The following is a 115251-nucleotide window of genomic DNA, read 5'->3' as shown; positions in this document are numbered from 1 at the left end:
AAGAAAAAGAAAAATAAAGTACTAACTGCATGTAAGCTGTGATCTCTTTAAATTACTTCTACTTCTAGACGGTGCACATCGAGTTAAATTTTATGCCTACTTGATGGCGTACATATCCGTAATTAATAAAACCCGGATCCCAATATTGGAAATCAACTTATGCCCTTGATTTTGTCGGTATAAGTATATAATGAATTATTTTCCCCGACTACGAAACTCTTCCGTGATATCGCATTCGACGGGTAGCGCGTTTCTTCCTAGTTGTTACTTCCATTTCTGTGATAAGTATATATCCAAGTCAAGTCAATGAAGCCACAAACTTAAGAATTTATTGTTGGATGAGCATACTAATTAGTCTGTTCCCATTCCCATGTTTGAAAATGGGTCGTTTTGAGATATCGCGTTTGACTTGGCACTTTAATTCCTACTTCATCTATTATCTCACATAGTCATGCTCATGCCTCTAGTTCCAACATATATGATTATGCCCAAACAGATACTACATACACATAGAAATACTTGAAAGGCTCTTACAACAAATCCAGCTATAAGCTTTTTGTAATTGCACCGGCCATAACCGGTAAAGCCACCCGAATCCTCAAGGGCTAAGATGGGCTTACTCAATTTAGGGCAGATATAATAAAGAGATAAAAGGATGACAAATCAAAGCTTTCAAGTTTTAACACCCAAAAAAATTAATAAAAAAAGATATTAAAAGGTGGGGAAGTAAAGCAAAGAGGGGGGAAAGGCTTTCGAGTAAGACACCCTCTTTTCTGCAGGAGGGGAATTGATGGCCACACTCTCCCTTCCCCTCTTATCTCTTCTTACCCCCTTCTCCTTCCCAGCTTTGCTTTTTAATTCTCTCTGTATTTTATTTTCCAGATATTATTTAATTTAATTAATTACTTATTTTATAAATAAATCATCCTACTATATATTGTTAATATATTATATATATTATTGTTTTCGAAGAATATATATTATATCATATATATATATATATATAATTCTTTACTATTTGTTTTACTATATATAAGTTCAAAACAAAGGATATTATCTTAGTGATGGCCATGTAGATCATATCGGCCATCTAAAGATTTCAGACAACCCCCTCTTAGTGGAAAACCTTAATTACTCCAAAAAACACCCCCAACAAAAAGAGAAAAGGACTCTTGAAGAAATAAAAAGAAAACACCAAGTATGGAATTCGATGAGCATGAAGAACAAGAGGAGGAAATGGAGGAGATGCCGCCGGTGCAGCTCCCGACGCAGGGCGGTTACGCCGACCCTCTTGGCCGCTCGGGTGGAGAGGAAGGTGGCGGTTCCGCCGCCCGCAAGCCGGGCGGGGCCGTGCGGTACAGGGAGTGCCTCAAGAACCACGCTGTCGGGATCGGGGCCAGCGCCGTGGACGGTTGCGGGGAGTTCATGGCCGCAGGCGAGGAGGGCAGCCTGGATGCGCTGCGGTGCGCGGCCTGCGGCTGCCACCGCAACTTCCACCGCAAGGAGGCGGAATCCTCCGGGGGAGGGGGAGGAGGAGGGGGCGGGGGCGGGGGCGGGGGAAGGGTCGTGTACCACCACGGCCACCCTCATCACCTGCTCCACCACCAGTTTTCTCCATACTACAGGGCGGCGTCAACGCCGGCGGGGTACCTGCACCTGACGGCGCCGTGGCATCAGCAGCAGCAGAGGCCGCTGGCGCTGCCGTCGACGTCGAGGGATGATCTGGAGGACGTATCGAACCCGAGCAGCAGCGGCGGGGGAGGGAGCGGAGGAGGAGGCGGGGCGGGGCTGATGATGAGGAAGCGGTTCAGGACAAAGTTCACGCCGGAGCAGAAGGAGAGGATGCTGGGGTTCGCGGAGAGGCTTGGGTGGAGGATTCAGAAGCACGACGAGGCGGCGGTGGAACAGTTCTGCTCGGAGACCGGCGTCCGGCGACAGGTCCTCAAAGTCTGGATGCACAACAACAAGCACGCTCATGGTAAGAAACCCTATCTATAAAGCTTAGCTAGCTAATAGCTAATGAATTCCTCCCCCCCAACCCAAAATGCCCGACATCTCCTCCCAAAAAAAAAAAAACAGAGAGAGAGTGATGAGCTAGGATGAGGAGATCAGGATCAAATTAAATTAATTACTTAATTGATTAGATGACATTGTCACCAACTGATCCATCGAAGCTTTTGTTTGTTTGTCAGTCTCCAGAGAAGCTAAGGGTGCTTAGTTTTTAGTTTAGTCATCAATGAGTTAATCACTTAATTTAGGGTTCATCTTTTAATTTTGTCTATGTTTAATTAAGAACATTTTCCATCTTCTTCATCTTCTTCTTCATCTTACCTGATGATCAGCTTTTGTGCCCATATAATTAAAGTCTATCATCAGTCTCTGGTTAATTATATATCTTGGATCTGCACATTCCATTAAGATCCTAATCAGATGTTCATGCATGGAATCGGATGGAGCTACAAGAATCACTACTACTATTGTATATATGTATATCCTATCCACTAACGCTGGCTAATTCATTGATGATGGGGCAATTACGTGCTCAACAACTTGGCATGCCAAATTATCAACATTTTCTTATTATTAATTATTTCCATAATTGATCAGCTCTTGCTTGCTCTTCTAGCTAGCTCATCTTTGTTTTGGGTTTTTTTTTTAATTTTTTTAAAAAAGAATAATAGCTTAAGTTGGCTTTTTTTTTTTGGGGAAATTAAGGTAAGGGCTTTGAGATCTAGAGAAAAGGACAATGAAGAAGGAAGATGGTGATGATGCGAAGAATTTATGAGTGTATGCTGACACATGTGATCACGGGAATTAATGATATGGGGTAAAAGATCGATCACAGTTCCTGTGATATATCTAAATATTGGTTTTGATAATTAAAATTTTGGTATTAAAACGTGTTTCGCATGCAAACCTCCTATGTCATCTAATCTTCTCTTCCATGCTCACATCTGTCCTCTCCCAGCCTCCTTCCCTCCCTCCCCCACAATTCCCTCTCCCTCCCTTCCTTAATTGCACCGTAAATTATCCTTAATTAATTTCTATTATTATTCATTCATCAAGTTAATAATTAATCAGTCTCATCTTCTATTTGGACGCGTAATTAAGTGAAGGATACATCGAGAATTTCCCGTAATAATTTTGTGACATTTGTTTATCTTGATCAAGGCCGACAACTCCGAAAAGCCTTTTTCCGAACAGTATCTGCACCTTTTATGTATACTAATTAAACGAAAGAAAAGAAATGCCACTTATAAAAGAAATGAACAAATTAACAGTCAATTGAAAAAAAACAAAAAAGAAAAGCTGTTTCAATTTTCAGCTGTTCTTGCCAAATGGAGCCCGATAATATATCGGCTGAATATCGAGAATCGAGAAGCAAATGATAGATATGGTGAATGCGATTGGGTGATGGTGGCATTGGGAGGAGCAAATATATGTAAGCTTTTAATTTTTGGCAATATGTATACACACACAACACATATATATTTGTCTATGAATGACAATAGTTTCAAGAGGGTTTAATTTCCGGTGGATTTGGCTACGGAAAGATTTCTCATTCATTCATAGTGGAAAAATGAGGAGAAAAGCATAAATTAAATTATTTAACCCAAAAAAAGCATAAATTAAATTTAGGAAGTTTTCTTGAATTCGAGCAAAAGGGTTTTCTGTTTTGCCTGAAACTAATAAAAATGACAAATTAAAAATATTTCCAAAAATATTTTGTCGCTTTTTCTCGGACACATGGAATATATTCGCTCGGGCAATCCCCCTTGCGTATACGACTCTTGGTAAAAAGAACTTTTGATGAGATCCTCTTTTCGCCTGAAAAGACTGCCCTCACATGTTAGTTACCTCGAGCGAGGAAGATGAAAATGGAAATCATTGGAGCTTATCGCGATATAACGGATCATTAGTTAATTACTTAAAAGTTCTCGAGTTCAAATCAGTCGTAACAGAGAGGTATGCGTGGATCCAATCCCCACGCGTGATATCAATTATTAAGACACGTGTGCTTAGGTGGTACAAGTCTCAGACGGGCTGATGACCGGGATGTCTGTGAAACAATGGTTCTTGACGCGAGGCCATTCAAAGGGTTATTAGTTAATTAAATTCGACGTTAACGACCGTAAATCGGGAGTTCGCGGTATGTAATTAGGTGGCGGGAAATGAAAGAAGAAAGGGAAATGGATCAAATATGAGTGGATGAGTACGTGGGAAATGGAGAGGCAGCGAGGTAAGTGGGAGTATATGTTGGAGAAAGTAAGGGAATGAGTGAATGGGAATACTAAGGAAGGGGTTGACGCTGTCGGAGGGGAAATGAAATCCAAAGAGGCCTTTTAAGCTATCTTCGGTCGGGCAAAGACATGTGGGTCTCTCTCTCCCTTTCAGTCTCCGCTTCCATGGTAGGGAAAGATATAACACAATTGAATATGGTCTGACACCTACAGCTGATTTCCCTCGTGGCTTCTGATCTGCTGGTTTTGCCACAGTTTTCCCTTTTCTGCACTTTTTATTTAAAAGTTAATTATCGTAAAGAACTCATCGATGACTTGGGTTTCTTGACAAAAGTTTACAATTAATATCGAATAGAATTCATTGATTATTGATATTGTAATATATGTTGAACCTCTTAATTAGCATGCAAAAGGTGTGCGCCACTGACTACGCCCTTTTTTTATTCGATTGTGATTTTTAGTAATTGATTTTTCATTTTATTAGTTTTTTATTTTTAGGGTTCGAGACAAAAACTATTGACAAGTTAGTATAGGGACATATTACGAGGGTGCGATGAATATCGATCAATGTTGTGTGACCCTGTAGCTATCAACAAACGACGTGGTAGCACCACGATAAAATACTACATGTTTCTCACCAATCAGCCTGAAGATTAATTATTGCTTCAAGGTGGGAGAAGAGATAACTTCCTTGAACTCTCATCTTTAATGCCAGCTATTATATATGTATGTACATATATATAGATGATCCCCTTGTCACGTGTATAAACGTATGTCCTTAGAATTTCCACTTGGCTATCTCTAATATGTAACATTCTTCTGGGATTTGCTTTGTATAACCTTTGAGGAGGTCATCATGTCAATGTGGTAGAAAGAAAATATACAAAGGAATAGAATCAAATAAGATGATTTTATATAGTTATATTCAATTTTTAATTCCATTCCTTCTCCATTTTGTTGCACAATTATGGTGTAAATTCCTTCAAGCAAGCAAAAAAAAAAAAAGAGAGAGTGTAATTTCCAGCTTATTATCCTGAACTTAGATGACATATACTTAACAACATAATCCTTTCTTTTTAATGAAACCACGAATATTCTTAGAAAATTATTTAAAATTAATCATATTTAAGTTTCGGTTTGGCTCTGGCCACAAAATACTTCCAATATGTTCGAATTCTTGCATTGCGGGTAAAGTCTGTCTTTTAGGAGTTAAAATTGCCGTTGAGACACATTCTCATAGTTGTAATAAGAATACGAATTTCAACAGGCCTCATTAATATGTCAACAAAGATAAGATTCATTTACGTAATCGGGATGAAAGGTAGGAGCCCATACGACGCGTTGTAGATTACGAGGAAGTTTCTGGTAAAATATGGTCACTGGTTCTATCATTATTACCCTAAAGTCAATGCCAACATCCTATAGCTTGTATATAATTCCACACCTTTATTTACACTTGCGCAACCTTTGGCTTTATATTTTCGGTCTCTGATTACAGTTCAACTATTTTCCATTCACAAATAGTTTCTCTCCGACAAGTAGCATTAAACTTACGGTAATGCCTAAAGCATGCTACGCATTAATTTATAAGTATTTTCTTGTGTAAAATCATAACCCAGCTCGTGCATAGTTTCACGAGATTTGATGCGGTTGTCAGACTGCGTTTCATGTATTGTCACCTGCGGTCTAAGGTTTTGAAACCCTTGACATATTCGTGGCTAAAACCAAACCACTGTATGGTCGTGATTAATCTCAATTTATAGAGCAGAACGAAAATATCTGGTGATCTTAGTCAGAAAGAGAAGTAGAGAGAGTACTGTTGAGTGAGTGAGTGAGTGAGTGAGTGAGTGAGTGGGGTGGTTGGGGACAACAGTTAATGGGCTTCTGCAGGCTGCAAACACTACTCAGCCTCTCAGCTCAGCACCAGTGGCCTTATTAGGGTTACCTTTGCCATTTTCCTGTGCACTGTAAAAGAGATAATATAAGGTGCAATCACATCCCCCTTTCTCTATTTAGGCAGACAGATTAAGTTGCTCTCGACCCTCCTCTACTCCACCTTTTCCTTCATATATTTACCTTTGGAAACATCTGCCCCATCTCGAAGTTGAAAAGCAAAGAGCTGGGGCCAAAGGAAAGAAATTAAACAGGACACCCCCAACTATAGGGAGATTACTTGCATCGAGGTTGAAATCGATCGAATTATGTATCATCCGCGGACTTGGACGATATATTACAACATAAGGCATGCAAATGAATTCAATGTTGTTGGTTTAGAGGGAGAACTGTTCGAGTTTCATCAATGTTACATTTCTAGCCAGATACATTTCGAGTACCATACAAAAGTATTAATTGTGCATCATCTAATTTATATGTTGAGACAAGTCTTTGTGAATTTCCTGAAGAAGTGCCCACGCCCGATTGCCGCCTCTTTCCTCTTCTCTTTTCCTTCCTTTTCCCCTTCGGTTTGATGGACCCAGCAGCATAGGTGGCTCCAGCGGTCGTGGGTCTGTAGGGTTTTAGGTGGTTTCGACATACGTGGATGTTGGGTCCCGTCGCCGATTCTTTGCCCCCAGATCTACGGCGAAGATGGTGGTGACGGCACCTTGGAGTTTCGCAGCGGGCCTCCCCCTCCTCCTCTCCGTTCCGACGTGGAGTATGTGGTCGCGGTTCTCCTCTCCCCTCCGGTGATCAAGCCCTCTCCCTATCTGTGCAGATCTGAGGTCGGGAGAGGCGGTGCCCAACGGCCGGCCCGTCCGCACCACTGACCGGACCTAACCATCGCTGGTGGCCTCAGTAATTGGTTCCCTTCCTTCACGGAGTCCCGATCAGACCGGCTCTCCTTCTCCCCTCTGGTGGCGGATTCTTTGCGGCTTCCCCGCCTCCTTACTCTCGACAGCATCCCGGCCCCTACGATCAAGGACGGCACCAATGGACCGACTAGTCCGACCTTCCGCCTGCTCGTGCTAGCCTTTTGTGGCTCAGCCCTTTTTTGCTCGGTTTTGTGCAAGTTTTGGCTCCCCAAGAGGTAGTCGCTGGTCTGTACCAATCAAAGAGGTTTCCTTCTTTGGTTTGACAGCCTGGGATTGGGTTATTAAGGAATAGGTCGATTGGATTCTATCTGTTGATTGCGGTCCGTAGAGGATCTTGCGCATGAATATCGGCCCGGGACATCCTGTTACTACTCTGTGGTGGCTTTTTCATTATAGAGTAGTTTCTCATCGGGGATTTAGGATTAAGGATGTGCTCCCCCTTCCCGGATTCCACGGGTCCGTGATGAAAAATTAGCTAGCAAGTATCGTTAGGATTTAGTGGTTTCAAGATTGCAAATTGCAATTGTATCTGTACTGTTTGTGGGTGATTTTTCACTTATTAGATCCGTTCTTTAATGTTTACCTGAGCATTTTTTCATATATCTTTTTTTGCAATGAATTTATAGAATCTACTTTTACCCGGAAAAAAAAAAAGAGAGAGAGAAAGGAATTTCTGAAGAAGTGCGCGGTGTATTAACTTGACGAAGGAGATAAATGCCGTGAAGTGTCCTCATGGGTACTCCTAATGTAACCAAACAATTTAATTGCCATGTGTTCTGTGGAACTACCTTAATCAACCTTGAAATCATATGACTATCGACTATAATCTGAGATGAGATCTGATCAAGAATTCCATAAAATTGATGAAGGTAATTATCAAGAGCACAAACTGAAATATAGAGAGCTAGCTGGAGAGATATAGAATGGTCTCAATGGAATCCACTAAATATATATGCACATGTACGTATAGAGTCACTTTATCGCTCCAAACCCTTAGGCAAGTCATGCCTATATATATATATATATATATATACACACACACCCATATACATACACACATATATATATATATATATATGCACACTTTGTTCCTGAAAAAATTATAAAGGAGATCGGCCTATTTATGCCTACGGGAATCTTCTTCTTTTATTACTTAATTAAACGCATATAAGCAATTCAAACCCCTCATCGGCATCGGATTTATCATTCAGACACGGTACAGTAGACTCGAGCAATTTTCCAATGTGGAATGATAATCTTGCCCGTAGGGTCTTTATCAATTGATATGTAGTTAGATCAGCATGCATGTGGAATGATAATCTTGCCCGTAGGGTCTTTATCAATTGATATGTAGTTAGATCATCATGCATGCATGTGTACACATCACACAGGCATATAACAGAATCCCTCTCATATATCCATTCATTCCTCTTCCTTAGAAACAGTATGTTCAGGACGATGGTTCTGAAATTCGATAAAAGTAATGTTATTCTCTCTTTTTGATATTCTCTCGAGCGAGAAAGGTGGAACTAGCCAGACCTAATCCTCTTAATTAGCGTGATTAGACCTAATACAAGATTATATTTTGATAGAGTTTACATTGTCTCAGTTTCTCTCTGATCTCCTCCAAAAGATAATAATAAAGGGGGAAAATATTAATTATATCTGATGGGGTTGAAGAAATTATAGTTTTAATTAATTAATTGCAATTGGAGATGGCCCCATTCTCTCATTGGGGAGGGGAAAGTGACGTTTTAATTTAACTCGCGTGGGGTCCTGGCCTCAAGCTTCATGCTGCAAGTACGGATGGAGACACAAGCAAGTTGGTCTGACCAGATTTCAGACAGGCCCCACATCTGGGCCCCGCTCTATTTTAACCAGCCCTTTTGTTTCTGGTATAATAGCTGGGCCTATATGATTCCGTGGTCCTCTTGGCCCAGGCTCCCTCTGCCTCTGTAGTTTAGCCCACAGAGCCATCATACGTGCAACTGAATGGCCTATGATTCCGTGGTCCTCTTGGCCCAGGCTCCCTCTGCCTCTGTAGTTTAGCCCACAGAGCCATCATACGTGCAACTGAATGGCCTATTGGCCTTGGCGATCTATACTATATATCGTTATAGATTCGGCCTATTCGGATAAGTCTATATCAATGAATTCATAGTCATAGGGCTCTCTCACTCTCTATTCAGCATCTACTCGTCTTAAAATAGATCTAGTTTGGGTTTTTGTCCAAATGTTTTCGGGTATCCGGAGAAACACTTTGAGCAAGGTCTCCGTGGGATCCGAGAGAGAGAGAAAAAGATAAGTGTTCCACGAAGACAGTAAGTGCCGCGCGGAATGGTTTAACAACTTGTTTCTCGATTGGTTTTGAATAGTCTTATATTAGCACCCACGTTCGAAAATCTAAGCATGTAAATGTTACAATGAAATGGTTTCCAAAGTCGAATAACAATAACTGCTAAAACTTTCGATTTCCGGTAAGATATAGCTACTAGTGAAATGGTAAATGCATCGATTGCAAACTCAGAACCAGATGGTCGATAGCTACGGCGGATGAGGCGCAATGGTGGTACGACAAACATCAAATATAACATGTGGTTTTATTTGTGATATTCAGTTTAAATCAAGACATACTTCTTGTAAAGATAATTAAGAGAGAAGAAGTGGGCCTTGGGCTCGAGATTTGCTATTAGAAACTGAAATCCTACCCAGCTAATTTTGTTCCAAAACTTCAAACGATGATGAAAGATGAAGTCCAGCCCATTATGCATGTATTGGTACTTATTATTTCCGACCCATCCGTTTGTTGCTTGCGAAGATATATTTCTTTGAAAAATAATACATTTCGGGTATTTGGCATTAATAAACAAAACTAGTTATTTAGCGTTTAAATGGTGTTTGTGGGACGATCTCGCTGATGCACGGGCCAGCGCAATGGCGGCCCTCACCGCAGCTCTAGCTAGGTGCCGGTGGCAGCAAAAGTTTGATTGATATAGCAATGGTCATGGTTCAGGAAAACAACTTACATAAGTTAACGGTTTGAGTCATTTTTCCGAAAAAATTTTATTATCTTTCAAGATTAACTGAAATTAATTTTAATTTTTTGCGTTTTGGTTTTCCTTTTCTTTTTTCTTGTCGATTGAATGTTTTTTCTCATGGTTATGGAGGTAGTTTTCGTTGAAAATAATGCATCATCATTGGTTCCACTATTGTTGATTTCCTTTAATTCTTTGGCATCAAGATTAGAATGTATAACATTTTGGGTAATAAGAAACGAAAATCATGCCAATAATGGTCCTTTTGAAGTTAATCATGCTTCCATATTCATTAGGGCCTGCATAGTAAATATCTTAATGGCTCGTAAAAAATAGAGATGACGGATAAGTAAAATTTTTAAGTAAATGACCTGTTGACTTTCAATGGAAGTATCACTTCTTAAAGGAAAAGGAACAAAGAGAAAGAGAGAGAAAAAAACAATCCATTTGGGAGAAAAGGTTGTGTGCCTTCGTCCCATAAATCATTGGAAAGCAATTAAAATGGGTCGTTTTAATTAATCAAAAAAGCCTGATAATCGAGATTTTCTTCTTAGGATATATTTATTTTAATTTAATTAAATAAGTACTTAAAAGTTATTTACAAGTTAGTTATGAGAAAAAATGAATGTAAAAAAGTGAAAAAGATGAGAGATAATGAAAAAGTAAAAAATTTTGACTTAATAAAATAATTAATTATTCATTTATTAGTACTCTTTATCTCTCACAAAACTTTTTTCATCTTTATTCATTCATTCCTCCTTCCTATACATTTCTTCCATTAACTAATTAAATACTTTAATTTTTAAGCATTTAATTTATCAAACACCACTTTAATATGGATTTGGAGTAAGTTTCGCATAAAGACTAAAGGAATGCCCAAGAAAAGATAAGTAGCCTAATAGCGAAAAGCTAAAAAAAAAAATCAAAAAGGAAGGAGAATTAAGTTGGGAATTTCGTCATCATCGTGTTCGGTGATTTCACCTGCACGTACGATCGACCGGACAAATTCTCTAGACTTTATTGTAAAAACATACTTCATGCATATAAGATTTAAGAGCTGCCTAACATAAACCGGAGTCTCTGGCTAATTAATCTTCATAATCCCAATGGATCCAATTACCTAAACTCGAACTTGCAGGAAGAGCAATGTTATGATCATATTTGTTTCTGGTATATGACAGTCTAGATCAATTAACAAGTAGTGAGTATAATAACTAGGAAATAAAAGCAATGTACTTCTTCCCATTTTATCATAATCATTTTTCTTCTGCTCAAGCTCTTGGCAGAAGAATTCCGTTTTTGTTTTCGTACTCCTTTAAATTCAATTGAAAATGACATCTTTTATGAATGTAGCTGGCCCAGCTCATATGATCACCAGCTAAAAGAGCAACTTTAGAATTTCAAGATGTATGTTACATTGATCATATGGTAGTCAACCATAGTAGACTGACTAAAGCGTCAACAGAACTTCAAACTGTACAAAGCGCTCCCCGTTAACAAGGGTCGATGCTAGTTGATATATATATATATATATTTATTTATAATTACAAGAGAGACTCATTATGGATTTGTTTCAAGGACAAGGAAACATAACATTTAATAAAAATGATATGAATAATCTTACTATGAGAATTTAATTTTTACCAAACTCAGGCGTTTGCCATCGCACTAGTTCTGCTTCTCCCTTTCTCAACACTATTTGATTTTGTATTATATATAGGGGAGATTCTACCACGCAATCACTAAAAATAGTGTTATGGTGCACTCAAATATTTTACTAAAAGTTTAAGTAAAATTTCCTTAAAGTCCTTGTAATTTACTAATGATGTAAGTAAAACCTCATAAATATCCATGTAATTTACTTCAAGTGTCCCTAACTAATTTTTTATATTACGTGTAATTCACTCGAAAGCCGTGTATTTATTCAAATTTGAACTACTTTACTATAACTTTAAAAAATTTACTTGCATGCATGGTGTAATTACTTTTGAAGTGATTGTGTTTTAGACCTTCCCCATGTATAGTATATTTCCTCTTTTACTCGAAGTCTAAGGGTAATGAAGAATATACAACGGATAAAAATGTATGCGTAAGATGTAGCACTTTGTACGATGCAGATGAAATATTGTGTGATTTGGGTAAATTATCATTTTTTTTTGCTCGAAAATCAATAAATGTCCGTTGATCACAAAAATGGATACAAGGGGAAAAAAGTTTAAGAGGGTACATTACAGAGACAGTAATACAACATGTTCGCCTAAATCGCTACAAATAAAGATAATATGCAACTAAAACAAATCAATTGAATCTAGATACAATTGCAAAAATCCATTTAGATGGTGTGAATATTATCAACCTCTAGAAATCCGTTGCATGTGTGATGGCAGTTATTCACAGAATAGAACCCGCCATCTAGGGGAGATTCAGACAGATCGGGAGGTTTGCTAGTCGGGTCAAGCTGATTGCAGCCAGGTCGGAAAAATGACAAGTGGAGTCAGGCGGGTCGGTTCAGAGCAGATGGCAATTGGGTCGAGCGCTGAATGATAGTTCAGGACCGGGTCGAACACGTCGGACTTGGATCAGCTAATTCGGCATGACAATCCTCTCCGGTGATAGGGAAGAGGAGCACTACCCTCCATCTCTGCAGCAAATCTGAGGCAGTGGTGGAGGAGGTAGATTTGGGTAAATTGTCTTATAAATTATATGATAATTTGGATAAATTATCTTATAATTACTTTGGGAAGAGAAAATTAATTTGTGGAGAATAATGCTGAACAGTAACATATGATATGATGCAAGAAAAGACCCTTAAAAAAAAAAAAGGCATAGGAGGAAGGAGGAGGAGGAGCAGCTCAGCAGCAAAAAGGAGAAATAAAGAAAAAAGGAAAAGATAAACTCCCCATCAATAATGGAGCAGAGTGAGTAAGGAGGAGGAAGAGGAGGAAGAAGGGAGAGCCATTGGATAGTCCACTTAGAAGGAAGACAGAGAAAGAGAGAACACAGAGCACAGAGTAGGGTAGAGAGAGAAATTGGAAGAGGAAGGAGGAGGGTGGGTGGGGAAGAGAGAGAGAGAGAGAGAGAATCCCAATGCCCAGAAGAAACAGAGCCACTGCCTTCATCACTGATAACTGATCACTTCTCTCTCTCTATCTTCCGTCGTCTGTGTTTCTCTCTCTCTAAGGCCAAATCAAGATCCGAGCTTCCAACAGATCCATAGATCAATAGCTCAACCATAACCCCCCCAACCCAGTAAATTCCCCCCACGCTGTCACTTCCTTGAATGGGAGACAACCACCACCCACTAGCTGAGATGGCGGAGGAAGACGGCGATCATCAACCCCTGCGCGGGTCGGATCCGCCGGACCAGGTACTCGATACCGTCCTGGAGACCGTTCTCCAGTTCCTGACCTGCCGCCAGGACCGGAACTCGGCCTCCCTGGTGTGCCAGTCGTGGCACCGCGCCGAGGCCCTCACCCGCTCCGAGCTCTTCATCGGGAACTGCTACGCCGTCTCCCCTGCACGCGCAACCGCCCGCTTCCCCCGTGTCGAGTCGATCTACATCAAGGGCCGGCCCCGGTTCGCCGACTTCAACCTCATGCCCCGCAACTGGGGCGCCCACTTCCGCCCCTGGGTCTCCGCCATGTCGAGGTACTCCCTTCAATTTGTTTGTGATATTTATTCAGAAAACATTTTCGTTAGATTGACCGGAAAGGATCTTTACGGTCGGATTTTTTGTTGTCTTTTCCGTTACAAAAACAAAATTTCCGTTTTCATAATTTTTGTTTTCGGGCGGTGGTTGTTTTTTTTTTTTTTTAGTGATGCAGACCGTCTGAGCTGAGACTATTGGTCTTGGTGGTATTTGGCTTTTGGATTGCAATATTTGGATCTGGGTGATTTACATCATTCGAATTCCTTTTTTTTTATCGGTTGTTAAGATTAAAATATGACATCTCCATTGTTTGATCCGTGGTCATACCCACAGGGCGTATCCGTGGCTCGAGAAGGTTTACTTGAAACGAATGTCTTTAACGAACGATGATCTCGCTCTCCTTGCGGACTCTTTCCGTCAATTCAAGGAGCTTGAGCTTGTCTTCTGTGAAGGTTTCGGCACTAAAGGTCTCTCTGAAATAGCTAGCAAGTGCAGGTATGTTTGTTTCGTGTTTCTCATCGTGATTGTTTGGTTTATTACAAAGCAGGACAGGACTAGGAGATCGTGGCCGTCTGTCTATCGAGAATTAGGCTTATGTCTGGAACGGGAGAAATTCTGAGGATATGTCTAGATCCCTATCCTTTTCAGCTAATTTTGCAGGAAAAAAATGGATTGTTTTTCCTTGTCCGGTTTCAAATTTCTTCCTAAATAAGGGTCAAAATTTCTTGTGTTGGACTTCACATTGGCATTTTCCTATAAATTGCAATTTGATATGTGATTTCCAGATTTTATTTATGGATTTTGCTTCAAAGTTGAATTTTTTCTGAGCCTGCCCATGAAATTGATTGCGTTGTCCGCATTCTAACATTCGTTTAACAGGCAACTCAGGGTGCTTGATTTGAGCGACACTGAGGTCATAGATGACGCGATGGACTGGATATCTAGCTTCCCTGAGGGGGAGACCCCTCTGGAGTCTCTTACCTTTGACTGCGTGGAATGTGAAATCAATTTTGAGGCTCTTGAGGGGCTCGTTGCTCGGTCTCCTTCATTGAAGAAACTGAGGCTAAATCGCTACGTCTCTATCAGGCAGCTCTATCAGCTGCTGATCAAGGCCCCACAGCTGACCCATCTTGGAACAGGCTCTTTCAGTCAATCCGAGAATATCCAACATCTGGATGATAATCAGGATTTAGATTATCACTCAGCTTTTGCCGCTTGCAAGTCCCTTGTCTGTCTCTCTGGCTTTAAGGAGGTCATGCCTGAATACCTGCCTTCAATCTACCCCGTGTGTGCGAATCTCACGTCTCTGAACTTTAGCTATACAAATATCAATCCCCAGCAGTTCAGGTCGGTCATCGTGCATTGCCATAAGCTCCAAAACTTGTGGGTATGTATTTCCATTCCAACTCTTGTAGCTTAGGTCATTGTTTTGTTAAAGAGAACAGTTTCTGTTTAACATTTGTTTGTTTGGTTTTCTTTCCGACGGAAATTGAGGGGGATCTTTAATACCTTTTTGTGCCAGTAAACCGCAAGATGGGACTATACTCGAAACCAAATAGAGTTCCTTTTGAATAATTATTTTAGGAAGCAAAGACAAGTTCTTGCTACCTCAAATGAAAGATATTCTCAAATAAACCCATAACAGACATGACCAAGGCGAATGTTTTCGGCCATTATCATAGTGTTGCTCATGCTGTTTCTTTCTTTCACTGAATGCAGCTCCTTGATACTGTATGTGACGAGGGACTTCAGGCAGTGGCAGCATCATGCAAGGACCTGCGTGAGCTAAGGGTCTTCCCTGTCCACCCTGATGAGGATATTGAGGGACCTGTCTCTGAAGTGGGCCTGCAGGCCATATCCGAGGGCTGTAGAAAGCTCCAGTCGATCCTCTACTTCTGCCAGCGGATGACCAATGAGGCCGTTATAGCTATGTCAAGGAACTGCCCGGATCTCGTGGTCTTCCGCCTCTGTATAATGGGTCGTCACCAGCCCGATCATGTGACGCGCAAGCCTATGGATGAGGGTTTTGGGGCAATTGTCAAAAACTGTCGGAAGCTGACCCGTCTTGCTGTCTCAGGCCTTCTCACGGACAAGGCCTTCTCGTACATAGGACAGTATGGGAAATTGGTCCGAACCTTATCAGTGGCCTTTGCTGGGGACAGCGACATGGGCCTGAGGTACGTCCTCGAGGGTTGCCCAAGACTGCAGAAGCTTGAGATCAGGGACAGTCCATTTGGGGATGAAGCCCTGTGGGCTGGGGCTCACCGCTACTACAACATGCGTTTCCTTTGGATGTCTTCTTGCAGGGTTTCTAGGCTGGGATGTCAAGAGATTGCCCGGTCGATGCCCCATTTGGTTGTAGAGCTGCTCAGGTATGAGGAGGAAGACGCACCATTTGTTGAAGAAGACAATAACAACTTCAGTGTGCTCTACATGTACAGGTCCCTTGAACAGACAAGGAACGATGCTCCTGAATCAGTGACAATCTTGTAGACAGTTTACCATAAGCGAAAATTTTCTTGAGTTCACTATGGAGAATTGAGGAAGATGAGTTGGGGCAGTAATTCTTCATGATTAAGCCACAAGAGATTCATGTTGTCGAGCAATGGAATCCCTTTTGCTGCTTGGTGGCTTGGGCTGTTGCGACTGGATGAATAATAGCGGAGCTATAGGATGGGGGGCTTCTTGAAGAAAGTGGAGGCAGATAGATCGCGTGCGCTCTTAGACAGCTACTGTGTTATTTTCTTCCGTGTTTGGCTTTCTTATTCGCTTCTCCCTCGAGAAGGATGCTAGTGGAGGCGATAGGAGAAGGAATTTTCTTTTCTCGGGTTAATTGTCGACAATGCATCAACTTTCTACATGGATAACCATCTTTTGGGAGGAAGAAGGCTGTGGTCTTCCATAAATTCATGATTCTGGAAGCTAAGCTACATATTCAGCTAAGAGGTTAGAGCCAGAGGGATTGAGACGATAGCTGATTTGATCATCTGATTCAAAGTGTTAGACAGCGGTAGCTTAATTAGACTAGTTGCCCGGGACGCAATGCGCATGTACATCTCAGTCCCTCTGGTCTCTCGCTTTCGGTTTCTGGAAATAAGATGCATAGTTCCTTTCCTCTGATGTGGTGTTGTAGAAGCACCTGACAATTGAATTTACCCCTGTTGCATATTCACCATTATCATTGTTGTTATTATTATTATTATTACTACTACTACTACCATCATTTTGATATGCTGCTATAAGTTGAAAAAGGAGCAAATATTCGGTGAGTTATTGCTCGGCCGCACGAGAGCTAGAAAGTATTGAACGAACCCCGTCCCTTATGTTGTACTACTGCTGCTACTACTAGTAAAGAGGTAAATCTCTTTTCGGTCTGTTCTATAGGTGCAAAGACCGAGTTTAATGAGATGCGCAGGGAAGTGTTGCACAAGAACATGTTTTGCGTCCTGCCTTCCTGTTGTTGTCGTTGCGGCGATGACTCCACATCAGTCGGTTTATCTGGCTAGACAAAGCTTCAAGACATCAGTTAATGTTAGCATATTGCTGCAAATGGTCGTTATTCAATTCTGAATCTGAATAAGTAAATACTACTTGAAAGTAAATAGTTTTGGTACTTGAATATGTTATAATTTGGATACTTGATGGTTTGACCAAATTATTTTGTTTCTTTCATATATATATATATATATATATATAATTTTGGTAAAGGCCATTAATGCACAAAAAATAATATTAAAAATGTTGAGGGATGCAATGATATGTCATATCCCCAGGACTTGGCTTATAATTGGAGGAGAAAATGGGCGACTGTCTGCCTTTAAACTTATCAACAAAAGATGGGATCTGACTGTACACACAAAGCTTTTCTTACTTGCACTGTGCTTCTCACTAAACCCACCCCCCCCTTGTTTGGATCAATAAATCCAAAGCGACTCGACCGATGAGTTTCATATCATATGGTATGATGAAATCTCTTTTGTTGTAAGCGAACTAATAGAAATTTCAATTACTAGATAAACAAGAGCATACTATATATGTCTTGTTTATTATAGTTAAACTTATTTGGTCACCAGTAACCGACATAAAATTTAAAAAAATTCGTCATGTTTGTTATATTTTTCTACTTCACTGATCACTCTTTTATTAAACTGCTATATAAACTGCGAATTAAAGATACCGCATCGAATTGTATTCTAGATTAGGTCGCAAAATGGAATCATTTAAAGAGGCAATGCATAGGATGTTGGATGAGGTTGTTGGTGGGTGGATGCAATGTAAAGCCGCGATCTTTTTTGAACAAAATCTCATGAAATGGATGAAAGAATACGTTGTGACCTCATTCAGAGACGAGGATTTGGAACCTATCAGTCTCAGCCGTCTGATTCGGCAAATGCCCCTTCCCTGAAGGACCTGTTTAACTACTTGAATTCATCTGACGGCCTTGATTGAATCAATCAAAGACCAAATCCACAAGTTTGGTCAGCACATCCAACTTTGTCTGCCAAACGAACAGAATTATCCCATCATTTGCCTATCAAAGGGTATAACAAAGAGAAAAAAAAAACCGACAAGGAAAATAAGAAAAAAAAATTAAGGAATTATTCTTGTTCTTGTTTTCAATCTGAAGCTTTTGATGTGTATTTTGAGACTATGGTAAGAGGTTTTATAATTTTTTTAAAGCAGATTATTGTTTGGTGTAGCATCTTGAAACTATGGGCAACTTAAAATTGGTTATAAATTAATCGCGATCAAATTTATTATATTTGTGATAGGTGTTATGCAAGTTTTTTTTTTCATTAAATAAGATAAGAGACTTATAAACTTAATATGAGAAAACAAAAATTAAAATAAAAGGACACCTTAGTCCCGATAATAAAATTCGGACTTCGAACTTTTTGGTTATTTGGTATACACTACATCCCCTTTCTCTTATACAAATAATTTTGGCTTATATTGCATCTCAAGTGTCATTTATTAATTTTTCAAACCGTTCTAAGGTAGTTCATTTGTCTACTTTTAACTCGTAAAATATAATGAAAAGACAATAAATTATCTTGTAGCAGATTTAATCCAGAATTTTTTGTTAACCTCTCCAGTTTCCCATATCGCACTCGCATGCAATGTCTATAATCTCTCATTCACATCAGCCGCAAACTATACCAAAATATTGAGGATAAGTGCAGATTTGCTAGATAATGGAAATGTGAGATTGGCACAAATTATCAAATCTCCGAATGCGGAGCTCGATGTCTTTGAGTCTTATAAGTTTCAGTTCGCAAATTCTGGTGTTAACCTATGAGGTGAATTTCATATTCGCTTCGCATATTGATGTTACCATTGGAGTATCAAGATCGTATTTATTACTGACTATATAATGGTGTGGTCAAATATATGCCCGGCCGATATAGAAGAGAAGGGGGCTATCCAATGTGTCCATCCAACCCCAAGCTTATGAAAAGAAGAGAGAGGGCCACCACAAATGGCCCCACTGAGTAAGGCGGAGTGGGCCCCACAGCCCGGGAAAAATGGTGGGCCACGTGGGTGGTATGGGGGTTGGGATACATAAAAGGCTTTTCAGTACATAATATAATTTTATTAAATTAAATGCCACATAATCTCATGGATTTAGTAAATAGAGCTTCTCTTTAAATAAATTATATATTATTATTTAGATGAATTTATTGGAAAAATATTATATTTAAGTATCTAATTATCGGCCGAATGGGAGGAAGACAGGCGCTTAAGTAAAAAGTAGCACAAACATCTGAAATTGTAATTATATAATTTAATTTGTGAGTGTTAGGTGGTGTTTGGTTTCTTAGTAGGATTTTAAAATCAGATTTTGATTTTGATTTTGATTTTAAGTGGTATAAATGGGGCCCACCCTTTGACTTTGTATGAGTTATGTTGTTTTGTTGTGGGAAAAAGTGATAAAAATGGGACCCACTCTTTGACTTTGTATGAGTTATTTTGTTTTGTAATAGGTAGAATTAAATTAGAATTGTGATTCTAAAATACAATTGCGAAACCAAACAGGCCCTTATAGTTTGTGAGGATCTTTTCGTTTCTACTTATCGATTAATTTACCTACACTTATAATAATGTTTCGAGTTTTTATAATCTCCTCGGTCGGCTCAGTCAGATCCCAATTCATTACGTGTTTGGTGCAAGATTCTTGACGACTATCGGAAACAAAATTTTTAGTTTTAGATTAGTTTATTTGCCGGGTAAATGTATTTTTTGGTTATTTTTTTAAATTAATATCCTTAAAAAATGAATAGATTTCAAAAACATGGGGCACCTATATATATGTGTATATATATATATATATAAATAACCAAACTTAAAATACAGTGCACCTTGAGCAGCCCTAATTACTTTTATCATTCCATGCACAGCTAGACACGAAATGGAAAATAAAAGATTTTTTTTTTGGGATTAAAAAACTAAAAGATTTTTTTTATTACAATGAAGGCATGTTGGCCTAGTATAATATAAATCCTAATAGCTAATAAACGGATACGGATAGTCTCATTGAATTTCGAATATAAAAAATCTTGATTATTAGATAAGAGTATGCGTCATTGCATTACACCTTTTTAGAAAAGAATTTTTATCTGTAATAATATAGTCAAAAGTATCTTTATATATATGTGTGTTTATAATTATAGATTGCCTGTTAACTGTTAAGCACATTCATGGCTGAACTAAGCACGAGGTCAACCACTAAAGTATATGACACCCACCGCACTTACATTTATCATCAATTTCATTTTCATGGATTCCTCCTTTTTGCTCCCTTTTTCTTTTACTAAGATTTAATACTTTTTTCAGTATTAATCATGATTTTCGAAAACTCAACAAATCCCGATCAATTCAGTTCGAGTCCGGTCGACTTAATAAGAGGTAAAACTATTTTAGAATGAATTTTCTCCATTTATAAAACTCGTACCCGATACCTTACTTATAGAGAACAAACGTAGAATCACTAGAACTAACTCATGTTGGTTAGAATTAATACTTTTTTTTAGCGAATTAGGGGGCCTTGGCCCAGTTGCATTAAAAAATATGATCAAGCAATTCAAAAAACGAGACATGTTGGCCCTTACAATATCACTAAAGAGCACAAAATCCAGTCTAGGGCCACTACCCAACCGATGAATACCGATAAGAAGCGTGAGCGCATAATTTGCTAGCCAGTTGACATATCTATTTCCTCCCATGTGAACATGTTATATCACCACCATTCAGTCAGGTCGGATCAAACTAAGAATTTCCTTGAGAAATTGCCTTGTACCAGCTTGCATAATCGCGATTCTAAGAATTAATACTTTATATCAAATAATTTCACCAATTTTTCGAAGAGAATTGATTAATAATAATAATAATAAAATAATCATCATGAGTCCATGACCATTCCTCCGTCGGATTGATTCACAAGCACACCAACAAATTAGCTCAATTTCCTTCGCAACTCAATTAATAAATTAGAATACCATATATATATATGCAAACAATATCACCAAAAAAAGAAGAAAAAAATTATTAATTTTATATGAATTCAAAATTATAAGGGCCCTTCAAGTGGGTGGGGTTTAATTGAATTTTGTAACAACTTAGTGTATGTTCTAGATCAGATGTAGGGGTCCTCACATCATCTCGAGCCCTCCGATCATTTTCTTCAATTACATTTTCGTTTGTTGGACACCATAATTTGATCTTGAAATTTGAAGAGATGGCTTAAGAGCCCCACAACATAAGATGTTGTTTTTTTCGTACTAATCCATAAGGCATTATTGATAGGTGTGCATGCCCCTTGGATTAGAAAACGTACCATCAATATCACCATGATCTATGATTTGTCCTAAGGCTAAGATTCAAAACCCTCTTTCAATGAAATCATATCATACAAGGACACCCACGTTCTTAACTGTATCCTATGATATATGTAAATTATTCCGCGTATCAATTTTTTAAAGACTTTTAGGACACTACAAGAATATTAGCTTATTACTACAAAATATTTTGTCAAAATATGGTCGGTATTTATCACCAAATGTTTCTCGTGACAAATTTTTTTTGTCACGGTTTTCGTTAAAATAATCTCATCTTAATAAGTTTGTTGTGACAAAATATTACTTTATGACAATATCATATAACATATTGTGACAAAGTTAAATTTTGTAGTTATAAATCATTTTATCGCGACAAAATGAAATGTCACAATGTTAAGATAATTTCGTTGCAATAAATGTCGTTTGTCATAAAAAATCGATCTTTAATTTTCGAATGAAATATCTCGTGATAATATACATGACGAAATATTCGTCAAAATAAAAAAAATAAAATTAAAAATTCGTAAATAGGAATAATTAATAAAATTAAATTCCTCTTTTCATGAATTTTTTCGTCATGATTGACGAATTCTTTCATCATTATTATTTTGTCTATAATTCACACAGTTAATTTGACGAATGTTATTTTTATTCAATACTGTAATCATAGGCCAAATTGGACATACAAAATTAGTGAAAAACGAAAGCAATACAAACATTTTCAACTAGAATAAAGGGCACCAAATAGATATTAACCCATTAATCCAAAGTTATAATATTAAAATGTCAAAGAAATTCCAAATTACAAGTCTAAGAAGAGAACTACTTCTACTTGAACTTAGAAATTAAAAGAAAACATCATAAAATATAGTGATGATCTTTCTAGAAACCATTCATGTGATGAGTCATGCGCCTCCCATTGTCCAAATGCACTTTCATCTACAAAATACAAAACATAAAATTCAATCAGCATATTGTAATTTAAAAATAATACATATGCGATGGCTATGATACCACTACTCATAAAAATTAGACTGTTATGTGATGGCTATCATGCCACAACTCATAAAAATTAGATTGTAATGCTCAAAGATCTTACAACAGCCCTTATCCATAAATAAGGCATCTAAACTACAAGACTACATCATCAAAATGCAAGATAAAAGTTAAAGTCTCCATAGAAAAATAAAAATATGAACAATTATCTTTGAAAAAAAGGCTGCTTTTGAGGGTTCAAGAGGCTATGACGGAATGGCTATAAAATAAAAAAGTAATTGCATGGAGATCAACAATAAAAAGGGTTAGAGAATATTTGGAAGGATGTCAAGAAAATTATGAGTTCCATCCTATAGAAAAATCCAAGCATATCCATTTTTATCAGTAACCCAATTCAATTTATTGGACAAACAAAACAACTTCGTTCTTTATTCTATGAAATTGATGTCCATTGAATAACTGAAATCTAACCAATATAGCTAATAGATAGACAAAAACAGAAAAACAAGAATTTGAAGCTTTTTATTTACCGTTAATGATTTCAGTGCGAGGTGACTCTTGCTTCAAGTCGACCAAGCAAATCTCGAATTTGGGCTTCCAGACTGGCATGTGATGACTGCAATATTCCTATCCGAGCTTGTTGACTTTCTATTTGAGCTTGTTGACTTCCAATCTTCTGCTTCAACACTTGACGAGATTCTCTCAGAGTCATTACCTTATGCATGGAAACGAGAAGTTGATCTTGGCCTAGCATGATGCCTCGCATCATAGCCAAGTCCACGAGTATACCCAGATTTTGGCTTCACAAATTCCTGAAATATCACTCTTCCTATTAATGGAATGTCGTTTTCTGTTGGTTGTGCATGCAAAGCCTTCATTTGCTCCTGTGAAGGAAAAAATATTGTATCATTCAAAGTATCACTATTACTAACAATACAAATAATAGGTTCAGCTTCTATGAGCAAATAAATATCTCTAAAAAGCTTTTTAATGTATTTTCATGTACGAGTGAAATACATAGTTCTCTTGAACTTTTGGATGGATCCATGTGCCAGTAGCCTTCTTGTGATGAGCATCATATTACACACCGACTTCTTTAGGCACCGGTCGAGGGTCCTCAGAGATTTCCTACACATAATTATAAATGATGCGATATATCATTCATTGATTAAATTTAGTGTAAAACATTTTAAATTCATCCTCAATCTTACCATTTCATACATACGCTGACAATATGATTTTGAACCTGATGTATGATTCATTTCAAGCTTCGACCGATTGGCAGTATTTGCCTTGCTAGCACGCTACATTAAAAAATACATTTACTTGCATAAAAGGGCATCCATATGGTAAACAAAGGGGCAGGAAAAAAAAAACATATACAAACTAGATAAAAAAATACCTTAAATTCATCACTCTCGAAATGCTCACACAATGGAATCCAATCTGCCTCCTCCACATCAATAGGAGGATTTTGACGTGCTTCCTCAATGGTAAAAAACTTTCTATCGTGCTTGCGGCAATTATGCTTGAATTGCCTATAACGATCTGCCGTTGTTGCATCTACCACTTCTCTTGCATGTGGCTCAGACAGAGAAATTTGAAATTCACTCTACAGAGCCAAAGTAAAAAGTGCAATAAAAAAATAAATATGCTTGTTTTACCACATTTCAGTATCAAATTTGCAGCTAAAGTCATCATAGATACATGCAATACATAATAAATCTTAAATTAACTTAGAATATTCATAGTTTCTCTTACCTGTAGACGAGCAAATAGTGGCTCTTTCATCTCATTTTTCATTCTCTTCCAATAATTGACCGGAAAATATACGTTTAAAAAATTAAAAAATTAATGCATTTAGATCGTATTATTTGAAAAAAAATTTTAAACTTAAGCATATTTTTTGCAGATAACAAATATGGAAAATTTTAAAATTTTAAAATTATTCTATTGATGATCACATTTTACCAGAAAGTGCTTATTTATAATAAAATTATGAATTTGTGAATATTATAAATTATTTAAAAATAAAAAAATCAAGGATGTTTCGTAAGTAAATAATAATTCTTTTGATAAAATCATTCATCATGAGAAATTATACTATATATTGTGAAAAATAATTTGTAGCTATTAGTTGAAAAATGAAATTATCGAGACATAATACAGTTGTCACAATATAGCATGTCATTAATGACACATATTTTTGTCACTGTATTTTCTAATATGATTTTTTTTTGTGATAAAGTTATAGCAATGAAATAAGTTTGTCACAATATTACAACTATGAATCGTAACGAATTGTCAGCCAAGACAATCTTGATAAACTATCGTGATAAAATAACATTGTCACCGTAAGTATATTATTTGTGACAAAATGAAATGACAAATTGTTTTTTGTCACGATTAGACAATTATTGTGACAAAATTATCTTTTATCACTATATAATTGTTTCTTTTGACAAACATATATCTGTGGCAAGAGATTTTGTCATAATAAATGAAATTTCTTGTAGTGGGAATACTCAAACTTAACATAGTATTGAAGTACATTGTCAAAATTTAACGGTCTAGAATCAACAATACGCATTTTCAAAAGACAAATTCCAAAATAGACCCGCACCCAAACACTTGCTCTTATATATAAAAATATCATCCCAAAATTTCGATGAGTATCGTTGAGATTTTTAACAGTATCACATCTCAAGAATTAATCCAACATCTCAGTTGCTCAAAAAAGAAAAGATTGAACATCCCAACAAAAAATTATTTATTGGAAAAATATGAGTGTTAAATATTATGTATGTTTCATATATACGTAACGGAAGACGTGCTTATATGGAGGATCAAATTAATGCAAATTGCATTGCAAATCGATGCTCCCATTATTTGCACCACAAATTGAGAATTTCCTTGGTCGACTTCCAATGGCCCCTTCTATGGGCCGCATTTAATTTCGACCAGAGGATTAATTCCATGTTTGGTCATATGTCCTGTCAATAATGCCAACTTTGAAATCAGCTTCCCAGGTAAATTGTCACAGCTTTTGAAATTCTAGGGCCGAGAACTACACCAAAAGAAGATCAATTCAATTCGGGAAATTATGCAATGATTATATGCCGTTATGATTTTTTTCAAAATATCTAAATGGTTTAAAATCGTCAAAGCGATCGTAGGATTTTCAGATTTTTATTTTATTTGGTCTATCAAAGTTTTCTAATGTTCTCTTAATCGAAAATATATGACAAATTATATCATAGCTTCCGGATATCGTTGAAATAGTTATGGCCTTGAAATAATGAAAATATATAATCATTTGATTACTTTCAAAGATATCTCATGCTTAATAGCATGATCTGATGAAATTCACTCATCGAAACTAAAGAAACTCCACCCTTTATGAAAAAAGAAAGTTGGATTTGGAGTGGTCATATTTTTCGATTGCATCAATTGTGGCCCTCCAGAAAAGAACGTGTCCGATAGGTGCGTTGCATTTCCATGGAGGGGAAGCGGACAGATTAAGCTTTCATTATTTGTTGGTCAAAAAAGGACTCTGAAAAAGAAATTTTGGCAGAATTTTCTCTTTTAAGTTCTTTCTTTCAATTCTCTTCATTCATAGTTCTTGCCTTGTTGGGTCCGTTTAACATTAATCACGGTGACATATTTAATACTTTCATTTCAAGTGTTAAGTTGAAATGTTTAGTACTTTTAGTACTCATAATGAGTATGATTATTTTTTACTTCTGCTTTCAGTTTAAGTATTTAATTAGTATTTTAATTCAAGTATTTAATACTTTATACATTCATAAAAAGTAAATGTACTAAAACTTGACTTGAAACACTGACAATTTAAACTGAAATATCAAAAGTGTAACTCCAATGTTATGTCGTCAATTTGTTTTTGTCTGGTCAGTGTGATCAGATATCACATCTCCCTCCTCCCAATTGTAACTTACCTAAAGCCATCACATCTCACTGGTCATGGAAAATAGCAATTTTTTTTCAAAATTTATCCTCTCCATATCGAAAAGGGTATATATGTATCCACCAATATTCCTAATTGTTTTTCGATCGAGTATTGTCTCTAATGCATAAAACCGGATTTGGACAACGGCCATGGGACGGAAGAGAGATGAATACGTGCAATGTTTCCATGCACCAATTGTGACATATCATGTTAATATATGGTATCGCGGACAAGAAGGTAGTATCGAACTATAATAATTGTGCGGTCTATAAAACCTAATTCTTTCCTATAGCCGAAAAAGAAACCTAATTCTTTCCATTTATGAAGGGGTGATAACATCAAACTTTTCATATAATTTAGGCAGTAAAGTTTTTGTTGTTGATGCCCTCAGTTTAAGTGACCTTACAATGCATGATGTTCGAGAGTTCTTCTCCCCCCCGCCCCATACAAAAAGATTTCTTTTCTTTGGCTAGAAGAGTTTTTTTTTTTTTGTCCTAATAAATTTATATTTACACGCTTTGTTTTATTCTCGGGTGATGCTAAAGCTACTGTTATTTCTGCAGATAAGTCCAGGCACAAGAAAGGGGCTAGCCTAGGCATTTTCCTGGCCTAGCCCACCTTCCGATGAAACATGAGACACTCGGCCCACATCAGTTGCTCATTAATACACTTCAAAGCTATTAATTTTCAGCCCACCTCCCGATCGGAAGTACGTACTTGCCCTTTATGTAACCATATCGATCGATTACAACGCAAACTCCTCATCAATAATGTGATTGAGAAACCATTTCCAACTAAGCTTATGAGTTCTCATAACAAACGATAGTTCTGTGCTTATTGAAATGATCCTCGTATGAAAAATCTAATACATCGTTGACAGTGAGGTACCTTAAACTACACAAAAAGGGTACAATCTTCTAGGTAATATACTACTTATTGCACATCCATACCATCTAGTTTAAATATGGCCACTATGCAGCTCATCCATGGCCATCTCTCTTCCTCTCCTCGATTGATATCATGCCCCATCGCGTACTCTCGTCGTGAGATTTATAGGCTAGTAATTATTGAAAGCTGAAACATGTACTCCAAAATTCCTTTTGCATGTGCCGTTACTCATCATCATCAACCCACCCCTGCTCTTTCCTTATAATTTCAGGTATTAGAAAATTCCAAAATCAGTGGTCCAGTGATATAATTGTCTTGCACCTATGTTCTTATTAAACGGAGTTCTCCATAGGGAGGCATGATCACATCACAAGAACCCACATACATGGGATTCTAAAGGGCAGCTTTTCTGTTCTCTGAATCTAGGTGAAAATTGGAAACTGCCTCCCCCGTTTTCAAGCATCTGAAACAATTGACGATGGTCGTTGCAATGTTGTGGATCATCCTCGGACACAGTCTTCTCAATTTTGTCAAGGAAACTCAGCAAGGCCGGCACATTCTCTACCTCTGGAGAAAAAAGGGCAAAAAAAAAAAACCATAAGAGAAGAGATGGTATGGTATGTGGTGAAATTTGGAATACAGAGAGCAAATTTGATTACAAACTTATACCAGTAATTATGGGGACCGTGTGTCTCTTTGGAATGATGTATCACGACCAGCCCCACGAGCGATTTTAAGAGTTCCAGTCCGCCTGGCTTCTGGATATCCTTCTCCCATACACGAAGATGACCGGTGAATATAAAGGTATTTCAAAGTTTCACGGATGAAAATTGAAATTGAAAATTATGGAAAAAAAAATAGTACCCAAGAAGTGGAGAGAGGGGCAAGAAATGGGAGTGGAATAGGCATTCTCAGCGACCTAGGTTGTCTTAAAATTTGCCCCTCCAATTATTATTATTAACTTTAGTTTAGGCACCTTCTTTAGTGCCATCCCCTGCATAAGGGAACCCCATCGTAATCATAATGGAAACAAAAGCCCCAATCAAAATTAAAATGAAAAAAAATTAAGTGAATATTACTCCTTTATTGTAAATATAAGAGTAAAATACAATTTGCCCCCGAGCTTTGAGCTTAATAACAGAGTGCCTTCTGACCTTCAAAATTTTGCACAATACCCCACAACATATCAAAAAAGAAGCAAAGTGCACCATGACTACTTTCTAGTAACTTTTTCAGGCATATTTTATATTTTATTAATTAATTAAATTCAGCAGTTATGAAATAATTTCAAAAACAAAAAAAAAGGAAAAAAAAATAAGAACATAAGATCGTCATTTAGGGCGAGGGAAGAATTTCTCCCTAAATCCTTGAAACCAAACACGCTCAATCAATTTCACCGGTGAAGTTGCTCCACTATTTTGCTGGACTTTCATGCAAATCTGAGAGCTCGTAGTTCATAGCAATTCCTCGAGCTTCAAGATTGGACTTGTAATTTCCGTATACTCCAATGATCTGTTGTCTTTTGTTGTATCGATTATGTTCGAAAACTGGTTATTATTGTTCATTGCCTCCGTCTCTCTCTCGCATCATATAAAGGGGAATCGATTTTACTAATTTTAAGTAATTGTCGCATAACCATGTACTGTGATGGGATTGTTGAGGTAATGAATGGATCTAAAAGCATAGGGATTCATGTTGTAGAATTGTTTGCCCAAATTGTTGTTTGCTTGCAATTTGTATGATAATACTCATTTGTTCTGTTCGAAGAATAATGCGTATGGATTGTTGGGTTTGTTTGTTGCCTCTAGGGGACATTCTTCTCTTATGTTCCTCTTTTCTTTTTATTTTTGAGACTATTGGTAAATGTTGAATATCAATAAATTAAAAATAAATAAATTTTGGCAGAAAAAGTGATCGGAAAAAGTAGTTGGGGGTGGACTTTGCTCCTTTTTCGATAGGTTGGGTGGTATAGTGAAAATTTTTAAAGGTTTTGGAGCACTTTGCTACTAGGCTTAATGCTCAGGGGACAAACTGTATTTTACTCTAAATATATATTATTCAATCAGAATGCCCCTAAATGAAAATTTATACGATGACTACTTTGTCATTTTTCACTTACAAACTTTCTCACTGGAATGACTAATTTAATTAAATGAATAATACTCATGTAATATTTGCTCGAGTGGGTGAGGGTCTTAGTAAGTATAGTGTGTATTGCCAATCCTCGTGCCTTAGCTTGCAGTCCTGTGAGCACCACCGACAAAATTTCCCCCTAAGACACATCCAACCGTATTGTTATGGGACGGTATTTAGTCGTCGTCGTCGTTTTTTTTTTAATAGAAATTAGGAAAAGAGTGATACCCGTGAGAAAACCAACAACTCATCAATCGGTCCATGCTTGATGATCAAATCTTCTACGTACTCGAAGCATTCCTCGAGATTCATGTAAATTGTATATTCCTTCGCATCGCAGAAGGCATTGTTCCAAAGATTCAGCATTCGTTATGAGATCCTCTATTGCCAACGGATGAGCAAAATCAACAATTGAATGTGCATGTATAGCATACTCGACGAATAAATATATGGAAAAGATAGAATAGTATTAACCTGGTTGTATTGGAACCATTCATAATAGGGAGGATCATAGATGCCTTCGACATCGGACTTGCCCTGTGCCGGGAAGAGACCACTGGGGAAGACAAGGTCGGCCCTCTTCAGAAAGGACTCCGGTCACTTATGGATCTGTTCCTTAAAAATCTTTCCGCTGGTCCTGAACCCGTAGAGGCACTTAAACCTTGGTTTCCTCGGGTCACTTCCATTCCGCGATTAGCCCCATGTTCGATCTTGCTCCTCACATTCGGTTCCTTGAGGAGAGGTAGGGGGCCGTGTTTGTATTTGTAGCAACTCTTTGATTTGGCAGTATTTTTTCGACCAATGCGTGGGTTGTTTAGCTTCAGAAGCAGTACTGCAACTGCAAACCATACTGAAATTCTTAGGATAATTAATAATGGATGGCTGGATTAGGCATATATAATTATTTGTGTAATATTACGTACTAGAGAGGGTTATGTAGTGATTGATACATGTGAGCCTTGAAGCTTATAAAAGGTATGAAGTTCCCTGATGTACTAAATTTATAATAACGAGTTTTCTAGCTTTTGTAGCAATAAGAACTCCTCGATAATCCATCACTTACGCAAGGATTAGACTTTTTTTTTTTTCCTTTAGCACAAGGATTAGACATTCCCCCATCGATCAGCTAACTAGCTAGGAGTGGATAATATAATTGTGTTTTTGTCGTTACAAATCCTCATTAAATCGACACGATCAGGAATAACTTATTTCATCACGGTCGAGCTGAAGTGATTATAAACCTTTGAGTTTTATAAAATGACCAAACTGTAACTGGGAAAAAATAAAAAGGATCAAGTTATGACCTGGCCAATTATTAAGACTGCCAACAAAAGTAAACAATACTCACCTCAAGCACCATGCCCCGTCCGATTCCCGATTCAAATCCTGAATCCATCCTTGTGTGTATATATGGAGTTAAGAGGTATGTATATATCTATATATATATATGTTTTGTATACAATGTATCCTGATTCCATAATAGATTAACAGAAAAGTTCTCATATTCATATTAATAAACTTCATTATCTTCAAACAAATAGTTGAATGGTATTTTTCCCTTTTGGCTCGATAGGTCCCGATTAATTAAGAGGAATATATTATTGTCGACTAAAATTAAATATAATCAATGGGGAGTCTAGCTGTCTGCCAGATTCCCACCTGGGATTGATCTAATTTAAATTTACTGCACTTGGTAGGAATTTCATGCCCGGGAAGTCCAAGTTTGAGCTTCCTGTGCCTAAAATTATTTTTAGAATTTTAGGATCTTTCAATTTTTTGTTTGTAATTTAGGTGTTAAATTTTGATAATGCAGATATGACTAATTTCTATCTTCAACATTTCCATCATACCTATATTATCAAAATTTAATAACAATCGATCACAGAAATTTATATTTACATGAATCATGCCAAAATAAGTTAAACCACGCTATAGTAATCGGTCACCGTGTCCAACAAGTTCAACCGTGTTAAATAACCATGCTAAATTTTTATAATGTTGGTGTGCACAAGTTCTGTTAGAATGGTTATTATCTTTGCAGCATAATATATCTAAATTCCTATACTACTTAATGTAATAACAGATATAAATATTCTTTTGATTTGCAAATGACAAAGTTGTAACTGTTCTAATACTTCTTTTCCATTAAACATTCTTTTAACATTCAAATCAATATATATATATAGGTCCCTAATTCAAATTTATAATCATTTAAAGAAGTCATATTTTGGTAAATGTGATTTTTGAAAAAAACCATATTTTGGTAGATGCTGGAACATAAGCGAACTATGTGATTTTTCAAAGTTATTAAGGCTCTGTTTGGTTTCAGAGTTATATTTTAGAATCACAATTCTAACTTAATTCTACCAACTACAAAACAAAATAACTCATACAAAGTCAAAGAGTGGGTCCCATTTATATTACTTTTTTCCACAACAAAACAACATAACTCTTACAAAGTCAAAGGGTGGACCCCATTTATATCACTCAAAATCAAAATCAAAATCACAATTCTAAAATCCTACTATGAAACCAAACACCACCTAATATTTTAGTAAATGAGTAAAAATTTATTAATATTTTGGTAGACGAGAGAATAAAAACAAACTATGTGATTTTTTAGGTTAAAAAGTTTATGACATGCCATCCACGTAGGCAACCGTCTGCCACATTGGCGCCGTTAACGGTCACTTCAGCAATTTTAACAGCCTAATTAACGGATTGGTAGATCATGTAAACGGATGTAAACGTTATGATTTTTCATGTCAAAATATAAAAATTGGTAGATTGAGGAATTTTTATGAAAGTAATTATTTTTTCAATTTAATGCCTTATTTAATTGAAATGAATACCGAACCACCCTAACTGCTTTTTGTTCTAGTGTTTGTAAGAGGGATCAAGGATCGAAAGTCAACACGTTCATGGGCTACCCAGCTGATCTACTGTCCGTGCAAACAGGGCCGAGCCTTAGGACCCGAAAAAGCCCGTGGAAAAATAATTTCGTTTGTACTTAATTGAAATGATTCTTCTTGAAAAAACTAACACATCGATCATTGATAAGCGAGTACCTTAAACTAAAACAAATGATATGAATTTTTCGGTGAATCAACAATGCATATACTTGTTGTACATCCACACGCAATCTAATTGAAGTATGGTCAGCAGGCAACTCATTCTCGATCGGACAAAATCTTCTGAATCATGTCTAGAAAACTCATCGTGATCGGCAAGTTCTCTTCGTCTGCATAAATAAGAAGGAAATCACAATAATGTCGTAAGAATTATGGCAAGTTGAAGAACTTAAAGAATAAAAAGAATCATTCATTTTCTCTTCAATTAACCCAAAGAAACGAAGATAAAAAAAAAGAGAAAATGTGTAGCAAATTCAGATATGTATTTACCAATTCTAGGAATTGTGTGGCCTTTGGGGTGATTTATCACCACCGGTTCCACGCATGATTCCAAGAGTTCAAGCCCGTATGGCTTCAAGAAATCGTTCTCCCCTGCCATCAATAATTCAATTTTAAATTTTGGATTTATTATCGCCGAAATGAATAAAAATTTAATACTACGTTTTCTAACAATATACAACCTCCTTAATTAGATTACGAAGAGAATGTCAAAATATTAGTTTAGTTTTTGGAGTTGGAATTTTATTCCATTCGATTCCAATCTAAAAAGGACAAAAATAAATATTATATGTATAATAAATGAGAAATTTATTATTAAAAAATTAATATGAATAATGATTAGGAAAAAGTAGATGTGAGAAATTATTATTAAATGAGAGAAAAAGATAAAAAGATAGATGTAAAAGTAGATAAATAATTCAATATTAAAAAATTAATTGTAATAATAATTAGAAAAATATAAGTGATAATTTATTATTAATTGTGAATAAAAAATAAAAATAATGATTATATTGATTTCGAAAACAAACACCACCTAATATTGGACAAAGAAACAGTTTTGCCAAAATTAATCTCAGGCTACATGGAGTCTTCACAATGACAACTCATATATAATATAACAATTAATTAGGTGAAGTTTCCATCACCCTACCTATCTCAACATGTAAAATATTTAAAAAAAAATGTAAATAAAACTCTGATTTGATTGGGGGTCAGAAGCTAATTTAAAATTCCAAGCATGATGCGGGAAAAATGGGCACATGAAGATTGACAAAAAATATTTTTTTAAAATTATTCCTAATATTTATATTTATATCTATATTATTATAAAAATCCAAAACTTCACCATTTGATCTCACTTTTCGTCATCAAAATTGCCCGTTTCACATTATTTTCAATTAATTACAATTAAATTTTTTTTGGCCAACTAGTAATTTTGTTAAGAAACTTTAACTTTCACTTCCATTTTTCCCCCTCCTTCCTTTAACGGAATTTCCTAAGATTAACCGTATTATAAATAAAAATATTAACAGAATATTGGAGGCGAGGGAGTACCCAAAAAGTGCAGAGAAGGACAAGAGATGGGAGAAGAGTAGGCATGGTCAGCCACGGACGGCCCCTTGAACTTCGCACCTCCTATTATTATTATGAACTTTATTTTTGGCACCTTCTTCAGTGCCATTCCCTGCCATAAAATTAACAAACAAAATCCAATATTACTATTAATATTTTTTTATTCATCAAAAGAATAAATAATTATTTTTCTTTTTAGTGAGGACTCCCACTCTGTTTGGGTTAGATTCATTAAAGGGAAGGGAACGGAAGAGAGGGAAGATAAAAGGAGGGTAAAAATTTACTTCGTTTGGATATAGCCCGTAGTGAGTAAGGGGAGGGGAAGGGAAGGGAAGGGAAGGGAAAAATTAATATTATTTATATTTTGCAGGGAAAAGAAGGGGAATGAGAAAAATAATTTATTTCAGGGTTGAAGAAAATTGAAATTTAGAGTGAAATGAAGGTAAATAATTTCCCCCATTTTTTTTCCCACTATTAAAATGACAAAACCAATCAGGGGAATTTTTTTCCTTCCCTTCCACTCCTTTGCCCCCAATCCAAGCACCCTGTTAAGGTGTTCTCAATCAATATGCCGAGAGAATAATCAATATTCCGATGTTTGGCTTGACCCAAATGATTAATCAAAGTAATTTCGTCCTACACCAACATGGGTTGGTTCAAGTGGTTCGGCGCCTATTTCGTTTAGGTAAGGTCTCGAATTCGAGAATGTAGAAAATTCACGTTGGGAGTTTTATCCATTAGTGGGCCGACTCGGTCCGACTAGATCTAATTAGACTTTCGGGTACCATAATTTAAAAAAAAAAAAAAAGAGAGAGAGTAGCTTCATCGTACCTTCGCCTGCAGCCCTGGGAGTGCCGCCGACAATATCGCCCCCTGGAAGCACAACCCTCGTGAATTAGTTGACAATGACTCGGACGCAACGCAAAAGTTTTGTTTTCCAAATTATATAAGTATATGAAGCAAGAGAGAATTCTTCAATGAAGAAAGAGGATGCTAATGCTGGCAATTAGCACGCCGATTATGACACGATTACGGAATCGATACGATAGGAGGATTTGATCTCTCGCTATCAATTGCTCGGTTATGATCGACATTGACGGGGTTGGATTTCAGGGCTGGAGAGGGAATACTGAATAGGGCAGTATGGGTATATGTACCTGCGAGAAACCCAGCAGCCCGTCGATGGGCCCGTGCTTGACGATGCAATCTTCTATGTACTCGAGGCACTCCTCGAAATTCGTATACTCTGTGAATTCCTACATAAGCCAAAATGAATCGGGTATCAAACGCAATTGAGCTTGATATCTGAATTTAATGAGCTATAGGAGTTTAATTCTGACCTTGTTGAATTGGAACCATTCGTAGTAGGGAGGGTCGAAGATCCCTTCGACATCGGACTTGCCCTCGGCAGGGAAGGGGCCGTCGGGGAAGACGAGGTCGACCCTCTGGAGGACGGATTCAGGCCACTTGTTGATCTGGGTCCTGAGGATCTCTCCGCTTGTCCTGAAGCCGTGGAGGCAGAGGAACCTCGGTTTCCTCGGCGCCACGGCCATCTCGGCCTCTCCTCGATCGGTTTCATGTCCCATCTCTCCCTCTTTCTCGCGTTCTCTATGTCTTTCAGATTCAGAGAAAGCAGAAGAATATGATTCCGCAGGTTGAGGAGCTTATTATTTATAGTTGAGCGGACGGAAGAGGAAGGGTTTGTTTCTTTGTTTGTTTGTTTGTTTAAAGCGTGTCTAAGTTGACGACGGAGCGTCATCTCCATCGACCTCAATGGCGGGGCATTTTTTTTTAATTGAATAATTATGTAGAATATATGGAGGAAATAAAAAGGCTAACAAATGTTTGAGGTTACTTAATTTCATGCCTATCAAGTGGAAAAATCATATTCACTCGGATTTAATTTGATTATGAAAAATTTGTTTATATATGGATTGAAATTAAATCCGGATTTACATAGCTAAAAATTGTGACCCAATTACAAAAAATACCATCTCGACCCTTCCATAAATTATTAATAAAATGCTATATTATCATTAGTAGAAAGATTAAGTAATAAATGAAATCCTTCCCTTAAGTAATGGAATAAGAGCTCTGCTATTCGTGCCGATTCGGCAGAGTCAAAGCACTTGCACATGGTAAGTTTGTAGTTTTATAATTAGAAATTCAGGGGTAGTTTCAATAGCTGAGCGGGTCCGGACATTTTCCTCCAAAACCTTTCGGAGGAAAAATCATTTCTGATGAAATAATATTATGTACATCATCCATACTATGTCAAGATCAAAATATTTAGGAAGACGTTTAGGTATTAGGAGAATATAACAACACTGTATGGAAATCATGAATAATCAGATGAGTCAAGAATCGTGGTGTGTTTGGTTTCAGAGTTAAAATAATTTTGATTTTGATTGTGAAAAATGATAAATGATTGTGTAGTGTGTTGAGTTAAAGTTAAAGTTAAAGTTAAAATTTTTGACTTGAGAAATGTGTATTTTTGTTGTGTAGTGTGTTGAGTTAAAGTTAAAGTTAAAATTTTTGTGATTTTAACTGCGAAATCAAACGGATAGTCCTGAATAATTAGAAGAATATTCCCTCACAAAATTTGGAGACTCTTATTCGAATTCTGTAAATGGAGAAAAATCCGCGTTGATTAGTTTTTATTGAACTAATTCGGGTTGAACTAGATTAATCGAGATTTTTTTAATATCATGATACACATCGAGAAAAATTTGGAAATGTCTTCCTAGAAGCAAAATTGATGGTCCAACTTAAGTAAGAAATTTTGGATCGACCAATGAGATGCAAATACGAGGATTGATGGCTGCTTCTTCTATGTCTATATATAGTAGCCCTCACTTTTCATAAAGAGATATTTTTGGAGCGTAGAGTGAGATTTCAGGAGAAGAACAAGTGCTCTATAAATTAATAGAGTGCTAGAAGATTAGGTCTTAAGATCTCAAAAATGATTTGTATTGGAATGACGAACATGAAGAATACGAAGAATATAAAGAATGATGGATAAAGTCGCAGAGAACCCGGCGAGCTTCATAATTAATTGGATTAAACACACACTCCACGACAATTTTTAAAAGGTGTTTGTGTTTAAAAGAAAGTCTCCGAACAAGCACAATACTTGAAGATCTATTAGCTCGGAAGCATTATATCCAAACTAATCTCAGAGTCTCAAGATCAAGTTCCAGAGACCGCCTTAACTGCGTTTAGTATTAGCGAAGAGAATCAACCCCAAGGGATTTGGCCTAGTGATTAATGAGCACCCAAGTTTGCTTCGAGACCCGGGTTTGAATCCCCTTGGGGCCACCGGAGCGCCTTTGGCGTGATTACCCGCTCCGTGCGTCGCCGGGGGTTCACGGAGCCCAGGGGATTAGTAGGGCGAAGCCCGGACACCCCGGGTTAGCAAAAAAAAAAGTATTAGCGAAGAGAATCAAGGGGTTTCTCGTGTTTGTAGGAGTAGAGTTAAAGATTGTAACTTGTCAAACTTAATCAATCGAAAAATTGTTGCATAAATTTCCTATTTTATTTCAGAATTGAAGTTTGTTCTGTACACCTCCCTAATTTGAGATGGCTTTGGCGGATTAGGGACGGATTTTTCAGTCCTATCCTTTCAACAATAAATTAGGCAAAAGAAAATTTGTCTGGGATGTAATTTTTCGAGAACCCTTCCCACGATGGAAATTAGCATATCGTTGGTATAAATGCGAAGATCAAGCTTCCTGATAGTTAACCAATTTACATAAAAAAAGAACGTAACTATATAGAATTTTTACTTCATTATACTACACTTCCTTGAGCCTCTTTTTTTCGTCATGAATCCTAATATTCGGAAATCCAATTGGACCTGGACTAATCCAGTTGAGTCCGGTTAGCCCACTAAAGGGTAAAACTCAATTGGACCCATATTAATTTAGTTGAGTCGAGTCGGTTCACTAAAGGGTAAAACTCTCACAGCATGAATTTTCTGTACTGAAATCCAAGACCTTACTTAACGGAACAAGCGTCGAACCGCTTGAACCAACTCATGTTGGTTTCTTGAGTCTCCTTTATAATTGAAAAAAAAACTAATCTACATCAGCTTCAAACGTCATGAGATTCATTCGATCCGCTACTAATTGAAATTTGTTGATGCAAAAATCAGACTTCAATACTACATACACCGAATACACTTTTCGGGGAGTCTTGCATGATATCTCCGTTTCTATAAACATGCACTCTTGATCTTTGGTGAGCTTCGCCCTTCTGTGTCTGTTCCCTTGACTGTAGGAACGAACTCCATTTATAGAAGAGCCAAGCTTCTCCAATAAGCTTTTCCATTTAGATAAATCAACTCGCAAGGTGCAAGTGGGATAATTGCCGCAAACAATATCTTCATCTAAGTAACCAGTTCACATTATAGTGAGGCCTGCTCATGATGGCCTATATATATATATATATATATATATATGATACCGATCTTCATTCCTTCGATCAATATGCTGCTTAGGTAGCGTATTTCTTCCTTTTTTTTATGAATATTTTTATTTATTTATTTCTATACACGCTAATTGCTATCATTTATCACCTTTGTGTCATGTCTTTTGCTATTCATCATGTCGTGGATCTTTATTAGGTCCATGGACCTAGAACTCGTTAACCCGTATATTTCTTGTTAAGATCAATCCGCAGATCTTTATCACGTCTCAACTGGTACATCTTCATGAAGATTGTAGATTTTGAGATTGAAGAACCAATAGTTTCTTTATGGATTCGTGGATCTTTATCATGTTCGTAAGTCTTGAAATTTTAGAATTCGTAGGTTCTCTATTGACTTCCTGAGTCTTTATTGGATCCGTAGACCTTGAAATTCTAAAACATGTAAGTTCTCTATTGACCTCGTTGGTTTTTTATTGAGTCATTAGACCTTCAAAATTTCGAAACACTTTAAGGTTCTCCACTGACCTCATGGTATAGACCTTAAAATTGTGGATACTGTAGGTTCTTTATGAACCCGTGGTTTCATTGAGTTCGTAGACCTTGAAATTGTGGAACTAAAAGGTTCTCTATAGATCCGTGGGTCTTTATTGGATTGGTAGAGCTAAACCATTGAGGAACCTCTGAGCTCATCATATGTATGTATCCCGACATATATCTGCGTAAATAACAAGACAATGCTTTTATGTCAATTACTATAAAGCCTTATTCAATTCTCATGAGAGTAGTCGGAACTTCTTTTACTCCCATTCGGTTTCGATGCCTTGAGTACTTATTGAACGTCAGGCGTCGTCCTTTTTTTGAAAATTATTTTACCCTCGATAGCCTTTTCCACACCATATGCTTCTTGATCCTCCACTTTTCCAGTGATTTGTGCACTTCCAATTTTCATAGCATTGATGCGGCCTTTTCTACTTCATAGAGACTTGTTGATCTTTCTAACTCTTTCATATCTCTTTGGAGCTTCTTGTAAAGGGAGTGGCTGAATATTAGGTTTCTTAATCAGTTTGTAAGCGCATATATCACTACCAATTCTTTTTAACATGTCATAGGGTTGACTGTGAATTGATGTTTTCACGTAAGTTTTCTTCACTTTCCTGCAAAACCGACATTAAATTTCTCGGGTTTTTCTTCATTTCCCTTTTATCACATAATGTGTAGAATAAACCAAACCATCGAATAAACACGAAGACACAGCAAGACAATTAAATTTGATGCATATGTAAATTAAAAGGGCTTGCGTTATATTTAACATTTGTTGCCGACACTTTCAACTGATCAAGTCAAGAGTATATTCTGTGCATAAGAGTAATTTCTCTATTAAAAAATTAATAAATCACCATAAAATAATTCATGGAGATATTGTCGTCAAATGTTTACAGATTTATTACTCTCTTTTTCTTGGTGAAGAGAGATTGATTTTTTTTTTTCAGGAAAAAACAAATCAAATTGATAAAGACTAATGGTGGCCCAGTTTACATAATACACATGTATATAAAGCTAATACCGTTTAACATGTCATTTTTGAAAACATATTAAAAGTCCTTAATCGTTAAGGGACGTACATATATCTCAAAGTAAGTGCATGTTTGGGTAAATTGCATTGATGATCCAAAAATTTTTACAAATATTTCAATATGCTACAAAAAGTTTTTTTTGCTACTTAATGGTACAAAATGTTTCAAAGTTGTTTCAGTATAGTACGAACCGTCATCTCGCTATTGACGCCATCAAGCCGTCCTTTACAAGATCTGTAAATTTTGCATAATCATATAACTTACGTAAAACATTTTTTACTATTAAGTTACAACTTCAAAATATTTTGCACCATCATGTAACGTCTCACAAAAACTAGTTTTGCACCATCAAGATCGGCTTGACGGCGTTAATAGCGAGATAACGGTTTGTATTATACTGAAACAATTTTGAAATATTTTGTACTATCAAATAGCAAAAAAAACTTTTTGTACTATATTGAAATATTTATAAAACTTTTTGAACCACCGGTCATGCATTAGCTTGCTATTACACCACAGCATGACCGACCTTACCATATGGTCGACATTCCCAGAAACACTTTATGCTTTTAATGGATGCTGAAAAGAACATTGGGACGTCAAGCGCTTGTTCTTTAAATTTCAGTCTCATGTTTTACGCCCTTTGTGTCCAGGTCAGCAGTTGGATTTCTTTACTTGTAGCAACTTCCATTGCTCAAACCATCCATTAGGTTCCAGTTGCCTCTAGTATTCCAAATAAAGCAAATTATATTATTTTCTTGAAATATCAATATCAAGATGTATAAGCATGGATTTTATTACTGTCGCTTTTCAAAGATGAACAGTGCATTTGATTTCAGAGTTAAAGTTTTGAATTTGTAACTTTGATTTTGATCATGAAAAAAGACAAAAAAAAAATGTAGGCCCTGTAGACCCTACCGGTTTTGTTGTGTAGTGTATTGGGTAGTGTATGTGATTGTATATTGAATAATATATGGGGCCATCAGTTTGACTTTAGAAAAGTATATTTTGTTGTGTAGTGTATATTTTGAAGGAGTTTGAGATCTTCTCTTTCGGATCTCACGCCAGATCTCTAGGCTTTGGTCCTCTTGCGACTTGGCTCAATGCATGTCTTTACATGTTGCGACCATGGTCACGTTGATCCAGCATTTTCTTTGATGCCCCCTCTTATTTTGGTGGACCTCGACTGCTTAAAGAAGACGCATCTTTGCTTGTATTTAGTTTTGAGCCACGACCTTTCTTTCCGAAATTTCTCACAACGATGCCAAATATTAATGCAAAAATCAGACTTCAATATTACATACACCGAATACACTTTTGAGGGAGTCTTGCATGATATCTTCATTTCTATAAACATGCACTCTGTCTCACTCTTGATCTTTGGGGAGCTTCGCCCCTCCATGTCTGTTCCCTTGACCGTAGGAAGGAGCTCCATTTATAGAAGAGCCAAGCTTCTCCACGAAGGTTTTCCATTTAGATAAATCAACTTGCAAGGTGCAAGTGGGCGAATCGCCGCCCACAATATCTTCATCTAAGAAACCGGTTCACATTGTAATAAGGTCCGCGCATGATGGCCTTTTATATATATATATATGACATCGATCTTCATTCCTTTGATTAATATGCTGTACCTTTCCTTCAAATTAACTTGATCATAAAAAAAATTACCAGCACGGTGGTCTAGTGGTTAAGCATCAAGCGCTCCACTTGAACATCACGAGTTCGAAATAAGAATATAGCGAGCAAATTGAATACAAATTACCAATCTATGGACTGTGTGTCCTTTAGGATGACGTATCAGGACCGGCACCACGAACGATTTTAAGATCTCAAGCCGATCTCGAGCCCGTTTAGCTTCAAGAAATCCTTCTCCTCTGCACGAAAATGATCTGTCAAATTAATAATAGAAAATACAGGAATATCAAAAGTTTCGGTGATCAAAATCGAATTGGAAGATTATGGAAGAATGGTTTCCAAGAAAGGGGAGAGTGGAACAAGAAATGGAAGCAGAATAAGCATTCTCAGCCACATAGGTTGTCTTGAACTTTTCCCCTCCGATTATTATTAAGAACATTATCTTTGGCAGCTTCTTGAGTGCCATTCCCTGCAGAAGAGAATCCCATCATCGTACAAACAATAGCCCAAATAAAAAATTATATAAGGAGAACTAATTCGAATATGATGGGGCGAGGTTCCAGTAACTATAATGTGTATTGTAAGTCCTCGTACCTTAGCTTGCAGTCCGGTAGGGGCCGCCAACAAAATCGCTCCGTAAGACATGTTGGAACGTCATTGTTACGGAACGCATTATGCGGGTCTTTTTTTTAAGGGAGAAAGGAAATTAAAATAGTGATACCTTTGAGAAACCTATCAACCCATCAATCTGTCCATGCTTGATGATCACATCTTCTATGTACTCGAAGCAATAATTTCTCGAGATTCTTGTACACTGTATTCCTTCGGGAGGCATTGTATTGTTCAAAAGATTCAACCATTGGTGTCGTGCAGATTCGGCATGATATTCTCAAATGAATGTAAAAGAAAACGAGTTTTATCTAACCTGGTTGTATTGGAACCATTCACAGAAGGGAGGGACATGGATGCCTTTGACCTCGGACTAGTCCTATGCCTGGAAGAGACCATCATGGAAGACAAGGTCGACCCTCTGAAGAAAGGATTCCGGCCACTCATTAATTTGTGCCTTGATGATCTCCTCGCTGGTCCTGTACCCGTGGAGGCACCGGAACCTTGGTTTCCTTGGGGCGACAACGACAACCTCTTCCTCTTGGCTAGCTAGTAGTAGTAGTCTCATGTCCCAATCTTGTTCTGATCACTGTCAAATAAGAGTTCTACAGGCCCTGGGGCTTCCTTGAGGAGGAGGGGCCGGTGTTTCTTCTGTTATAATATTCAAGACGTACGGTGAATAATACTCGCTAAATATTTATCAATCAGCGCATTGATTTATTAACTAGTCAGCAGATCGCATCTGTGCAATCATACTGAGACGACTATGTTACCTGTTCCCCCAACTAACAATTAATTCGATCAAGACGATCTACCAGTTTATTCTGTTATACTCACGTCTTTCGGTCCTTTCCTGTCTCTTGGAGAAGATTTGTCCGGTCCATATTTTCTCATACAGGTCCTATAAACATTCAAGCTCAATCGCCAGGTAGCCCATTTGCAGTAGGTCCACAGAAGTATTTTAAATCTTCAAGCAGCATAATTGTCCTGTTCCATTTTTATCGAATGTCTCCAAAGAGACAAGCAGCATAATTGTTATATATAAATATTCTAACAACCAAATGCAGCCGGGGATGAGTGCCTTTCGATTTTGGTAGCTAAGATGAGTGGAAGGCAGCCTATTTGGAACTTAATGATGACAGAAATATATATTGTACATGAGATTTTTCAAGTAAATAACATTTGCTCTTACTTTTCTTTCTAAAGAATATTTGACATGAATCCGTGACTCCAACTTCTATCGACATTACGATAATGATATAATCTGCACTGCGTGTCTTGTGCTCGAGGAAGAAAGATGAGAATTTTTGGATGTTCCTGTGGCACAGTGCTTGAAGTAAAAAGGGCAAATCAGATACCCCTTCCACTCAACTGTAATGGCCAGTGTAAATGAGGAAAGGGCCAACCCGCTTTCCGCTCGGGAATGCAATTCCGAGATTTAATCGTACTTCCTTTCTATGGTTCAAATTGATCTCAGCCATTGATCAGCCTCATGTTGCTCTCAACCGCTCCGCATGTATATATGAACGGATTTTGAAGAACACTAGTGCAGCAACAAACTATTAGACAGTCAGTCCTAGTATATATATGATCATTTTGCCTTCATTGTAGTGTAAATCAGTATCGTTTTACAGGGTCTTTTCCGGTTTTTGGCGTTGCTTGTAAGCACTTCCAGGTTGCAAATGATATGGAGACCAGAGCGAAATTTCAGAATGATCTACTCGATCAGCTGGCACACATTAGCCCGGCCTTTCGTTGTGTACAGACCTGCCACTAGTTATGTCAGGTTAAGTACAAGTTCTCCCTTGTTTCTGTTGTCACATGATTTCCACTGTAAAATCGAACTTACAATGATACACTGATAGTTGTTGATTGACATATATTTGATCAAGGGAACTGCAGTCTATATCCCAACTAAATGTTTAACTTGTATATTTTGATGCATCGATCTGAACTTTCTTCACCCTAGTGGCACAGCTCGATGGACTACGAACCTTAGCATGCGCAGAGGCTGGGGTTCTTCAGCCTCTTGGCAGATAGCTCTCCTCGCTTACTTATGCTCACTTGATTGAGGACATCTTTCGCCCACTTTGCAAAGTGAGTCTCGTTGTGACCCACCTTCCCTCCCTTGTAGAACTGGAAACAGTCGATATCGTCTTTCGGGTTCGGGCAATCCTTGTTTCCGAGTGGTTCCCACCACGCTCCCCTGGGCTTCATCCCAGATTGATCGGCCATCCAGTGGTGGGCATACCTTCCGACTCCAGCATACTCCAGCCACCCCCGGGGGAAAAACTCCATCACGCTGCTCCCTCTGTCCATGAAGAGCATGTTCGTCAGCTGCCCCCCATGTGGGGACACGACAATGTCCGTGCCCGACATGACTCTAACCTGAACAAACAACACAAAGGGAAAAATCCTGTCAAGTTAGTTACATGGTATCAGAGCACCGGTTCATATCCATATCCGACGGATGGGAGAAGATAAGCATTAAGCGGACCTGATCGCAGAAGCTCAGTTCCTCTGACTGAACAACCTTCAATTGGCAACCGCTAACCCTCTCACACTCCTTAGCAAACACATCAATCACGGCACTTGCATTCTTGAATGATCTTGAGCCTCTCCTCATCAGCAAAGTCAACGTTATAAGTGGGTCCCCTCTGTCGTTGACCTCCACATTCCCTCCCTTGACCCCACAGGGCTCACTTGCCTTGCATCTCAGCAGATCACACAACTTCAGCTTCTTCTCCTTCCCCATTCTGCCCATGTTGTGCCTCATGACCACAGCCTCTTCAAAGCAATAAGATCCGTCTCCAACTCGGCCTTCAAACCTCTCTATTCGGAGTTCTCCATAGATTGCTTCCATCAAGTGCTGAACCCAGGACCCTGTCCCGTCCCGCAGCTCGCCCCAGTGGTACAAAATCCACTGACTCGACTTTGCACACCCGTTCTTCATCGACCACCTTATGAACGGAGTGAGTGCATTGAACCCGTGCCACAAGTTCTTGTAGTCGTAGTATGAGTCGGACACGAAGGTCAGGCCCTTCAGGAGAACTGCCTGCTCCGGGAGGTTGCCCGGCCAGGCAAGGGAATACGAGTTCCTAGAACCGTTTCGCATGTCCCGTCCCTTCAGGCACAGAAGCCTTCTGTTCGATGCCTGGGATGGGAAGTGGAGGTACTCTGCCTCATCCTCCTCGAGGGTGTCGTTCAGCGAGCTCATGAACCATGTGTTACCGGACATGGCCGCCTTGGACCTCTCGCCATACCGAAGATCCTTGAGGGGTAGGAAGGTGATGGAGTCATCGAAACTCCGCGACTGTCTTCCGGCAGCATTTTCGACACGTTCTTGGGTCTTAGCAGGACCGGGAAGCGGTATTCCGGTCCATCTCCCCAGGAAATCCCACCAGGGAGTAGAGGAATTGGATCCGGATGCGAGAGCGGATGTCGCTAGATACAGAGGGGAGTGAACGTGCAGTAGGATGAAGAGAATGACTAATGTGAAGGTGTATATGATGGAGTAGTTTAAGGCCTGCCATAAGCTGTGGCTGTGTTAAGGCATAATTCGTGAGCTTTGGGTTACTCTCAAAACTCCATTGAAGAGAGCTCAAGGAAAAGATTTGGGCTCCAAGTGGAGGAGTGAGATGTTGACAACCGCCAAGAGGACTAACATTCTTAAAGTCAAAACTTACGTACATAAAATATGTACATTCCAACGACAGGCATATTAATGAGATTGTATATTATATCATTGTTTACTATATGCAATATGAGAGATGAGTTCTTGGAAGAGCACGAACATAGATCCACAAAAAAATACACATTTTCCCAGTTCCCATGGCAGTAGAATCACGGATCTCACATATGACATTGTAAACGAACAACGTGATTCCTGCCCGTGAAATCCGATATGAATAACATATCGATGACACAACTGGATCGCGTCACGATCAAGGTTATTCGTTTGTTAATAAGCATGAGACTGGCCCGGTCACATGAACGTGACCCAATGTCCGCAGTCTAACCATCTAAATACTTTTCTGGGGGTATAAGCAAGAGGGGCAGTCAATCAGGACAAAGGAGAATAAACAAATGCATTGTTTCCTTTCTTGGGGGAATCTAAACTTCCTTTCAGATCCATCATTGACGGATACTCACCCCGCCAAGAGACTTGAAATTCGCTTCTTAATTCCACAATGCACATGCCTACATAATACATCTGATGCGCCACTAAAGAAATATAAGAGTTACGAGTAGAACTCAATTTCGGTTCAGTCGATCATTAGCTCCGAGCAACAAACTATTTACAAGATCACTATTTTCTGTACATAATAGTTAGTCAACCTGAAAAATGAGAAACGAGTCGTAACGAATAGTAAGTTCCTTAGGGACTGGTAGGGTGGGAGGGTGAGTTCTCGATCTCCAGAGTCATAAAAGCAACAGAGGAGAAGGCCTTTTTGATGGGTTCCCCTCTTGTCATTGTCTTCCTCTAGACCGGTTGACCACAACCTCCGATAAATAGGTTCCCACGACAACCAGTGCGGGTCCACAACAATCGGTGGCTGAGATAACGGGGCTGAGGGGATCTTTATTATGAGGGTTATAGGTCAGAAAGCTTTACAGAGGGCGTTAGACCTCAGGTTGGAGGAGTGCTGTTGTTCTATCGGGCCAGTTGGACTACAGAGCCGGGTCCTTTTGGGCTCGGAGATTCTCACATGGGATACTGCTACTGAAAGAGCATCAATGAAACCGCTCTCATCTGGCTCCTCAGACTTACAGCTCTGGGTAGAAGGTGTCGACAGGAGTTGGGTTAATTTTCCATTAAGGGAGTCATCTTCTATCAGGTTAATCGGGGATCCGACTCTCGTGGAAACAGGTACTCGAAGAGAAGCTGTTCCCCCATGATTCTTTGCTCGCGACTTGATGGAGATAGTCTTCAGAGTGCGGTCCGTGTAGAACAAGATCCAGGGATGTCCTGCAGAAACAAATCCTATAAGTTAATGATGTAGCACAAGCAAAATTATGTTCCAGTGGATAAAGACACGGAATGATTGTATCGAGCAGTTTACAATCAAACTGAGCAGAACTTTCTGTATATAGAAAACTTAAAACATGCTCATAACGGATTTGATCATTAGGAAATGGACTATATGATAGACAATTTCCATCTAAAGTACCCCTTGAAAAGCAAGCACAACAATTTAATCCTCAACATTTTCCCGACTCAATCCAAACAATCTCCAATGTTTGGTTATCCCAATAGGAGAAGATTATCTTTCTTCCAAAGAGCAAGCACAATTTTATAATAGGATGATGGGCTTCAAGCCATTTCCCAAAGCACGATGAACCCAAAATTCTTGCGGAATGTCAAATGCAGAAATACATTACATGACAGAAAAAACTGATGCATAATAAACAACTTACTGAGCACTTCATCTGCAGATATCCGTGCGGAAACATCCCTAGTTAGCATCCTTCCAATCAGATCACGAGCGGGCATAGAAACTGATTCCCACAGCCCCGCATGGAAATCAAGCTCTACACTCTTTATAGCCTCGAAAACATCCTCCAAAGAATCTCCTTGGAAAGGAAGAAAACCCAGCAATAATGCATGTAAAAGGACTCCAGCGCTCCATACATCCACCTTCTGAGAATAGTTCCCTGACAGAACTTCTGGGGCAACATAAGCCGGACTTCCAGCCAAACCTGATAAGTTCTGACCTGTAATGCATGAACCATGAATTTCGTGAAAATGAACTCTTGACTGCATTTCTCCAAACTTCAACTATTAAAAGATTATGGTCAATAAAACTCAAGCATCTTCAAAAACTAAAACTTGGAGTGATATCCATGAACAATAGCTAAAAGAAACGCACATGCAGAGTCTGTTCAATTTTATGTGTCCAAATCGAAATGATCTATAAATGAAAGAGGAGACAATGCTCAGAGGTAACTCCCAAGTTTAGATACCACAACCTAGAATGACAACCCACCAGCTCAACCTAACTCTCGTTTGTTATTATCTTTTCCACTGTCCCTTCCAAGAAAATCATCGCAGATCAAAGGCCTGGTCCCTACCCCACTCATTTATACAACTGTTCAATTGATACCTTAACTATCAGAATTAGCAGAGAAAGACCAATCACCAAATTCATGGAAAAGGAGATAGCTATGACAGGAAAATATAAGTACACTGGGTTCGCTAACATACCAATGGAAAATCTCATAGCCAGTCCAAAATCTGCAAGCTTTATTTGTCCTGAAGTCGTGAGAAGAATATTTTCAGGCTTTATGTCTCTATGTACAACGCCCATTTCATGACAATACTTGATCACAAGCATTACTTCCTTTAATATATTTGCAGCCCGCTGTTCCGAGAATGGACCCTCCTTCACCATCCAATCAATGAGCCGCCCACCAGAGCATAACTCCATCACAAGATGAAAACAATCTGGCTCCTCATACACTGCTTGCAATGTCACAATTCCCGGATGGCCTGACAAATGCTGCATGATCTCCACCTCCCTATGAACGGGATCCTCCCCTTTCCGCAAAGTCTTGCAGGCAAATTCTACGCAACTTGCCTTAGATCTGCACAACGAAACCGAACCAAATTTCCCTTGACCAATGGTGTCACCCTGAACATAGTCATCCTCAATCTTCTTCTTACGACCCATTTGAGTTGCCACATCTATACACCCTATCTTCCTTTTGAGACCTCTCCCAGCAGTGACCAATGACGAGGTTCCACATGGCGGAGCAGTGGCAATGCCGACAAGCCTACTTTTACAGGAGTTAATAGGTTCGGCAACAGCATCTTCCTTGCATCTCTTCTTCAGCCGCGAATAGTCTTCTAATGAGTAGTGAGACCTCAAATTTGATGATTGCCGCTCACGGGTTGATTTGGTAACTTCTGGTAGCTCAGCAGATGTATCAGCTTCGCTTCCTTTCCTCTTTTTCCTCATCAATGCTAAAAATGTGTTATCTCATCCACACACAAAAATGCCACTTCCCATCAGAGGTACCCAAAGATCATACAGATGAATGCCCACAGTACTCCTAAAATCTGCTTCTGCTTTCAAAAGAACAAAATTTAGCGTGATGGCTTTCTTGCCCAATACGACAACTTGATAAAACCGAACTCAAAGACTTCAATAGATATGCATGCCGTAGATCTAGTCACCACAATTTACACCCTGAATGTTGTTTCATATCCCATTGCCAAATAACTCATGGATGTAATTCTAGATTAGCTCAAACGGCAGTATTTGCCTCTGATTCTAACCATGATCGATATCTACAGACACCAAATCATGTAAATCACTACGGAAAGGCAGTATTGCAGCATGCAGGGAATATTTAAAGTCTTAAGGTGAACGAAAGGGCGCACTAGATTGACAAATCAGACTGAAAAATTAGGGTTAGATTCGACGAATGGAATAGCCAAAGGGCAAGAAAGACTACCACTCCATCTCCGTTCTTCTAAACAACACTAATCCATCCGACCCTAATAAGAATCAATCCATCCCACAAGGGGTAAATCACTCCACACACAACATCATTCATCTGCTGATCAAACAGACACAAAAGAAAGGTGAAGATCTGATGCGGGAGAGAGACTTACTTTTCCCCCCCGGACTGGGTAGAAACTCAGCTGTCCAGAGACAATCCAGGGCCAAATCGGAGGCGGATCGAGGAACACAGCCGATAGCCAACTCGCAGGACGCGGGCGTACGGAGTATAGGGATCTCCAGCGGCGTGGCGGTCGAGATGATCGAGCAAGAAACCCTAGAAATCTCCCGAATGGAGACGATTTTGGGGTTGCATTCGGACTGTAAATTAGTCGACTGGAGAATGTAGATAGAAAGGGATGGAGAGGAGAGAGAAGGTTCACTTTCTACTTTCCAATGGATTTTCAACGACTGACCTTTTTATGCTCCGGCCGCATACGCCGCCTCTCGTGGATACTAAAAGTAAGTCCCACACCCACAGTCGATATATGCACACACTCTGTGCGCCTGGAGCAGCCAATTGTGAAGCCTTTTCCACCGTTTGCGTGTCTGATACTCAAAAGGTTCAATCAGGGCAGGTCTCTCGCCTTTCAGGAGTGGGTTCTTCGTACGCCCGGAGCGTACTGCGATTTTCGCGGATGCCGATACTCGGAGAAATTTGTGGTTGACAATATCTTTTTTTCCGGTGAAATTGCTGACCGTATTTTCAATTTCATCAAAGTGTCAAATATGTTTCACCCAATCCTGTTAGAATTTTTATCCTTGCCATGTGGCGCAAAGAATACAAGTAAAATTGCAATAAACGGGTTCACGGTTTGTAATCATACGTGGTATGAGTTATCTATACTACTTTAAAAGGGAGAATATTTTTTGGTCTAACATTGTTTTCCAAAATATCCTCTTTCCAATTTGATTAGAAAATATGAGTAGTTGGCCATAATATTAATTTTGAAAATTTGCATTCCAACTTCTCTCTCAACCCACATCTTTCTTCTAAAAGTTTTCCTTTTTCTTTCTCCTTCTTTCACTTCTTTACGTGCATAATTTCCTCACGTTTTAGGTTTTTTAAAGGTTGAAGCAATTTCCACCCCTTGAGTGAATAATACACTCCATTTATTGTTTGTGTACCAAATTACTCTCAATTACATCTTTATGGTGACTTTGATAATTATGGAAATACAAATCAGTCTTCCAAGTTTATCATTGCCATTCTTAATTTATTATCACTTGGTAATTACACTGCATGTAATTATAAATATATAAACCGTATTATTCCCGATTATTTTGTCGCTTTACAATATGCCAGAAAATTGAAACAAATCATAGAATTATTAAAAAAAAAGAAAGAATAAACTTGTTGTATTAAGTTGAACTTATTGTAGTTGCAATAATGCATTAAGTTTTTGTATAATTTGAGTAATTGTACACTTATTATAGAAGTTAAAAAAATCATGAGTATTATTTAAACTAATAATTCACAAATTGAATGATTATGAAACCAAATGAAAAAGAAAAAGTTTAAATTAGAATCATGACCAGATGGCGCAAATATTTAAGTTTATTATTAGAATAAAGGCAATTCATATCTGATATGAAATTAATGAAAAAAATTCACCATAAAATTACTATGAACATAGATATTAAACTAAAAATGAATAACAAAACAATTGTAAAACGTAATACATAACTAAAAAAGCGCATCAAAAACTTCATATTGCCATCCCACAATCTTCCATAATCCCATCATTTTAAAATTACATATAGTGGCTAGATTTTATATTTTTTTGGGTAACTTGTAGTGATATATTATTGCCTTTAAGTGACAACTATTTTATATGAGTACAAAGATTTGGCTCCTTCTAACATTTTGTTGGGTTTTTCTATTCTATACTCTAAGGACATAGGATATGCAAACCCAAATTACCAATTTTAAACTCCAAATCATTAATGCCAAGATTATTTATTTTTGTGCCTAACTTACCCTTATTCTATCTTACCTAATTAATTCTAATTTCGTTTTACCATATAATCTCTAGCATTTTTAAGGTTTTAGAGTTTTTGGGTTTTAAAAGATTTTAGGGTTTTATGATCACCTATAATTTCCTAGAAAATATTTTGTCTCTTTGCGAAACCATATACGGATAGAAAAATTGTCCATGGATGTTTTGAATCGTAGCCCCAGCCTTTTTTAAATTGTTTAATAAATTTTAACTCTCCATATCAAGTGTTTATAGTTCGAGAGGCATAATAATTTGTTCTGACTAATTAAGGTTGATGAGAAAATTACAATGCATTATAGAAATTCAACTTGAAAATTTTTTTATTTAATGAATTTCGCGAGTAGCGCGAGTCTACATCTAATGATTTTATATATAGTGAAAGAATTTCATCGATTCTTTCTTATTACGATATTGTAGGAAAGAATCATATAAGATTTTCTCTATAATCTAAGAAAAGGAAAAAAAATCATATTAATCTCTTGGATATAATAATTACTCGAGAAGTGATTAGACACCAGAAGGGAAAAAAAATCAGATTCAACTTTATGCTTTATATAAACCTATTTTATCCAAAGAGTTGTTGGAAAATCGGATGAAATCGGAATCTTATGAAATAACATAACATAAAACTATTCAAGAGATATGACATGTGGCATTATATATCATTGCATTAATAATTTCACTCTTAAATAGTGAGTAGAGATCCACAATTGAATCATTTACTTTTTTTATTAACTACCTTCCATATGGATAAATTATGTACGCCAGCTTATGCTAATCGGCTTATGCTAATCAAGCGACTCTATTTCATGATAGATTTACTATTTAATTTGCTCCTTACATCAGGGAAAAAAAATAAAATTAGATAAATTTATTTATTAAACTTAAGCATTAGCCTGGACCATCTAATATTGAGCTGATCCTTATATTATGCTCCAGCGAAAATGAGTTACTTAATACTTAACTACGCAAATTAATAATACATATATGTAAAATTTTTGATGAATATAAATATATTTTTTGATGAATATAAATATTTTTTTATGAATATAAATATATATACTATGGGTGCATGAGAAATAAAATATCTCAATGATGAGCTCGACTAATCTGGTGATAATTGGTCTTATGGGGCCACGATTGATTCCCGGGGACTTGTGTCCTTTTTGACCTGTGAACATTGACAACAATGACCGACAAGGCAAAGACCGACAGAAGTGATTTACGTGCCCCTGCTGTCGCCTGAGACTCGAGGCGGTGGGCCGGGCGTTTACATTTTTATTTTTGTTTTTATTATTATTTTTTTCATTCATGACTATGATCTATTAAAAAATAAAATTCTTCAAATTAAAGAATTTTAAAAAAAGCCACTCATGCTTGTGAAAAAGCGCACGTGGGAATCAAGATGCTGAGCTGCACAACGAGTCCCTGGCTGCGCCTTTTGTAAGGTGGACGTGTCATCCCAGTCGCTTTACGAGTCAGGATCTCCACGGTCACGACTCTCTCGCATAAGTACATTTTAGATCCATGCCGATCGAATCTGTACTCGAATTAAATTATTAAAAAGGATCCACAAAGCACATTTACGTTTGATATGAATTCGTTAACTGATTTAGATGGCCTGCCGCACATCCACATTATACTTAGCAATGGAGCCCAATACTTTGTTTGATGTTCGTAGTTCCTGTCCTCCAAAGGTGCGCAACTCCAATCCGATACTCATCCCCACGAGGATCTAACCCTCCGAATCTGAATCCTATATTCATTACTGTACGCGATAAACTGAGTTATAATTTGGTGAATTCTTTTATTTTGTTTTGTAGAGGAGATATTATAAAATGAAGAAAAAAATCCAACAAAAACTTCTACAGTTTTACAGGTAAAAAAAAAAAGACGAGATTTTTCAATTTCGTATCTAATTAAATTATTGAAATTTATGAATTACTAGAAAGTAATTGGTTAAATTCAATTCACATTTTATCCTATTGTAAGTTTTGTAGTCCGAGGCCAATAATGGAGAGAGAAATCTTATACTAAGAAATTTGATAAATTAGATTGCGACCTATTGTCCGTCCCTCCATGCGATAAGCCAAGCTGTAATTTAGTTGTATTTGTCCTGTTTATACATCCTTTTAATCGAGAATTACAGCATGGAGTTAGTGCACTAAACTACCCACGTCATCAATCGTGTGCCGCTGGTCCCACCTGATATTTATGAAAAACCACATATATTTCTTTATCTTTTAAATTTGGCCCCATTTCTCTCTCTCTCTTTCTCATAGCAGTTTCTCTCTCCTCCTTTCACAGCTCTCATGTCCGATGACTTCGCGGGTTCTTCCAAACTCATGGCCGGTATATTCACCTCAGAGGCACAGTGCACTTGCCTCTCAGCATTTTAGGATACTTTAAAATTTTGCCCCAAAATTTATAATTTCTTAAGATTTTGCCCCCATCTTATATTATTTAACCCCCTTTTATAGAAATACTTATGCATATATATATATATATATATATATCAAGTAATTATTTTTGTCCACGCTGAAAAAGAATCCCGACCCCGTCCTTGCCGGCGACGTTGGCTTCCGCTGACCTCACGACTGCCACTCATCGGAGAAAGCTGAGGTGGTCGGTGAGAGGAGGGTCAGGGAAGGATTAAAGAGAGTGGGGGTAATCCTCCTAAGTCCTAAGGTGCGTGCCAACTTATATCATATTGGAGGTAGAAAATTCTCTAATAATCAAGGAGAGTATATTATTAGGTTCATTGACCTCTCTTGTAATCGAAAAAAGAAAAGAGAGTGTAATACGATAGCATACGCTCTCATTTGGTGATCAATAGATTTCATATTCGATACTCAAGTGAGACTATTCGTATTTCTTTATTAGATATTTATTATTTCTATTTTATTGTAATAGATCCATAAATATTCTTTATAATTTGAAAATGATCCGATGATAATAATGTCAAAGTTAGGCGCACGTCGTAGCAGACAAGTCTTGGACTCTTCAAACCAATAACATCATCCAGAACGCCAGAGACATATTATACTAATTTTGGTTGAAGAAATTTGTCATCCAAGATGGCATCGGCAGGTACAGAGGATGTCAAATTGCTGGGGATGCTGGGCAAGCCCCTTGGCTCTGAAATTCACATGGGCTCTCAGGCTGAAGGGAGTTCCAGTATGAGTGCGTCGAAGAGGACCTGTTCAACAAGAGCCCGTTGTTGTTGCAGTACAATCTCGTGCACAAGAAGATCCACGTTCTGGTTCACAATGGCAAGCCAGTGGCTGAGGGGCCGTTTGGATTCAGAGTTAAAATTACTTTGATTTTGATTTTAATTTTGATTATGAAAAATGACAAATGAGATGTGATTATAAATTTGACTTGGGAAACGTGTGTTTTGTTGTGTAATGTGTTGAGTTAAAGTTAAAGTTAAAATTTTTGAATTGGAAAATGTGTATTTTTGTTGTGTAGTGTGTTGTGTTAAAAGTTAAAGTTAAAATCAATTAACTCTGAATCCAAACGGGGCATGAGTCTCTCGTGATACTCGAGTACATTGAGGAGACACGGATGCAGGGGCCCCCTCTGCTCCCTCAGGACCTGTATGAGCGGTTCCGTGCTCGTTTCTGGGCTAACTTCGCGGATGACAAGGTAAGCTTAGATCATTAATGAAACCAGTTCAAATTGTACATAATAATGTTACATGACTGTTGGGAAGGGATGTACTCAACCAAACAATAACGCAGCGATTAATCTTCCTCCCCTTCTAGTGTAATCGAGATAGGAACTAATCAAATCAACCAACAAGCAGTAAAGTAAAAGAACACCAATAATTTTACGTGGAAAATCCCGATGTGGGGAAAAACCACGGGACCAACTCCGAATCAACGATCCACTATGAATGAAGGTTATACAATGTCTTTCATCAAGGGTAAACCCTTGGATCACCAAACTCAAGAGAAACACTCTCTTGGATCACCCAAATACTAAATTCGTCACCCACACCGGGTGGTTCACAAAATCAGCTGAAACAGCACTTACAGAGCTCGAATAGAAATTCTGACCGTTCAGAAGTTAGCCCCACGTGTTGTAAAGCTGCTGTCAAAATTTCGTCCCAATCGGAGTTCGTTTGATGTCCCGATCGAGGTTTGATCTCCAGCTGCGCGCTGCCCCTGTTTATCCGATTTTGCTCTGTTCTTTTGTTGCTGCTTCTGCTGATCTACTGCTTCTCTTCTACCGCTGCCGCCGCACATCCACTGATCTGCAGCTGTTCTGCTGCTATTTATTCCTCAGCTAGTTTGCTGAAATATTAACCCTAACAAAAATGGGTTCTTGGGCCTATTAAAGCCCGATAAAAGCCCAATACAATTTGAGCCCAACTTCCTCCAAATTGGAGGGATACCCAACAAACTCCCCCTCCCGACTATTTGGAGGCTTCAAGCATACCGGCTATACTTCGGCAAACATGAAGTTTCTCCCTAGCGAGAGGTTTTGTCATCATATCAGCTCCATTCTCATCGGTGTGCACTTTGTCTAGCTTCACCAGCTTGGACTCCAACACATCTCTAATCCAATGAAGCTTGATATCGATATGCTTCGACCTCGAATGGAAAGTGGGATTCTTGCAAAGATGAATTGCGCTTTGACTATCACAGTGTAGAACATACCTTTCTTGCTTCAAGCTCAACTCCTACAAAAACTTTTGCAACCACAACATCTCCTTGCAACCTTCGGTCACCGCAATGTATTCGGCTTCCGTTGTAGACAAAGCGATTCACTTTTGAAGCCTTGACTGCCATGAGATAGCTCCCCCTGCAAAAGTCATCAAGTATCCCGAAGTGGATTTCCGGGAATCAATATCTCCTGCCATATCCGCATCCGTATAGCCCACTAACTCCGGCTTACCAGTGCCAAAGTGTAAACACACCTTGGATGTTCCTCTGAGATACCTCAGAATCCACTTAACTGCATTCCAATGCTCTTTCCCCGGATTGGAGAGAAAACGACTAACCACACCAACAGAATGAGCGATATCTGGTCTTGTACAGACCATGGCATACATCAAACTTCCTACAGCTGATGAGTAAGGAACTTTCTTCATCTCTTCTTTCTCCTTCTCACTTGTAGGACATTGCTTCGAGCTAAGTTTGAAATGAGAAGCAAGTGGTGATGAAACTGGTTTAGCATTACCCATGTTGAACCGATCCAAAATCTTCTCGATGTACTTCTCTTGAGAAAGCCAAAGTTTTCCACTTGATCTGTCACGAGAAATATGCATCCCAAGGATCTGCTTTGCCGGTCCCAAATCCTTCATGGCAAAGGACTTGATGAGCTCTTTCTTCAACTCTGCAATCTTGCTCATATCATGACCGACAAGCAACATATCATCCACATATAACAGTAAAATGATAAAATCACCATCCGAGAATTGTTTCACGAACACACAATGATCTGAAGTTGTCCGTGTGTAGCCATGGCTCAACATGAAAGAGTCAAACTTTTTGTACCACTGCCGAGGTGCTTGCTTAAGCCCATACAAGCTCTTTCTCAGCCTGCACACCAAATGCTCCTTACCTTTAACTCGGAATCCTTCAGGCTGCTCCATATATATTTCTTCCTCCAAGTCACCATGCAGGAAAGCTGTTTTTACATCGAGCTGCTCGATCTCCAAGTTCAGACTAGCTGCCAGTGCGAGAACAACTCGGATCGATGACATCTTGACAACGGGCGAGAAGATCTCCTCGAAGTCAACTCCTTTCTTCTGGTTGAAACCTTTCACTACCAGCCGAGCTTTGTATCGAGGTCGCGAGTTCTCTGTCTTCAACCTGTAGACCCATTTGTTCTTCAATGCTCTCTTACCTTGCGGTAGCTTCACTAGGTCATACGTGTGATTTTCAGACAAGGAGTTCATCTCCTCATTCATCGCCTTCAACCAGTGCTCCTTGTGCTCATGTGCCACAGCTTCATCATAGCACTCAGGTTCTCCCCCGTCAGTCAGTAGCACATACTCATGAGGCGGATATCTTGTAGATGGTCGTCTTATTCTATCAGATTGTCTAGGTAGATCTGCAGGCTCTAACTGTAACCACGAGCCTGTATCATCCGTAGTCACATCATCATCTACCTGAGGAATCTCACCCCCAGTCGTGGTTTCTTCATACTCACCAGGTACCTCTTCCACTGGATGCTCTACATCAACCAGTACAGGAATAGAGATCTCGTGAGGATTGCCTACACTGGCCTTCTCTAACTTTTGCAAATCCTCGATTGTCTGGTCCTCAAAGAAGACAACATCCCTACTCCTGATGATCTTCTTGCTATCAGGGTCCCAAAGCCTGTACCCGAACTCTTCATGTGCATAACCCAAGAAGATGCATTGTTTTGCCTTGGCATCAAGTTTTGATCTTTCATCTCGAGGAATGTGAACAGATGCCCTGCACCCGAAGACTCTGAGATGCTTGTATGATACTTTCTTGCCGGTCCACACCTGCAGGGGTACATCTCCATCAAGTGCAACTGACGGTGTAAGATTAATAAGATCAACCGCTGACCTCATTGCCTCGCCCCAGAAAGACTTAGACAGTTTCGCCTGAGAAAGCATACAACGAACTCTCTCAACAATTGTGCAATTCATCCTCTCTGCAAGCCCGTTCTGCTGTGGTGTCTTTGGTACCGTCTTCTCAAGTTTGATACCGTGAGTCCTGCAATAGTTCTCAAAAGGACCCCTATACTCACCACCATTATCAGCTCTTACACATTTCAGCTTCATGCCCGTTTCTCTTTCCACTGCTACATGGAAGTTCTTGAAAATCTCAGTCACCTGATCTTTAGTTCTCATAGGGTAAGCCCAAACCTTCCTGGTGTGATCATCTATAAAGGTCACAAAATAGAGAGCACCACCAAGAGATCTATCCGACATGAAACAAACATCAGTATGCACAAGGTCAAGTATATGATCGCATCTAGAGGGACGACTTCTTACAAAAGAAACTCTCCTCTGCTTACCGGCTAAACAGTGATCACAAGTGCTCAAGTGCATACCTTTAACGGGCAAAGACTGCTTTCTAGCAAGAATTTGAATACCTTTCTCGCTGATATGCCCAAGTCTCCTATGCCATAGCTCGATAGGATAATCCTCAGCAACATTAACCTGACCGGAATTGTGTTTGGCACGCAGCCTGTAGAGAGTGTCGGTCTTCTGACCCCGTGCCACAATCAACAAACCCTTGGAGAGCTTCCATCTCCCATTACTAAATTCGTTACTGTAGCCTTCATCATCAAGCTGACCCGTCGAGATTAGGTTAAGGCGAATTTCTGGAACATGCCTCACCTTCTTCAGAAGCAACTTGCAGCCAAGCTCGGTCTCTAGACAGACATCACCAGTACCGACAATCTTGCATGACTGTCCATTCCCCATTCTCACATAACCATAGTCCCCGGTAGTGTAAGATGAGAAGAAATCCCGATGAGGAGTGACATGAAACGAGGCACCTGTATCTGCAACCCAGGTAGAGTCCTGACATGTGAAATTCACATAGGCTTCATCACAAATGATGTAGGTCTCTCCATCAGATGCCACTGCTGTAGTGCCTTCTTCTTTCTTGTTCTCACCGTTGCCATTCTGATTTTTCTTCAGAGCTCTACACTCCCTTTTGTAGTGTCCCTCCTTTCCACAGTGATAGCAAGTGACCACTTTCCTCGTCTTCGACTTTGATCTACCCCTCGATTTGCCACGTGAGTTACTATGCTTGGAAGAGAAATTTCTGCTTTGACTTCTCCCCCGTTGTTCAGTAACCAAAGCTTCAGACTGAATGGAAATCCCCGAGCCTTTCCTTCTAGTCTCCTCATTAAATAAACTGTCTGTCACCGTGGCCAACGATAGCTTCCCGTTTGGCGCAGAATTGCTTAATGCAACCACGAGTGTGTCCCAAATATCCGGTAGAGTCCCTAAAAGTAGACAAGCCTGCAACTCATCGGGTAATATTATCTCCAGGTTCGTCAACTGGTTAATAATATCATGGAAATTACTCATGTGCGCAGCCATATCACCTCCATCCTGAAAACGAAGATGAACCAGCTTCTTCACGAGGAATGCCTTATTTTGCGGTGTCTTCCTCGCATAGAGATTTGTCAATTTATCCCACAAAGCTTTTGCATTTGTCTCCTGAGCAACATGATGATAAATACTATTGTCTATCCACTGCCGAATCAAACCAATAGTCTTCCGATTTGTGCGTTCCCAAGCCTTGTCATCCTTATCTTTGGGTTTCGCGGAATCCCCTTCAATGGGATCGTACAAATCCCTGCAAAATAGAAGATCCTCCATTCGAGACTTCCATATAGAGTAGTTGGTTGCATTCAACTTGAATATAGATCCTGTAGATTCCTCCATCTCGAAAACACCGAAAAACTCAAACTTCTCTAACCTGACTCTGATACCACTTGTTGGGAAGGGATGTACTCAACCAAACAATAACGCAGCGATTAATCTTCCTCCCCTTCTAGTGTAATCGAGATAGGAACTAATCAAATCAACCAACAAGCAGTAAAGTAAAAGAACACCAATAATTTTACGTGGAAAACCCCGATGTGGGGAAAAACCACGGGACCAACTCCGAATCAACGATCCACTATGAATGAAGGTTATACAATGTCTTTCATCAAGGGTAAACCCTTGAATCACCAAACTCAAGAGAAACACTCTCTTGGATCACCCAAATACTAAATTCTTTACCCACACCGGGTGGTTCACAAAATCAGCTGAAACAGCACCTACAGAGCTCGAATAGAAATTCTGACCGTTCAGAAGTTAGCCCCACGTGTTGTGAAGCTGCTGTCAAAATTTCGTCCCAATCGGAGTTCGTTTGATGTCCCGATCGAGGTTTGATCTCCAGCTGCGCGCTGCCCCTGTTTATCCGATTTTGCTCTGTTCTTTTGTTGCTGCTTCTGCTGATCTACTGCTTCTCTTCTACCGCTGCTGCCGCACATCCACTGATCTGCAGCTGTTCTGCTGCTATTTATTTCTCAGCTAGTTTGCTGAAATATTAACCCTAACAAAAATGGGTTCTTGGGCCTATTAAAGCCCGATAAAAGCCCAATACAATTTGAGCCTAACTTCCTCCAAATTGGAGGGATACCTACATGACCATGCTAAGATCGTGGCCAAGCTTAAATCTTTCACCTAACTAAAATGTTGCTGCCATATCTCAGTCCCTGCCGGTGATAAAGGGAGGATTTGCCAAGAAAGGCGAGGATCAAGAGAAAGCCGCTAAAGAAGCTCGGGAGAACCTCAAGATTCTATCGAGGGGAAAGGGTTCTTTTGGGGAGAGACAATCAACTTTGCGGATGTTGCGATCGGGTGGATCCAGTGCTGAACCCAGATAGTTGAAGAGATCACGGGCACGACCCTCATGGAGCCCTCGATGGCTGCGTGGTTTAACAAATTCCTCGAGCTGCCAGTCATCAGGGAATGTGTTCCACCTTGGGAGAGACTCCTCGAGCACAACAAATGGTTCCACAAGATGCTAACATCATCCACTTGATTCTGTAATTTACCCACTTGATGTAGCTTCTTTTCGTGCTGGTTGACAATAAAGGAGGTAAATCTCTTCTTCTTCTTCTTATCAGAATCCAAGTACACTTATTAATAAGCTAGTGATTTCGGATGGATAGGTAAAGGCGAAACATTGCAATGAATGGCCATAAACATAATTCTCCCCGTGATATATGGTTGAAAACATATTTGTCCATTACACTAACTACAAATAGATGCACAAAATTTAATTGCATTTTGTAAATCAAACCTTGTAGGTACTTCTCTATCAACTGGATTGCTATCAGGAGAGATTGGCAGTTCATTTCCATCTCGGGAGGAGGAGTCTGATGTTGTTGATCTTGATTCCGAGCGCGATTGATCAGGTTCCTCTTCTGGGTGTGCTTGATCTCTTTGTAAGAGTACGAATTGAATCCCCAGTTATAGAAACAGGGCAGGCGAGACACTCTTCTCGACCCGGAACTTCTTGAAGAAGATTACACTGAGGACTTTGGTTACGGGGAGCATAACTGTGATGAAATTAAGAAAACAATGACCAATATGAATTGGTTTAAACGGTTTGGCAATTGTTCCGCTTAAACAAGTTCTCGGATTCGAATTTTTGTAAATGTAGAAAATCTACGTTGGAAGGGCTTTATTTCTTAGTGGACCGACCCGATTCGACTGTATTAGTTGTGATTCCATTGAGCTTTCGAATACCGGATTCACACTGAAAAAAAAAAAAAAAAAGAAGACAATGAATAGAATTCGACTAAATAAAACAAGATTCTGCCCGACAATCCTCTCCCGATGTCTGTTGGGGTTGCACGCCCTAGAAGATGTCTACTCAATGGAGAAGGCCTTTTCTATGAATATGTCTTTTTTTTTTTTAGGTGGATGAATAGTCTTTTTTTTTTGGGAAATGAGGCGGAAGTCCAAATGCGTTAAAAGAAAATAATTAAAAAGTACAATAATGAGATATTATGACCCTTATAATATCACTAAACATTAGAAAATTGAGCCCAGATGGACAGGGATTCAATATATGGAGCTCAATAGGAAATGATAATGCATAGTTTGCTAGTTAATTCGCGCATCACTGGCCTTCCTTGAAGACATGCTTCACGACCATTGTCCAATTTCGTTGGACCAGACGACCAATATCCTTCCAAGGAGCCTCATGCCATTGCACATGATCACGATTCGACCGAAGCATGCAGTATACTGATTTCGAATCCACTTCAAGGATAAGTTTGCGAGTTCCAATATCCCAGACCATATCCAATCCCGACTTAACTGCCAATAACTCGGCAACAACCGCATTTGAGAACCCACTGTTATGGACGAAACTGCCCAGCCACCTTCCATCTTCAGCCCTTAATAAGCCACCAGCTCCAGCGCATCACGGGTTGCCCTTTGCAGCTCCATCCGTATTCAGCTTATGTCATCCACGGCAGAGTTTAGTCTAACCAACACGCCTCCGCTCGCGTTCCTTCCCATGCTGTCCAGAATTGTCAATAGAGAACAAGTTCGAAAAGCTACTTGCTACTCTAAAGATTATCCCCTCGCTTGCCATAGGACGAACAAAATGGGGATCAAATAGCGATTTATTCCGCCACTGCCAAATTAGCCAATAGCCGATGCCAAAATAACCGCCCAGGGAAGGCCTTCCGGACAGGGCTGTGAGCTCGATATATTTCTGATAAGCCATTGCTCATCCTCATCCGAGAAAAAGGACTTCTGCAAGTCTATAGGGACCAGCTCTTTCCAGATCCTCTTGACAGTGCCACAGTCCCTAAGAGCATGCATTGTTGTTTTTTTCGGTGTGAATTATTATATCTGAAAGTTCAATTGAGCCCCCACTAATTTAGTCGAGTTGGTCGATTCATTAAGAAATAAAACTCTCTAAACGTAGATTTTCTGCCTTTATAAGAATTCGAACTCCAGATCTTACTTTAGTGGAACAAGGCTCAAACCGTGCATTGTTGTTTCGATGAAGATGTCCTTTGTATGGTCTATTTTTCCCGTTCCAGTCCTTGGTGTCTTCTTTTTTATTTATTTATTTATATGTTTATTCTGCTGCACATTTTAATGACCTCCAGCCAAAAAAGATTCATTTTTTTTTCTCAAACAAAAAGATTCCCATATCTTGTTATTCAAAACAAAATCTCTAGCCCATCTCCTTCTTTGATAGGTAATCTCTATCCCATCTCAGTCACACAGTTAATTCATGCATGAGGACATTATCAATGTAGATTTGAAGATTTCCTTCCTTTTCGAGCTCTAAATCCGAACATGTGCAAACTGCAAATGCATGTAGGACTACAGTGCTTGGCACACCAAGGACAACTTTGATGGATGCATGCGGTCAGAGCAGGCCCATCTGAACGTGTTATACTTATATAGGTGGATCAACAACCGCTTTTAATACGATCCATTGGTTCTATACGGACGATATGGTGAAGATTTTGAGTAGATTGGGTCTAGCAGAACCGAACGATAGATACAGATAAGAGAGAAGAGAGGCGCGTTTAATATACATGACAGTCTTTGTTGATGAACATGCCCACCGTGTAATAAATATATGCTCCCCGCATTATGAGCAATGAATGACATACATATAGTCATAATGATCTAAGCTGTAGGTAATAAAAGGCTATGAGGCAGCGGAACCTCTGCTTCAGGAAGAGGAATGCACAGCCTGCAGTGGATGCAAGCTGGGTGGCGATGACGAGGGAAAAAGTGGAGACGGGGTGTCGAGCTACCCATAAGCATAGATAGTCGTCGAACCTAGTGAGAACCCCAATAACGGCGGAGGACACAGAGGAACGGCTTCATTAAAATAAGACTTGGGAAAGGGCAGGTGCCCCCTTCGGCAATGGCAGTGGCCCATCCGCGACGGCATGCTGTGGGGTGTAGGAGATGGTGAAGGGGCGAACCGTGGGTTCTCAGCCACACGTCTTGAGCCAGCTTGAGAGCCACAACCACTCGCCACAATGGATGAAATAGAACCGCATGGCGAGGGCCGAGGGGCCTACAAGTTGTCCCGATGGAGAGGATGATGCAGTTGAGGAGTAGGAGAGGATCTTCTTGTAAAATTTTCATTGAACTTATAAATAAGCACGTGGGCCTATTTTCAAATGAAAAATTCGTAGTCGTACTGATAGCTAGGTTATAACTGCTGATCTTTTATAAATATATAAGATTTTTCTTAATTTTTTCGCCTGAAATTCCAAACTCTGTAACTCTTCTCTGAAGTTGTTCCGTTGGATTTTTTTTTTGCTGAATTAAAGGCTAGGTCAGGTTATTAACTTGCTGTGGTTGCCCTAACTAAGGGAATCTAACCGCCATGGAATGTTTCTTTCGCTATAGGTCGCTGATTTAACCCAACTTGGCCACCGTAACCCCACCAACACACTAATAAATTAAGTCCAATGCCCACTGGATCAAATATTATGAGCCGGCCACTGTTATCTCATAATACATCCACATAGTGACGAGCTCTACATTCTCAGTGAAGTTCAAACTCATGATGTTTAAGTGAAGTGTTTGGAGCTTAACCACTATCACTGTGCTTGTTGCGTCTGATGTACGATAGTAGAAGACAATATGAACGAAAAAACAAAAGTGACACACGGAATTGATTACCCAGTTCGTCAGTAATTCTGACTACGTCTGGGGGCGCCGCCAAGCCAGGTATATCTACTATTTTTTTAGTTAGGGTTACAAGAGATATAAACAGCTGTTTTAAAAGGAACAAACCCTAATTACATCCCCAATGGGCCGAATACAATATGGGCTGGGGGCTACGCCCCCGGGCTCCCAAGCAGGGGGGCGCTGCCCCCCTGCAACCCCTAGCCAACTCACCGATCTCAACCCAGATTCACAGTACTTCAGGCTCCATAACTTAACAATCTCCCACTTGGAGACTGAACACGAATGTAATTATCTCTTCATCTTCATAGTCAACAAATAACCCATAAATGACGGCGGCGCCAATCCTCGAACTCTTCAAGTTCCAAGGCCAGTTGAAGCCATGCATAGTTTCAACTTCTCTAAGGTCACAACCTTAGTTAACATGTCAGCAGGATTCTCGCTTCCACGAATCTTCATCAGTTGCAAAGTCTTCTTTTCCAAGAGATATCGAATGTAATGATACTTCAACTCAATGTGCTTCGTTCTCGAATGAAAAGCTGGATTCTTAGCTAAGAAAATAGCGCTCTGACTGTCGCTGTAAAGAATACTGTTCTTCTGCTCTTTCCTCAGTTCACACAAGAAATTCTGCAGCCATATCATTTCTTTACTAGCCTCTGTCACTGCTATATACTCTGCTTCTGTAGTAGACAAAGCCACTGTCTTCTGCAATTTAGAAGCCCAAGAAACTGATGTACCACTGAAAGTAAACACGTATCCGGTTGTACTCTTCCTTTTATCAAGATCACCTGCCAAGTCAGCATCAACGTAACCATTCAAAACCATGTTCTTGCCTTCGAAACATAGAGCCCTCTCTGTGGTACCTCGCAAGTATCTGAAGATCCACTTTACTGCTTCCCAATGTTGCTTACCCGGATTACTCATATATCTGCTCACAACTCCCACTGCATGCGCAATATCTGGTCTAGTACACACCATAGCATACATAATACTTCCAACTGCTGAAGCGTAGGGAACTTTCTCCATATGAGCACGCTCTGAATCACTTTTAGGTGAATCCTTCATTGATAGCTTAAAATGGCTACCCATAGGAGTACTCACTGGCTTTGCTGTATCCATACGGAATCTCTTCAAAACGTTTTCAATGTATTCAGCCTGTGAAAGGAACAGCTTTCCTGCCACTTTATCTCGATTAATCCTCATACCTAGGATCTGTTTAGCCTCTCCAAGATCCTTCATCTCAAACTGTTTGGACAATTGCTTCTTCAACTTATACACCTCTTGAGCACAAGAGCCTGCTATCAACATATCATCAACATATAATAGCAAAATAATAAAGCTATTGTCAAACCTCTTGAAGTAGCAACAATGATCAGCATTGCATCTGACAAACTCGATCTCATGCATGAACCCATCAAACTTCATATACCACTGTCTCGGGGCTTGTTTCAATCCATACAAACTTTTCTGTAGCTTGCACACAAGCTCACTGCTACCTTCGGACAAGTATCCTTCTGGTTGCTTCATATATATGTCTTCGTTAAGATCACCATGAAGAAAGGCTGTTTTTACATCCATCTGCTCTAACAATAAATTCTCTGCAGCAACTATGCTCAAAACTAATCTGATAGTAGTTAGCTTCACAACAGGAGAGAATATGTCTGTATAATCAATACCTTGTTTCTGCTGAAAACCCTTCACAACCAACCTTGCCTTGTAACGCTTGCTTCCATCCGCCTCTTCTTTAATTCTGTAAACCCACTTGTTATGCAATGCTTTCTTACCCTTTGGAAGCTCAACTAGTTCCCAAGTGCTATTGGACATCAAAGAATTCATTTCATCTTCCATTGCAAGCTCCCACTTGCTCGAGTGCTCGCTCTGCATAGCCTCAGCATAACATTCTGGCTCACCACTATCAGTCAACAGAAGATAGTGTAAAGAGGGCGAGTACCTTTCCGGTGCGTGATGTTGTCTTTCTGATCTCCTCAACGGAACTACCGGTGTACTTGGTTCTGCCTCAACAACCTCCTAGTCATTCTGAATTTTGCTAACACGTGAGTTTGGAATATCCAATTCAATAAACTGAGGGCTTTTAACCTGAGTACCTGCACTATCAATGTCTGGTGCACCTGACCTGTCTTTGTACAGAACATGCTCATTAAATATGACATCTCGACTTCGAATTATTTTCCGATTCTGATCATCCCAAAATCTATAACCAAATTCATCACCGCCATATCCAATAAAAGTACACTTCACAGATTTTGCATCCAGTTTGCTTCTAGCAGTAGCATCAACATGAACATACGAAACACAACCGAAAACTTTGAGAAATGATAGGTTTTCCTCTTTACCACTCCAAACCTCCTCTGGTATGTCGTTGTCCAAAGGAACTGATGGTCCTCTATTAATTAAGAAAGCAGCAGTGTTAACTGCATCTGCCCAAAATGTCTTCGGTAACCCACACTTCAATCGCATGCACCTAGCACGTTCATTCAAGGTTCTGTTCATTCGTTCTGCAACCCCGTTCTGCTGAGGGGTTCCTCTAACAGTTTTCTCCATGCGAATGCCATTCACAGCACAGTACTCTTTGAACTCATCGAGCTCATATTCTCCGCCATTATCAGATCTCAAACACTTCACCTTCAGGCCTGTTTCATTTTCTACCAAAGCTTTCCACTTTCTGAAAGCATCAAAAGCGTCAGATTTACGTTTAAGAAAATAAACCCATACCTTCCTCGTGGAGTCGTCAATGAAGGTCATGTAATATGATGCGCCACCGAGAGATGTGACCGGTGCTGGTCCCCATAAGTCACTATGTACCAGCTCCAATTTCTGCTCCTTCAAGGTTCTACCAGCCTTCGAAAAACTGACTCTTTTCTGCTTCCCGAATACACAATCCTCGCATAATCCAAGCTCAACTGTTTTTAGACCTGGTAGTTTGCCCTTTGAACATAACTGTTTCATCCCCTTCTCACTCATGTGGCCAAGTCTGCAATGCCACAAATCTGCATCGCTGTTTGCACTGGCGAGTGCAATGTTATCATGGTTGTTCATGGTCATGTACAGTGTACCCTCCTTCTTACCTCGAGCCACCACCATGGCCCCTTTGATTATTTTCCAGGAACTAGAGCCAAAGGACAGGTTATAACCCTCGTCATCCAACTGCCCTACAGAAATCAGATTCCTCTTCAAACCAGGAATGTGCCTCACACCACGCAACTGTCATACGAGTCCATTCGGTGTTTTAATCCGAACATCTCCCTTCCCTGCGATCTCCAAAGGCTCATCATCAGCAAGATAAACCTTACCAAAATTACCAGAAATATAATTCTCCATAATATCGGCATTAGGGCAAGAATGAAACGATGCTCCAGAATCCAAAACCCACGATTCCAACGGACTGCTGACACTCAAGATCAGTGCGTCACTAATCTCCTCTGTTGCCACGTTTGCTGAGTTGTCGTCTTTCCTTTCCTTTCTCGGTGCCTTACACTGATTCTTGTAATGACCACGTTTCTTACAATTCCAGCACTCAATTGAACTTTTGTCTTGTCCTGACTTAGATTTACTTCTCGACTTCGATCTGCCTCGATGCGAATTCCCTGATTCTGATCTGCCTCTATTTTCTGTACTCAAGCTGATCCCGAAGCTTTCCCTGATTCTTTTCTGCGAATTTCTTCACTAATTATCAGATCTTGAACTTCATCAAACTTTAATTTCGCCTTCCCTGCTGAAGCACTAACAGCTGTGACCGTTCCGCTCCAACTTTCTGGTAGAGACGACAATAAAATTAGGGCTCTTACTTCGTCATCAAAATCGATAGCCACTGAGGTCAATTGAGCCGTTATCAAATTGAACTCATTCAGATGTTCAGCAACAGCAGTACTCTCTGACATCTTTAGGTTAAACAGCCGCCACATCAGATGAACCTTGTTCGCCGCTGACGGCTTTTCGTACATATCGGCTAAAACCTTCAGTATACCTTTGGTGGTTTTCTCCTTCGCTGTATGAAACGCCACGTTCCGCGACAGTGACAGACGAATCACACTCATCGCCTTCCTATCCAACACCTTCCATTCCGCTTCTGTCATCCCGATCGACTTATCCTCTAGAGGTTGCCACAAATCTTTACCGTAAAGATAATCTTCGATCTGCATCCTCCAAAACCCGTAATCCAATCCATCGAACTTTTCGATCATCAATTTTCCTCCGTCCATCGTAGATTGCTCCGATTCAAACCCGAGCTCTGATACCAATTGTTGCGTCTGATGTACGATAGTAGAAGACAATATGAACGAAAAAACAAAAGTGACACACGGAATTGATTAACAGTGCTGGTGGTTGTCCAGTTGGAGTTTGCTCGATCACATACTTCTTTTGCCAAGGGTAGAGCTGTTACCTTTAGTTACCTCCCTGTAATAATGATGATGAACGCTCCCTGTAATCTTTGTGAGTATGGGTGGTTTTTCTATTGTTATATTGTTTATTTAAGGATTTAGTACAGTTGAAGGGTTTCGTAACTTCGTAAGTGAGAGTTTCCGTACCTTTTATTCTTTTTGAGCTCTCTTATAATAAAAGGGAATTATTTTTGGAGGAAGAATCTCCAATTCTCTATCACGCATTAAAAGTGCACACTTTCCCATGTAATTACAAAAGAGCCAAATTAGAGTGTTCGACACTTCCGAATTAGGATGATTTAACAAATCTCTAAAACAAAATATATAGGTAGGAATTTCTTTTTTCAAGGTGGAATACATACCCGAAACTTTAGTTAACGTTGTTATCCTTCTACTATACAGACTGGGGGATGCCATGGCACTACAACATAAAAGCCTTATAGTGAAAATTGCTATGACATTTAGTAGCAATTATAATTGCTGCAAAAACCTTTACCAGCAATTAAGCAATTCCCCTCCATTGTCGCTAAAGGTGTTAGTAGCAATTCTAGCAATTGCTGGTAAAAATAAAAAGAATTGCTGTAAAAAATACATACTTTTAATAGCAAAATTTAGCAGCCATTACAACAATTGCTACTAAATAGTAGAATAAATTATCACATTTCTAGCTACCCATCACATCTTTTACAATCTAGAATCGTAGAGTTCACAACCAAGCTATCGTACATGCTTCCTTGTGGCAAGTGGCAATAAATATTGACATGAATATGTTTATTTAAATATTATAATCAAAATTGATTTCACGAGTCGGTGAAATCAAATCCGAGTACATATATATCAAAAGGACAGTACTTGAAGAGCCATACTAAATTGCTATACAAATGCACAATTGCATCATTCCTTCACTCACTGTAAAATATTAAAATCAATGAAATAAATTCTAAAATCTAATAGCACATTTTTCATCGAAAAGATCTGTTCAGGAGAAAGCCCAAGCGTCATCCATGGCAACCTGCCACTTTCATAGTAAAAATGCAAAATCTGTGAAGAGAAATATATTTGATCGGACAAAGTAAATAGATGATACATGGCACCACTGATATTATGAAGAAAAGCAAGAAGCTGCTAACTATTCGATGAAGAGTATGAACTACTACCGATATGCTGTTCGAGTGACCCATTGACCTGTAAATTATGATTAAATGGTCTCAATGTTTAGCATTGTGTCATATTTGACCAGAACTAAATATAAGCAACTATCTAATTTCTCAAAGGGATTTGATGCGGTAGAAGAAGTGGTAAATCGGTACCCCGAGAAAAATAAGTTCTGATGAATCTGTCTCAAGGGAAACGGAAACGAGATTTAGGCCGAATTCCATCGTTTAGGGTCACAAATAGGTAATTTTATGTTATTTGGGCCTCTTTTTGCAATTTTTAGGAATATTTTATTTCCTTCGTAATAATTTCATATTTCTATTTAAGCGATGTAAGTTCTAGGACTAAAAACAGTTTTTTTTATTATCAATAAAGTTTTGAAGCTACCGTGCTCTTTCGCCTATTCTCGGATTCGATTCGAGTTTGATGCCGGTTTCCTACGAATTCGAAGAATCAATAGGGGATTGAAGATTGTAGTTTCGGTATTCTGCGAAATCAACGGATCTGTGATAGTTGCTTTCGTGTACGCCGCGTCAGGATTACATTTTATCTGTCACGGAGCTAAAATCTACTAACCGAGAGTTGCAGCATGAGCACAGAATAATATGGAGTACATGTAGTTATAAGTTGTCGTAAGGGATGAAACCAAGAAGTTAACCACATATCCATGTCTAAGAGAATGAGTTTGAAAGAAATGTTAATACAGATAGGATACCTGCTCCAGAAGATTGCTCGTAGAGTCTGATGACTTGCTCACTACGCCCTTTGCATCATCAAGGACATAAAGTTATCTGCTTGTGAAATCAAGCTCCCGATAAATGTTACCATATCCAGACGGTTTTATTACATCAAACGAAGAGAAAAACAGAAGTTTTGAACTCCACTTGTTTAGGCCATCCGTGCAGGACAAGTTACTATTTTGTACATTGTAGCTTCCAACAATAAAATTTAGACAGAATACCTATAGACCACTAAAAAATGATCTTGAGAGTGCCAAGCAGTGCCTGAACTAACCATGATTGGGGTAAAGCCATCAACTGGAAAAAAGGCACATGCACCTCATAGCACGAAAAAAGGAGAGTTAAATATTCACAGCCAATTATGCACCTAAATAGCAGTCACAAAGTAAAGAAACTTCAGAATGAAATGATTATAAGAAACTACTGAAAAAGAATTGCGAGAATCTTATAAGTTGATGTACCAAATGGGAAATTCATCCAAATAGCACAAGAAGCGATGCAAAACATCAAATAACAGTACTGGGAGGAAAGAAACAACTTCCACTCAGTCCTTAATGACAGGAATATTTATCGTTAGGGGAGCTTTGAAAGCTGGCAAGGATAAACCTAATTAACAATGTGATACATATCCCTAAAGGGAGATGAAGGTAAACTGAGATTACCATGCATTAGCATGTAATGCAAAATCTGTTATCACAAAGGAAAAGCCAACGGCTTCAGAACTACAGTTTGGATGCTACGGAGCCGATAAGCCAAATAACATAAACGATAAGGTAGAAAACGTAGAATAAATCGACAAAATAACCTCAATTATTCGATTACGGAGCTAAATCATACACGAATGAATGAAAAATGCTCAGCTTACCGCGCAATGGCACCTCAACATGGCAGACATAAGAGGAAAATTAATTGTATCAGCAAAACTGTCTCTGGAAACAAATTATAAATGGCAAAATCAAAGAAACTAACCTGGACAGACGCTCAAGGCAAATGAAAACGCATTCTTGTGACGGAAGCCATGGATGTAGAAGAGAGGAGAACGAGAAGGCTGAGAGGAGAGAGAGAGATAGAAGGGAGTCCCATAAGGGCAATAAAACAATTACAATTGCTTCTAAAAGGTCATTCCGTAATCAAAAGAGAGTGTAGCGTAATGGCGTATGCTCTCGCCCGTTAATTTACAGATCGCAGATTCGATAACTAGTATGACTACCCGTGTCCCTTTCTTAATTATTTAAGATTTATCTTTCATTATACTAAGCCTTAAGCCTCCTTTATAATATAAAAAAAAGTCATTTTGTACTAAGTGTTTTCGGATAGATTGTGGCAAGCATCTGTGTTGACAGATAATGGGCATACATGAACATTTGCAATCAAGAATGTGTTATCCAAAAGTCTAATGGACTCCGACTAATTCAAGAACGAGCCGGATTAACTTACTATGAGGTAAAACTTTTCCAACATGAATTTTCTCCATTTACAAGACTTAAATTCGAAATCTAATTTAAGGGGAATAAGCGTCGTATCACTTGAATATACTCAAATTGGTGAATGGAAATTTCCTTTTGTTTGATACATTACTTTCATTACTTCAAATCAAATCAAAAGTCATATACGGGCAGAAGCAGCGCTGCGAACAAAACAGTTAAACATAGATATCTTGTTTCTGAAAATCAGCAAACAAACATTATAGATTTCTCTTGTGGGATATGTCAAAAATCTATTATTGCAATATCACAAGGGACCGGCAGATTATTATTATGGAATGATTTTCTTCCTATTGTATTTATGTACATATCCATTTTTACCATACTTAGGATAGCCTATTTTTAGTCATAGATCTTATTTTCCTTCTATTAATCAGAACTGAATTGTATACATACCTGATGAAAATGAATAACAGAGATAAGCTTTTCTGTCCAATCTCGAATCTTGACATGGTATCAAAGCATCGATCTTGAAGGAATTCATCAAATTTTCATCGCCGGCCTACTTGTTGGTCGAGCTTCTTCCTTGCCAGTCTCAGAACTGAGCGTCACCCCTTTGAGTCGTAGAGATGTCGAAGAATGCAGACAGCGGAACTTCTGGTGCAAGCATGCCACTGGCATATGTCCTCTCTCCCTCAGATGGCCTCGGGACCCAGCTTATCTCCTGCAAACTCAACGGCAGGAATTACAACACCTGGTCACAGGCGATGCAAACCGCATTACGGGCAAAGAACAAACTTGGGTTTATCGATGGCAAAGTTCAGCAACCAGCAGAGGGAGAATCCTATCACGATCTATGGGTAACCTGCAACTCAATGCTCGTTTCCTGGATTTTCAACCACTTAGACGAAGACTTACAGAATTCTGTAGCTGGAGCCAAAAATGCCAAAATTCTCTGGGATGATCTCAGAGAACGATTTTCACAAGGTAATGAAACGAAAATCCACCAACTCAAATCTGACATTTGCTTGCTCAGACAGGACAGGAAATCCGTTTCAGAATATTACTCAAAATTGAAGAGTCTCTGGGATGAACTAGATTTGTACCTTGATTTACCGGCTTGTACTTGTGATGCCGACGTTCGAATGGCTGCCCAGAAGGAGAAGGAAAAGGTTCATCAATTTCTAATCGGGCTCAATCCCGAATTCTCAACCATTCTCTCGCAGATTCTAAGTATAGAACCCCTGCCGAATGCCAATCGGGCTCATTCGATGGCCGCGCACGATGAAACGCAACGCTTGATTGCTCAAGGAAGGGATTCCAGCTCCGACGTAATGGGTTTTGCAGCCAAAATCGCGATCGACTCCGGGGACAGTAACCCTAATTTTGGGCCCAACCGAGGTGATTTCAAGCCTCGCGGTCGACCGTTCTGTGATTTTTGTGGGCGAAATGGACATCTTCGTGCCACTTGCTACCAACTTCATGGATATCCACACTCCGATCAGTCGAATCAACGGAGTTCTAAGGGGAATCCGTCGGGCCAGTCGCGATACGGGGGAAAAACAGGGGTGCCTTCGACCGCTATCCCTGCGCAGAAAGGGAATGGTGTTTTGGGTTTCGGATCCTTCAATTCGAGGCAATCGGGCAATTTCAACATGGGCGGGTCATCTCAGGCACGTCCAGCCCAAATGACTCGTGGGCAATGGCGGCCCAATTCCGCGACCCAGCATTTTAATTCATCCAGTCCAGCGGGCCATGTAGCAGCTCAGGCCCAGGCCCATGGAGACCAGTCCACAGACCTCAGCAAATTGGCCCATCTCTCTGAGGCTCAGTTACAGCACCTTATGTCGATAGTCTCACGTGATGATGGTGAGGTCAATCGACTAAGTGGTGAGAAATTTGTCCCTATCACTTCAAAAATTGATTGGATAATTGATTCGGGAGCTTCACGACATATGACAGGCCGTTTGGATAATCTTTTTGATATTACTCCCATTAATGATGGTCCGATAATTCATGTTCCGAATGGTACAACGAAAGCCACCTTTGTTGGGAAAATATCATTTGGAGCTAATATGGTCCTTCATAACGTTCTCTATGTGCCGGATTTTAATTGCAATTTATTGTCCGTGGCTCAATTATTTCGGGAACTTAATTGTAGTGTACACTACATCTCCGGACTATGTTTGATTCAGGACCGCACCTCGGGGAGTACGATTGGAGTGGGTGAACTTCACGGGGGGGTCTGGCTTCTACGACGAGTGTCTCCGTCATTTCAGAAAACACGGGCAATGAAAGCAGATGCTGAAGACATTTGGCACAAGCGGTTGGGACACCCATCTTGTCGGGTTTAGTTTGAGAATAACGCTATTTTTATGCATCGGTCAGATAATAATGAGCCTTGTGACGTCTGTTGTCGAGCAAAACAAACGCGGTCCAGTTTTCAAATAAAGCTTCTTTTCCATTCCAATTGATACATTGTGATATATGGAGACCTTATAAGGTTTCTTCCATTACCGGTGCTCGGTATTTCTTGTCAATTGTGGATGATTTTAGCCGCGGTGTGTGGGTTTATCTTCTACGCGATAAGTCAGAGGCGCAGGTTTTCTTGATCAATTTCTGCAAGTTGGTTAAGAATCAATTCGACCGAACAGTGAAAACGGTGCGAAGTGACAATGGATTGGAATTCATGAGCCGAGTCGTTCAGAATTTTTTCTCCGACAATGGGATCATCCATCAAACTTCATGCATAGACACGCCTCAACAAAATGGGCGAGTCGAACGCAAGCACCGTCACATTCTGAATATAGCTCGGGCTTTAATGTTTCAAGCCTCTCTTCCTATTGATTTCTGGGGGGAGTGTATTTCTGCTGCGGCACACCTCATTAATCTCACCCCTTCGAGCATCTTATCAGGCAAAACACCATTTGAGCTACTTTTTCGTAAGAAACCGGATTATCAGCATATCCGTATTTTTGGTTGTCTCTGCTATGCACATTATAGCCCTCGTTTCAAGGATAAGTTTGGGCCACGTTCAAGAAAGTGCATTTTTATCGGATATCCTTTTGGGAAGAAAGGCTGGCGAGTTTATGACTTGGAGAATCGTGAAGTTTTTGTTTCTAGGGATGTGCGATTCTATGAAACTGAATTTCCGTTTAGCGAGGATAAACCCACGGACTCGATTAATACCGGTTTTCGTTTCTTGGATACTTCGGGCCCAGCCACTCAGGGGGAGCAATTCGCCCCGTTCGGTTCGCCTCTGGCCCAAACTGTGGCCCCCAGTTCCGCTGAGCTGAATCCTGCTACAACTGGGCTTCGTCCGGCCCAAGTCCCTTCAGCTGAGCCCAGTCAGCCTTGCTCATCTACTCAGCCCGATTCCCCTGTTGCTCCGTCCGATCCGGCATCAACTGGGCTTATTCCGGCCCAGCCTGCTTCTTTTTCTGCTGAGCCCATTCCTCCTCCCTGTTCGGATCCGGACCATTTTGTGCTCGACCCGACAACTACTACCGAATCGAATAATTCTGAGCCACCAGCGGAAAGTATTGCTCGTTCTAAGGCTCCACGGAATATTCGTACACCGAGTTGGCTTAATGATTTTGTCTCTCACACTGCTCGTTGTTTTGACTCTACCTCACCCACTCCATCGCACACTCCTGGTACGTCTCATCCTCTTGAGCACTATCTTACTTATTCGAATATCAATGCGGCACAATTGTCGTTTCTTGCCGCCATTGATTCCGACACAGAGCCAAGAAATTATTCTGAAGCCGCTAAAGATCCACGATGGCGTCTTGCTATGGCAGAAGAAATTCGTGCTCTTGAGGATAACGGTACTTGGGTCGTACAGTCACTCCCACATGGGAAGAAACCCATTGGGTGTAAATGGGTTTTCAAAACTAAAAGACGGGCGGATGGTACAGTAGAGCGATATAAAGCTCGCCTCGTGGCGAAAGGGTTCACCCAGATTGAAGGGGTTGATTTTCATGAAACTTTTGCTCCAGTAGCGAAACTAGTCACAGTACGTTGTTTATTGACTGTTGCTGTTGCTAAGGGATGGGAAATGCATCAACTTGATGTTCACAATGCCTTTCTCCACGGGGACTTGGATGAAGAAGTTTACATGTCACTTCCTCCCGGTTTTCGTTCGGGAACTGCTGGTCAAGTCTGCCAGTTGCAGAAATCTTTATATGGTCTTCGTCAAGCTTCCCGCAATTGGTATTCTAAATTTGTCACGGCTCTCATGCATTATGGTTTTCGGCAGTCGGAGACCGACCACTCTTTATTCACTTTCTCTCAAGGAGGTGTATTTCTTGCTGTCCTCGTTTATGTGGATGATATGATTCTCGTGACTAATGATCCTATCTCTTGTGCTCACTTTAAGGATTATCTTCATCAATGCTTTCGTATTAAGGATCTTGGCCCATTATCATACTTTCTTGGGATAGAAATTATCCACAGCGATTCCGGCCTTTTTCTCAATCAACGGAAGTATACTTTGGATATTCTTACTGAAGCCGGCATGCTGGGTTCTCGGCCTGCTCACTTTCCTATGGAACAACAACATCGGTTATCTCGAGATAGTGGCGATCCCATTCCCGACCCAGGATTGTATCGTCGTCTTATAGGTCGTCTGTTATATCTTACAATCACCAGGCCTGAACTCGCTTATCCTGTCCACATTTTATCACAATTCCTACAGGATCCTCGTCAAGACCACTGGGACGCTGTCATGCGAGTACTTCGCTATCTCAAGCAATCTCCAGGACAAGGGATATTTCTTCGACCGACCTCTCTATCCTTGACGGCTTATTGTGATGCCGATTGGGCTAGTTGCCCTATGACTAGGCGGTCTTTAACTGGGTATTTCATTACTTTAGGCGGCAGTCCCATCTCTTGGAAGACTAAGAAGCAAACGACGATCTCCAAATCCTCAGCCGAAGCCGAATATCGAGCCATGGCAGCAACCGTTAGTGAACTTTTATGGCTCCGTGCCCTCCTCCGATCCCTTGGCGTCTCTCATGACTTTCCCATGCGCTTGTTCTGTGACAACCAAGCAGCCCTCCACATTGCCTCCAATCCAGTTTTCCATGAGCGCACCAAACACATAGAAATAGATTGTCATTTCATCAGGCAACATCTATGCTCTGGAGCTGTCGAGACATCTCATGTGTCTACGCGTTTTCAATTGGCAGACATATTTACCAAGGCACTTGGGCGTGACCAATTTCATTTTCTTCTCAGCAAGTTGGGCATTCGGGATCCTCATTCTCCAACTTGAGGGGGAGTATTATGGAATGATTTTCTTCCTATTGTATTTATGTACATATCCATTTTTACCATACTTAGGATAGCCTATTTTTAGTCATAGATCTTATTTTCCTTCTATTAATCAGGACTGAATTGTATACATACCTGATGAAAATGAATAACAGAGATAAGCTTTTCTGTCCAATCTCGAATCTTGACAATTATTGACTAAATTGAAATGCATTGGGATATGTTGAAATGTACTATTGCAAGATCACATAAGCCCGATAGACGATCCAAATTGAATGAATTATTTTAATAAACACGAGATGTTTACTCGTTGGGTATGTTGACATTTACTATTGCAAGATCACATGGGCCCAATAGATAGGCCAAATTGCAATGCATTATTTTGAAAGACGAAAGTCAGACCTTGCAGTCTCTATCATTTCCATCTCCGAAAGAGGAGGAGGCTGTTTTTTATCTTGATTCCGGTTCTTCTTGGTGTCCATGAAGACGAATCCCCACAGAAATGGGGCGAGTGAGACTCCCTTCTCGACTTGGAACTTCTCCTAGAAGAAGATTATGGTGAGTACTTCAGTCACCGGGAACATCACCCCGATGATATCTCTATATCTATATGACCAAAAAAATTATTTTAATGAAAAGCTCAAAAAAAATTTATATTGGGGGTTTAGTATACGAATATCGCAAGTGGGACTTCTCCTATATCTTTATTTCGCCTTCTGTAATTCTGTTATGACAAAATATATATGTATGAATTTCTTTTTTCAAGGTGGAATATATACCCGAAGCTTTAATTAGTGTTGTTATCCTTATTCTGTACAGACTGGGGGTTGCCATGGTATATTAATATTTTTCCGTCATACAGATGTGACCATTTAATACGGGTATTGATTCTGTTATACAGGTACTAATTAATGGTTCTGTTATACCCCTTTATTTTAGCTACTTTTTTTTCTATTTCCTTTTTGCTAGTTGATTATATATATATATATACCTTGCGCTTACTTTTAATACATTTATACAGTTAAAGGCAATCTTAATTCTTCCTCCAATATTACTGGAATTCAAGTTTCATATATTAACCGAGTATTTTCGATAGACTGGCAAGCATCTCCGTTGAAAGATAGTGGGCATTTGAGCTTTGCAATCAAGGAATTCCTTTTGTTTGATATAGGCGCTATTTCCACTTCATCACTTCATAACTATTATGAATATATATGCGATATCTTCACATTATGGGGACTACAATGTATTTTTTACATATAAAGAGTTAACTATATGCAATAATTTCATTGAGGTCCACATATTTTTTTTTAATTTTTTTTGTAAAGCTGTACTCGATATGGGTAGCTGTATTCTATATATATAGAGTCAACCTTACAAAATTACACTATATATATATAATAAAAACCAAATTCAAAAGCAGCAGAGATGCAAATCAAACAAGATAACATAATTTCGGAAGATCCATAAACAAGCATTAAAAGAAGTATTTCTCGTGGGAGATGTTGAAATATATTATTGCGAGATCGCAAGGGACTGGTAGAATCGGCCATATTGAAGTGCATTATTTTTTCTACGAGATGTTTCCTCGTGGGACATGTTGAAATCTATTATTGCAACATCACATGGGCCCGATAGACAGGCCAAATTGAAATGCATTATTTTTTTTTAAGGGAGAGAATGGTTGTTCATTTCCATCTCCGAATGAGGAGGATGTTGGTTTTGATCTTGATTCCGTCTCTTCTTGGCGTCCATGATCTCTTTATAAAAGTATGAAACGAATCCCCAAAGAGATAGGACGAGTGAGACTCCCTTCTCGACTTGGAACTTCTCCCGGAAGAAAATTACGGCGAGGACTTCAGTCACGGGGAGCATAACCGCGATAATAATCCCGGAGGATAGGGAGGAGGCACAGAAGATGACTCCCATGGCTCCTACGAAGAAGCATTGCCATACGATGGCACTAGAAATAAGTACCATGTAGTACTTGGATTCTCCAAGTCCAAATTCCTTTGCTTCTCTTGGAATTACCTGCAAAGATAATTTCACGGCGAGATTGGATATCGAACTGTGATTTTTCACTTATTCTACAATATGAAATATTATATAGTTCTTCAGCAGAATGAAATATTATATGGTTTCCATGTTAAGCTACCTTTTGATCTTTTGTTATGGGACCCATAAGCACTATTGTGGTTGCTTACTTGGAAGAGTTTATTTTATTTTATTTTTTGGCATGTGTAGCCGAATAAATTCAACGATGAAGTTAAAACTAGTACGACTGCGCCTATTTTTGTAAATTATTATTATTATTTTGATAAAAGCCTTAGAGTTTGATGTATGAACCGAAGCAACCAAGAAAATCAGTTTCACGTCCATGCTGTAAATTGCTTTAATTCCTGACCTCCGAAATAATTAAGAAAATCAGCGTTCAGATGGTGAGAGTCAAAGAGAGTACACTTACTTCTGATTTCGGGTTACAGTTTTGTTGGTTCCATGGAAAGTATTTCCATGAAAATATATACAAGATCTAATTTAGATGACTTGTTTGATCGGCTTAAGAAATGATTAAGTTGGATATAAGGTTTAAGAAGTTTTGACTGTTAGAAGAAAACAAAAGAAAAAAAAATCATTTTTACTATTTTTAATGAAATCACGAAACATATTCACTTTGTCGATTGAAAACAATATCATTATTCGGATGATCACTTTGTTTAAGGTTGGCTTTTTCGTTCATCAAAAAGTACCTACGAAACTGTCAAATAAGAGAAAAGAAGAAATCCACCCGTGTCCATGATTATTTGTCCCAACCTCAAACAAAAAGTTGACACAAAATCAATTCTCATGTCATCATATGTTGTATCAGTCATGGTTATTTTTCACATACACCAATGGATGTTGGGAAGTCTAATACACCCCAACTAAATTTAAATTTAGATCACATCGGTCCATTAAAAAGTAAAATTCTCTAAATCGTGGATATTCTTCATTCACGAAATTCGAACTCGAAACTTTTTTAAGGAGATTGGATGCTGAACCACCTGCACTTACGACGGCTTTTATGTGATTCAACGATTCTATGTGGGTGATATGGCCAAGATTAAGTGGATCGGGTGTACGTAGTTGAGCCGAGTAAGAATATATAGATTGTAATTTTCAGTAGGGATGCACAGAGAGAGAGAGAGAAGTAGAGGCACGCGTAACGCATAATAATACCTTAAAGTCATTGTTGATGAACATGCCGACTATGCAGAAAGCCGCGGTGGAGAAGCTCATGACAAGCTGATACTCCAACACCAGCGAGTAGCTTAGGACCTGCTTGGTCTTCTTGTAGCCCATCTCCACCAGCGGAAGTACGAAGCCGTATAGACCCGAGGCAGCCAACGTCATCAAGAACCCCACCACGTACATCCTGTTCGACTCCCCCTTTGGCTTGTCGCTATCCGAGTGCAGCGCCAGCACCACCGCCGCCAGTGTCAGCAGGAACACCGCGTTTACTGTGTACGGACTAAACCTGTATTCAACATATTATGCTCCCGGTCATGAGGCAATATATTAAGAATGAGTTGTACCTTCATACATATAATAATCTAAATGGTAAGTAATTTAATGTTTATATAATAGGCGGCAGAACCTCTGCTTCACAAGGAGGTATGCGAATCCGGCAGTGAATGCGAGCTGGGTGGAGAGGATAAGGGTCACAGTGGAGACGGGGATTCGTTCGACCCCATAGGCATAGAGGTAGGCATCCAACCCTGTGAGGACTCCGGCAACAACAGCGGAGGCGAATAGGAACGGTTTCAACTGGAAAAGCCTTGGGGCGGGGTAGCTGCAGCCTCCCTTGGCAGTGGCAATGGCCCACTGGCGACGGCGGTGGATGTAGGAGATGATGAGGGGGATGATCATGAGGGGCCAGCCGGCCCCCTCGAGAAAGCTAGGGAGCCACACTCGTTTGCCGCCATGGATGAAATAGAGCCGTGTCACGAGGGGCCCGCCAGGTGTCCCAGCGCAGAGCATGATGCAGTTGAGGACTAGGAGGAACTTCTTGAGAGCGGGGTTGCTGGGGTTTGCTTGAGCGGCTTCTGCCATTGTGGATCAGAGAGCTATCAGTTACCCCTCCCTGTGATGATGAAGATGATGGTCTCTACCTGTAACCGACTTGTGTTTATATATAGACGGCTTGGACGACGTGGCCGGGGACAGCAGAGCAAATATACCCGCAAATATACAGTGAATGCTACACAGTCAAGTAACATCTAATCAATCAAAGAGCGTGTAGCGCGGTGACATATGCTTTTACCTGATAACTAAGAGGTTTCATATTCGATAATCGTTGGAAATACCCGTGCCCTTTTATTAGCTATTATGATTTTTATTTTACTGTACTAGATTCATAAGTCTCTGTATGTAATAAAAAAAAGGTAACATTCCATCATTGACAAATATTCAATTTGATTATTTGTTACACATTCAATTAAATAAGTAATATTCATTGAATATTTAATTAAATTTTCGAATACTAAAGTATACATTAAAAAAAAATTTAGTCGGAATCACTGTGCCTCATTATTATATTACTTGATTGCTTTCTTAATTCATTTCGGCTTGGGTCCTACACCCAAAATACTTATAAAGTGCACGATTTCCAATTTCTTATTTTTACTTTTATTTGCCTTTCTCCTCGCCTTCTTTTTGGGTTAATTTTCTCCTTGCTTTACTTTCATAATTTGCTTTTCATTATCCAAGTGTTCGACAACTCGTAGTGAATTTCTGAAAATTTCATATGGTGACCTGTGTTTGTAATAGGGAGAAATTATATATATATATATATATATATATATATGGGTATCTATACCATTACAAAAATAGAAAAGAAAAGAAAAATGTTTTGTTTAACATTTATTTTCTGAAAAATCTCATAGAAAAATAAGAATAATTAATTACAGTCATATAATAAAATTATAATGGTATTTATATTTAAATAACTGATATATTACCCGTTTTTATTCTAATTTCTCCCTTCCACTCACTTCTCTCTTAGGCACTCTCTCCTTTCCTCTCTCTCTCCCTTCAACTTTCAAATTTCACTCCGTCCAAGTGAAAATTAAATGATACAAATGAGTTTGACCAATTTCTTGCTTGCATCGTGTCATTTGGTCTACATACCATGCTATTTCTTCCTGTTCATATGTTATGATATAAATATGCTAACTTTGGTTGGTTAATTCAATCAGTTCATCGATGGTCGGCAAGTATGATGGTCCTAATGATGATCTTGCACATATATTCTACTACACACCTAATTCTAAATTATGTTTCTCTTACCTATGGTATGAAACCTAGGCTATATAGGTATTTCTCTCCTTTTTTTAGATGGAATATATGCCGAAAATTTTAAATGCTCTTATTCCTCTTTATTGATCTTCCCATCACAAAATTATAGATAATAATATTTAGGTATTGATTCTGTTATACAGCTCATCAATTTGAGAACACCATCATCATTAATTAAACTAACATTAAACCAGATATTATTCCTCGTGGCACATGTTGAAATCTATCATTGAACGATCACAACCGGCCAATAGATAGGGCAAATTGAAATGCATTATGTTAAGAATCCAACCTCGTAGATTAAAATCTATCATGGCTGCAACGCGATCACTTTTGTGGTGTGTTTTATCTCTTTATAGAAGTATGAAATGAATTCCCAGAGAGACAGTGGAGTGAGACTCCCTTTTTGACTCGGAACATCCCCTTGAAGAAGATTACACGGCAAGGACTTTGGTCATGGGGAGCATAACATTTAATCCCGAAGAATAAGGAGGAGGCACAGAAGATGACTCCAATGGCTCCCCAGAAGAAGCATTGCCATATGCACGATGGTATTCAAAACTATATAGTACCATGTATTGTTTGAACACTTTAATTCGATATTCCATTGCTACTCTTGGAACTTATAGCAAAAATAATGCCATGCTTGGAGATGTTACTCATGATATATATTAATTACTGGTAAAGAAGAATTTACTGATGGCTACATTAGATATCTTACTGTTTGTTCTGCATCAAAACTTATATGTTTCCCATATTTTAGCCTCCTTTTTCTTTTTGGGTTTCGTCTTTACGTTTTGGGTCTCATATTCAAACCAACACCCCCCCCCCCCCCCCCCCCCCCCCCCCCCCCCCCCCCCCCCCCCCCCCCCCCCGAACAAAACAAAAAAAATGTTATGGGTCTCAGTGCCTCTCTGACTGCTTCCTTGGAATTTTCGGTGGATGGAAGATCAAACTTTTTATAGTTGACTCTCGGCGCGCGCGCGCACACACACATATATATATATAATATATTATATTATTGCACTATATATAGAAGCATGTCTCCTTCGCGGAGTTTCTCCTTTATTTCTTTCCAAAAATGAGATAACCCTCTTCCTCATGTCTGTTTACCTTTTTCTTTTCGTACTTTTTGCTTTGCACAGTGTCCTATATATTTTCAACATTTATAAACCTCATATGTTCAATCATGCATCGTGCCAACAGAGTTCCGCGTCCAATGTATAGGTACATTTCTTCTATTTCTCCCAGCCGATTTTAGATTATTACCATTCATTGCCTTACACATGTTCGAGAGATATTTTATACCAAGGTAGATCTTCATCGCTATTTTTAATAACGTTTTTTCCCTCATAAATTCTATCATTTATTCTATAAATTGAGTAAAGTTGTTTTTTTCTCCGATTACAAAAAAGATTCATGAGATGTAATAAAAAATTAAAAATGTATACAAATGATCACAAGAAGTGGCAGAAAAAACTCTTGATTTCTATGTATTGGTGTGCGCCAGTGTACCAGAGTTTTCCCAATCAAGTAAAACATTTATTATATATATTTATATATACATGTCATTTGTATTTTCCCGATTGACTTTTATTTTTTTATCAATCATTGCAAGGTAGATCTTCATAGCCCATTCTCAAGATTCGTTCCTGATGATTAAGGTAATTTTAAGGATACGGTATAACGAAAGAAAAGCATACTAAATATAGTGTGTGTGTATATATATATATAATATATATTTCTCAAATAAAGCTTCCACTGGCTAGAGAAGTGGACAAATTCATCAGTCCTTTTCTTTATAAGGCCCCATAACCTATTAGGATATATTTACTGTATATAAATAAGAGATTATTGACAGTTCTGGCCTCACTTGCACTCCAATCATATATGAGAAAGTCAACATTCTTTGACACATTGTCACGTTTTGGATTTTCAAACCCTATTCCCAGTAAAGGATGATTCCCAATCTCAAATCCAACAAGAGGATGAGGAGGAAAAAGCATGAGGGGTCCCCACAATAGCTTGCAAGCTTGGACCAGTTTCACTTATTCTCACTAAATGTGCCCTTCAACTCAATTGAGAAGTCGCAAAGCAACTGAGACAAATTGACAAGTTGGGGACGGTGGGGCCAATTTCTCTTATTATCATTAAATGTGCCGTTCCCTATGTAGTACGTAATGTTTCCTTTAAAAAAAATTTCTTTTTATTATTTTACTTCTATTTTTATTAATTAAGTGTAAATTGGAAGAACCCAACAGTGACACCCGACCCGTCTTTGAGTGTAAACTGGAAGAATAACCCAACACCCCACACGTGTTCTATGAAATATGCCACTGTTCCCTAATAAGGAAAAGTGAAGTATGCCGTTCCCTTATTCTAAGTGACGGTCCCTATTAAGCAGAAGTAGTACGCCGCCCCTTTATCCTATCAAGAATCAGAGGGTCTTATATAATGACATGGGAATTACAGCCGTTCACTCCATGAGTCCCGCATTCCGCTCATGAGCGAACGGTTATGATAATTTCGTATCACATTACACATGGTCATGTAAGAAATTTTCACTAAGAATAAGTGACGGTTGGGTAGGTTCCATCAATTTCAATTTCCTTTCCGTAAAATTCAGTCGGATTCGAGTCTCAAGTGTTTCCGGATTTTGGGTTTTGTTGGATTTTTCTTTAATCACCCCACTCGATCGAGAGTGTTGGTGTTATTGCAAGAATTTAGGTGAAAAATAATATTTTTATGTTAAATGTTTCTCAGTTTCTGTTTATATTTGAATTCTTTATTGTCGAAACCACTTGTATAGATACCATGAAAATCGATAATATATTCTCATGATGCATTTTTCTATTGTTTTCGATATATTATATTAATTATAATTTTATATTTTTATATAACAAAGAATTTTATCATTGTTGATGTCATGATCATCTTAAAGGCTCTTATCGGTGTGAATCCTGATATCCGAAAGACCAATTGGATCCCGACTAAAACAGTTGAGTTGGGTCGATTCATTAAGGGGTAAATATTTCACAGCGTGAATTTTCTGTATTTATAAGGACTTGAACTCTAAATCTTACTTAAGCGGAACAAATATCAAACCGCTTAAAGTAACATACGTTGGTATCTTAAAGGCGCTTTAACTCTTATATCTCTATACGAGAATATGTTCTATCATTTTAATATTATTTATCTTAATTAAAAAAAATACTTCACATGCATAACGCACATTCAAATTCACTACTATATATTGTATATTGTATTTACTTATATTGAAATAGTTAACGATAAAGTTAGATGGTGACCGCGCTCCTCCATTTCGCTTGTATTGGGCAAATTTCCATATCTTTTGGAATTATCTTAATTTTGATTAAACGGGTAAAGACCAATCGCGTCAAACCAAGCAAAACACTGTCTCCATTATTGCTGCAAATTGCTTTTATTTTCTAAATCTTCCCCAAAAAAGTTAAAAACATAAACCAAAACCGAAACCAAAAAGAAATACCAAATAAGAGCTTAATCCAAATGGTAAATAGAGTGTGAATCCTCGGCTTGAGGCCGTTGATCGGTTTATATTTCACTGTGGGATGCCATGCAAAACATCTCCATGAAATATCCTATTTTTGGTATCGCATACATAAAGACATGATTAGTTTCACGAACCTCACTGCATTAACCTAATTAAGATTTTGTAATCTGATTTTAAGATTTTAACTCTACTCACTACATAACAAAAGTGAACAACACAATTATTACTTTTTCATTTTTCTTCAATTTTTTTAATCATTCAATTTAATTTTTAATAATAAATTCTCTCAACTATTCATTACTTTTTCTACAATTCAACAATATAATCATTATTTTTTTCAACTATTCATTACTTTTTTACACTTTTTCTCATAGTTCAAAATCACAATCATTACAAACCAATTAAAATCAAAACTCAACTTAACTCAACTCAAAAACCAGACACACTATAAATAATTCTTTCTTGTTGTACCAATATAGGGATTCGATTTAAGCAAACCAGGTACAACATCGCATTACAGTGGAATATCTTCAAGCTCAAGAAGTGAAAACCGTTCATATAAGGGAAAAAGAAGAGGCCAGATTGCTTTATTCTAAGTACAATTTTAATTTTCCCTTTTTAATTTTCCCTTTATGGAAAAAGCAAATAATAGTTTAAAGTTTTGATTGGTTAAGGCTCCGGACAAGCCCGTAAAACAGAACCGGAATAAAGTGAACAAGGGATAACAAAATCCATTGGACAAAATTCAAAACTGGGTATGTTTACTTTGGTTCGCGTGAGGGAATTTGGTTGCGTTAAAGTACAGAATTCTTGTTTCTTTCTTTGTCTTTGTGAGATTTTTGATTAGATACACTTTAAAGTTAAACTAATGAATCCAACCAAAAATAATACACTTTAAGGTAATTTGCTTGGTGTTTTCACCTATTTTCCTATATAGTTTGCTTAGAGGACTCTAGCTATTTTCAATCTTGTAATTTTTTGTTTCTGAGCATTTTATCATGTACATTTCTTCGGTAATGAATGAATCGTCATTACTTCCTAGGAAAAAAAAAACTAATGAATCCACCCAAAAAAAATAATTCACCCCAAAAAAAAAATGTTAAACTAATAAAAAGATAATTAAGCATGTGATAACGTATGAGTACTTTTTCTAATGAAATTTAAATTATATGTTTTCTAGCATCTTGGTAATATACATTACAATTCAGTGAAAAAAATTTTCATGTGCAATACATGTATAGATTTACTAATATATCTTAATATCCTTACCCTTCTATATATCTTTCCTTCACGCTAATAATAAACTAGTCTGCTCGCTTGTGTTATGCAGGCCTTTTTGTATTTTTCAATACTACCAAATAGTGCAGGCTAGAAAAAAAAATGTAATGGTAGTGGAGTATTATTTATTTTCATTCCGTCATATAGATGTGATGATACACATTTTTTATTGTGGATGAACCATTAATATCAGTCAATATAATAATTAAGAAGCCCTCCATTCATCCATTATCTATTATAGGTATTTAATTTTGATTCCTTAGACTTATACGATGAGAAGCCACCATTAAGTAGGAGTTTAGACTATTTCCTTGACCCCTGATTTGGTGTATCCTCACTCACCTTATTTAATATAATAACCTATATATAAATACATAAACAACAAATGATGAATTTAATAATTGTAAAAGAAAACGAATCAATTTGGCCCCGCAAGTCCCGCATGTGTATTTTCATTCACAAAAATATGAGAACAACAAAAACATTGATAATATGAAAATGTTGAACATAATTTACACAAATATAAGTTCAATATAAAAAAGATCTTAAAAAGAAACTTCTAAAATATTCAAATACTGTTTCTTAATAATTTTTCAATTACATTCTTAATAATTTTTTAGTATGAGCAAATCTTGGTTTCATTAATTCCTCACTTTCTGAGCATACATGTTGTAAAACAATTATTCTACTTTATAATTATGTGATAAACTTATTATTGATATGAAATTTCAATATGTTCTATTTATATTAGATGCTTTAGTACTTTTTTTTTTCTAATACTACATGGTTGAGTAAGTTGTAAAATATATTTCTCAACTAATTCTTCAAATTGTTAAAATAATTATTTTTTTATTCTCCACGTGTCTTCTTTTATGTGAAAATAAATTGATTAGCCTCCCGCGAACAAGAGTCCTCCATTCGATCTACGAGAGCCTTCCACATAGGATTTTCAGGTATTTCCATCACCTCACTCTTCGATTCTATGTTATTTAATATGTACATGAATTTTCACAATTATTTCATTAATTTCAATCTTAAATTTTTCTATGAAAATCTTCCTCTCATACAAAAATTGGAATTGTATTCTTGCAGATTGTTAAAAGTTCGAACAACCGACAATGCACGGGTTTCAAGAATAGTAATGTATAAAAGTTAAGACGTGGAACATGATTGTGCCATATAAGCCAATTTAAAAACCCCTAACTCCACGTCAATTGTCCTTTCAAGTTCAGTTAAATGAATGTTTACTATATTTTGTTATGCCATACTCTTTTTTATATGAATTGATATATGATTATATCATTATATGTCGTTTTAAAAAAATTAAAAATTTTCTCGATAATTTACAAGAACTCCTTGAGATACAAGATATTATTTAAGCATCAAGTATCCTATTTATAGGTGGCATAAACATTTTATACATATATTTTATTTGCTTTAGTAATATTTCCCACACCACTACTCCTACGCAACATCCTTCCATAGATTTCATGTCACTTTACTCTCTCTCTCTCTCTCTCTATATATATATATATATATTATTAGCATTTTTCATAAGATTATACACGTATTTATTTGCAATATAATTTTCACTTGTTTCATCTTCTATTCTAATGAAATTTGAATTGAATATTTTGTAGCATCTTAGTAATATATTTTACAATTCGATAAAAAAAATTTTCATGTGCAATGCACCTATAGATCCACTAGTATACCTAGTTAATGTTCTTATCTTTCTATTTATCTTTCCTTCATATTTATTATAAACTCTTTTTTTTTTCGCTCGTGCTTTATGCATACTCTTGCATTTTCGGAGATTTTCTGAATACTAAATAGTGCAAACCAAAGAAAAAAGAGTAATAGTAGTGGAGCATTAATTAATTTTCATTCTGTCGTACATATTTGATGATTCATATATATATATATATATATTTAGTGGGTGAAAGATTAATATCATTATAGTAATTGATTGAGGTCAATTAGTGGTCATAATTCATCAATAAAGAAAGAACAAGTGGATCACAAATAAATATTAGTGTTGTTACTGCTGTACATGTTCTCTTTAATCCAATTCTATTTGCTTTAGTGATATTTCCCACACCTCTACTCCCACGCAACATCTATAGATTTCAGGTCACTTTACTCTCTCTCTCTTTCTCTCCCTCTCTATATATTATTTGCGTTTTTCATAAGATTGTACACGTATTTATTTGCAATATAATTTTCACTCGATCGTTTCATCTTTTAATTACAATTTATAGTGATATATTTATTCTATACATTTTTTAATTTAAATTTATTTGTTTTATATGTCTTGATTATCAATAATTGAATTAAAAAATTAATAAAGTGGACAAGGATTGCAAAATTCATCTGTCAGAACTCAAAACCGGGCACTCCTCAAAGAAAAAAAACCTCAAAACTGGGTGCTCATAAAAAGAAAAAAGAAAAAAACTAAAAACTGAGCATGTTTGGTTCGCTTATGGGAATTTGGTTGCGTCTAAGTACGTAATTCATGTTTCTTTGTTTGCCTTTGGGAGATTTTGATTTGGTATAGTTAAACTAAAAAAGATAATTAAGCATGTCATAGCATATGATTATATTATTCTATTCTAATGAAATTTAAATTGAATATTTTGTAGCATCTTAATAGTATATTTTATAATTCGATAAAAAAACTTTTTCATGAGCAATGCACCTAGAAATCTAGTATATCTAGTTAATGTTTTTATCCTTCTATATATATCTTTCCTTCATATTAATTATAAACTCTTTTTTTTCACTCAGTGCTTTATGCATATTCTAGCATTTTCGGAGATTTTATGGATGCTAAATAGTGCAAACCAAAGAAAAAAGAGTAATAGTAGTGGAGCATTAATTAATTTTCATTCTGTGGTACATATTTGATGATTCATATATATATTTACTTAGTGGGTGAAAGATTAAAATCATTATAGTAATTGATTGAGGCCATTTATTAGTGTTGTTACTGCTGTACATGTTCTCTTCAATCCTATTCTATTTGCTTTAGTAATATTTCCCACACCTCTACTCCTACGCAACATCCTTCCATAGATTTCATGTCACTTTAATCTCTCTGTCTCTCTCTCTGTATATATATTATTCACGTTTTTCATAAGATTACACACGTATTTATTTGCAATATAATTTTCACTTGTTTCATCTTTTAATTACAATTTTATAGTGATATATTTATTTTATACATATTCTTTAATTTAAATTTATTTGTTTTATATATGTTGATTATCAATAATTGGTTAAAAAATTAATAAATTGGACAAGGATTGCAAAATTCATCGGACAGAACTCAAAACTAGGTGCTCATCAAAAGAAAAAACAGCCTCAAAACTGGGTGCTCATAAAAAGAAAAAAGAAAAGAAAATCTAAAAACTGAACATGTTTGGTTCGCTTATGGGAATTTGGTTGCGTCTAAGTACATAATTCATGTTTCTTTGTTTGTCTTTGGGAGATTTTGATTTGGTACAGTTAAAAATTAAACTAAAAAAAAAGATAAGTACCCATGTCATAGCATATGACTATATTCTCCTACTCTATTGAAATTTAAATTGAATATTTTGTAGCATCTTAGTAGTATATTTTACAATTCGATAAAAAACTTTTTCATCTGCAATGCACCTATAGATTCACTAGTATATCTAGTTAATGTTCTTAACCTTCTATATATCTTTCCTTCACATTAGTAAAAAAAATTTCTTTCGCTTGTGCTTTATGCATACCCTTGCATTTTCGGAGATTTTCTGGATACTAAATAGTGCAAACCAAAGGAAAAAGAGTAATAGTAGTGGAGCATTAATTAATTTTCATTTAGTCATACATATTTGATGATTCATATATATAAATATATATATTTAGTGGGTGAAAGATTAATATCATTATAGTAATTAAAAAGTCTTCCATTAATCATCAATTATAATGTATATAAACTAAGATGCGGAATGTGGTTGTGTCAAGCCAGCAAATTTAAAACCCTAACTCCGCGTTAATTGACAATTCAAATTTTGGTAATTTTTTTTGGGTAAGTATATCTTTACTATATTTTATTATGCCATATTTAAGGAATGTTGAATAAGATAAAAATTAATAATTATGTGCCTTTTTGAAAGAATAAAAGTTTTCTCGATAATTTACAAGAGTTCCTTAAGTTATTATTTCACATTCATTGGTACATACCATGAATAGATGGCATGCACATTTTATACATATATATTTTATTTGCTTAATTATTTCCCACGCCTTTATTTCTACACGACATCCCTCTATAGTTTACATGTTAATTACTCTCTCTTTATATATGTTATTCGCATTTTTCATGACATTATAGTAAGAATTTATTCGCCAACATAATATTAACTTATTTCATCTTTCACATAGAATTTATAGTGATATATTTACGCGGTACATAAATCTTTCTTTTTATATTTATATTATTCGTTGCATATGTGTTGATTATCTATATTTGATTAAGAAAAAAATAATAAAATATTATCACGGAATGCGTGGATATTAGCTAGTTTCCAATGAGAAGTCTAACACTACACAGTGCACTTGCCATGATTCACGTGACAAAGATAGTAAAAGTACCAAATGTTCCTATAAAAAGATTCGTCTAATGATCCTCATTTATATTAAGGCTTGGTTTGGGAATGCTGTTGCTGACGGAGAAGTACTAAAACAAAATTACTGAAAAATAAGTGATGATTTCATAATAAGTTAAAGTGTTTGGAAGAAACTAATTTAAAAATGCTGAAAGTAAGAAATGCAATTATTAATATTTGAAATAGAACAAGAAAAAGTATATTTCATAAACACCTATTAACTCGCTTGAGAAAATCACGTTTGTAATCATAATTTTGGCCCAGACTGTGGTTTCAAAAACTATCATCAAATACCAAATCTGTTTAAAATTATAAATAAAAGTAATTATGAAATCTCTCATTACACTTTCAAAACAACTCTATATTATTCTCGAAAGTTATTCAACTTATAATTAATGCTTTTGCGACTATGACTTTTAAATCAATAAAATTCTTGAATTGGTCATTAAAAGAATATAATAACACCTAAAAAAAAGAGTAAAATTTATGTGGGGGTAGATTATCAATCGTGAATGCTAATTTATTTTCTTATGTTAAAACAAAAGTTGGAATGCACATGCTTCTTTTTCTTATTCTATTAATTTTTTGTAACGCACGTTTAAAACAAATGGGTGGTCTAGAATTGCTCAGAATTTTCTTATGGGTGAAACCCTTGCTGCTCTTCAAGCCGTTCAACGTGCCGTACATATCCATGCAAGTTTAGCATAATCTTGTCGAAGGAGATGCTTCTTTTTTTCGGATAATATAGTTGAGGCGCTCCTCTCTACCGATCGAGACCCCTCAGACGTAAAGCTACTACCAGAGATTCCATATTTGCTTCCCTAGTGTCCTCTTCTGTTCTACTACAGAGAGAAAAAGAAGAGCGGTCTAGAATTGCTTGGAATCATCAATCCGCTCATGATAAGATATATACGTGTGCGCACCCGAATTTCATCTCGTCGGGGCACGCGTGCGCGCGCCTATGCAACGCGGCTTGGGAGTGTCCACCTTCCCGGGGACGCGCGACGGACGCACGTGAGAAGGAGTCGCCACTTGCCATTTTACGACCCGAAGGTCGAGGGCCGGCAAGTTACCCGGGTCTAGGGGTACGGGGTACACCTAATTGCTAAGGCATATGGTCTGCGAAACCCGAAGTTCCGAATTCGGGGGTTCTGTTACATGCGAGCCTATATCTCGCATGCCTATCGGTACTCTAGCTTGTCTAGGCTTGCCATTTTAATTTAATTACCGCTTAATTATGTTCCGCTCATCTTACGCGTTTTGGCACCGTAAATTCGAAGGAACACTCCGACCGTCCACTCTCCGACCGGGATTTTTACATGAATAAATGTACAGCATAAATCCTTACATTGTCCTCTCAAATAAATAAAATACAAATTACAGCAACTGAATCCCGGTCGAATCGCGTTCGGTTATTATTCCACTCGTGCTCACCGTGTGGTTTGAAAAGACCGGAATTGAAATTAAGATGCGCTCAGTGTTAGGGGGGGTACACCCCGTGATCTACGGTGGGGCGTTGGATCCCCTATGGGTCGCATCCTAAGGGATTGAGCTCGATCCGCATAACAAAACAAGTGCAAGAATGTAACAAAACGGGCATAAATAAGCAAACAACGGGATTTTGTTATTGCCGAATTTACGTGAATTAACCGATTATTAACCGGGGTATCTTGGCATACAAATCCTACCCTAAAACAAACAAAGTAGGTACAAGGTGTGAATCGATCAAGGATCGCCTCGGGAAGGTATTTCGCATTTGGCATTATTTTATGAGGACCTGACGTACGTGACGTCTGTTGTCAAGCCTTGTGTTTGTGGGTTATTTTTAGGGTTGTTCTATGTTGTGACACTACGGTTGTTACAGGTTATTACCAAACATTGATTCCGCCTGTACATCCTAAAACCTAGTGCCTATCCTACTATTGCCCATTTTGTCTAGGCCGAGTATACAATTAATTCGGTATTTGTATTTTGACCTAATCCACCCGAACTAACTACCCGAGACCATGCTAGAATAACAAAAACTCATCTGTCGGATAGGGCGGGCTATGCAGATGAACCTGCGCCTAGATAGGTAGCCCATCCCTACCCTGATACCGCATGTTTCTCTTATTCTAACCCTAGGGGGGTGTCGCTAGGTTGCAAATAGACGATTTTGCCCTTGAGATAAAAATTGTTTTCGGGAAAGAGAGATTACGCGGTGCGGGCCACCTCGGCCTGTGACCGGCGCTAACCGATCCCCTGGACCTTCCAGGGTTGTCAAGAACCCTAAAAGAGCCAAAAGATCGGTTAATCTATCCGGAAGTGATCTAAGAAGAACTTCCACGTCCAGACCTGAGTTTCCTGAAATCAGGTGAGGCCTCGAGTCAAGACGCGCAAGTCCTTCCTAGACATCCATGTCACATCGAACTACGTGTCTCGAGTTTATAAAATTTGCAAGTTTTGAGAAGGGCACCAACGCATGTTTGCAACCTATCGACGCGTGTTACCGGTTTATTACCAATTCGTACAAAATTATTAGGGCCAAGCGAATTAATTAATCGTGTGAACGTCCAATTACCCCGTTAGTGAAATTATTGATTAAATTAATTAATGTTTTGCCAAATGCTCTAAATATTCGGGTTTCGGACCGTCGAGCCGATCATTGATGGACCGTCCGATGCGAATCCTAATTCCCGATCGCCTTAGGATTTAAAAATTAATTTTAGGTCGAGTTTGCATGATTAACCCGATTCACGTGAGGTTTCTTTAAACGATAAAGCATTTTAAGCACAGATCAAGAGCATATCACCACATCAAGCGCGACGAACATACAAATTTACATAACCGGTGCCGCCATGATCATGATAAACACATACAAACATGCACGCAAACACGATATCAACGAAATCGATAAAACGGCACCGATTCATGGGAGGCGGAAAAATCATGCAAAAGCACACACGTTGTCATGCCGTATACATATAATTACAAGAATAAAATATTTAAACGTGGCACACACGCTGTCGGTCAGTGATCCAAGTAGGAAAGGGCTGGATGTCTTTGGAAAATGTTCAGGACTGATTTGAAAATTTCGAAAAGTTAAGGGACTGATTTGCAAATTCCGAAAGCTCAGGGACTGATGTGAAAATTCGAAAAGTTCAGGGACTAATGTGAAAATTCCGAAAAATTCAGGGGACTGATTTGAAAATTGCGAAAAGTTTAGGGACTGATTTAAAAATTCCGAAAAAGTTCAGGACTGATCTGGAATTCCGAAAAGTTCAGGGACTGATTTAAAAATTTCGAAAGGTTCAGGACTGATCTGAAGATATTAAAATAATCGGGACTTGACTGGGAACAATTTTAAAATTTAGGGCAGATCTGAAAAATAAAAATTGCGTCCTCTGTACTGAAATGAGACAAAACGAAAAGTTCATAAAATCGAGTTTGAGACAAATCCGATCACCCGCACAGCCCAATAACATTCATTTCGCATCATATTCGTCCAAACAAGCATTAATATTCAGAATCGGAGCCCTAAACATGCCACTAAGTCGGAGATTTACCTAGTTCGGGAAGTTGAGGGGTGATTCTGTAAATAAAAAAAAATAAAATAAAAAAAATTAAGAATTCGCCGGGGAGTTGGGCTGCTGAGGGAGAATTGGGCCGGACTGGGCCCTTGAGATTTGGATTGGGCCGATTGGGTTGTTGGGTGCTGGACTGAGCCGTCGGTGGGTCGGGCCGTGCCGAACGGGATTGTTGCTGGGCCGGGCTGGACGGCTACCGCTGGGTCGGACCGAATGGCTGGGCTGCTGGGCGGTTGGGTGGCTACCTGTGCTGGCCCGGAGAGGAGGAGCCGACGGTTAGCAAAAATAATGAAACGAAGGAGAAGAAGGGAGGCGGTTCGGGGCGGCTCGGGTGGCAGCTCGGGTGAGCTGAGGGCCGAACGGGGAGCTGAGGGAGCCGAGGTGAGGGAAAGCCGGAGAATGTGCGGAGGGAGGCGTGAGAACCGGGATCCGAATTGGTGGGGTTCGAGATCGGGAGCTGCGAGCGTCCGGACCGAACGGGCTCCGGGTTTCCGCGAAAAATCGAGCTGCGGGCCGTGAGCTATGGGAGACCGCGTGTGAGTTGAGGGATTTTTTTCGTGAACTCCCGGCCGAACTGTGAGCTGCCGAGAGAGAGAGAGAGCCTCCCTCCGAAAAATCGAGCTCCTCTTTTAAAGCTCGAGCTGAGAGTGAAAAATAATGCCCATCCTCCCGAGAGCCGATCCCCGTTCGAGCTGAGGGTCCTTCCCTTTTTTCCCGTGAGTTCTGGTTTTTTTTTTCTAAAAAAAAACCGAGAGAGAGAGAGAGAGAGAGAGATGGCGTTGCGTGTCGAAAATCGTTGGCGTGTTCAGAGGGCTTGGCGTGTGGCAGGCCTCTGACGCCGTGCAGTCACGGGCTCGGGTTCATCGCCGTCTGGGTGCAGAAGGAGAAAAGGAAAAAGAAAGAAAGAAAAAGAAAAGAAAGGAAAGAAGAACAAGGAAGAAGAAGAACAGGAGGAAGAATGATGAGAAGTCAGGCAACGGTCAGAAGTCGTCTGACTTCTGACCGGCTCTGACTTTTGACTTCTTTTTTTTTTTTTTTTTTTCGAATTTCAAGATCGACGGGCGTACAAATTTAAAATCTCGTCTTCTTGATCGGACGTCGGAAAATAATTCGAGACCACCATCACGCTCCGAAAAATTTGATGATCGATATTATGCGATGAAATTATTTTCAATCTCGAATTTTGTCCCGAATTTTGAAAATTGACGTCGATGCACGCGAAATTTGAAAACGTCCCAAAATAGTATTATTTTTGAAAAATCATAAAATTGGTGCTAGATTAGGAAAATGTGCTATCTCCGAAAAGTCGTGAATACTCGGGTAATTAATCGGAAATACTTCCCTCACGGGCGGCAAAAAAAACGACGATTCTGCCCCTCTGAAGCCGGTGGACCAAAATTGGGTGCTTACAGCTTGCCCCTCTTTGGTTTCGTGCTCGGATAGAGGGTGCAGCCAAAGATAATGAGAAGCACCCGTTCGGTCTTGACGACCACCTGGCCATTCTCTCAGATGCAACGAACTTGTTTGTGGGAGGAAAAAGACAAAGGAGTCATGGCAAGCAAATGCAGGGCTAAAGTTCGTAAAGCAATAAATGTGAACACGAAGTCCTAAAAGCGATAAAGGTTGACACGAAGTCCGGAAATCAGTAAAAGTGAACAAGAATTTTAAAAAGCAGTAAAGGTGGACACGAAATCCTGGACGCAGAGTCCGAAAAGTAGTAAAGATGGACACGGAGTCCTGGACGCGGAGTCCGAAAAGCCGTAAAGATGGACGCGGAGTCCGAAAAGCAGTAAAGATGGACACGAAGTCCTAGATGCGGAGTCCGAAAAGCAGTAAAGATGGACACGGAGTCCTGGACGCGGAGTCCGAAAAGCAGTAAATATGGACGCGGAGTCCTGGACGCGGAGTCCGAAAAGTAGTAAAGATGGACACGGAGTCCTGGACACGGAGTCCGAAAAGCAGTAAAGATGGACACGGAGTCCGAAAAGCAATAAAGATGGACACGGAGTCCTGGACGCGGAGTCCGAAAGCAGTAAAGATGGACACGGAGTCCGAAAAGCAGTAAAGATGGACGCGGAGTCCGAAAAGCAGTAAAGATGGACACGGAGTCCTGGACGCGGAGTCCGAAAAGCAGTAAAGATGGACGCGGAGTCCGAAAAGCAGTAAAGATGGACGCGGAGTCCGAAAAGCAGTAAAGATGGACACGGAGTCCTGGACGCGGAGTCCGAAAAGAAGTAAAGATGGACGCGGAGTCCGAAAAGCAGTAAAGATGGACACGGAGTCCTGGACGCGGAGTCCGAAAAGCAGTAAAAATGGACGCGGAGTCCGAAAAGCAGTAAAGATGGACACGGAGTCCGAAAAGCAGTAAAAATGGACACGGAGTCTTGGACGCGGAGTCCGAAAAAGCAGTAAAGATGGACACGGAGTCCTGGACACGGAGTCCGAAAAGCAGTAAAGATGGACACGGAGTCCTGGACGCGGAGTACGGAAGGCAATAAAGATGGACACGGAGTCCTGGACGCGGAGTCCGAAAAGCAGTAAAGATGGACACGGAGTTCTGGACGCGGAGTCCGAAAAGCAGTAAAGATGGACACGGAGTCCTGGACACGAAGTCCGGAAAGCAGTAAAGATGGGCATGATGCGAAAATGCAGGGAATGCAAAAGCAACGACTAGTGTCAAGGAATGGCGCGGGACGCCGAAAAGGGCGCTTGGCATTGGGTCATGGCTTTGTTGGGATGGTGCAGTGGTAGGTGTGGCTTGCAGTTTGTCGCGTGATTGTACGCGTGCTGGGTGACTTGTGTCACGTTCTTGGCAGGAATGGTCTGATCACTGTATTCACCGGGGATGTTGTTGCTTGTGAATGTTGCCATAGTGAAGTAGGGCTGTGGGTTGGGCTAACTCTCGGGACCAAGACGCATCTTGTCTCGGTGGAGAGTAAGGATTGCACGTGGCTCTCCCGCAGAGATGAGCACCACTTTCTATTAGTCGTGTGAACGGTGGTGTACGCTGAATGTGCAGGGCTAATGCTACCCCAAATGTGCTGATCTGCCGGAGGCCGGCCTCGCCGCTAGGGCGGTTGCTCGTTGCTCTGCCGGGTGCCGGCTCTGTCGCAGGGGCGATTGTAATTTGCTGGGGATGCCCCGGTCTTGCGATGAAGGGCTCAAGTTCTAGACGAAGTGCCCACGTACCTCGAGGGATGGGGAATCAGAGTCCGTCGTGGTTTCCGCATTTGTTTTACCTGTGATCCTGTCATCATTAGTAAGTCATGGGATTACTAGCGATTTGTAAACACAGGTAAAAAGATGTGCTCGCGACGCATGTTCTTTAGTTTCGGGTCGCCTGGGCGACCCGTAGAGAATTTTTGCTTTGGCGATGAGAATGAGATCCCATTTTCGAAGGCATCAATGCGAGGCCTCCAAGGCTCCTGTTGGCCATGCACGAGCATATCGAGACATTCTCAATGATGCCCTAGCGGCTCTGTCTATTATTCGACGCGCCCGTCGGCTTAGGACTCTTCTCGTCAGGGTACCGTATGGCGGCTGCGTTTGTGACCCGCCTGGGGATTTATGTGCAAATTTGGTTAGACCTCAATCTATTCATTTCCAAAGTGTTTATGACTTGACTCCCGGAGATGAGTGTCTAGGATTTTGGCTTCGTGGTAGCCGGTTGTAGGGTGGCTATGACCCGTTTGGAGTTATGCAATGACAAAGAGAAAAGAGAAAGCTTAGGAAGCACGCTGTCCCAAGCCAAAAGGATACATGGGTTCACGCCCTGCAGCGACATGTACCCCCTTTCTCTTCCGTCCTTCGGTTGGTGTTGGCTGTCTTGAACTGCTTGGATTGCGTGCTTGGTCGCCCGCTGTGCTTGAGGAAGAATCCGCCTTTGACACTTGAGTCGTGCAGGAGAGCCGATCGGGGATCATGTTGGAGTAGATAACTTGGTCATTTTCCTTGGGGATCCCTGGTCTGCGCAGTGTGCGAGAGCCTAGAGTGACTGTTTTGTTTATCTCTCATTTTACTCTCCTTTTGCTACGGTTACCCGCCTCGGGGCCGTACCTCTCAACCTAAAGGGGATTCGCTCTCCTTTTGCCACGACTGACCGCCTCGGGATTTTCAGCCGCACCTCTCTTTGCCCTAGCTTTTGCCTAGGTCGCCCCGAAGGGTTTTCGACCTAGCGGGCTTGATTATTTTGTCTCTCGAGTTTGCAAGGACGAAAGGTTCGAAGAATTCGACCTCCGAGTGCATTGTGTTATGTCTTCGTCGAGGAGTTACGTCTGCTGCTCCCCTTTTTGTCGGATTTTGTTGATTTCTTCTTCGAATTGGCAGTGCCGCAGTTTTATATCTCGGCGGTGCTTTGTTTTGTTCATTGGCGGGTTTTTCCCGCGTCTTTTCTCTCTCTCTTCATTGGCGGGTTTTTCCCGCTTCTTTTCGCTCTGTTTTTTTTTTCTTGCAGTTGGGGTTTGTTTTGTGCCCCGTGTATTTGTTGGAAACTCCTCGACTTCGCATTGCGTGGTCGCTTTGGTGTGCCTTGCCCTATTTCGTGAGGGCCGGCCTTTCATGGAGATTTGGCTCTTGGATATTCGGAAGCCGAACTTCGTGCTGCTCGTCCTTGCAAATTTTACAAATGATTTTCCCTGTCGTCTAAAAGGAAAACAAGATTTGCCCTGGGGTACAGGTGACCAAAGTTGCCCCGGCATGAGTGTTGACCGCGGATGCCCTGGTCTTCGTGGTCTGCGTCGGACGCCGCTCCTGACCGAGTTTTGTCGTTCCTGTGGAGGGTACCCCTAGGAGGATAGGTGCTCTTGAAGTCGGCGTACGTGCTTTGCTTCGAGGGCCATGCTTGCTATCGACTGAGATGGTTGGGTTGACAGCCTGTGGCTCACTCAGTCGTTTTTGTCTTCGACTTCGTTAAAAAGGGGGTACTTCCTCATCAAGCCTCTTTCCTGTCGAAGTATAGGGAGAGAGACCCGATAGGAGTTCTCGTAAAGGTGTAAACCCGTGTATCGCTCTTCGCATGTAACCGGCGTGTCCCTGTGAAGGATGACAAAGATGATGATGTATTAAGTGATTATACGGTGAAATATGTGGTAAGAAATGTAAGGTGGACCCATGGGAAATTCCCTCATCCAGCGCGCGACCCATGGGGATGTCGCGTGTGGGGGGGACACTCAATTTCGGGAGTCCGGTCATCGCCACGCTGGAGTGGTTAGACTGTGACTGGGAACCGCATAGTTGTACTTTCCCCGATTGCGGGTTGGTCTGCGCAGCCGTCCTAGGGAAAGCTCGAGGAGTCGAGTCCCATTGGGACATGCGAGTCGGACAGGTCCGACAGAACCAATAGGGCGTCTTCGAGACTGTTCAAGTCCCCCTGGAATGGTTCGTTCATGCCGAGAGCTTATTTGGAAATGCGAATAAATGTAAAAGGGCATTTGAAGGAGAGTGTGTGTTGCCCCGGTAGCAGGTCGGAGGCCATAGCGGAGGATGGGTTGGGCCCATTCTTCGATTGACAGTGTGATCGTGCTGGAAGCCCCGTGGCGGGTGGGCTGGGACATGCTATGTTCGTTGGAGCTGTCGCCTGTGATCTTTCGTGGAGGGAGGGTCAGTCTTCAGTGTTTGAAGTTCAAAGAGGTAGCAGAGAAGCGTTTCCTGTCTCGATTGTGGTCGTTTAGGATTCAGGTTGCCTTCTTGTCTGTTATTTCCTGCAATGGGAAAAGGGGAACGATGAAAGAGCAAACTATGTTCGCAATTTTAACGCAAGGGCGTAGGGGATCGAACTAGCCTGGTAGGCGTGGTGCGAGCACGCCGAGGGTGTGTGCATGGGGTAAGGTGGAGGCATGCTCGCACGACGCGAAAGGACGCACTCGATTGTGCTGGCGGATGTGCTCATTTGCGCGAAGAGACGCGTGCGATCACGCGATGACGCTTGGTTGTGTGGGGTTAGAGAGAAGCTAGCTTTGCCAAGGAAGGTGCATCGGTCCTCGGGCCATGGCTCGCCTTACCGTGGAAGGAGGGTAAAGGTCGCGGTTGGTCTACCTGCAAAGAAGGTTTTCACTCACTCGTGTGGTGGGATGTTAGCTGTTATGCAAAACAGTAAATGAGTGGGATGCATGCGATGCGTGAGTTTTCCAAAACTAATGCCATCATTCACATTGACTCAAAAGGTTCAAAGTACAATGTAAATTTTGTAAAATAAAGCCCTAAGTCGATCTTCCACCACATTCAAAGTTCGAGCGAGCGCGGCATTGAATTTGTGTAGTGGGTCTGAGCGAGCTCCCTCTAAGGTCGTGGTTGGTCGACCAGTTCCTCATCTTTCTCAGCAGCTTATCGGCGAAGGCAATCGATCATGTTGTTGGTGAGGTCGACTATGGTGGTTGTGCCTGAAGTGGGGGATGTCCTGGCAAGTGTGCCGGTCTTGGTTTGCGGAGATTCGGTGGGACCCTCGTGTGTTGACGGACTTTGTCGAGGCACGAACAAGAGGCCGAGCAAGGCGTCTCTTACTAAGACGAAAGGAAGACCGACTTAGGACTCGTCCGTATGAATGACACCCTAATTTTGTAAAACGGATGATGCATGTGTGCGAAGAAAGTAAATGCCCACGGCTTAGTACAATTACAAGGTACATCACTCTTGAAATAGAAAAGACTCAAGTGGCACGCAGGCCGACATGGTGGAATGTTTGTCGGAGCTGGGTTGGAGTATGGCATGAAGTTTCTGCAGAATGCATGGTTTTAGTGCTACGGGGACCGTGCTACGTAGGGATGGGGGCTCCCGACTCAAGGGTGTCAATTCCTTGAAACCGAGCGGGATTCTTTTCAAGGCCTAAGCGGCAGTCGAACTGCGCGCCGTACCCCTACTTCGAACCCCTATCTAACCTATGCTCCTATTACCGGTCGTGGGACGCGACCCATAGATACCTAGAAGCTAGTATGATATGCAATGCATGTGCGGAAAATAAAAGTGCATCAAGTAGATAAGCGAAAAATTGCGGAAAGCGGTAAATAAACAAGCAAACAAAGCAAGCAGGAACGAGCCCGAACCCTCTAAGTATCCCCAGCGGAGTCGCCAAGCTGTGCGCACCCGAATTTCATCTCGTCGGGGCACGCGTGCGCGCGCCTATGCAACGCGGCTTGGGAGTGTCCACCTTCCCGGGGACGCGCGACGGACGCACGTGAGAAGGAGTCGCCACTTGCCATTTTACGACCCGAAGGTCGAGGGCCGGCAAGTTACCCGGGTCTAGGGGTACGGGGTACACCTAATTGCTAAGGCATATGGTCTGCGAAACCCGAAGTTCCGAATTCGGGGGTTCTGTTACATGCGAGCCTATATCTCGCATGCCCTATCGGTACTCTAGCTTGTCTAGGCTTGCCATTTTAATTTAATTACCGCTTAATTATGTTCCGCTCATCTTACGCGTTTTGGCACCGTAAATTCGAAGGAACACTCCGACCGTCCACTCTCCGACCGGGATTTTTACATGAATAAATGTACAGCATAAATCCTTACATTGTCCTCTCAAATAAATAAAATACAAATTACAGCAACTGAATCCCGGTCGAATCGCGTTCGGTTATTATTCCACTCGTGCTCACCGTGTGGTTTGAAAAGACCGGAATTGAAATTAAGATGCGCTCAGTGTTAGGGGGGGTACACCCCGTGATCTACGGTGGGGCGTTGGATCCCCTATGGGTCGCATCCTAAGGGATCGAGCTCGATCCGCATAACAAAACAAGTGCAAGAATGTAACAAAACGGGCATAAATAAGCAAACAACGGGATTTTGTTATTGCCGAATTTACGTGAATTAACCGATTATTAACCGGGGTATCTTGGCATACAAATCCTACCCTAAAACAAACAAAGTAGGTACAAGGTGTGAATCGATCAAGGATCGCCTCGGGAAGGTATTTCGCATTTGGCATTATTTTATGAGGACCTGACGTACGTGACGTCTGTTGTCAAGCCTTGTGTTTGTGGGTTATTTTTAGGGTTGTTCTATGTTGTGACACTACGGTTGTTACAGGTTATTACCAAACATTGATTCCGCCTGTACATCCTAAAACCTAGTGCCTATCCTACTATTGCCCATTTTGTCTAGGCCGAGTATACAATTAATTCGGTATTTGTATTTTGACCTAATCCACCCGAACTAACTACCCGAGACCATGTTAGAATAACAAAAACTCATCGGTCGGATAGGGCGGGCTATGCAGATGAACCTGCGCCTAGATAGGTAGCCCATCCCTACCCTGATACCGCATGTTTCTCTTATTCTAACCCTAGGGGGGTGTCGCTAGGTTGCAAATAGACGATTTTGCCCTTGAGATAAAAATTGTTTTCGGGAAAGAGAGATTACGCGGTGCGGGCCACCTCGGCCTGTGACCGGCGCTAACCGATCCCCTGGACCTTCCAGGGTTGTCAAGAACCCTAAAAGAGCCAAAAGATCGGTTAATCTATCCGGAAGTGATCTAAGAAGAACTTCCACGTCCAGACCTGAGTTTCCTGAAATCAGGTGAGGCCTCGAGTCAAGACGCGCAAGTCCTTCCTAGACATCCATGTCACATCGAACTACGTGTCTCGAGTTTTATAAAATTTGCAAGTTTTGAGAAGGGCACCAACGCATGTTTGCAACCTATCGACGCGTGTTACCGGTTTATTACCAATTCGTACAAAATTATTAGGGCCAAGCGAATTAATTAATCGTGTGAACGTCCAATTACCCCGTTAGTGAAATTATTGATTAAATTAATTAATGTTTTGCCAAATGCTCTAAATATTCGGGTTTCGGACCGTCGAGCCGATCATTGATGGACCGTCCGATGCGAATCCTAATTCCCGATCGCCTTAGGATTTAAAAATTAATTTTAGGTCGAGTTTGCATGATTAACCCGATTCACGTGAGGTTTCTTTAAACGATAAAGCATTTTAAGCACAGATCAAGAGCATATCACCACATCAAGCGCGGCGAACATACAAATTTACATAACCGGTGCCGCCATGATCATGATAAACACATACAAACATGCACGCAAACACGATATCAACGAAATCGATAAAACGGCACCGATTCATGGGAGGCGGAAAAATCATGCAAAAGCACACACGTTGTCATGCCGTATACATATAATTACAAGAATAAAATATTTAAACGTGGCACACACGCTGTCGGTCAGTGATCCAAGTAGGAAAGGGCTGGATGTCTTTGGAAAATGTTCAGGACTGATTTGAAAATTCCGAAAAGTTAAGGGACTGATTTGCAAATTCCGAAAAGCTCAGGGACTGATGTGAAAATTCGAAAAGTTCAGGGACTAATGTGAAAATTCCGAAAAATTCAGGGGACTGATTTGAAAATTGCGAAAAGTTTAGGGACTGATTTAAAAATTCCGAAAAAGTTCAGGACTGATCTGGAATTCCGAAAAGTTCAGGGACTGATTTAAAAATTTCGAAAGGTTCAGGACTGATCTGAAGATATTAAAATAACCGGGACTTGACTGGGAACAATTTTAAAATTTAGGGCAGATCTGAAAAATAAAAATTGCGTCCTCTGTACTGAAATGAGACAAAACGAAAAGTTCATAAAATCGAGTTTGAGACAAATCCGATCACCCGCACAGCCCAATAACATTCATTTCGCATCATATTCGTCCAAACAAGCATTAATATTCAGAATCGGAGCCCTAAACATGCCACTAAGTCAGAGATTTACCTAGTTCGGGAAGTTGAGGGGTGATTCTGTACATAAAAAAAATAAAATAAAAAAAATTAAGAATTCGCCGGGGAGTTGGGCTGCTGAGGGAGAATTGGGCCGAACTGGGCCCTTGAGATTTGGATTGGGCCGATTGGGTTGTTGGGTGCTGGACTGAGCCGTCGGTGGGTCGGGCCGTGCCGAACGGGATTGTTGCTGGGCCGGGCTGGACGGCTACCGCTGGGTCGGACCGAATGGCTGGGCTGCTGGGCGGTTGGGTGGCTACCTGTGCTGGCCCGGAGAGGAGGAGCCGACGGTTAGCAAAAATAATGAAACGAAGGAGAAGAAGGGAGGCGGTTCGGGGCGGCTCGGGTGGCAGCTCGGGTGAGCTGAGGGCCGAACGGGGAGCTGAGGGAGCCGAGGTGAGGGAAAGCCGGAGAATGTGCGGAGGGAGGCGTGAGAACCGGGATCCGAATTGCGGGGGTTCGAGATCGGGAGCTGCGAGCGTCCGGACCGAACGGGCTCCGGGTTTCCGCGAAAAATCGAGCTGCGGGCCGTGAGCTATGGGAGACCGCGTGTGAGTTGAGGGATTTTTTTCGTGAACTCCCGGCCGAACTGTGAGCTGCCGAGAGAGAGAGAGAGCCTCCTTCCGAAAAATCGAGCTCCTCTTTTAAAGCTCGAGCTGAGAGTGAAAAATAATGCCCATCCTCCCGAGAGCCGATCCCCGTTCGAGCTGAGGGTCCTTCCCTTTTTTCCCATGAGTTCCGGTTTTTTTTTTCTAAAAAAAACCGAGAGAGAGAGAGAGAGAGAGATGGCGTTGCGTGTCGAAAATCGTTGGCGTGTTCAGAGGGCTTGGCGTGTGGCAGGCCTCTGACGCCGAGCAGTCACGGGCTCGGGTTCATCGCCGTCTGGGTGCAGAAGGAGAAAAGGAAAAAGAAAGAAAGAAAAAGAAAAGAAAGGAAAGAAGAACAAGGAAGAAGAAGAACAGGAGGAAGAATGATGAGAAGTCAGGCAACGGTCAGAAGTCGTCTGACTTCTGACTGGCTCTGACTTTCGACTTCTTTTTTTTTTTTTTCGAATTTCAAGATCGACGGGCGTACAAATTTAAAATCTCGTCTTCTTGATCGGACGTCGGAAAATAATTCGAGACCACCATCACGCTCCGAAAAATTTGATGATCGATATTATGCGATGAAATTATTTTCAATCTCGAATTTTGTCCCGAATTTTGAAAATTGACGTCGATGCACGCGAAATTTGAAAACGTCCCAAAATAGTATTATTTTTGAAAAATCATAAAATTGGTACTAGATTAGGAAAATGTGCTATCTCCGAAAAGTCGTGAATACTCGGATAATTAAACGGAAATACTTCCCTCACGGGCGGCAAAAAAAACGACGATTCTGCCCCTCTGAAGCCGGTGGACCAAAATTAGGTGCTGACAATATGAATATGTCAAAGCACCTGCCCTTAATTTCTTTGGATAATCAAATGGGGCCGGCTTAGCCTAAAAATGGAGACATTACTGCGTAGTGGGCTACTAATTTTCTTAACCCCGCACACACACAAAAACACATTTATTAGATGATGCACGTATATAGTAATGTGCATCCAGAGACATTCGACAAAAATTGTTATACATGACGGCATTTCGTGAAAACATAACTTATGGAAGCATGCCTAAATATAATTAAAGGAGTCAAGAGGTCAAGTGGGACGTGTGAAAGAACAAGTTTCTGAAGCCTTCATCTTAATTTTCACTAAATTCATGTTAGGTTGAACCTATCTCCAGCACAAAAATCAAATTGATAGGTAGTGAAATCTACGTAAATATGAAGACACGTGAAGGGGAGGGAAGCCCCGTGCCACCCTCTGTAGTTATATCCATATATTTATAATATACATTGAGAACTTTGATAATTATTCCTCATAGAAAATGAAACCGCCCCTCAAATATGTTACTATTTCATTTTCCTTTGGATTTTATTATGAAATACTATGAGAAAGTTAAGAAATTTTAATATGTCCCTACTAAAGAAAGAATTTGCTCTGAACGAGTTTATTAAGGACGTGAATTATGGGGGATGAACATACTAATGATAGAGACGCTAATAATCAATCAATAAGGAGCTGAAAGTTTATCAGTTAAAAGGCTATGGTATGACTTCCTCATCGCACTTGTCATCTTTTATATATTTATTATACTAGGTAGCCTTAGCGTGTAAGAATATTAATATATCAAAAAATTAATTAATTCATGGAGAAAGCTACTTTTTTTAAAATTAAGTTTTATTCATTAATTAAAATTTTTGTTATTATAAACAATATTAATTTATTTAAAAACTTTCATAAATAAAAAATATTTAATTTTTGTTCGTGAATCGATAAGTATTTTTATCTTTCGAGAGAGTACTCGGTGTATGTTCAGTAATCAATAAGTTTTTTTATTTTCAAGGAATCTTTTCATGTTTAATTGATCACGACTTTCGATAAATGTTCAATTCCTTGAGCAGTGAAAAAACAATCAAGAATTTGAGAGGCCGTTTGGATTCAGAGTTAAAGTTATTTTGATTTTGATTTTGATTTTGATTTTGATTGTAAAAAAGGACAAATGAGTTGTGATTATAAATTTGACCTGGAAAATGTGTGTTTTTGTTGTGTAGTGTGCTGAGTTAAAGTTAAAGTTAAAATTTTTGAATTGGAAAATGTGTATTTTTGTTGTGTAGTGTATTGAGTTAAAGTTAAAATCAATGCACTGTGAATTCAAACGGGACAAAAGGATTTCAAAAAGATATTCACTCATATGCGTCCCGACTTTTATAGGATATATAATTGATTGAGGCCAATTATTGGTCGTAATTTTATCAATAAAGAAAGAACAAGTGGATCACAAATAAATATTAGTGTTGTTAATATTGTTCATATTCTCTTTAATCCTATTCTAGTGAGAGCACCCGCATCAAAATTCACATGAACCCCGTGTAATAGTTCTTTTCACTTTATGAATAAGTGGAATCACAAATAAATATTAGTGTTGTTACTGTTTAATCCAATTCTAGTGAGAGCATCCGTATCAAAATTCACAGGAATCTGGTGTAATAGTTTTTTCACTTGAAGTATTGGGGGGTGAGCTCTTTTTCATTTGGTAGGTCAATGGTTCTCGTTGGGATCTTGCAGAGCTTTTGAAAAGTTATTATATCTCTAGAAGCCTCCTTCGTGTATATAAATGGGAACGTTTTTCCCCCCCTTTTCGTTTACATATAAAAAGGAACTTAGTTCAATTCTGTTTCACCATTAAAAAAAAAAAAAGCCATGACCCACGACCATTAACCCAATTGGTTAACTCTCCTAGACATTATAATAACCATCAATCTAGCTAGAGGCTAATGTTCTTCCACGTGGTGCAATGCCAACTGTGCCTGTTCGGGGAACAATTTCCCTCTTTTAAATATTTTGTTTGGGTATTATATTGTCAAATGACTGAGTAATACTCACTAAATATTTAATTAATTAAGAAATCGGCTAGGGTCATTGAATGGAGGTCAACTGTCAAGTCAGCACAACTTCGAATGATGCATCCATTCCAACACCGGTGCATTTTGATGGGAGAGTGGTCTGAATTATCAGCACAGATATGACTCGTGGGACAAGGACAATAATGATATATGCAATGCTAATTATATATATATAATTATAATTCCCATAAATTATTTAAAAAAGCTATTTTTATTAGTAATAACAAATAATTATTTAATTAACTCTCCACTTGTAGTTCTCACATCACAGTCGCGACAGGTTTGCATCAGACTTTCATTTATGTAATTTAGCAAACATTAAAACCGAGCTTGAGTTGTATAAGATTTATCGGAATGATGATTAATTGAGTTATTTCGATAAGTATTAGAGCTTTTCATTAATAAAAAAGGAAATATGTTTTTTACCCTAAAAAAAAAAAGAAAGTATATACTATATACACATACACTTATCCAAGGTAAGACTATTGATAACTATTTACATTAAAATTCACAGTTCAAAAAGCCGTAGCATGAAATGAAAACTTCAACTTCGCATCCAAGCTCGGGATGGAGAGAATCCTGAGCTTCACCATATGCCAAATGTGCTGGATGAACGAGGACATTGAATTTTGCTTCCTTTGAAAAAATTTTGGAATTTATTTCACACCATATCCGGTAAATATAACAAGTCCAAAGTGATCCGAGGATGATAGAATTAAGTCTCCCTCCTCTATGTGAGCAAACCCAAGACAGCTCTGATTGCCAATCATGTACTCTCTTATTCACGCTCATTCCGCTTAGTAGACTGAGCCACACAACACGAGTGATATATAGAACAAGTGAAAAATAAATGAACTCACGATTCACATCAAATCCACAAAATTCATATTCAGGTGCAGCAATTAACACACACCACTTGGTCAATTTGTTCTTGGTAGTGAGTTTATCCTCGAGATAACCAACATATAAATGACACACGAGGAATAAGCCAACTAAACCAATTGAATTGCCTTCCACCATTAATTGTATATCATTCTCCCTTGGTCTGAATAACTCTCATGCAGATGCAATTGAAAATTGCCCCCTTTTTGTAGTAGTCCAGAGTACAACATCTTGAGACTGCGACTATAACCGATTTAGCCATCCTCTTAAACTCCTCAGCCTGAGGATCACAAGAACCGAGGCTCTTTTGCCAATGGTGGGAAAGCATTGCATCCCCCTCACACACATCTTTGAAAGAGGCTAATCAAATAGCCAAGGATTAGACCAAAAGAACACTAATTCCTAGCCCAAGCCAATAACATACTTAATAAAAGGCTTCAACAATGGTCTAATCTGCAAGAGTTTTCGATCGGAGTAACGGTTCTTGTAAATTTAAAAGCTCTTACCCTTAACAATGATGATGATTAATTGTTGGGAGTTCAATCAGAATAACAGTTCCGCAAGAATAAGTACAGGATAAAATGAAGGTCCTTATAAATGTTATTAGAGTAAATAAGCAATTTGGTCCCTGTTTTTGACATCTAGCATTACTTGAGTCCCTGACTCATTTTTTACATCGGTTAGCCCTCGACTTTTTTAGTTTACATCAATATGGTCCTCTCCACATCATTTAGGTCCATGACTTTGTAAAATTTCATCAATTTGATTCTTGACTTTATCAGTTTTCATTAATTTGGCTCAATGTCATATAAGATAGGTCATTTTTAATGCAAAATACATAAAGAGATTCTTTTTGATACATTAATTAGATCCTTCCGTTATAACGGTAGCAGAGCTCTGATGGGGTTCTCTGTCGTTGAGCTCCCCTAGGCGAGGTCGTTGGAGGGTCTTGGACCCACCTAGGGGTGAGATCGCTGGCCTGGGAGGCCCACCCGAGCTTCCCCTCGATACATATATAACCCGCGGAGGTGGGGGAGGCCTCCCTGATACAGCATGGGGCGGCCGGTGCAGCAGCCGCACTGTAAACTCTGTCAATCTGCTAGTGATGTCAACAATGACGAAGTTGCCGCCACCGTCGACCTCTGACCTCCCAGAAGCCCAAGTCTTACGCCGTCACCGCTTCTCTCTCTCTCTCTCTCTCTCTCTCTCTCTCTAAGTTGAAAGATGAGAAAAAGTGGGGAAAATCGTTGCCTGAATGATTCGCAATTTTTAAATTAACCTTGACCTAATCTATTCTGCCTATGTATTCCTAAGTCATCCTGCCAAGGATTTAGATCTGTGAAGAATCACAATAATTCTGAATGCTATGTGCCCACATCGCTTGAACAGCTATTAGATTTTTTGTCGGCCGTGTGTGTAACCGCCGATAAGAGTTTCCGGAGGACTCGCTTTACTGCGTAGTCTCCAGTGGCGAGTTCTTCTGCTGCAATGGTGTGGCTCTGGGTTTTTCTGTTTGTTGGTTCTTTGTCTGGTGAATCAGTTTACGGGAATGGGGAGCAAGGATTGAGGCGATGACCTGACCTTCAAGGTTAATTTCATCGGCAAGGGGACTGCAAGGCTCAAGGAGACTGTCAAGGAGAAGCTTAAGGAGCTTTGACGAACCAGAAGAGGAAGACGAATAGTACCTCGTCCTTTTTTTAATTTAGTTCATATTTCTTAAAAATGAATTTTTAATGCTATTGTTCGACTTTTTTTTTTTGGAAAAAAAGGAGAAAAAGGAAAATAAAGAAAACATTGTTTGATTTAACCTAGGACCAAATTGATGTAACAATAACCCCTTATTTAACAATTTTAACACTTTTAGTTAACGGGATGCCATTGAGGATCTTAATGATGTGTTAAAGGACCAAATCGATGTAACAACAACTCCTTGTTTAACGATGTTAGCACTTTTAGTTAACAGAATTCCATTGAGGATCAGAATGATGTGTCAAAAGACTAAATTAATGTAACGTGAGGACTAAATTAATGCAATTTGGCTAAGTAAGGGACCCATTTGATAACACACGCACCAACTTGATGCAATTTTGTAAAATGAAAGACCTAAATGATGTAACAAAGATCAAATTGATGCAAAATGAAAAAGTCGAGGACTCAATTGATGTAAAAAATTAGTCAGGGACCCTATTGATACAACATATCAAAATCAGAGGTCAAATTGCCTATTTACTCGATGTTTATTAATATTCTGAAAATGGAATTAATAAGTTGGGAGAAAAGTGTCGCTGGTGCCAATGAGAGTCCCACTAATAGCAGATTTTTTCTTCTTTTTTGCTCTATTCCAAATCTAGAAATACTTTTATGCCGAAAAGGCAACCTCCGAATCGTGCCGAATGTGAGAGGATATAGATTTGCCCCTGAAGTTTTACTTGTATTACAGAGAATGCCATTACGTCTGTATCCGGCAGGTTCTTCGGCAGATTATTCGGAGGAAATATGTTGCTCAATCTTCCAAATCATTTTCTGGTCTGAAGTTTATCCTTAACCATCACCCCTAACGTCGGTTTTAGTTCTGTGGTTAACTTTTCTCCGTCAAGAACATATTTTTTTAAAATAAATTAATTCTAAAAATTAAGGAAAAAAAATAAGAGAGACAAATTAAGAAAAAGAACTCCCATGAATATATATAAACCTATAATGAGTAAAACCTGCTGTGATATCATATTAACTTTTGTAGAGTATGATTAACCAAGCTTACAATGTGCAAAAGAAGAAAACGCAAATTAAACTAAATAAATGCTCAGAGAAGCAAAGACTGCCTAGAGCTCAGCTTACTTTTCAAAAAAAGACTACCTCGAGCCAAGTGTTGGTCGGTCATGCAGCATCAATACCCCCGAGTATTTAGGCCATCCCCAATTCGAAGTCTTTCTCTGGAGACGGGTCTCCATTGGGAGAGCCCACATAATGCTACGCTACGTCACTCGAAGAGAGATCGATAAAAAAGAGAGACATGATAATAGTTGATCTCTCCTTGGGTCTTTATTGTAGTACCCACATTTTTTTCTTAAAAAATAAAAAGTAACCATGTGATTCTCTGAATGCCACATTTTGCTCCACACGACAAAAGAGTCTTGTCTCTAAGCTGCTGCATGTGCAACAGCAGCACGTGCGGGCCCCGTGGCAGCCCTTGATTGCTTGGGCGGGATAAAGGGGACGTCTCTAAACAGAGATGGGTTTTCCAAATCCGAGCCGCTCCAATGCATGTTGTCTCTGTCTCGGTCTCTCTTTCTGTCACGTGGGTATTAGACATCGATATTAGAGACCCTACTGCAGATGCTCTTATTATATACTATAAATCACATAATGTTAGATATCAATGGGAATGGAGATTTATTACAATCATACCATTCTTAATTTGAGATGAAGAGAGATCTTCTTTTCCGGATAAGATGAAATAAGAAATTGGTTTGAATTTGATTCTTATGAGTGGGACTTTTATGGTCCATTAATTTCACTATATTGCTCTTACTAGTTGTACGAGTTTCCCTTATTCTTAAGAAAAAGAAATTCGTCCGAACACGATGATTAATTGTTAGGAATTCGATCAGAATACAACCTAAATACAAGATACATTTCACCGCAAGAAAAAGCACAAAATGCAATGATGATCCCACAGAATATTTAGTAAGATTCATCATCAATTTCAAAAATGTCTATTTTCTTTCTTGGTGCAATTTCAAGGTTGTCTTGTCCTTGGGAAACTGTAAAACCAACTTTTCAAAAGACATGTTAATTCTCCTTATCGAAAAAAAAGACATAATAATTTTTACTAGATTAATGAGTCACTCTTGTAATCGAAAAAAATAAAAAAGAAAGATGTGCTAATTCCTTGGACCATTTCCTGTTAAATTTGCGCAAAGATAATCAAACACAAAAAAAAAAGAAGAAAAAAAGTGGTAAGTGAGCATAGTCTAGTAGGCAGCGAACCTCTGCTTCTGGAGGGGGAATAACAGGCTTGCAGTTGCAGTGAATGCGAGCTGGGTGGCGATGTCGACTGATGCGATGGAGGCGGGGAGTCGAGCTACACCAGAGGCATAGAGACTACGCGTCGAGCCTTATAAGAACCCTAACCACGGCGGAGGCCACAAAGGGGAATGGTTTCATCAGCACAAGCCTTGAGGACAGCTGATACGGCTGCTGCCGATGTCAGCGGTAGATGTAGGAAACAACGAGGGAGGCAATGATAAGGGGCCAGCTACCGGTCTCGAGCTAGTTGGAGAGCCACACCCGCTGTGCCATCGTGGATGAAATAAAGGCGAAATGAAGGCACATGATGAGGGGCCAGCTAGTTGTTTTGAGAGGATGATGCAGCTGATGATTAGGAAGATATTCATCAGAGTGTATACCATGATTAGCTGATCTAGATGTTACATGTTCGAAACTTAGTGGAAATACCCATGTCCCATTATTAATTACTTATTATTTCTCTTTCATTGTTTCAGAACTCGGGCCCTTTTGTAACAAAAAAATATGTAGAATCTTTTGATTATGAGAGGGCGAGTTGCACCACAACACTATGCACCTTCGAACTAGTTATGTTCATTCATTTAGATGTGACCATTCATACAAACAGTGGTGGATTAGGACCTCAAAATAGGCGGATGCACACGGTTTTCTACTATTACTTTAGTAACCAATTATATTTTTTAAAGGATTTTATGATTTCATATAACATATTAAGATTGTAAAGACTCAATTTCAATTATAATTAGAAAATTTTGAAATATCCCTAAATTTGAAAAATAATTCAAATATCTCAAAATTCTCTTCAAGATTCCATATTTTCATGAATTAATGA

The 115251-nt window shown here is 39.3% G+C and overlaps 7 protein-coding genes and 1 long non-coding RNA gene across 10 annotated transcripts; 2 read left to right on the top strand and 6 right to left on the bottom strand.

Moving 5' to 3' along the window:
* The first annotated feature begins 767 nt into the window (after nt 1–767).
* Nucleotides 768–2916, top strand: LOC116202473 (zinc-finger homeodomain protein 2-like). 2 transcript variants are annotated; one of them, XM_031534045.1, is made up of 2 exons: nt 768–1978; nt 2716–2916. In XM_031534045.1, the coding sequence occupies exons 1-2, from the start codon at nt 1201–1203 to the stop codon at nt 2733–2735; spliced, it is 798 nt and encodes a 265-aa protein (XP_031389905.1). In that variant the 5' UTR covers nt 768–1200; the 3' UTR covers nt 2736–2916. The 2 variants fall into 2 exon arrangements, with proteins under 2 accessions (XP_031389905.1, XP_031389904.1); XM_031534044.1 differs by lacking the exon at nt 2716–2916 and having other exon boundaries at nt 776–2387.
* Nucleotides 2917–13003: 10087 nt separating this feature from the next.
* On the top strand, nt 13004–16946 carry LOC116204672 (transport inhibitor response 1-like protein). The gene is made up of 4 exons (XM_031536868.1): nt 13004–13734; nt 14069–14230; nt 14615–15122; nt 15455–16946. The coding sequence occupies exons 1-4, from the start codon at nt 13367–13369 to the stop codon at nt 16226–16228; spliced, it is 1812 nt and encodes a 603-aa protein (XP_031392728.1). The 5' UTR covers nt 13004–13366; the 3' UTR covers nt 16229–16946.
* An 11604-nt stretch (nt 16947–28550) lies between these two features.
* Nucleotides 28551–30403, bottom strand: LOC116203385. Its single transcript, XR_004156252.1, has 3 exons — nt 30029–30403; nt 29783–29935; nt 28551–29693 (listed from the first exon to the last, which is right to left on the bottom strand). It is a non-coding gene; the product is annotated as an uncharacterized LOC116203385 (long non-coding RNA).
* A 2140-nt stretch (nt 30404–32543) lies between these two features.
* On the bottom strand, nt 32544–35744 carry LOC116202599 (dihydrofolate reductase-like). Its single transcript, XM_031534201.1, has 6 exons — nt 35379–35744; nt 35196–35294; nt 34870–34911; nt 34021–34150; nt 32956–33057; nt 32544–32795 (listed from the first exon to the last, which is right to left on the bottom strand). The coding sequence occupies exons 1-6, from the start codon at nt 35622–35624 to the stop codon at nt 32725–32727; spliced, it is 690 nt and encodes a 229-aa protein (XP_031390061.1). The 5' UTR covers nt 35625–35744; the 3' UTR covers nt 32544–32724.
* Nucleotides 35745–39127: 3383 nt separating this feature from the next.
* Nucleotides 39128–42973, bottom strand: LOC116202945 (esterase AGAP003155-like). Its single transcript, XM_031534585.1, is given in 6 exon segments — nt 39128–39181; nt 41803–41911; nt 42011–42144; nt 42270–42311; nt 42397–42489; nt 42601–42973. Coding segments are annotated over 6 exon segments (684 nt in total). The 5' UTR covers nt 42853–42973.
* Nucleotides 42974–43701: 728 nt separating this feature from the next.
* LOC116204854 lies at nt 43702–46298 on the bottom strand. The gene is made up of 2 exons (XM_031537188.1): nt 44782–46298; nt 43702–44672 (listed from the first exon to the last, which is right to left on the bottom strand). Exons 1-2 carry the CDS (start codon nt 45520–45522, stop codon nt 44280–44282), a joined length of 1134 nt encoding a protein of 377 aa, XP_031393048.1. The 5' UTR covers nt 45523–46298; the 3' UTR covers nt 43702–44279.
* A 211-nt stretch (nt 46299–46509) lies between these two features.
* Nucleotides 46510–50137, bottom strand: LOC116204852 (serine/threonine-protein kinase PEPKR2). Of its 2 annotated transcripts, none has more exons than XM_031537187.1 (4): nt 49903–50137; nt 48490–49353; nt 47703–47999; nt 46510–47253 (listed from the first exon to the last, which is right to left on the bottom strand). In XM_031537187.1, exons 2-4 carry the CDS (start codon nt 49241–49243, stop codon nt 46886–46888), a joined length of 1419 nt encoding a protein of 472 aa, XP_031393047.1. In that variant the 5' UTR covers nt 49244–49353; nt 49903–50137; the 3' UTR covers nt 46510–46885. The 2 variants fall into 2 exon arrangements, with proteins under 2 accessions (XP_031393047.1, XP_031393046.1); XM_031537186.1 differs by having other exon boundaries at nt 48490–49350; nt 49903–50135.
* A 29260-nt stretch (nt 50138–79397) lies between these two features.
* On the bottom strand, nt 79398–82110 carry LOC116202821 (purine permease 1-like). Its single transcript, XM_031534441.1, has 3 exons — nt 81603–82110; nt 81185–81482; nt 79398–79999 (listed from the first exon to the last, which is right to left on the bottom strand). The coding sequence occupies exons 1-3, from the start codon at nt 82055–82057 to the stop codon at nt 79637–79639; spliced, it is 1116 nt and encodes a 371-aa protein (XP_031390301.1). The 5' UTR covers nt 82058–82110; the 3' UTR covers nt 79398–79636.
* Between the last annotated feature and the right edge of the window lie 33141 nt (nt 82111–115251).

Source organism: Punica granatum, chromosome 4 (genome assembly GCF_007655135.1).
Source record: "Punica granatum isolate Tunisia-2019 chromosome 4, ASM765513v2, whole genome shotgun sequence".
NCBI lineage: Eukaryota > Viridiplantae > Streptophyta > Magnoliopsida > Myrtales > Lythraceae > Punica > Punica granatum.
The sequence above is the reverse complement of the archived record's forward strand: the minus strand, read 5'-3'. Positions and strand labels throughout refer to the sequence as shown.

Excerpts from the sequence above, each read along its gene's own strand:
- LOC116202473 (XM_031534045.1), top strand. The coding sequence starts at position 1,201 with ATGGAATTCGATGAGCATGAAGAACAAGAGGAGGAAATGGAGGAGATG. Across the intron at positions 1,979-2,715 it reads CAACAACAAGCACGCTCATG|GTAAGGGCTTTGAGATCTAG; the intron begins GTAAGAAACCCT and ends GGGGAAATTAAG.
- LOC116204672 (XM_031536868.1), top strand. The coding sequence starts at position 13,367 with ATGGGAGACAACCACCACCCACTAGCTGAGATGGCGGAGGAAGACGGC. Across the intron at positions 13,735-14,068 it reads TGGGTCTCCGCCATGTCGAG|GGCGTATCCGTGGCTCGAGA; the intron begins GTACTCCCTTCA and ends TCATACCCACAG. Across the intron at positions 15,123-15,454 it reads ATAAGCTCCAAAACTTGTGG|CTCCTTGATACTGTATGTGA; the intron begins GTATGTATTTCC and ends CACTGAATGCAG.
- LOC116202599 (XM_031534201.1), bottom strand. The coding sequence starts at position 35,624 with ATGGGACATGAAACCGATCGAGGAGAGGCCGAGATGGCCGTGGCGCCG. Across the intron at positions 35,295-35,378 it reads AATGGTTCCAATTCAACAAG|GAATTCACAGAGTATACGAA; the intron begins GTCAGAATTAAA and ends TGGCTTATGTAG. Across the intron at positions 32,796-32,955 it reads CCACACAATTCCTAGAATTG|ACGAAGAGAACTTGCCGATC; the intron begins GTAAATACATAT and ends TTATTTATGCAG.
- LOC116204854 (XM_031537188.1), bottom strand. The coding sequence starts at position 45,522 with ATGTCCGGTAACACATGGTTCATGAGCTCGCTGAACGACACCCTCGAG. Across the intron at positions 44,673-44,781 it reads AACTGAGCTTCTGCGATCAG|GTTAGAGTCATGTCGGGCAC; the intron begins GTCCGCTTAATG and ends TTGTTTGTTCAG.
- LOC116204852 (XM_031537187.1), bottom strand. The coding sequence starts at position 49,243 with ATGAGGAAAAAGAGGAAAGGAAGCGAAGCTGATACATCTGCTGAGCTA. Across the intron at positions 48,000-48,489 it reads GGCTATGAGATTTTCCATTG|GTCAGAACTTATCAGGTTTG; the intron begins GTATGTTAGCGA and ends CATGCATTACAG. Across the intron at positions 47,254-47,702 it reads ATCTGCAGATGAAGTGCTCA|GACATCCCTGGATCTTGTTC; the intron begins GTAAGTTGTTTA and ends TTGTTTCTGCAG.
- LOC116202821 (XM_031534441.1), bottom strand. The coding sequence starts at position 82,057 with ATGGCAGAAGCCGCTCAAGCAAACCCCAGCAACCCCGCTCTCAAGAAG. Across the intron at positions 81,483-81,602 it reads TACCTCCTTGTGAAGCAGAG|GTTTAGTCCGTACACAGTAA; the intron begins GTTCTGCCGCCT and ends TGTTGAATACAG. Across the intron at positions 80,000-81,184 it reads TCATCAACAATGACTTTAAG|GTAATTCCAAGAGAAGCAAA; the intron begins GTATTATTATGC and ends TTATCTTTGCAG.